At 38.4% G+C, this 133,509-nt stretch overlaps 3 protein-coding genes across 9 annotated transcripts; all 3 read right to left on the reverse strand.

Moving 5' to 3' along the window:
* Nucleotides 1-15,141: 15,141 nt before the first annotated feature.
* Nucleotides 15,142-19,279, reverse strand: cdca7a (cell division cycle associated 7a). The gene is made up of 10 exons (XM_041806576.1): nucleotides 19,064-19,279; nucleotides 18,218-18,358; nucleotides 18,001-18,120; nucleotides 17,706-17,909; nucleotides 17,535-17,612; nucleotides 17,254-17,445; nucleotides 17,035-17,163; nucleotides 16,806-16,955; nucleotides 16,569-16,705; nucleotides 15,142-16,477 (listed from the first exon to the last, which is right to left on the reverse strand). The coding sequence occupies exons 1-10, from the start codon at nucleotides 19,082-19,084 to the stop codon at nucleotides 16,444-16,446; spliced, it is 1,206 nt and encodes a 401-aa protein (XP_041662510.1). The 5' UTR covers nucleotides 19,085-19,279; the 3' UTR covers nucleotides 15,142-16,443.
* Nucleotides 19,280-19,980: 701 nt separating this feature from the next.
* Nucleotides 19,981-58,038, reverse strand: zak (sterile alpha motif and leucine zipper containing kinase AZK). 3 transcript variants are annotated; one of them, XM_041807108.1, is made up of 21 exons: nucleotides 57,848-58,038; nucleotides 56,763-56,820; nucleotides 56,335-56,524; nucleotides 55,209-55,296; nucleotides 48,085-48,186; nucleotides 46,524-46,589; nucleotides 46,389-46,417; nucleotides 45,848-45,985; nucleotides 42,621-42,707; nucleotides 38,700-38,774; nucleotides 38,495-38,601; nucleotides 34,999-35,134; nucleotides 30,400-30,444; nucleotides 30,284-30,314; nucleotides 30,043-30,182; nucleotides 29,893-29,955; nucleotides 29,718-29,807; nucleotides 24,433-24,549; nucleotides 24,236-24,310; nucleotides 21,125-21,275; nucleotides 19,981-21,007 (listed from the first exon to the last, which is right to left on the reverse strand). In XM_041807108.1, exons 3-21 carry the CDS (start codon nucleotides 56,491-56,493, stop codon nucleotides 20,286-20,288), a joined length of 2,421 nt encoding a protein of 806 aa, XP_041663042.1. In that variant the 5' UTR covers nucleotides 56,494-56,524; nucleotides 56,763-56,820; nucleotides 57,848-58,038; the 3' UTR covers nucleotides 19,981-20,285. The 3 variants fall into 3 exon arrangements, with proteins under 3 accessions (XP_041663042.1, XP_041663040.1, XP_041663043.1); XM_041807106.1 differs by lacking the exon at nucleotides 56,763-56,820; XM_041807109.1 differs by lacking the exons at nucleotides 19,981-21,007; nucleotides 21,125-21,275; nucleotides 24,236-24,310; ... (5 more) ...; nucleotides 30,400-30,444; nucleotides 56,763-56,820 and adding an exon at nucleotides 30,464-33,090.
* Nucleotides 58,039-61,093: 3,055 nt separating this feature from the next.
* rapgef4a (Rap guanine nucleotide exchange factor 4a) lies at nucleotides 61,094-121,098 on the reverse strand. 5 transcript variants are annotated; one of them, XM_041806928.1, is made up of 31 exons: nucleotides 120,966-121,098; nucleotides 115,454-115,596; nucleotides 115,280-115,368; nucleotides 112,929-113,075; nucleotides 93,701-93,773; nucleotides 82,923-82,987; nucleotides 81,877-81,927; nucleotides 81,666-81,772; nucleotides 80,019-80,140; nucleotides 79,735-79,918; nucleotides 79,551-79,635; nucleotides 75,743-75,803; nucleotides 74,546-74,622; nucleotides 74,307-74,453; nucleotides 73,490-73,605; nucleotides 71,543-71,628; nucleotides 71,095-71,173; nucleotides 70,629-70,779; nucleotides 69,705-69,793; nucleotides 69,527-69,557; nucleotides 69,367-69,445; nucleotides 66,717-66,863; nucleotides 64,612-64,709; nucleotides 63,840-63,965; nucleotides 63,564-63,742; nucleotides 63,390-63,480; nucleotides 63,266-63,316; nucleotides 62,699-62,786; nucleotides 62,513-62,577; nucleotides 62,348-62,402; nucleotides 61,094-61,772 (listed from the first exon to the last, which is right to left on the reverse strand). In XM_041806928.1, the coding sequence occupies exons 1-31, from the start codon at nucleotides 121,031-121,033 to the stop codon at nucleotides 61,645-61,647; spliced, it is 3,078 nt and encodes a 1,025-aa protein (XP_041662862.1). In that variant the 5' UTR covers nucleotides 121,034-121,098; the 3' UTR covers nucleotides 61,094-61,644. The 5 variants fall into 5 exon arrangements, 4 of the variants coding, with proteins under 4 accessions (XP_041662862.1, XP_041662863.1, XP_041662865.1 ...); XR_005992984.1 differs by lacking the exon at nucleotides 61,094-61,772 and adding an exon at nucleotides 62,903-62,952 and having other exon boundaries at nucleotides 62,351-62,402; XM_041806929.1 differs by lacking the exon at nucleotides 81,877-81,927.
* Between the last annotated feature and the right edge of the window lie 12,411 nt (nucleotides 121,099-133,509).

Here is a 133,509-nt window from a genome sequence, read left to right on the forward strand (position 1 = left end):
GCCAACCAGATCCAATATAATGGTTCTCAAAGTGAGGTCTAGGGGAACCCCTGTGGGCCCGGAGGAGTGCCCTGGGGGTTCCCCAGAAAAATGAATTGTAGATTAATTTCACTCAATTTCAACTCATAATGTCACACTAGGAGAATAGATTGTCTGTTTTGGGGTCATAGAGGAGACGTCTTTATATTTACTATAGAGGTCTTATGATGGTTGAAAGCCCTCAATGAAGATGTTCTAGCTGAAACAGACGATAAAGAAGAGTAATGTCTCTTTTTGGCAGGGATGTCCAAACTTTTTCCATAGAGGGCCACATACAGAAATATATTAGGATGGAGGGGCCACCTTTATATTCCTCACCATGAGGATTTTAAAGTTAGTAAGACTAATCCGATATAAGTTAATACATGCTTAGCGATTGGGTATGCCCAAATGGCTAGTTAATGTCTGACACGGCAAACAGACAGTCATTTTCAGGATTAGCCCTGGCCCCATTGAGCCCTGGCTACCATTGGCTCTACCCATGAAAAGTTATTGATGCTGATATTTGCTGTGATAACCCATCAGGATGTTATTAATCAAGATATCTTCTTGTCAAAATGTTTGTTTACCGATTTAACATGGTAGCACTTCCTTGTGCTAAAAACACAAAGTACAATACAGTTAAGCACAGGCTTCATGTTTTAATGTGGGCCATATTTCATTTTGTCTCTGGAATTTGCTGCGGGCCAATCACAAATGGGCCACGGACTGCATTTGGCCCCTGGGCCATAGTTTGAACAACCTTGCTTTATAAAGTGCAAAAGCAAACAAAGTTGTCAGCAACACTTTCGTTTTTTTCAAAATTGTTTTTGTAAATACTTTAAGGCCCTGTTTACACGACAATACTCCTTTTCTATAAGCTCTGATTACTTTACAATTTCTGAAAGAATGCGTTTCAATCCCCCAATGTAACCTGTAATTTGAATTTTTTTTAAAGTCTGGCAATTCTGTTTTTTGTTGTTGATGTTATATTTTTTTTAAAATGTCTGACTGAATTCAAATGAATTTGACATTTTAAACTCACCATTTCGATATTTATCTCACATTTTGATTGTTAAATATCATGATTTTTAATTTTATCTCAGTTTTGCTGACCATTTCAACTCCTAACTTGACTTTTAGCTTATTTTTTACCTTTAAAACTCATGATTTTGACTTTTATATCATATTTTGACTTGAAAATCATGGTTTCAGAATTCTATCTCATACTTTGCCTTTTAAAAACATTATTTTGACTTTAAATGTCACGTTTTTAACCTTTAAAATTTTTAAGTTTGACTTTTTTTATCTCAGATTTTGGGTTTTAACTTCTCAGAATCATTTAGGTTGACAGTCAATGGTTAAATATTGACCCTGTTAGGCACTCAGGCTAGACCCAAATTCAGAATCCGGCCCCTGCTGTGATTGAGTTTGATACCCCTGATTTACATCATAAATAACAAAATTAAAGCTCATAATTTGAGTGAAGAGCAGTCCCATGTGAAATTAGAACTGTAAAAAACAAGAAATTGGGCTGATCTAAAACAAAAAAAGTATAACAGTTTTGTTGAATATTATTGATTTAAATGTTCTAAATGGTAAAAGCTTGGATGTAGGTAGCTACTTCCCATTGGCTGCTTTCATTATTTCCTTTGAGTGTTGCAGTGAGGCCTCAGGTATCTCTTCATTCAGGTAGCCCAACACTGTTAGCCAATCACAGCAACTCTTTAATTGCAGGCAGGTTGCTCTAGCAATCATTGGCTATTTTCCACTGGAATGATGATTTTGCCTTCTGCCACTTTCAAAGATAAAATTTAAATGCTATTCTGGCCCCAGTTTTGCAGTTCATATATTTAAAAGTGATGTGTATTTGGATGTCTTTGACTAGCTATTAGACAGATATGCTAAGATTTGAGGTTTTGCAGCGTGTAGTCATAATTTATCCAACCTTATAAAGAGATTCCAGTAAGTTTAATTTTTATATCAAAAGGATTTACGTTCAAAAACCACACTCTTAAGAATTATTAAAACGCCAAACTCCTTTATATCACAGGCGACAACTGGGAACACGCCTCATACCAGACTCTTTATTCTCTCTTAAATCCTTCTGGGAATAAAAAAAAAAAAATCTTGTGAAAGATTTTGTAACTGGGCTGACCCACACTGGCTCATTCCAGCTGGATTTGATCAACGCTGACATTTCAGAGCAGAAGAAAGGCATGTTAAAGGAAATGCAGATTAGAGAGACCAAATCAAATCCACTCAAGTGTTGTTCATTCTGCTCCCTCCACAATACAAACCATGTGTGCTGCTTTTAAGTGGTGCAAATAATCTTAAGATTATAGAGTGGTCTCTGGTGCTAATTGTCTCTGAGCTGTTTTTCTTTTGCTCCCATTAATTCTTCCCTTTAAGAGCTTTTCCCCCCACTGAATTTTTTAACTAGATTTCGTCAACTGTTAGCTTTGGAGATATTGTTTGATGGCAGATGTAATGAGGGATTCATCATTTCAACATGTGTGGTGAAACAGATCTCACAAATGTTCCCCGGGACAGCTGTCGTAACAGATTTGAAATGTTAAGAAGTTTATGCTGCCTCAGAGGAAAAGCACTTAGCGCCTGCTCACTCATGTGTGTTGCTCTCATGCTCAGCGAGGGAAGAGGCTGACAACAGGTTTGAAGCGTGAACAACCGCACTGCTTCCATATGAGTGACAACATGGATACACTCAGCTACATACAGGCAAATACTGTCTTTGAAAAGCATCACATTCAGCATTTATGGACATTTTCTCTCCCAGCTTTATCTTGGCAGAGCATTTTACATAACGAACCTTTATAGGATCTTTAAAGGGCCGCTTTACTCAGAATTACTTGTCAGTGTTTGACCTTCAGTATGCAGTAAGGTTGGTTAAGACTGTTTTTGCATTCATTAATCCAGGGTGAAGGTGTTTCCATGCTCACTGCAAACACTCAAATCTTAGTTACAATTCTAATCAAAAATATGTATTTACACGTTTTTAAGCCAATGCAGCAAGCTTTTTTGAATAATTTTTGGCCTTTTTTGACTTTATTGGATAGGACAGCTGAAGAGAGACATGCAAGGATCCAGGTTTGAACCAGCAACCAGTGCATGGAGGACTGTAGCCTCTGTAAATGCCTGCCCTACCAACTGAACAAAATCAGCACCCTGCAGGTAGGTAACCATGCAGCAGGAAAATTATAGATAATGGGTTTTTCAGAATACCTTTGTTATAAACATCTAATTGCAACACTTTGACTTGACAAATGCACTCATTCTGATATTTTTGCTCATTACTAGCAATTCTGACCAATTTGAGCTTTCTATATATTGAAATCAAATGTATTTAGCTTAATTGTATATAGCTTAAGAGTTAAATATAAGAAGGTGCAGATCTAAACATTTCTGCTGATTTTTACAGATGATATTTTGGTAGTTTTAAAGGTCACATATTATGCAAAATACAATTTCCCTGCTTTTCTGACAAAAATATGTGCCCCTAGCCTGTCTACAGTCCCCCCAAGAATCAGAAAATCTACCCCTAATCCCCCCTTTCTCCTCCTTTCAGAAAATGTGTGCAGAAGCAAGCTGTTCTCAGATTTTCCCCTCATGATGTCATGTGGGGAGTTAGCCCTGCCCCCAGGTTCAGTTGGCCCTTCCCACTTGGAAGAAAGTTCTGCCCTCCTCTCTAAGAGGAGGATCAGAAGAGCGACATCCATTTCCTCAGAGGGGCGAAGTCAGACAACTCAGTAACATTGAAAGCCACAGACACAGAAACAGCTCATTCTGAGCAGGGCTGAAACAGAGGGGATTTTAGATAAGCCAAATTCCACAACAAACTTCACAGGCATGTTTTGGGTACCTCTGAGACCAATATAAACTAGTCTTAAAAGGGTCAAATATATGATCTTTAAATCATTGTTTCCCAAAGTGGGAGACACTGAGACAGGGGTCAAAAACCATGTTCAAATGATTACAAGTTATATGTTTTACCCAGTATTGTAAAGAACTATGCATAAAATATGTCCAGTTTGATATAAAACCACAGTCAAATCAAGCGTATAGCGTTAGTTCAGGCAGGCTATGTAGTCAAGCGCTGCCATATAATTGAGATCAGCTGATATCACGTAAGCCCTCATCAGCTGGCACTAAGGACACTATTGGCTTAGCGCACCCCTGCTGCCATATTTAAATTGGCCACGTTTTGCTGCTCCCTCTACAAGCTGTTTTTCTGCCACCCTCCACCCCAGCTCCTCCTTTATTCTGCTTCTTACTTAATCAGTGTTGAGGCATCGATGCCTGCTCTGATGTGGGGTTTTTTTTTTTTTTTTTTGCTGCTTTCCTCTCTGCCTCAGGCTTTCCTTGAAGGCAAAGGAAAGGAAGGAATGTGTGCTGTTTCTGCTTCATGCTTGTGGAAGAGCAGGGGGATCCCAGAACAGCCACGCTACCAAGTATAAATAACAGCAATCAGTGCAAATTAATAACTGCTAATAAAGAGACATAATTAGAACTGGAAATCATATGTGTTTCTTATCAAAGTGGTCCTGACTGAATGACTGTTTATGAGGGGGCATGAGCCCTGAACATTTTGAATGAAGCCCCGAGCTTAAAACAACTTCGAGACCGTCTACTTCCCCACTCTTAGCCTCAGCCTGTTTTTGCAGAGCACTGTGTTCTTTACAACAGACATGTAGCAAACATGGGAATCGATCCTGCAACCAGTTGAGCTGAGTTGAGTTGAGTTGAGGACTATAGCCTCTGCTTAAGGGCACCTGCTCTACTGACTTGCACGGACGTCCTATTTTAATGATTATTTTATAATAACACCTTTAAAAACAGAGGTTTGCAAAGTGCTTTGAGAATAAGCAGAAACACAAAGAAGACAAAGCATCAGACCTCAGCAAGAAAGAAAAAACCCCAACAACAGAAGAACCCATGAAACATTCAGCCAGCATTAGAACCCGGAGGACACATTAAAAAACCAGAAAGACATAATCAAAAACATTATTTTTGATAAGTACATTTGCAAAGATTTTAATTTTTGCTCATGCATGCATTAAAGTTGGACTTCTTGATTTAGCTGTCACATTTGCAGCCAATCAGAGGCCCAGCTCAGAGAATTGCATGCACACATTTGTAGAAATGGACTTTATAACAATGTTAGAAGCATTCTTTGTCTTCCAGTTAAACTTTCAAAACAAAAATTTAGCTGTCAAAGTCAAAGAAAGGGGGGCATAATTTTCCTAATTCTTTTGTGTTAATAAATGATGTCAGAACAGTGTTAATTATAACAACTAAAGGTGCTAAAAACGGTTGTTGGCAAGCTTTTTTTTTCCATGAGACTCAGACCAGTTTAAAGGGAGTCTTGATTATCAAAACTGACATAAAGTAAGTTTAGTGGTGACCAAAATGTTAGTGCTGGACTGTCGGACATTCAGACTCCATGATATTTCTCATCAGTGCATATAATCTGTGAAAACATGAGCAGATAATGCCTTAGTATGAGTCTTTAACAGCTAGATTGATATTAAAATTTGGTTTATTAAGTCATTTTAAAAAGAATAAAAGCTCTGACTAAAATGTGATCACCTCTGTAGAGTTAAACTTGAGTAGTCAAGTTAAACTATTAAGGTTGAAATGACTAAATTGTGACTAAAACTGATGAACATTTTTATCTTAAGATTAAGAGTAAATCTAAATTAGCCATTTTAAATTAAACTGTCTGAAAAAACAAATACACACAAAAAAATTAAGAGCTTTTGTATCCATTAAAGCAGTGTTTCTCAACTGGTGGGTTGGGACCCAAAAGTGGGTCACAGGGCTGTTTTAAGTGGGTCGCGACTAGGTGTCTGAAAAAAAAAATGGTGGCAAAAGTCCTGAAGTCCTTATTGGGCATGCATTTATACCTTTTATTTGAACCTGTTTTACTGTGAAATATGGTAAATTTAAATGTTAGATCAATATTTCAAGTAATTTATCTCATTTTATTGCAATAAATAGCTGCTTTTCCCATGGTAATGAAGTAATTTCACAAGTTCTCTGGAAAACTGGCCAAAACGTGACACAATATTGGGGAAAGAGGGTATAAAATCTGTCATTTTTGTCCTTTTTCTTTGCTATATCAGATGTTTTGGTTCAACTGTGCTCCAAACTGCAACATATTCAATTAACTAAACATGCGTTGTTGAAATTCTTGACAGACAGACTGTGGGGTCCTGAGGCCAGACTAGTGCATTAAAGCATAACAGAAGTGATTTGAAGTGATTTATCAATTTACAGATCTAAAGAAAAGCTGTCTCTAAATATAGCATTTGGTAAAGATTTTTTAAGGATGATTTTAATTTTAAAAAAATTAGGCACTAAGCATCCAAAATGTAAGGATTTCATCTCTTGTTGGGTCTGAGAACTGAAAATCTTTCATGCTGTTACACTGACCTGTGTGGAGATTTTACTGAGTATTTTAAAGAACTGTTTAGCATAATTCAGACTTAATAAGTCATCACTTTAAAATGAAAGTGACTGGCAGATTGAAAGAAAACAAAAATAATCCTCAAACAACGCACATGTTAAGGCTGAATGCCTCCAGCTGTACCTATCGCATCCTTGAGAGCAAACGCTCTCCTCAACTTTTCCTTAAGGATTCTGCATCCGCATGCACATACACTCCACTCATTCCTGCCTGGGTCAATCACAAAAAAATGATTTAAAAATGGAAAATCAAAACCAAACCAACACTACATTTTACCTCCCTGCGCCCTCCCATCCCCTCTTCTCCCCTCGCCTTGCAAACCAGTGAGGGCCGTCACTCATCTGCAGTTAACGGTGACGCAGGGCCGAGCAGCATGCATAGGTGCTTTCATGACTGATTGATATTGTTGGGTTTAAGGCTATAATATTAAACAAATGGTCCATTGTAAAAGGGCCCACTGGGGAATTTTGATATCCCTCGCTGTGAGACAAAAAGTCACCGCTGCAGCACCTTTTGGTTTGTAACAGCAGACACAAGTAAACACACTGCAGGAATACAGTACAAGAATGAGGCTTTGTAATGTGTAATTATCACGCTGGAATTTAAAACAACAATAATAGCAGTCATAATTGTCCTAAAATGCCAGTTTGTCAATAGCAGATTTAGAGGGTTTCTGCTGAGCACTATCTGCTCTGCTTTTTTGTTTTCATGCTTTTTGTATCAGCAGCTTTAATGACTTCTTGACAGCTAAATTAATACAGCATTTCATCTTATTGTGACTGCCACAAGTTTGTTTTAATTCAAAGCCACAAGTGCAAAAGAGAAAGAGCTGGAGCATGAGCACAGATTGATCTGAGGTTATGTATATTTCATGTGTTACTGATTTGTTTTGACAGAGGTGTATCCACTCCACTGCAAGTCGGCCCCGGCTCGTCCCCTCTGACTGCGGCCCCGGATTCATGGCCGTGCAGCGATGAATGGTGCGTTTAAAAAGGGGGCTCTGAAGGAGAGAGTTAATGAAGTAAAAATTAATGAAGCACGTGAGCACCACCATCTCAAAGGCTGTAAGCTCCTCCATGCCCCATTTATAATGTATGATCTCAATAAAATCAATCCAATGTACCAGTTCTCACTTAGGGTAAGAATAGATTTACAGATTACAGCTCTGCGTTCCCCTGGTCATAATTACCCCCCATCCTTCTCCCTCCTTTACCCTCCTATTAGAGTCTTTTAAACACTTAATTGTGAAATTTTGCACAGCCAACATCATCATCATCCTTTTTTGAGTACAAAACATCTCAACCTTGTCATTAGAGTCACCTATACTTCCAGAATCTTCTGAATTTCTTTGACTTTTTCTCTCTTTGCTTGTTTGCAGAGCAGCGATTCTCATTCCAATTACCTGTTTTCTACATTAGGTGCTTGTAACATAAAAGAAACAGCTCTCATGTCTCTTAAACTTTCTCCTCCACTCCTCAAGACTTTTTGAAAGTTGAGGCAACACAGAGTGACAGCAAGTTTCCTGTATTAGAGCTCCCCCTTCAGGCTGCATGCAGAACTCTGCCTTACATTGCAGCACGTCCACTTTATTTATCAGCAGCATTAACAGATCATTAACATCCACGTCCATCTTTTTTTCCAAGATATCCTCTTGGAAATCACTATAGGAGGTGTTTGGTAACAAATTCAAAGACGACTTTGCAGCTGCAATTAAAATCTCCAGACTGATGATGGTAGTGTGTTGCATACTTTGCAGACACTCATGCACACTGTATACTTAGTATATATATACTGCACACTTACTGTATATTATGGATGCATGAGATATTTGCATAATTTCTATACAGTTGCCTCCTCCTGCTGCTGGAGTTTCAGTTTCAAGTGCTTTGGAGTACAAATAAAGAGACACAATTACAGTTTGGAGCTCATTTACAAAATGTTTGAATCTAAAGTGGACAAGAAGCTGATTTTGTTTAAAATAAACCCTAAACAGATATTAGATGAGCAAAAAATAAATAAATAAAAGAAAAAAAGAAACAGAACAGTCAGGTTCCTGATGTGCCGGCCCCTCCACCTCCATGAACAATTCTGTATTTATAATGTCATCTTATCACGCTCCCCTTGAAGGCAGCAGCAAGTGCACTTATGCCTTTTCTTTGTTAGGGTGAGTTGGCAATTTCCCGTGAGATGGAGCAACTGCAGGCAGCCCCTTTTTTCCTCTCGATAATGTCCCTGACACCTGGACCAAACTGCTGTTTCCATCACTTTGCAGGCTGGAGCAGGAGGAAAGGAACATGTCATAAGGCTGCTGCCACCCGGAGTCACTCACTGTGCATTTAACAGCACTCTGCTCACGACACTTTTTACTGGATGTGGAGGTCAGAGCAGGAGGGAGAGTTGCCTTATCAGAAAGTCAATCCAGTCTGCAGAACTCCTCTTTTGTTACCTTAATGCCTAATCTTAAAGATCAGGAATCATTTATCAGATTATAATCTCTTGTTGTACTTCAGTGTCCCATGTTACATTGGTTCCATGTAAAGCTGGTTATTAAGCAGCAAGCCTGAAAGGGTGTTTATTACAGAGGCCTGACAGATTGATTCTAAATTATAATTAATCAGTTGATTTTGACCCACAGATTGTGATTGTGCCCTGTGAGTTTCATTTATTCAGCTTTTCTTTTGGCTCTGCTACAATCACCGTCGACCTGCAGGACTCCCAAGCAAATTAACAGTCTGCACGCTACCCTGCAGCCATAATGAAAATATCAGTCAATCAAAAGCCATATTATGCTGCGAAATCCTACCACATATCTCAGGACCTGCATACAAATAGAAGCTGCAGAGAGATGGCAGTGTTACAGAGAGACGAGCTTTAAAAGCCAGGAGTGCGTCCAGCTGAAAAGAAATCTTCCTGTTTTTCAGAAATCCAGCCCAGATTCTGGGACTTGGGAGAGCAAAACATGCTGGGATACAGGGCCCATCTGTGACCTGTCTCCAGGTCTGGTGATGTATATCCGACGGACACACTTGGAGCTGTGTGTTGCTGCTCACTGTGCCATGTGACTCAGGGCACTTCAGCCCCCAGTCCCTCCTCACAGGTACCCCGCAGCCCGCCACCGTGCGCTACTCATTTACTGCTACACTGGTTTTCATAATTAGCGCCGCAAGGCCTCATTAAATCTGCTCTAATGAATAAATATTGTATTTCATAGCCTGATTACCAGATCAGCTCAATGCTTGAGCGTTGTAAACAATTACTTCCCTAAATATTCATCACTCCAAAGTGGATGATCATTGGTGTTTAATACAGGACTAGTATTTTCAAGTGCATCTTTATTATACTAATAATAGTTTGTGAAATTTTCCTTTTGGAGGGAAAAGGAGAGTCTTTAAAAGTATAAGTATCATAAGATCTTGTTTTTATTTACACCATTTTCTGAATTGAGACTCAGAAAATAATTTTATCGTGTAAACTCAATTAAATGAATTTCTCATTCCAGCTTTGCTGTAACTTTAGCCTGTTTGCATCATTATCATTTTAATTAACTCATTATACAGTAAATAGACATAATCAGATTATACTGTCTTCCTCATTTACTTTAACAGCCGCAACCAAACTATAAGCACATTTTAAAGTAAATAATACATTTTTGTGAGTTTGTATTCCTTGTGATTATTCTTATGTTGTTTATTGTTGTGTCAATATCTGTAATATTGCTCTGTCAATACTCTTCTATTTAATTGTCCTGTTTTATTGCTGCATCAACAGTTGTGTAATCAACAAATAAAAGCTTTACAGACTAAATTAAGAACATAGTAATGTTAAAAGGCTTTTCTAGCTATGTAAACCTACACTACTGTTTAATTAGAAAATCTAACAAACAGTGTCATCACTGTTAAATCAGTTAAATCACAAACTTGTTTCAAGTGTGTTGGACAGCATGAATGGCATCAAGTAAATTAAAAATTCTATTATCAAAGAAATATCAACACTTTATTTAAAACACATGTTTTTGGAGTTGGATGAGAAGATTTACTGTTTATTCAATGACTAGCTCAAACACACACCTATGTCAGCATAAAGACAGGAAACAGTCAGCCTGGCTCTGCCTGAATGTAACCAAACATACTATCAACCTCTCCTAGAACACATTTCAGAGCATGTTTAATCTTTAAATCACAGTTTTATGGTGGGGCATGCCACTGAATATTCTTATCTCTCAGACTGACTGTATGATCGCACAGATTGCCAGTCAACCGTGGAAGACTCGAGGAAGTCACTGCAGGAGAACTCATCTGTATGCCTGACTTTAAAGATACAATATGTAGGATTTCTGCACTGAAATGTCTATGATCATTTAAAAATGGCCACTCATTTTTATTTGTTATGTATATATTTTTTAGTTTTATCTCAAATATTTCAAAAAGATTATAAAAGTTTTTATAATTGTAATGAGATGTGTCTTGTCATGGTGGTTGTATGGAGCTATGGTTGTTGCAAAATTATTTGTAAATGTGTAAAAAGATCTGTGCACAAATCTGCAAATGTGTAGATTTGCAAATGTGTGCACGAATCCACAAATGTGTGTACTGAACTAAAAATGTGAACACAAATCTGCTAATCCATGCAAAGATTTGCAAATTTGTCAAAAGATTTGCAAATTTGCACAAAGATCTATAAATGTGTGCACAAATCTGTTTGTATTTTCATTGGGAAAGTGGTTAAAAATAGTGACTTCTTTTCTCCAAAATGTGCATATTTGTGCACGCAATTGTGGATCTTTGTACAAATTTGCAAATCCTTGCATGCATTTTGGATCTGTACACACACATACATTTGCAATTCTGTGCATACATTTGCAGAACTGTGCCCTCATTTGCAGATCTGTGCATGCATTTACAGATTTGTGCACACATTTGCAGATCTGGGCATGTATTTGCAGATCTGTGCCCTCAGTTGTAGATCTGTGCACACATTTGCAGATTTGTGCACATATTTGCAGATTTGTGCACACATTTGCAGATTTGTGCACATATTTGCAGATTTGTGCACACATTTGCAAAACTGTCTACGCATTTGCATGTTTGAATTGAGACCTTTGTATGCATTTGCAAATAGTTTGGCAACATGAACTATTCCAACCAATAGGATTATTGCACCAGGTGTAAACATGATTGTTGCTGCTGTAAATATCTGCCTAACATGGGTATGAATGTGACTCCTGTTGTTTCTGTAGCCAGCCTCCAGTGGACAGTCGAGGAACTGCATGTTTTGCTTCTCCATTCTGCCACCAGTTCTTATAAATGGTAAGGTAACATTACATTTATATTATACATAAAGTTGATGCTTGTAGCTGTTGTAGATGTTAAAGCTGTTGTAGTGCTTTAGGCTGTTCATTGTGTAAAGCACTGGAACAAATGCTATTTTTGTGTGCACAACACCGTTTGAAACAGCATTTAAAAATAAGTCACCATTTGAAATGGTAATTCAAATGCAACTGTGCAAGAAACAGTGTTTTACTTTCAAATGCCTTTTTAAATTGCATTTTATTTCGAAACACTGGGTGATTATGAAACTCAGGAGTTAACAGTCTGGAATGTTGGTGCTTCATTCAGAATGTTGAGGGCTCACATCAGCGCCCCTTTCAGCGTGGTGCCCGCCCATTTTGAGATTTTCTTTTAAATCCTCTTTTTAAAAGCAAAACCTCCAAGTAATAATATGACTGAGTAGCTTTCAGGTATAGTTTCTGATCAGTGGTGTTCTTGGTTTACCGCTGTGTTAAACATGCAGAAACTTCATACTTGACTCTGAACTGGGTTAATCCACATTCAGGGCTCAAATTTAGCATCAGCGACCAGTCAGATGCTGCCAGAACATACAAGTGACTGCCAGACTTACACTGGCTGGTCCACAAAAGTTAATTTAGCACCCTGCACTCTGAGACCACAGGGTCATGCAGTCAATTGGTTGCTCTTCTGTGCAGCAGTGAACAGTTTGGGCTGCATCCATTACAGTGTATGGCTGCAGACATCAGGGTGATTAAAGTCAATCTACAATTTAGTTTTAATGAGGCTTTATTTTATTTATTTATTAATTTGTGTTTTTTAGTTTGTTCTAATTAAGTACTTTTGGTTTTTGGTTGTTTTGTTTCTGATTTTGAATTTAAGATCCTGTAAGGACATTTTTTCTGATGATTTTGGTGCCTCCTGAGGACAGAGTAGTCTTTGCTGATTTTGATTTTGTTTACCCTTTAGGAACTTAAATGAAAAAATGTGTATAGATGCATTAGATGATGGTCTTCTTTGTCATTGGTGTAGCCAGATTTAGTCCTCATCCAGCATAGATCAGAGCAGTGCAAAGTCATTTACCACTTTCAATTTAACCACGCCCCCATTTGGGGGAAAAAAAAAAAACCCTTACATTGAATGGTGGAAGGTTAGAAAACATCAGTAACATCCTTCTTCTATACCTCTTATCCTATTGGGGGTCACAGGGGGCTGGAGCCTATCCCAGCTGTCATTGGGTGAGAGGTGGTGGTCGCCAGTCAATCGCAGGGCTGACATACAGAGACAAACAACCAGGCATGCCCACACCTAGTGCCAGTTTAGAGCAATCAATTAACCAATTAACAATCATGTCTTTGGTGTGGGAAGGAAGCTGGAGTACCCTGAGAGAACCCACACATGCACAGGGAGAACATGCAAACTCTGCACAGTGTAACACCTGGGAAGTGAACCAGGGACCTTCTTGATTTGAGGCAACAGCTTTAACCCCTGCGCCACCGTCAGAATGACTCAATTAAAAGCCATTTTGTCGTGTTTCTTGCTTAGATAATTAAAAGGCAATAATGTAAGGCATGTTTTGTTATTCTGAAATGACAGTGAAGTGTCAAAGAAAAGTTCTGTGTCTTTTAGCTGAAACTAGAAAGGACTAAAGCAGGCTAATATTGGACTGGTGCTGTGTTCTTAATGACTTTAAGCTAGCAACAACTCTGACAGCAAGGGCTGTAGTCTGTCTGTTAACAGCTTTTTCACACATTAACAAACTTATTAACCACATTCCAACACAAGTATGTGATGTCAGTTTATGACATCTCCAGTCATAAGATGGGACTCGTTGTCCAGCTTGAAAGAGGGAGCCTGAACACACCCTTGTGTAAATTTTTGCATCTTTTTTAATAAATGTCCTACATTATCTATATATCTTGCTTATTATTTTGGCTGGGCTGCCAGTAACAGTTTTTAATATTCAAAGCTTTTGAATCCCTACTGACCCAGTCTTTCCTGTTCATTTATAAGGAGAGTTTTCCCCCAGAAAGGGGCGAGGTGGCATAGTTTGGGCAAAGTACCTGGATGAGTTGCTCTGGTCTATAGATGAGTGTTTTTATAAACTGGGAATTTTCTGCTTATTTAAGTCAGCGTTTAAGTTCACTTAAAAGTAAGTATTCACCACATTGTTTCCATATTAATTCAGTTTGTATGGCAGAGTTGATACTAGACTTCCGTTGCTCTTTAAAAGACACATATTATGCAAAAATGACTTTTTCAGGCTTTTCTAACAAAAATAAGTGCCCTTGGCCCTTCCACAGTTCCCTCAAGTACCAGAACCCCCCATCCCCCCACCACCTTTCAGAAAATGTGTGCTGAAAAAGCTGTTCCCAGATCTTCCCCTCATGATGTCATGTGGTGAGTTAGCCCTGCCCCCAGGTTCAGATGGCCCTCCCTGCTTGGAAGAAAGTCCCGCCTCCTCTCCTGATCCTCCTCCTTTTAGCTGCCAGCTGAGAGGAGGATCAGGACAGCCCAATAATACCCAACTGCAGCCGCAAGTACCGTACAAACCACGCCCCCTACAAAACACACCTACTTTTGCTATTTGCTTAGTTTAAGGTTAACTTAAATAAGTTGAGATAGGCCTTAATTAGCTTTAGGTTAGGTTTAGCATTTAAATTCCACTGGTTGGATTTAGGGGTAGCTCATTAGGGTATTTGTATATTTCAATTAATGAGCTTCCTGGGGTTAGGTTTAGCATTTAAATTCCACTGGTTAGGGTTACAATTAATTTATTGAATGGATCGATGGGGCATGGCTTTTAGGGGCATATTTGGTAGCCGCTGCGGCTGCAGCTAGACCCTTCTTGGAGAGCCACATCTATTTCCTGAGAAGGGCGGAGTCAGACAGCTCATTAACATTTAAAGCCACAGACACAGAAACAGCTGGTTCTGAGCAGGACTGAAACAGAGAGGTTTTTAGACATGCAGAATCAAATACTGGAGTGTTTTTTCAGCCACAAACTTCACAGGCATGCTTTTGGGACCTCTGAGACCAATACAAAAATGTCTTTAAGGGGTGAAATATGTGACCTTCAAATTCAGAAGAAATGACAAAATACTGTTCTTTGCTGTAAGTTTCTTTTTTTTCAATCAAGGCTTCAGTTTTGTAGTTTTTAGAAAAGGAAGACATGCATCAGGTAAATAAACTGTCCTAATGACTAACACAGCAGTAAAATTTAAAACTCCTCTGAGTTACCAACAGCATGCAGACTTTCTCTTCCATGTTTGATTATGACCAACAATCAAAGAGCACTGACATTTTTTCTGTGATTAACACTTTAATGAAAATACACAGGTCACCCATGGAGAACAAACAAGCTTTAACAGAATAATATCCATCAAGAGTTCAGCATCACTCTCCCTGTACAGTGGAGTATCTGATAAACACAAGCCGTGGTAAGAGAACCTCTACCTGCCATTTACGTTGAAGAAGAAATCTTAACCGTTGATTATTTCAAAATGTATCATGTAATCAGAGAGCATCCTGGTGCGGGTCGAACCAAGAACATTTCAGAGACTAACAGCATAAAGGTTAATTCCATGTCATGTGTGTTGAGTGTTACACTTGAAGAAGAAAAAACCTAAGCCATAACTCTATAGCCACTTCAGCAGCACCTTCAAACCATTCCTACTTAACAGAGTCGAGCAGAAAATGAGCCAGAGAGACTGCAGCAGAGCGAAAATGGGCTTTAACAGGATCAAATGATTTACAGGTATGAGAGTCCCATTAAAGTGTGCTAATTGTTTCCACACCATTAGTGACGGTTATCTAATGAAGGATATTTAACCAGGCGCTGTACTATATCACACAGGGTTTGAAAGAGAGAAGCAGTGGACCCCAGTCTGTGCCCTTTCCACCTGCTCCACCTCAGCGGCAGCAGATCACCAGGTCACTTCTTACCTAAAAGACAACATATAATTCACCAATATTTACAACAAGAGATTTAAAGACCATCATAAGCATACACTTTATACAAAGAAGGCACAAAGAATGATTACTTGGTGGGGAATTCAATTCCAAGCAAGCCCAAGATGTATACATTTAAAACAATGTAAAATATAACAGATCTAAAAAAAAAAACAAAGACTTTTACAGCAGGTATGATGATTCTGCTTCACAGATCAGATTTTTGAACAAGCAGTGAGATTATATACAACCATTTTGAAGTATGTGAGCCATGTGCACACAATGATTTGGACAAAAAAGCAACATTTTTGATGCATTTTAGCTTTTAAATCACATGACATCTGGCTTTGCATTGTTTACCACAGCAATTGTTTATGCAAAATCCATTTTTAGAAGATCATTTCCATGCAAGCATGGCTTCACAGAGGGCTTTTTGACAAGTTAACAGTTTAAAAATTTGCATAAAAATGTCCTTGAAGTGTGATCCGCTCTGCCCTCCTCTATGAGAACTATGAGAACAAAAGCAATGCAAACTAAAGACTAGAGAGCTAGCTTTTTGAGATCCTCCCTGATGCATACTAATGCAAAAGTTTGTGAAATTTCACCAACAGGAACTTAAAGCATCGTTATGCCTGAAACAGTAAGACAATTTGTGTGAACACATCGTCAGCCAGGTCCAGGATCAGCTTCCTCCTCAGTTTTTCAGTTGCTTCCCTCTTCAAGTTCCTTTTTCAAGCTGCAATGATGTAAAGAATATTATTTTTTAGAAGGCACCAACTTTATATGTTACATTAAAAAATCTGTTTGTAATGAGATGCTTCACTCACCTCTTCAGGTAGGCATGCACGTTGTCATAGCCGTGATATTTAGCCAGGTAAACCAACACTCCCGTGGCACAGCGACCGTCTCTTGCCCGACAGAAGCTGCAGTTACAGATCCCTCTGCATGGCGGACACTGCCACTCCTAAAAAAAAAAAAAAAAAAAAAAAAAAGAGAGAGGAAAATGAGAACCATCCTGCACATGTACATGATCATTTCTGAGTTTTAAATTTAAATGCACTTACCGGATCCAGCAGAGCGTCTCGGACCTCCTCTCCGTAGCGATTACGGAGACAGGGGCCGCAGAACTGACCTCTCACACCGAAACACTCTGGATTACGGCAGTTGGTTTTGGTGTCAATGGTTTTCTGGCGGCACTGGTGACAAGTGGAGCCCTAGAAAAACCAGGCATGTTTAAAGTCAACCCATGGTATAAAAAACTCAGCTACTCAGGTGGTTTCTTTTTGGACCTACAGTGGAGCTGTTGTAGACTTTCTCTCGAACGTTTACGCAGATCCTCTGCAGCTCGGTCTCTGTGATCTCCTCCACGGGTCGTACAACATGAGGGATAGCCTTTGAGCCAGTGAAGGTACGACGACGAGGCTGTAATAAGGTAAACAAATTTTGTCAGAAAAATGTTTTTGCCTTTTCTGTGTCAGAGGAGTTTCACGAAAAATGGAAAATCAGACTTACTGGTTCATCGACTTCCTCGTAGTAGCGGCTCCTGCGAACCAGGCTGAATTTATCCTCAGGCTCCTCCTCTGGAGTCGGGCTAGGGGGTCCATCAACCAAGGTGCGAGATCTGGTGTGGACTCTGGACAGCCGCTCTGGGTTCTTCCTGCGTTCTCCTGGCGTTCCCATGGAGCGCCGAGGTGCCAAACGAGGCTGAAGATCAAATCAGACCGATTAATACTGAGCTGACAGCTCTTTACAGTTAGGATACTTGAGATGACAGATTCTTTAGTTTAAATTACCGTGGTGGAAGCAGACATGGCTGATCTTCTTGGGAAGAGACCCGGGACCTTGTTAAGCTCAGCCATAAGTTTTGCAAGCTAGAAATAAATAATGGATAAATGAGTGAATATTAGATATTTAGATTTCTGAGAGTACAAACTGCTCTGATTTATTAACAAAGCTGGTCCTACCATTTCTTTGTTCTCTTTAATATTCAAGGCTCTCTTGTGCATGAAGTTCTCCTCGTCATCCTCAGAGTCTGGGTCCTTGGCTTTAATCTGTGGCAGTGGTTCAGATGCAGGCCTCTTCTTGCCTGTCTTTTTAGTAGGAAACGGCATGGCCACCTTCAAGGTGTTAGACCTGCGGCCACGCTTTGGTGGTCCAGCATCTACTTTCTGAAATAAAATAATTCATGCTTAAATTAACATTCATGTACACTCCGATAGTCTTAAATCTTTTACAGTCACATTTAAGTCTCAGCTGTACCATGGCTTTCATCTGCTTGTTGATCATGCTCTCAAATCCAGTGCACGTGTCCTCCTCTGATGATGTCTCAAACACCTTCGGCTTCTCCGACATCCTTCTCGTTGGTCTCAACCTGCTTTTCTAAAGAGAGAAAAAATAATGTTGACTTTCAGATTGGTCTACCAAGACATTGCATGTTTACCACCTATTAATAGAAGTGCTGGACTTTAATGGTTACCGTATTTGCGAAGCCTCCATCAGAGCCGAAGCTATCACAGCTGTCATCAGAGGACGAGGAGGATGTTTCCATGGGAACCAGGGGGACGCTGCGGAAGCTCCTTAGGCTCATCCTGGTGGACTGAGGCTGGGATGCCAGTGTCTGTAAAAGGAAACGAGTGGGTTTATCAAACAGGTAGGTCCAAAAGGCTAAGAACTCGATAATGATTATAACCAGTAAGTAAATGTGGTTGTATTGTTAGGCCTTAACTGCTTCACAAACACTTTAAGTTATCTTACTTTCATTTTTAATGAGGCTAGAGCTTTATCAAGTATTTGAGACCAGCAAACACAAACTTAAAAAAAAAAAAACAAAGAAAATGTAAGAATCGAACGACTGTATGGGTGGATTAATCATTACAAGAAATAAAATCGACCGGACCTCGTGTTTAGGGTCTCAAAGTAGACCAGCTTACGGGACACACCCCTATCCACGATTTAAGCCAAATGTGGGCGACACATCCATAAAGTTTAAATACCACTACTGTGGTTTTCTGCATTACTGAGAGGATTTTACTGGTACTGAATTTAAAAAAAAAAAACGTTATTTCCCTTTCCTTGTCAAACTTATTGTGAAATGAAGAAGGTTCAATTCTGTGCGTTTACATTACTTCGAAATATGCATTTATCGTGTATTAAGCTAATCCTGCAATGCAGTTTTTGGTAACAATGAGCACTCTTAGTGCAGAAAGAAACTTATCTTAACTGGAAAAAGTGGCCCAGAATCGGTATTTGTTAGCAAAAAAAAAAGGTTAAAATAAAACAATGTTATTTTCTAATGCATCATATTTTATATTTTTTCACTTACCTTGGAGCGTGTGGAGGGCATTTTTCTTTAAAATCGTCCGAAATGCGCTGAGACCCACGAACAGAAGTTGCACTAGATCTGCAATGGACAAAGCAGGACCTGCAGCTAAGTCAGACTCTGTTCATCTCCCGCGCCACCCGAAGGTCCTTCAAGCCACATAAAATATATTAATCAGGTTTTAACAAAATAGCGCAGTTTATTTGAAAAGAGCTGATCAAATCGAAACAGTAACTAACTACGACTACTATCAATTGTTTTGAATATTTATTTGAAAAACAAGACAACGTTTATTTAGTTAATTTTAAGGCCGCGGAGTGAATGAAAGCGGTAGATCTTCCAGGAAGTCTGTCGTGGCGCGAACTTTTTATTTAGGAATTTGCATGCAAGGCGGGTAAATGAGGTTTTTTTTCATTCATCCATCTATATAGGTCAAATGTACGTATTTCTTGTCAAGTCAAGCTGTAATTAAAAAAAAATATTTTAATATGACAGTTATGGAATATATATAACGTGAAGACTAAATCGACTCTGTCTTATGTACACTGAGTTAAACATTATTTAGGTTAATACATTGATTAAAACTATTAGACTTATTAGCAATGGGAATTTTCATGAAATGGCATTAAATAAAGTTGCAACACAGGGAAAAGTACGGTAGTATATATCAAAAGAATGGCAATAAATTGTAAAAAGGGTAAAGTTGTGTGTTTTTTCTGTACAACAGGAAGTTAAAGTGAAACAATGTTGAAGACAATGGCGGGTGGGGCTCACCACATCAAATAAACCTTTGCACCTAAAGATTTATATGACTTTTGGTAACCAGTAGTATCAGCAGCGTGTGTCCTATTTCTGTGTGAAAAACAATGCAGAGAAAGACAAAGAGACCATTCAGAAAAACATCTCTACACAATCTTGGATAGGGGTGTTAAAACATTTATTTCTTTAGAAACTGTGCTGAAATAGTTATTTTATGTAACCACTGCCATTTGATTTTGATGGGAAAAGGGAGTTGAAGAAGGCTGACAGAAAAGTCTGTTATGACAATAATAACAGTAATAAATAATTTTCCTGAAGGTAGCCAGTTTAAAAAAAAAAAACCTAGGTCATACGTATATACATAATAGGTTTCAGTGATTCTTTAAAAAGCAGTTCATTAAAAAGCATGAACACATAATTTAGGGGTAAAACCTCTCAGTGCATTACATGTCTAGCACGGCCCACATTAAGATCTTCCTCCAGCACCACGCCCCCCTCTTCCTCCTCTCCTCGGTCGACCTCTGACTTGTTTATTGTCCTGACGTGGTACTCTTTTCTGCCGCTCCACTTTGATCCACCCTCCATCGTTGGCTTTGCCCTCCTCTTTCTCCTCACTGGGGCTTCCTGTCACAGACAGTATACCTGGTATCATTGTGGGCCGGTTTTGTGAGGGGACACTGTAGCTGTTAGACCGTGGCCTTCCCGGCGGTCGTGAAGTTTTGCTGCTTTTATTATAAATAGAGCTACCTCTTGTATTAGTCCATGCCTGACCCCTCCCCTGTCCCCCTCCCACAGTTAACCTGTTCCCAAAATAGGGGTTCCTGCCGTGGTTATTCACTGCCCCAGCACTGAGGGGGCGCTCTCGTTCCCGCTCTGAGGTGCTCTCTGATGTCGTGCTGGATGGGCTGCTGCCCTTTGATCCAAGGTGAAGTGGGGAGAGTTTGGCAGACAGGCTGGTGGTGGGAGAGGAGCTGCGTGAGTCGATCCAGGGAGATGAATGGACACGGCTGGGAGAGCGACGCAAAGCTCCAGCATAGGAATAGTTCTGGCTCTCATGTGCAGACAGGAACTGAGGCAGAGTGCGGGCATCTGAGCTGCTGAAGGCAGCCAGAGGAGGAGTGGCCTGCTGGGATTTCTCGTTCATTATCTGCTTTAGCTTTACACTGTACATCCATGAGGGATCAATGTCTAAATAAGAGGATATATACAGAGGGTCAATACAAAAGTATGGAGTACCACATACATTTACTATGTCAAAATTGAAAAAGTCAAAATTTCATGCCATCAAATACTTCAAAAAGTTACCACAGTTAGCTCTGTCTCTGGGATTCCAGTCAATGTTAGTTAGCGCTGTTTCAATCACCAGCTCCACAGTCTTGATCTCATCTTGTCCCCCTGCTAGACTCCACGTCATTGTAGAGCTGTGTCTAGTAGACTTTGGTGACTTAACATCATTCTGAAGAGTCAAATTAGAACTGGATTTTACAAAATGTTTTTGGGATAGGGCTGCCGTAGAATCAAACATACCAATACCTAATAACACAACAACAAAGATGGAAGTCATAGGAACACTAAATGTTTTTTTTTAATTCACAAAGATTTCAGGGAAACTCCAGACCATGGTTGCTGAAATGATACAATATGCATTTGTACCGCGCCCAGGCCCCCCCGTGCTGGGGCTGTGAAGCGTTCCGCACTCAAGCACGTAACAAATGCACTCATACTGGTCAAACATACTGGACTTGAGGCTCAAACAGGCCCAGGCACGGTACGGATGGCCTAGTGTGAGTGCGACCTAAATAAAACTAAAATTAACAAAAAAATCCCAAGATAATATAACCTTGGTTGTGACTTTACCTGAAAAACCTGGGTGGAGATCTGTTCTCTAGTTTTGCAAATAAGTAAAGATCATAAAAAGATCACTTTACAACTCCTCAGTACCTACTCAGTTAATAGGGTTGTTTTAATCTGCTAATAAACAATAAACATTACCCTGACAGCTACTGTTATCAGTACTCCTATAAGGCATATTTGCACAAAGCACTTTAAGTTTATCTGTTTATTCTGTCTTGCTTGACTGCATTCGCCACTTCTACTCTGTTTTTAGGACTGTATTGTCTTTATTTTGTCATGTCTTTTGTTGTATGTTGGACTGTATGTTGAGCTACGCCTATGACAATTTTCTATCACGACAGACAATAGAGCGGTGCAGCCGTGACGTAATTTTGTAGGCAATCAAAAAGTTAGCGTTGCATGGGTTCCCTCGGCGTCGAGCCTATGGGGTTTTTAAATGGGTTTTTGGATTACTGCTGAAAATAAGATCTGTGTCCAATAAAAGTTTATGAAACTTACACATTTTGTTCATAAAGATAAGCTTCATAAATTGATAATATAAGCATCATATCTGGTTTGTTAATCTGACGAAAGTAAAAATCCAACGTCATGCTATATTGAACTACAACACAGTCAACTGAATTTAGCGTAATCACCTGAGGATACAAGTGAGCGGCAGGCTCAGTTGCCGCGCTTCAGATGATGACGTATAGTCTTCTCCACTAACGCTGTAGTCCTTGCTAGCTGTCTTTTAGCAACCCCCTTTATTAAGATATGAAAAGATACACAATTCAAAGGTGGGGCATGTTTCAGACGTATTTTATGTTGTAGGATAAATGTTAAACTCTTGCGCTTGTGTTCACCACAGACCTTATTTCAGGCATTTAATCAAAAACTAATTCAAAAATCCTATAGACTTTCAGGCGAGGGAGCCGGAAGTGCTAAAATACTAGCTGTTTTAGGACTCATTCCTGCACCTCTCTATAAAGTTTTCTGAATCTGAATTTATTATCACCTTACGGGGTCTTTAATGTTGTCTTCTGTATTTACAATGTAAAACACTTTGGATCAACTGTGTTGTGTTATAAATGCTATATAAATAAAGTTGATTTGATCATGTCATTACTATAAGCCATAAATCTACCTTTAATGAATTCCTTCTCATAATATTGATAAGAGCAATTTAAATTGCTCTTAAAATTTAAAAACCTGTAATTAATTGGAATTTTTTTTAAAATCCATTTACAGCATTAATTTTAAAATTACTCAATATAAGTTGTCTAGCACTTCTATTTTTGTTTTCTTTTTTGCTTGCTGCAGCTTTGGTTAGCAATATGATTGAAGAATCTACATTTTGTTTTTTAAGCTTTGGTGCTTTTTCAGTAAGATAATGGAGACTGGGTGGTTCAAATAAACATGGCATCAAAACTTGATACAAAGTATTAAAATGTTGTTCACCTTACTTTGTGGCAGCCTTTGATACATTTTTAAATTCACATTTACAGCGTCTAAACCTTTTCAGCCCATGACCCCCAAAATAAAGGTGCCAGAGACTGGGGACCCCCACTGTACCTGAAGGTGGTTGAACACAGCCATGCACATTCAAGAATACTCATGTACAGACAAGGCCGTCCATAAGGGGGTATAAAGGGGAGAGGTTTATGGAGCCCAGCCAAACTGGGGGACCATGGAGGTCAGCAAAATCATGGTCTGTGTTAAGCTGTGATATCCTTATCTTGTATTTAACCTGGAAAAATAACCACTCTTATCAATGAAACAAATCTCTTTTTTAAATCATTTGTGTAGTATATAGCCTTCTTAGAAATGTAAATCTATTTCGTTAAAAAAAAAAAAAAAAAAGTATTAAAAATGGAAAAAAGAGGCTAAAAATGGCAAAAAAAGGTGGAAAAGGAATTGAATTTGGATCTTAAAAGTAGCAGAGATAGGTTGGAAGTGGCAAAAATTATATAAGAATGGCGAAAAAGGCCAAAAAAAGGGCAAAAAGGGGTTACAGTGGCAAAAATGGGCATAAATAGTGGTAAAAGGGAATGAAAAAGTGGCTGAAAAGGCTTTAAATTGGCAAAAATTGATCAAGATCTGGTGAAATGGGAAGAAAAATGGTGCTGAGAAAAAAAAAATGCAGATATTGGCAGAAATTGGTCAAACTGGCAAAAATGGGCATATCAGATAATAAAATGTGTTTAAAATGGGAAAAACTGGGCATAAAAAGTGGTAAAATGGGGTTAATAATGGCAATAACAGGGGCAACATTTGGCTTATGTGGCAAGAATTGGTTTAGAAGTGGCAAAAACAGGCAAAAATAAAGTGGTGGAAAGGGTTTAAATTGGCAAAAATAAGTGCTAATGGCAAAAATGTGTTAAAATTTGTGGGAAAAAAAAATGATGAAAACTAGGCAAAATTTTGCAACATTGGTGTAAAGTTGCAGCAGTGGAATTCAAAAGATATTCTACGTTTTTTTAGGGAATCTGGAGACCCCCTCTTAGTGTCTCATGACCCCCAATGGGGTCCCAACCCCAAGGTTGAGAACCACTGGTCTTAAGAACCACTGCTGAGTTTACAAACCTCATAGTTTACTGTGTAGTCAACTCGCTGATTCTGTGCCATTCCAACTATCCATTTGTCCATCACAAAAGGTGGCTGCATTGCAATAATAAAAAAGGCCAAATTAAACAGACATTCTTAAGTAAAACAAGCCAAAATAGATCAAATTAAGCAAAAACAAATTATTGAACTAGATCTGTAAGTGTTTCTGTCGTCACCTTTGTCATCCGCAGGGTTTCCACATCCGGTCTATTGGCGTTGAAGATGACATCCTTGATATAGGTGACGGCGACGTCGTCTCCATCCAGCTCCAAGTACATTTTCCATTTGCAGTCCTTGAAAAATAAGGCATGGTGAGATAATGAAGGCCTGGTCTGGTACACTCTGAAACAACACCTGTTTATATGGAAAAGTTCTGAGAGTGGAGAAGTTGGCCACACTTGTAAATACACCAACAGCACAACCTAGAGGAAGTTTGATGGTAGTGGTGAGTTTGGCCTCAAAGCCTCACTCTGCTTGGAAGGAAAGAAATGAAGGCATTAATATATTAATAGATTATACAGGTAGTTAAAATATTTTAATATCTGAAAGATTTAATAGAATCAGTCCTCCATTATTAAATAGAAAAATCTAAAAACTTGTACAAATGAGAATCAAAATGTTAGAAAAAAAACAAAATAAATATTTCTATGTTTACATTTAAATTCTGGTCATGCTTTGATTTGAAATTTTTATGAAGGTTTTTCCTCCTCACTTGCTGCATGTGGGACACATCAAGTCCTCACTAGGAGTCACAAATCAGAATGATCCCCTTGCCCTCCTCTCCTGCATACTGAATGCTGACGAAGCAGTAATGATTCTGCCGATCCCCAAACGGCGTCCACAAAACCACAGGTCACTGCTTAACCACCCGGGGTTCATGGCACGGGCCAATCCATTGTGTAGTGATCACAGAGAAAGACATCAGAGGAGTGGCACTAACACACTCGTCTGAGGAGCCCTCGCCCTCTCCTGCCTCGTCCCCGGGGGCTGGAAAAGGCTCAAAGGGGAAGCTTCAGCGAGCCTCTGGCTCAGAAACACACCAGTGGCCCCTGTGCCGGCGCTGGACGGTCGCACCGGGGCTCCCAGGTCCACGCTAGTCTAATCACTCCAGCAGAAACAATGTCTGGTAATGATGCCTAGGACCCGAGTGCGTCTAATGACAACTCATACATAATTCAGCACCTTTCACTTGGCTGCACGGTGATATCCTCATTAGTAGGGGACCCTCAGTGGCTGTCAGATGGTGGCCGCACAATCGCAGGCCCTCATTTTGTCTTTGAGAAGTGCAGCTGCTTCCATGACATCGCCAGCAAAGAGGGGCGAAGGGAAAAAAAAAATGCAGTGCGGGTTTGTTTTATTTAGTGCAAAAAAAACCTTCCAGTTTGTAAAAACAAGGCTGACACGGAACCTGACACCAGGCAGGGGAAAATAATTAGCTCTCATTTTCTCAGCCTCCTGTTTCCTTCTCCCTGCTGTGTTTTCTACCCACTAAACCACCACATGTCAGAAGAAATGGGAGGCAATTAGCAGGCTCGTTTCAGCCCTGCCGAACACACTGAAAGAGGACTATTTATGATGGGACAATGAACAGCTGAAAGATTAAATAACGTTTGCCTTTTAAAAAGAAAATGACTTCTGGCTAAATGGGCTATTTTTGATTAAATTCAAACAGCAAGTGAAGAGCCACCCTTTCTCCACAGTTTGAGACCCTAACAAAGGGCTGCAAGCGACTTGGATGTGGATGTGCTACATGGCTGGGAATGAAATGTTTATTTGTCTGGTTTTATACATGTCTAGTGATGCCTTCAATGATCAGTTTAACAGCCGTCACCATGAATCCTCAGAACAAACAGCTTCAGTACAAGGAGGCAGATTCAATAATGGCGAAAACATGATTCTGTGCATGCATCTAGGATGGTTCAATTATTAACAAACCTATTAAAAATGGTGACAAGTAAAGCCCTGGTCAGTGCAAGTACATTTATTTTTGATTGTGGGATTGTCCTTAACTTTTAGGTATACTTGTAGGGGGGAACTAATATCAAAATAGCAATACATCATTGTCCTGACTGGTGTGATACAATTATAGAATAACTGGTCCCAGTATTGATATTAAAAAACTATTTACATAGATTCGCTGCAAATTCGACCCCGCATGGCAGTACTCCATTCCTTCTCCAACAACTACATTTATTGTTATTATTAGTAGCAGCAGTGTAACTACTATAATTACCTCAAATCTTAAAGTGAATTTAAGAACACTGCATTGCTTATATAACCTTTATATATTCCATACAGCTCTCTCTTCACTGCCATTATTTTTGCTAATGCTAGTATTACAGTGATCATTGCTTCATCTGTTAACATCATTCTTCTATAATCAATACTAGAACAGGTACAATGAACCTAAAAGTAATACTACTTTACCGCTATATTCATTGATGTAGTTCTCTCTATTTCATTACCCTCCTAGCTGCTAATGCTAATTTTACATTGTTCTGTTTTCTACCTATCATGACTGTTGCTGCTAATTTTTCACATATTGTTACCATTATTAATAAAGTTAGAGCAATCTGACACATAACGGGTGATAAGTCTTTGGCCACAACTGCCATAAATTTGTCTTTCATTCGTTGTTTTGTTGTTTCTCTTTTCCCTCACCTCTTAAAGCTTTTCTCCCACCTACCCCTCAGTTTTTGTTGCCACTGTAATGGGGCTAAATGCTGCTAGTACTGTGCTCAAGGAGATCAATGCTAGGCATAGTCTTTATTATAATAGGGCATAGTCTTTATTATGATTCAAAACGTGATGTCACTGAAACCCATGAATATAAATGATTCATGCTGGTCTTTATTATTTTAGGGTATGGTCTTTATTTTATATTTATGATTTATGCTGGTCTTTGTTGTAATATGGTATAGTGTTTTTTAAAATATAAATGATTAACTTGTCTATTATAAAAGGGTTTAGTCTTTATTTTTGTATTAATGATTAACACTGGTCTTTATTATAATAGGGTATGGTCTTTATTAAGATGTTAATTATTAATGCTGGTCTTTATTATAATAATGTATACTTTTTATTACAATATTATTGATTAATGCTGCTCTTTATTATAACAGGTCACATCAGAGAGTACTGTCTGGACCTGCCCTCTTTGTAAAGTGTAACTTTGGTTATGAATTTGGCTATAGAGTACAAACAACTATTGATTGATTGATTCTCATGTTGGCTCTTGTAACGTGTATAAGGCTAACATAAACCAGGGCTGACACAACTCTCATTAAACTGTTCTCTGAACTGTTTGGTACAGCATTCATCATTCAAAAAACATGCAACGATTTCACGTTGTCCCCTTGAGTTTTGTGACAAACTACTTCCATGTATTACACCTTCTTTGAATTGTCTCTGTTGGCACATGTCTGTAGGTCTGCACGCTGGGAAGAAAAATCTCATCACTGTGAGTAAACACTCAATCCAGAGTCTGAAATTAAGATTAGCCAAATACTAAATGCAGGTAGATTTTCCATTAAGTGAGTAAATTTCAGAGAAATAAGAGCCACATGTTAATGTTTGTCACATACAAGAAAAATTAAAGTTGTCTAAAACCCAAGCAGAGTTTAAGTCAAATTTGGTGTCTGTCTCTGCTCCTTGCACAAGAGTGTACAGATGCACTTTTTTAACCCCAAACCACTACTTCATTCTGCCATTTCTGCAACATTTTTTGCCACTCTTAACCCATTTTTGATCATTTATGCCACTTTTAAACCAATTTTTGCCACTTTTCACCCATTTTGACACTCTTTAACCACTTTTTGCAAGTGTCCTGCCAATTATTGTCCCTGTGTGCCACTCTGGCACCTTTTCACTATTTTGCCAGGCTATTTTTTTGCTATATTTTTGCCACTCTTAACCTATTTTTGATATTTTGGCCCCTTTTTGCCTCTTTAACCAAATTTTTGTCATTCTTTAACCCCTTTAAAGCCACTTTTCCTGCATGTTTTATCCCCTTTGTGCCACTCTTTCATCTATTTTTGCCACTTCTAATGCCTTTTCTTTACTTTTTAGCACCGTTTTCACCACTTTTAACCCATTTTTAAAACTTTTTGCCACTTTTTTCCTCTTTTACCAATTTTTGCAACATTTTAACCTCTTTTCACTGCTTTTCTTGACAATTTTTTTTCCTTTGTGCCACAACCCATTTTGACACCCATTTTTTACACTCTGTGACCCCTTTTTACCACTTTATCTGGCCCTTTTTGTAACATTTCTGCCAGTTATCCTTTTACTAATAATGGCTGACAAGTGAACTCTATAAAAACAGATCATTTTTGAAGCTATTTCAATATTAATATTTTTTTAGGATGGATTTCACAGCTGCAGACATTTAAAGCCAAAAGATACTCTTAAAACCAAAACATCTTCTTTTCCTCCTTTTCTGAATTTAATGATCTTTTGGGGGTCGGAAAGGAAGCTTTGGGGGGTCTGATATGACCCTCAGGCGGCTAGTTAATGATCAGTGGGTTATAGGAACTTGAGGGAATTACTCTCCAAGTGCTTGTCATGCACGTTTGTAAGTTTTGAGTAAGGCTGGGTTATTGAATGAAATTGTGGATAAATCATACTATGGACTACTGCAGTTTTTAAATCAAAGGATGGAATGTTTCTTTGACCTAAAATCTGTGTCAAAATACCAGTTGAATACATTTTTGAAGACGAGATCTAACCTTGCAAAGCAGATGGATTCTGTGTTTCTCTCTGGCGAATCCATCTTGCAAAGCTCTCATCTAAACTGTACGAGCCTGGTCAGAAAGTGACAGGACCAATCAGTGACGAGGGGCAGTACTTTCAGGCGCGGCGGAGTCGTGAGGCCGAAAGAGGCCGGTGCAATTATGGCGGAAGACATTAGCGTGAATGCTGCTAAAGTGCCAGTTTTATCAGAACTTGATGAAATTTCCATGTTAAAAGAAGAACAAAGAACAGCAGTGAGTTGTTTTCTTTTTTACAAATGACAACAGTTATGTACTGACGTGTCTGTAGTCGCCATGGTTTGCGTTATGCAGTTCTTAATGGAGTTAAGCTCGATAGCAGCTCCTGGTTTCCAGCTTTTGTAAAGAGTTTACATGTTCTCCCTGAGCATGCATGGGTTCTCTCCAGGTACTCCGGCTTTCTCCCACCACTAAAACATGCTCATTAGGTTAACTGGTGACTCTAAATTGGTCACAGGTGTGAATATGAGCGTGCCTGATTGTCCGTCTCTATATGTTAGCCCTGCGATTGACTGGCGACCAGTCCAGGGTGTACCCTGCCAGCTGTGATAGGCTCCAGCCCCCCACAACCCCCAACATATTTTTTTGTATCATATCATATAATGCAAAACTATCAAATCATATTGTGTCGTATCGTAAGTAAACATGCCATTCCCACCCCTAGTTTCCACCATGTTATACTAGAGACTTACAGATGTCCCAGTCCCTGGTTTCCAGTGGTACCCAAACACCAGCTCCAAATTGACAGTCTTCACCCTTTCCACCTCCTTTTCCAGCTCATCCTGGAGAAAAGAAGCAAAAGCTCAATTATGAATAAACAGAAATCATAAAAAAGCAGCACTTCATTTAGACATGGAAGAAAGTTACCTTTAACAGTGGCGGAAAGTGCACAAACCCAAGGTAATCATTAGTTAACTTTTCAATTTCAGCCTGCCAAAATAGAACATGTATGGTTAACTGCAGTTCCAAATCTCCAAGAATGCATGATTTATAGACCAATCAATGATTAACTCTTGCCTTGAGGTGCATGACATGCCCTTTGGACTTGACCCCCATGTCCCGCATGTCATTCTCTGAGAGCAACAGCAGCCTCTTTCCTGTGATGTGGTTTTCTTTAAACAGGTCAGCGTACAGTTGCATGCCACTCGTGCCCTCACCTGTGAGAGAAAGACATGCAGTCAGTTTTTAAACCTCAGATCAACCGTGAAGAGTCTGAAGCTACAAAAGTATGACAGCAAAGCAAATTAAATGAACAAACCTGCGCCAAATACTTGCTGCATCCAGAAATACTGCAAGGATAAAGTGAAATTTTTATAGCTGCAAGTCAAAATCAAATTAAATCTTTAGCAAAGAGCTTAATACAAAGATACAGACCACATGTTCTTCTGTCCATGTGTAGATGTCGAGAGTGGGCAGGAGCTGCATAAAAACAGACACACAAATACCAGCAGTAGAATCCGGGTGGATGCAGACAGTAAAAATAATGTGTACGTTTATGAAAGACAGATCTTCAAGTCAAAATCACAAGGCTCAAGTAAATGTTATTAAAATGGAAAATAGCCATGTTTTCCCCATATCTTGGAAGCCATTACTTTTCTGGTTATTGTGCTGCAGGATTGAGACGACTCGCCTCTAATGGTCTATATCAAACCGAAATGTCCATCCGACTGATCTAACGTGATCTATTTGAATGATAAATCATTTATTGCTCATTAAATGTAATCAGGCAGAAACTCGCCAGCCAAAATAAAGATTTCATCATTGTGCTCATGAGGCTGGTGTGTAATGACAGAAATAATGCAACGGAAAATTGGAGGAAAGATGACTAAATGAATGAGTAATCCCCATTCAGTGTATTCTTCCCACGACGTCTGATAACAGCTCAGATTATAAAGTGACTGTGCTCTCAATAGACGGTCGCTGCCGTATGTTTCAGCGTGCTTCATAAAGACACTCAGCCCTGCAGCGTTTTCCGCCTCCTCCAGCGCTGCCGCTCGGAAGTAAACAGATTTAGAAACAGTCTCACTCTGCCAAAGTCTCACTAAAGTGACTTAGCTGCACTTTTCAAGCAGTTTATTGTTTTTCCAAAATGTGCTTGATGATTCTTTTACAAAGATCCTGTAGACAAAGATGTCTCAAACTCAAAACGGGGTCATAGTTTTTGAGGACGAAGAAAAAGATTTGGAGTTGAGGGATTTTCACACAATTCTGCCCCCATGTGGAATACAGAGATGATGGGTGACCAGAACAAGAACAAAAGGAGTTAAAAAGAGAAAAAAACTTCATATAAGAGGTTAAAATGTTACCAAATATGGCCTATGCTATGATCAGTCTCTTTCTTTCTAAAAAAGGTTCTTTAATGGAACATAATTCTATTATAAATGACTATTTTTGCATTTTAAATAAAAAAGCACTCAGTAGAAAGAAAATGCTTTATTGACACAATCATGCAGGTAAATCAGCCACACAAGGAAGCTTCCGGTTTTATGATTGTGCTTCTTTGTTATGTGTAGTCTAGTATGAGGAGAGGCTAGATGGCACAGAGGTACAAGCAGAGTTTGAATAGGAATATTAGCTCACGGCAGGAAGCTAACAAGCAACAACAGAGGAATACAGAGGATTATATCCTCATGAGACTGACTGATGATAACAAGCGAAGGGACATTTAATGGGCTGTGCTCACAGAAGCATGTCTTTCCCTCAGATGAAGCATAACATTGAACTGAGCATTAATGCTAATACCATTTCTCTGCTGTACAGTGCACATCTGCAGGCTAGAGTCTGTGGGACCATGAAGTGGTAAGACTGAGCAGAACTGCTATTTCAGCTTTATTTTTCTTAGTTAATAGAACATATTTTTAGTTGTTTTTTTTTTTTTGGAGGAGGAGGGTGATGAAATTAAGAAAAACACTCCAAAAACTAAGGAAAAACCCAACAAGGGTTGGTACGTCACTCCCCACCCCACCATCGAGGTCGCCACATTGTAGTGGTCTGCAACAGATGAGCCAAAAACGCCCCATATGGAGGTCTGCAGCCAGATCACTTGTGGGCCTTAATTAATCACGATTAACTCGATTAATCTTGACAGCCAAAATTTGTAATAATTCTTCTATGGCCATACTTTGCCTTCAGAATAAAGCTTGAATTTTAATCTTTTCTCAGTCTTGAATTTTCATCTTGGGCCTCGGAGAAAAGCCTGTTTGAAAAGTAAAATAAGAGACTAAAGCTGACAATCACACAGAAAAGTCCCTCTCCTGCTGTTTTGAACCAGGGTCAGTCAGTGGGAAAAAAAAACGTGTACTTTCTCGTCCTGGTAAGAGACTGCGTCTCAACAACTGCACTCCACCACATCCAGAACAAATTGGCCAATCTTAATGTCAGCAAAATGTCACTTCATCATAAAAGCCTGGCCTTCTCTAAGCAACTAGCTCACGTGGCTCTTTCTTCACAGCATGCCACTATACATCCAGTACATTAGGCATACAGTAAATGACATCCATAATAGGTCCTCCATAGGTGGAGGGTTACAAATATAATCCATAACACGTTTCTTTGCTACACAGAGCTATTTCATACTTTATACAAGTTCTATAAAGCAGAGGAAATTACATGAATGTGTGATTATTCTGAGATAAAGTAAAAGTAATTTAATTGAAATGCTAAAGGACGTAAGACATGTATGCTTTTATAGCACAAATTGTGCTTTAAGTTAGATCTAAGTATCCAACAGATGCAGCTGTTCACAGAGCCTTATTTGCTGTTGTCACACCAAGAAAAGCGTCCTTTCCTGAAAGTCATGTTGATTTTGTGTCCTGCTCTGACACAGCTCGACACGGAGGAGTTCTGCCCGGCCCGCATGTTGACCTTCATGCCCGAATACATCACAGGAAGGCCAAAGTCCAAGGAAAACACGTCCTCAAAGCCTTTCATCATCCCCGACTTCAGATTCACCTCTTCGTTACCAGAGGCTGTGATCTGACAGGACATCTGTGAACTGTTTGACTCCTCCGTCTTTGACTCATAATACGACTGAGCACTTAGCTTTTTAGCCACGGATAAGAAGAGCTGAGAGGCAGAGACACAGGGAGACACACAGAGGAAAGGAAAAGAGGATGGAAAAAGGAAAGGAGGGAAGTCAATCAATGAGCATGAATGACAAAACAGGAACATTTCAATCATCAACTGAAGATTTGATTTAAGAAAGAAGTTTTTAAGGGAAACAGAACAGAGCAATAAGGAAGGATAGGGCAGGAAGAGAGGAAACACAGGAGGGGATTTTAGTGCTCTTGATTCAAGGTTCAGCACACTATTAAAACTAAGACAATAGAACCTGTGTGCTGATGACTGACAACTTCCAAGACATCTATACTGCACGCTACTGTGGCAAAAACAGTCACAAAGTTGAGTAAAGACAGAGGAAACCACACCACACTTTAGTCTTTTGCATGCACAAAGCATAATTCGACACTGCTGCAGGCTAGAGGCTGGATGCACCAAAATCAACATGATTTTAATGAAGGCAGCAGCATTCAGTCTGCATCAGGATGCAAGGGCATTGTTGGTAAACCACAGTGCAAAAATGGTGCAGATAATCTTCTCATTCTCGTGGCTTTTCCAACATTTCTCAGTCAACACTTTTAATTTTCATTTCATTTCCTTCAGAGGAAGCTCAGAGGTTCTACACATGTGAACAGCTCTGACACGTGACAGCTGGTGGTGACTTTTCTACATCGCTAATCCCATTGGGGGTCTGGAGCCTATCCCAGCTGTCACTGAACGAGAGGCAGGGTACACCCTGGACTGATCACCAATCAATCGCAGGGCTGACAGAGACAGACAAGCAGGTACGCTCACACTCACACCTACAGGCAATTTAGAGTCCCCAGTTAACCTAACAAGCATGTTTTTGGTGGTGGGAGGAAGCCAGAGTACCCGGAGAGAACCCATGCGTGCACAGGGAGAACATGCAAACTCCGCACAGAAAGGCCCTGACTGGGAAGCGAACCAGGGACCTTCTCGCTGTGAGTCAACAGCACTAACCCGCCGCTGTGCAGCCGTCCTCCAGACTTGATTACTGCAATTCACTTAATTTTGGTGTCAGTCATCTATACACCATATACAACTTGTTCAAAATGCTGCTGCACCACTGTTTTGTAGATGTAAAAAAAGAGATCACATCACACTAGGGGTGTAACGGTTCACAGAGGTCACGGTTCGGTACAGATTTGGTTAACTGATAAAAACAGAGAAAGACCCAGATTTATTATTCTAGAAGTCCCACTTACTGTTATTATTATAATTTTTATTAATGTTAGAGCAGCTTGTCCTATTTTACATGTTCAAAATGTACATTTGAATCAAACAGTTGTTCCATCTAGAGTTATTATGAACCATCAGTGAGAGTTGCTACAGCCTGTGATGTATTAAAAATAAGAAAAAATAGGAGGGAAACTAAAAAATATATGCAAAATGAAAAGCAAAACAGAAAACAGTCTAACATCTCCTGATTTGATCAATTATAAAGACAATATAATATGCAAATTAAAATGTGCTTTTTAGAGCAATGTATTGTATTTATGATTTATGAACTGTGCTGTAATGCTGTTAATAATAAAAAAGCTGGTGCTAGTTCATGTAAACACAGGAAGGGACGTTTGTGTGTGTGTGTGTGCGTGTGTGTGTGTTTTCCGTCTGAGATAGTTGATGTCCTTTTTAGCTATGGCAGTGTAAGTCACGTGCACGTAGTATCCCCATATGTACTTCCATACTTATAGGCATGCACTTGAATTTGTCTTTGTCTTAAATGCTTTTGCAATGTTTCATTCGGTGATTTTAGATTTATTCTGTTTGAATTATCCTGTGATGCACTTTGGTACAAACTCTGTTTTGAAAGCGCTTTAGTAATAAAGTTGACCTTGACCAAGTTGACCTTGAAGGTAGGTCAAGGTGGAGAGGTAATAATGAGGAACTCACTGGACTGTTGGACTGTTCAATAAGTTTGCGTTCCCACATCTTCAGACGGCGCTCTCGCTCCTTCAGCTCCTGCTCTTTGGTGCTCAGGTCTCTCTCCAGCTTCTTCAGCCTCTCCAGTGTGGCCTCAATCTCAATCCTGCAGAATAAAGAACATACAGCAGTGTACACATTATCCTAATCATCTCTACATTCATAAAAACATCTCGCTGGTTTTTAAATGTATGAGGGCTGAGCATTTATTGGACATATCTAAGGTACAACAAAGAAAGAGGAATAGAGCCTTATAAAATACAAAAAGACCTGAGATATACAGGATTAAGATGTTTTTTTCAGAATTAACACATAAAAATAAAGCAAGTTGAAAAAAATGTTATAATATTTTCAGGTTAAGCTTTCTGAAGAAAGAAATCAGTATTATAACAAGAACAAAGTTGAATTATTTGACAATACTGTCATGCTGTTATGGAAATAAAGCTGTTGATTAGACTTAAGCAGTACCATCACAACAATAAAAATAGATTATTATGAGAAAAGTAATCTCAGGCCATGAATGATCTATATGCAACGTTAAAGGGGAGTATCAGAAGTGAAGTCAGCTATCAGCACTAAAATAAAAAGGCGTTTATTAGTGCAACCTTTACAAAATTAAAAATTCATAGACCGCACCAAGTTTCTCATTTCACATCGTAGGATGCCTGATCTCCTGATATTCCCTTTCATAATAACATACAGCCTTAAATTATAGTTTTTATTCCCTCATAAATAAAATAAAATCATGTCTTATGTCATTCTTGTAAAATAACTTTTTTCTTGAAAATCAAGATCTTTTTTTTAAAGAATAAAAAAATTATCATTTGTAAGTCTGTCTTTCAGAACTCTGTGACTTCAGTAACCTGTGGACTTCATCCTACTTGAGATAAACTGGGTCAGATTTTGGGGATCACAGGTGCCAATTTAGCAGGAGGTAATTGCTGGATCAATTCCCGGTCCGTTTGGTGCATGTCTTCCCTCACTCTCTTCCCTGTTTCCTGTTCTTCCTATCTAAAAAAATGCAAAACAGCCAGAATACCTAATCTTTAGAAAATGATCACAATAAATAAATCAAACTAAATTAAGTGCAGTCTGGTTTTATATGTTTGACATATTTGGTCCATCTGCTCCAGATTCTGTAAAATCTTTCCTGTTGGACTTTGAGGGAAAATGACAGCCACTCCATCACATATATGTAATATATAATGTCTATCCATTCATTAATGGTGGGTCGGTGAGGTTTTAAGTTTTGGTCTTTTCAAAGAACAAGTAATGATGAGCAGATATTAACCCTTCAGAGCTCACAGCTATTTTTTTAATATTGGGTCTCGCCTGGAATTTCTGTCTGAAAAAGCTTGTAGAACATCAACCCTGTGGTGCCCAGTCAAGCTCTAAACATTCTGTGTTTGATTTTTATGTATCAAACACAGTAAACATTAATGACTATGAGTTTCTTTGCACAAACTTGTTCTCCCATCTCTTTAGGACTAAAGACTTAAAAATAATAATTATGTGACAAAAAGTCTTCAAAACACATTTTTACAAAAAAAAAAGGACTTGTGCTTCTGGGAATTTGAGTCATTATTTAAGGTGCTGTGACTCTGAGGGACACATTAGCCTCCTTGTGTTTATGTCTCTCTATCATGAGTCATTCAAACTTCAGTTTATAAGTCTGTGCACATGTGTTTTTAAGCAAAGCTAAACAATGGAACAGCTTCCCATTGGTTGTCACAGCCCAGTTACAGTGCATTCTGGGATACAAACAAACAATATGGCAGTGGGCTAACTGGCTAACTGCAGGAACAACTGAAAAATGAATGGATAAAAATACGTTCAATATTGGAGTTACTGGTGTGGATTTAATCTTTAAAGACCCCAGAAAATCAGCCTGAGAGTCAGCCATGTTCCAGGCTCACTAGAAAACATTCTGTAAGAGCTCCAAAAGCATGGAGAACATCATTAAAAAGACACAACCGAGAGGTTTCAGAGGAAAAAACAAGTAGGTGCCTACGACTTACAGTTCAAAAGTTACCAAGCAATTTACAAGGGTTGTGCGTGCCGCATGAGCTCTAAGGGTTAAAAAAGTGCCTTTTCCTTTAAATCACAAGGTCTTTAAGATATGTTTATCAGAGCCAGAGTGCTTTGGTAGAAAGTAGAGGCAAAAAGGATAATAACAAAATACAGAACAACTTTTCTGTAAACAGCCCAGTGCCATTGTGAAAGCGATTAGTCTGCATCTGAAGCTCTGAATGCCAAGGACAGGACAATGTCTCATGTTCACTTCACGCTGGGGACGTTTGTTTTTCTCAGCGGGTGGAGCTGCACAGTGTGTCAGGAAAAACCATGCTGAGCTGCAGCGATACAGAAAAACTCTTACACTTTTTGTTCACTAACACATGCAGCAGACAGGAAAACCCATTCTTATTCCTCCTGGTCCTTAAATAACCCCACCCTGACACTTCCCACCTCAAACTATTTGCAAGTCTCTCAATGCTTTCCTTAAAAACTGCACTGCAGTGCAGAGTAGATAAGACAGCGGAGAAAAGAGGCCATTTTAATCAATTAGATGGGATTTATCTGTAAGCATGCTACCACGCTTAAACAGAGAGTGCACATTCTACATGCTTGGCATCAGCAAACTAGCATGTAAGTACTGTAATCATGTTTGCAAGCCCATGTCACCACATTGTTTGAACTCTGGACAAGTCCCATAGAAAAGTCTGCAGATATGCGGACATAATTGCACTGTAAGCCCTCATTAATACGAAAATTAGACAGTGGGACAGTCCTAAGCACTCACACACTTAACAGGAAAGTTCCTCAAAGTCTGTGAGTCCATGTGCGACGAGACTGGGAGTGGGCATCTGTCCTGAAGCTGCTTCTGATAACCCACAAGACTCCACTTCCATTCAAAGCCAGCTTAACTCGTCCAAACCAACTGCACAAGCTACACGTGTCAAACATTTTCAGTGTCTGTTTTGCAGCAGTGAGATCAGCCTCCAACCTGCTCCACCTGCAGATGGCGGCCTGGACATGATGCCACCAGCACAACTTCTGAGGAAAAAAGCTCAGAGCAGAGACAAGCCCTGCAGAGAGGCAGACAGAGAATAAAGTAACAGCTGAGACTCAGGCTGTGCTGAACATCACCAAACCTCCAGCTGCTCATACAACCCAATTAAACACTTCTACTTGAAAAAGATGGTGATTATTTTTAGGGCCTTATGGGTAAAGAGAGGAAGTATATCCAGATGGAGGATTCTTTTGAGGTTTTTATGCCTTTATGTAGCTATCAGAGTAATTATTAAAGATCTATATGCACAATCTCAAGTCTTTTCTGTGTTTCATGGCCCCCGTCAGCTACATTTCCACATCATTCTTCAAAAACAGTTGCACATTTCCTTAGGCAGAGGCAGTGTGTTGGTGAAAAAGACAGTAATAAATACGTTTACTGGGCTGATCTCATTACCTCCATTCAGCCTTGTTGTGAAGGAAAGAGTTGCACTGTTGAGGAAGTTGGCTGTCATGAGACATGGACTCCAGAGTGGAGAGGATCTGCTTGAACATTGGCCTTTGCTAAATCAACATACAAACATTTGCTCTGCATGAGATTCAAAGGGAAGCATACATTTGGTGGTTATTTGCATACTTTTGAATCTCAGCTAATCACTCACTTTTGGATCTGTTGCCCAGCAGCTCCTCATGAGCTCGGCGAAGCTGGCGGGGCAGCCACTCGGGATGGTTAACCTCTGAAACACACAAAGATGAGCTGCAGTTAATAATGACATCACATCAGAGGGTTTTAAGGAATATATTTTCAATATATGCTTCTTTGTTTTCTTGTTAAGAGTTAAAGAATGCACCACTCGGACACCTATACTGTAAATACCAAGCCAGAACAACGTTATCTTCGCTTAGCTTAGAAGTTGTGTTATCCCTGTGGTTATGGAAGGACTTCAGCGGCTTCATTCACCGAAACCTTCATGATACTTTTCTTAAATTTGTCCTCAAGAAAGTACCGAGGTAAGATGTGTTCTCACACAGTCTAATTGTTTGAACCAATATTTTTAAAGTCCTTAAGAGCTGGAAGCTTGTGCACATTTTTCCTCTTAAGCACAGAGACACACCTCTTTTATGCCCATATAAGGACATGAGCCTGCAGGGCTAAAAGTTGAGTTGACTTGCACGAGTCAATTAAAGACAATTAAATAAAATATGTCATGTAAAACAAATGACAGCATAAATATTAACCCCCTTTAAGGTGACTGACCTAATTCAACAGACATCCAGCTAACTGGTGCTATTAGTCTCATTATTGGTGAAACAGGGATCACCTGACTGCAGTGAATGTGTCTTGTGTTTGCAGTGTTTCAGTCAAATCCATCATCAAGACATGGAAGGAATATGGCACATGTGTAAATCTGCCCAGATCAGGCCATCCTCGCACAATAAGGTGTCTTGGTGGTCTCTCTCACTTGTCTCCTTCTTGCATGCTCACTTATGACTACTCTGAAGGAGTTACAAGCTTCAGCAGCTGAGAAGGGAGAGAGAGCATACTTAAATCTGGACTAGAGTTCACCAAAAGGCATGTAGGAGACTCCATGGTCAAGTGGAAGAAAGTTCTTTGGTCTAATGAGACAAAATGGTGCTTTTTGGCCATTAGACAAGATGCTAAACACTGCACATCACCACAAAAACCCCATCCCCACTGTGAAGCACAATGGTTTCATCATCATGTTGTCGGGATGCTTCTCAGCAGCCAACCCTGGAAGGCTTGCAAAGGTAGACGGTAAAATGAATATGGCAAAGTGTAGGAAAATCCTGTGGGACCATCATATTCAGCCTGCAAGCGAACTACAGCTTGGGGGAAGATTTCTTTTCCCTTCAAGACAATGACCCAAAGCAAATAGTGAAAGCTACACAGAAATGGTTTAAAGACAACAAGGTGAATGTTCTGGAGTGGCCGAGTCAAAACCCAGACCCATAGAGAATTTCTGGCTGGACCTGAAAAAGGCTGTTCACACCAGATACTTGTTTTCAAAAAGCAGAACGAAGTTAAATTGCAGCGTCCAGATGTGCAAGACTGATTGAGACCTATCCACACAGACCCTCAAAAGTGCATCTATAAATACTGACTTAAAGGAGGTGAATATTTATGTAGTCACTTTTTTTACACTACATACAGTGATTGATGTATAAAGTAAATAAAACAGTAAAATATCCAAGAGAGTGAATAGTTTTTATAGGCACTGTATGTGACGGTAGGTGTTATTGTTTTAAAGAAGTGTTCAATTTTTTAAAAAATCTTAACGAAGTGCTTCACTTATAATAAAGAACTTAAATTTTATAGTTAAGGTCAACACTACATGGTTACATTAAAAGCTCATCACATTTTATAAATGTATTTGTGTATTTTAATCAACAATATAAAAGTGCCAAATTGATTAGAAAAAATGTTTTGTCTTTCTTAATCCAGCATATTTGAGTGTTAACAAATTAATAATTAGATTTCGTTCTTGGCTGAGAACATTTCAGAGAGAAGGAAACTTTGGTTAATATCAGAATCCTAACAAACACGTGAAAGAGTTTTAAGAACAAATTTCCTTTAAAGAACGGTTAGTGAATGAGGCCCCAGGACTTTACAGTGCATGCTAAACATTTTTATCAGGGCAAGCACCTGTTAAACCACACTAACTTAAAAAAAGTCAAACAGAAAGTGGAACTAATTTTCAGCTTCTGAATTCAGGTGCATCTGATTTTATTTTCTCGATCAGCCTAAATACAAACTGTATCAGTGTTAACACTAACCTAGTATTGAATGTTTTTGCAGACCATGTATATACATCTGTTGGTTTTTAATCAATGACTAAGCTCAATACTTAGAACTGAAACTCAAATTGTTTCCGTTATGCCAGTTCATTAAGCACATGAGAACACCACATGCAAAACTTAAGTGGACATATAATTTCATCTAACTAGGTCTCCTGTGAATACCTGTGTTGAAGTCTATTCATTTGAATAAATATGCCCCACCACTGCAGCCTGTTAACAGTTTCTGTGCTAATTAGGGACGCGTGCGGTTAAATGGTTAAATCCGTTTATCAAATTAGGAAGCGCAAGATTCACAAGTCGGTTAAACTAATTACCTATCATTTTCTATAAACATCCGGGATATCGACATCCCAGGCCGTACTGTAATGCTCTTTTAAAGTGCAGTGAAGATCCCACACAGGGTTGCCAGGTCTGGATGAATAATCTAGCCCAATGGCTGATAAAAACTAGCCCAAAACCAGCCCAACGCTGAAATTCAACATAATCTCATTAAAACCTCTGCCACGCCACACATATTGCTTTTTCAAGTTCTTTAAATTTAATTAATTAATTTATTTGAAAAGGGACAGTGTACATTAATCAATATTCAAACAAATTTAAATGTACCCGAGTTAGCCCAGAGACTAATTTTCATGGGTAGTCCCTTTGCCAGACATTGCATTGTAGAATAAAATATAACATACAACAGTAAAATAAGTAACAATGATAATATAAGCATTTAAAGCATGATTCACAAAAACGATTATGTCACAATAGTAATGTACCGTTAATGTTAGTATGGCAGGTGTGCTGCTCCTGTATGTCTATGTGCCGGTGTGGCACAGCAGATCTTTGGTTGTTTTCCTGCTTCTCTGCAGGAGAAGTTGCATTTGAGGGTAAATAAAGCCATTCATTCTGCTTTGGCCTGCTCAACTAGCGGACAAAAAAATCTACCTGTGGCAGTTCATTAAAAAAAAAGCCCAATTCTGCGGGAAAACAGTGGACCTGTTCCCACAACTAGAGGTTGCTGTCGCTTCAGATAATTGCTGCTGACTTCCTGTTTGAGCTTCCTGTTTCCCAATAAATATGAATATATATATATATATATATATATATATATATAATATAAATATTAGCAAATAGTAGGAACAGCAACCGGGATGACAGTTTTTTAAGCAGGAAATGCAAATAAACTTGTATGAGGCTGTTGAGGGTTGAACTCACATACAACTACTAAGCCAAAGGGGAAAAAGGCCACATATCAAAGCATGGTATTAATCTTTAAAGGGGAAAAAAGACTGGCGATGTTAGCTTTAAATGTTAGCCACCCTGTAGTGAGTCTATCAGGCTCAGAACACACCTGCTAACATAACGATCCTGTGAGGAATTTTACTGTTTTTTAAGTCTTTTCTCATCTTTAGTCTGTTAAATGAAATTTAAATGAGGGTTTAGCTGAATGAGGAAATAGATGCTTAGGAACACTGAGCTAATAAGCTGGCTGTAGCTTCATGTTCACTGTACATGAATATGATATTCCTCAGTCTCTCAGTATCATCAACATCAATATTACTCAATGTATAATAACAGTTCTATTCTAAAAACATGTTTAAGCAGTCACTGTGCTATTGAGGATGCTGGATTGTTAAAATTATTTTAAATGCATTTTTCACCATTGTGTAATACACAAGTAAACAACATATTTAATCAGTATGATGTATTTGAATAAAATTCTCTTGCTTCAAGAGTCAGAACTACACCTATACAGTCATTTCACACCCCAGTACCTCATTTTTCTCCACCACGAGCCAAGCCACCTGTAAACCTTCAAGTCCTTTGAAGGGTATCTCACGGGTGAGCATTTCCCACAACACCTGTAACAGAAGTCAAGAGCCAAGGTCAGTAAACAAACACAATCTTAAATGATGCACTTGCATGCACGGGAATGATCTGTTAATGTGCTTAACATCTACAATACAAACCGTCAAAACAAATACTGTGGAGGATTTGAGTACCTTGTATTTATATAGCATGTATATTCATATACAAATTAACATTTAGAACCCATTTTATCGTTTTTTTTGTTATTGATGCTAAAGATAAAGTAGATAAAAAGACTCATTTGAGATTTCCAATGGCTGCTGTGATTTCTGCAGTACAATAAGAATAGTACCTTGATAATTTAGGCTCTTTTCAGCTGGTATTCAGCAGAAATAACTACCTGCGTAGACATCTCAGAAAATTAGATCATGAAAAGGCAGAGGAGAGACATTTTTCTGAAACCTAAAAGCTGTTTGCACCATGTGTACCATAGTTTTGAATTTCTGCACTTGCCAGCTGCCTCTCATTTCATGTATGCATTTTACTATAGAGATCAGCTCCTCAGAGAAGTGTCTGAGAGGAAACTGCACACTTAAATTTCAAATCATATTGCTATACCTCTGACAGAAAAGCCCCTCATTGCAATCATAAACATTGTCAGCTAACTTTGCAAATCGTACAGTAATGGATGTTATTTCACTGGCATTATGCCTCAGTAATTTACTCCTAAATAGAATTAGGATTCTTAAACATAAAAAGTGTAATTGGTTATGCTTTTCGTTTAGAGACAGCTTCTAGGACGTCTTTCTAGATGATGTAAACTTTGCAGAAGTTTTGAGAAAAAGAAAGACACTGGGTTTGTGAAAGGCTATGCTTCTGCAAAGGCCAAACTCACAGCTGCTGTCCACTTAAGCAGAAAAAGGAAATGCAGAAATGAAAATATCAGTGGTTCAGGCTGACTGACTGACAGTCGTTTTTCTTAGCTTGGAAGACGTTTTTACCAGTTTTGTTCTTACATTTTACAATCTTACATTTGTTCAGTTTTAGGAATCTTTTAAAATCTTAAAAACATGTTGTCAGTCATTCTTTCCTGTACTGAAACACAAAAAAAATCAGCAAAATAACAGAAAATGTATGTTGGAGTGGTCATAAAGTTTGTCTTACAAAAGTCCGCTCTGTTTTCCTGACAAGCTTTAAGTTATTTTATACTTTAAAAATTCTGACATAAGCAACTAGAAATGTTTTTCTGGTCATTTAAAATTACTCTATCCAATCAATCGGCACAACACTGGCACTGAGCTAGGACACTGAGTACAACTTTTTCTTTAACTCTCCTCTTTCTCATTCATTACACAACTTTTCCTGTCATTTTAAAGGTTCATAATCAAGTGCAACACTACAAATTCAAGGGGAGATTGAAGAAAGCTTTGCCCTCAATGACAGTAGTTCTTTTTCATGCCTTTATTGACAGAGGAGGAGAGTGGATAGAATCAGAAACAAGAATGAGAGAGTGAGGTAGAGACGCCAGAAAGGAGCCACAGGCTGGACTTAAACCCGGCCCGATTGCACACATGGGGGATGACTTAACCACTAGTGCAGTGATTATCAACTGGAGGCCCGGGGGCCACGTCAGGGCCCCCACGGCTTCTGATGCGGCCCCCAGAGGATTATCAAATTCAGAAATTTTCAAAGGGCAAAAATATTGCAAGCTCTAGTTTAAGCTTTTTATTGATGTTTAAATTATTATTATTATTTGACTTTACTGAACCAGGAAAAACCTCATTGAGATTAAAAATGTCATTTACAAGAATGTCCTGGCCAAGACAGGCAGCAGCACAGTCAAAGACAGAGACATAAAAAACAAAGCAATTACAATAACAGAGATACCGAATCTGAATCACAGATCAGAAGGTTATCAGTCAAAACATCTACATCCTGATATATCATCCTCCAATGCTTTCAATCTACCTTTAAAAAGACTAAAGGAGACCAGCTCCTCAAGACCTCAAGGTTTCCTGAAAAAGATTCCAGGCTGCAGAAGCAGCTTACCTGAAACTCCTTTCACCCATTTCAAGACTAACTTTGGGAAAAGAGAGCAACAGTACATTTTGTGACTGAGTCAAAGAGAGAAGACTGGACCTTTCAGAACTTTTGACATAAATAAAATAACACAAGTATGATGGAAGCAGATTTAGTAAAGCCTTATAAATAAGGATATGCCAGTGATTTAGCCTAAATGTGGTCAAAGAAGCCAAAACAAATTGATCATATAGGTTACAGTGATGAGTCAAGGACTTAAGGTTCATTATTAACCTTAGCCCCTCATGATACACAGTATCTAAAGATTTAAGGCATTGAGAAGAAGCATGCATGTACAGAAGATCACCATATTCAATCGAAGGCATCAAAGTGGCATAAACAAGGCTTTTCTTTGCTTCAAATGAAAAACAAGACTTATTCCTAAAATAAAAATCCTGCCACAGCTTTAACTTCTTTACAAGTTGATTAGTATGAAGCTTAGAAGATAAAACCTTCAACCTGGCGACTTCTAAAATGAGAAGCAGGAGAGTGTCTCTCTAAAGTGGCATGGTAAACTCGCACTTATTATTGTTATCTTGATTAAAGCTGAAGTTTTTCGCTTCAATTTCCCACATAAGGCTCTTTGAGAGTACCATTTCCCCATCTGAGAATCTTCACAGATCTATTTCCTGCATCATTATCAAAACACAGAATTTTAGCATCAAACTCAGTGCTAGACAACATGAGAGATCCAGGAATATGCAACTAAATTATCTGAAATATCTCAATCACCCCCTTGTGGCTGATCTAGGAACTGATCTCACTGTTAAAGGCGTAAAGTCCTTAGTAGGGGTGATTGAGAAAAGTGCCTGAAGTAGAAAGTTGACACTGAAAACAGACATCAATCAAGAACAGACTGATGAGTATGTGTTTATCATGCATCGTATTCACTAAAACTGGCTGACGGATGGATTTCTGTAAAGTGGGCCAAACATTAAGCCAATTTTTAAGGTCTGTTGGGATTGTTTAAATAACATACCTTAAATACCACAACATATTTTACCTTTGCACATTTTCTGCACTGTATTCAACATGACCCCTAGACTTAAAAATGAAAAACTGCTTTAGAATTATGAGAGCATTGCCCTCCTGTGTCTTCCTTGTCGTCACTCACCACACCATACGAGAAAGTGTCACAGGTCTCAGACACAGGCAGACTCTGGATCACCTCTGGAGCCATCCAGGGGAATGTGCCCACCAAGGACATGTGTGTTGTGTGGGTCAGGAACTTGGATGCTCCAAAATCACAGATCTAAAGGAAAAAAAGAGCAAGAAAAACAAAACGTTAGATCAGCAACAACAGTCACACTCCTTACAATGACATACTAATCCACAGTATGTATAATTTGAATTGCTTACTCACACTGTTGCAAATAAAATATATAGAACTGTTTATATTGAACATTTTAACTACATCTCATGTCTACCCCTACAGAGAAGGCCACTGGTAATGCTGTCAGTGGTTTCTTAAGCATGCTAAGTTATTCACTGCCCTCTTGTGTCCATGTACTGTAGGTAAATTATATGCAACAGTTTCATGCTCAGGCTGCTTTGTAAATCTGAAATAAAAGGTTGATAATATCAGCTGTTCAAACACTTACAGCTGATTAAAGCTTGCACATTTATCAAAACTCAACAGGCTTTTAATATCTTACCTTTAAAACCTTGTCTGCTGCCAAAACAACTGAAAGAGAAAGGAGTTTATGTTTTATCCAAGAATGTTTCACATTTCTATGCAAACAAATTAGTTAGAATGCAAGAAAAAAAACAGATGGAAATGAATCTCTCACCATTTCTGGACTTTAAGTCTCTGTGGATCACTTTAACAGGGGCCTCAGAGTGTAAATAATGCATTCCTAAAGATGAAAAATGAAAAGAATTTCAGAGGACGCTCACTGGGAATATGTCTACAAGTAAACTAGTGGCTATGGTAAATGACATGAGAAAATAACTCGTCCTTCAGCTGATAATGCTCCAAGTAGGAAGTAGGTTACACCATCCTGTTTGAAATATCGCAAACAACTTTTGAAATAGCTATAAACTGCAAAGACATTGAGCTGCCTTTAGTGAAAAGGTTTAGAAAATTTGAGCAACATGGTTGTAACAATCTCATCTTGTGGTGATTTATATTTCACATTATACGGTATGTTTGCTCCCTGCAAAAACTAAAGCTGGGCTGAAGCCCAGAAGAAGCGTTTATCAGTTGACAGCAGCAAATGAGGACAGCATCAGTCAGCAAGGATGAAGAAGACATGCCATTTTTAGTGTTTATCACACATCTTAGTGTGTTTACATGTTTTAGATCAGTGGTGGGCCATGACTCAAACGTGGGTTGTGAAAACTTTCCCAGTAGTTCAGGAAAGAAAAATGTGGCCAAAACAAACCTATATAAGGAAGCCCTAAGGAGACACACAGACTTGAAACTTTGAGGTTTTTTGCTCTCTATGATGACGAGTACATTTTAGCGAAGCTTAACTTAACTTATTATTTCTCATTTTCTTTGAAAAATAAATCTGTTTTTCCCAAGATGATGAGGAAATTTCTTGAGAAATTACCAAAATTTTCATTCTGTCTTGGGAAAATGGAGTTTTAAAAAGATGCATGTATGTCCCTGTGTAATTATGTACTTTTTTAACGTAAACCACATAAAAAGGAAATATAACATTGTTTTTTGTAGCTATATCAAAAATGGACACTAGATGGCGCCCTAGCACCAGGTAGAACTAATGATTTTACCTCATGCTAAACAGAAACTGAAAATAAATCTGAAGAGAGATTTGTGCGATGTAACAGAAAAAGGATTTTTTTTTTTTTTCACGGAGTGCAAAAATATTATAATGCGATTAATATACAGTTTTAATTCATGTGTTATTGTGTAAATTCATAAGATAAAACGTAAACTTCATGTTAAGAAGACATTTAATTAATTTTACCAGTAAATTGAGTTAAGATGGAGAAAGAGATTTAAAGCTACTAAAAGTGATTAAGAGAATTATTGTACATTAAGTAATGAGAGATATAGTTTTCCCCTGTGACATGCAGGTTCATTTTTATTTGTAAAATAAAAATTTATTTAAGAATTTATAATTTATTTGTCTGAGTCTGAGACTGTTCCTGAGCTAGGTGACACAGCAGATGGCGAGCCAGATTCAATACGTGAGAAAGATGGTCCAGTTTAGGGCTGAACAATTTGTGAAAATAATCTAATCGCGATTTTTTTGTCCCCAGTATTGCAATTGCGATTTAATATGCCATTATTATTTGGTTCCTCATCTCATATATTTTTCAATAAGGATGACTTAACTGTTAATTACTAAAATAATTATGAAAATATATCGCTATCACATTTACCTCTAGCAATCTCTGCAGCCCACGTCATGATCTGCCCCATGTCCATCTCCTCACTCTCCTCACTGGCCAGGTAATCATAGAGCGATCCACCACTGGCATACTCTGTGGAGAAATGAGATTACACTTTGTATTATTGTGAGTGACTGACAGAGTGTGACAGTGTAATGTTGACGGTGACAAAACTGTCCTCCTGAGATGCTACATTGCACGTCTGAGCACAGAATGTGAGCGCATTACGTGAAAACAATTGAAAGTTGATATTCTGCCAGATGTGTCCTGGGCGGCTGCTGATGGAGTCGTGTTTACAGATTGCTCGAGTCGCTGTGGATGAGCACATTTTATCACAGTGTAACTGGACACTGTGGGTAGCCCTCAGGAGCCAACATGTTATCAAATCTATCTAAAATAAAACAAAGGGGTGGACAGTGTTCTGAAGCTTTTGCACTTTTCAGACACATTTATGGGTCTGGAGAATCACTTAGCCTTTTATAATTCAACACCAAGAGACTGTCAAGACATAGAGATAAATATATTTTTAGAGAGATAAACTATTTAGGACAGGTAAATCAACATTTTTCTGATACTATGTAGACAGAGACTAACATGTAGGGTCAGAACTGAAAATAAACAGGCCCTATTTCACTAGTTAAATGGCAGGAAACCTCTGTTTGTGCACAATAACCTCATCATAATACAAGATAGTAATGTAAACATTCAAGGCACCAAGACAGGAGTCTAATTAACATTCATAAAATACACAGATTTATTAGGGTTGTATTGGTATGAGTCAGAGTTTTGTATGATTTCACATGACTTGCAGCAAAAGCCATCTGACAGCAGACATGCAATGTGCTAACCATAGCTGCATATTCTGTCTGCTTTTTGATGGACTCAACACACATTTAAACATAATTAATAATGTGCAAAAGTAAATTGCTAATAAAAAAAATTTCAGTCAGATAAAACAACTCTAAGTTTATAAAATTACGCTTCAAAATCATGAAATTAGCTAATGTCTTCATGTCCTCTCACTGTAGGGGGGTGATTTTTTTTGTACCACAATCATTTCGACTATATTAAAGAAAAACCTCACTGCGCACTGATTGGTGCGTCTCATTTGACTGACAGATAGCTTGATAGACAGAAGCTACCTTTCTGTCAACCAGAATGCTAGATAGCTGAGAAGAAGTCAAGTTAGTGGGCGGGCTGTTAGGTTGATCCAAAGTTCGGTTGAGACAGCCTTTGTCCAGTTCTTTTTACAGTCCATGGCAGGGCTATTCAATTACAAATTCAACTGGGCCAAGTTTTAAAATCAAGAAATGTAGCTGGGCCAGACATGTTTGGCCATAGACATTATATACGTAGGTGCCTCATTGTGTTGACCGCTGCCGCTGTACGTCAACATATCTGCCATATTGCCAGAGGCAAGACCGTTCCATAAACAAATGCAACTATATAGGGGATGAAGGGTTTTGTTATTGTTTGAAATGTTATTTCACGCGATCTTGTCAGCCCCACACAGCACAGGAGTGAGGTATGTTGCCCAGGAATGCCTCTGGCAAAATAGCGGCAGTGTTGATGTACGGCCCACTGGCAAATGCAGCGTCTACGTATATTATGTTGCGACATCTAAGAATATTATGTCTATGTGTTTGACGCCCAGTAAGCTGCTGGTAATGTCAACCTTCAAATCAGTACAGATCAATTTGATGAAAATATGGACTTTTTATTCATAGTCTCCCTTTTAAATTTGGCAACATGACAAAAGCACATCAAAAAGTGCATAAAAACACAACAACAGTGCTGTTTTTGAACATAACCTGATGTAATAGAATTTTTTTTTTTTTACTTGAATAAAAATAAATTGAATAGAATGAACAAATAAAATGAAATTTTTAAATAATAACTTTGGTCACATCTTAACCAGGCATATCTTAAAGTGCATAAAACCAAATTTGCAAAGTTACTGTATAGCTGCAGTTGAAAAGACATGTTTTATACACGGTATCTTGGGCCTACCTCTGTCAGCATCGCTAGCCACGCTTCAAAACAACATAGGTAGGTAGGTAGGTAGGTAGACTGTTGCTAGGCTACGCTGAGTGCTGCATTCACGGTCTGAAATACTGTGGGAAGTTATGGAAAAACTACGAAACAGCTTGCCCTCCACATCTCTGGCATAACCACAGGCTGGGCCACTTGGGGGTTGGTTCTGGGCTGCATGTGGCCCCCAGGCCGCTATTTTAATAAGCCTGGTCTATGGACAGCACTCATGTTATCAGCCTGCCCCTTGACCTTACATTGACCTTATGATCGGAGCACAGCTGCCTGGTTCTGTGCCAGAAAAGAGATAAAGTCTGTTTTCAAGCTCAAATCCCTGTTATGATACATTAAATGATCCATAGACCACTGCGGCTGATAAATTTGGTAAATTTACCTCACAATGAACAAAAAACAGCATTTAACTGACTGTTAACTTTCTGATGGTCTAAATCTAAATCTAAATCTAAATATTAGTAAGACCAGTAGTGGAACCTGTGTCTATCAGGAAGGCATACAGGAAGGAGACAGATGAGGATTTTTTAACATTTTTTGTTTTTTAAGTCCATTTTTTGCCATTTTCCTCACTTTTACAGCTTATATTTTAATTTATTGAAATGCCTTTCTTGCTTTCCTTTAATGCTTTTAGTGTTAGAAATGTTAGGTTTTACAGCACTTTGAACTGCTTTGGGAATGTATGTAAATATGTTTAACCACATTCCTTAGACAACACAACAAGTGTCTCTTGCACTTTCACTTTAACATCTTACACAGAGTAGTTTACTCCAGTGTTACACAAAAGCTCAATCTGCCTATATGGGAATACAAGCCTAACAATATTCCTGCACCCAAAACAATAATACACCCCAAATCATTAAGTTATTGAAGATTGGAGATGATGTTAATTGTGCAGGTTAGCAGAGACATAAGCATCTCTCAAATAGGATGCAGTTATTGGCTGTTAGGGGGAGAAAACTACCTGTCCTGATGCTGTATGTCAACAGCCGGAGGAAATTTATAACCCAGCTGATGAATGTGGACACAGCAAGGTCAGGATAGCCGTAAACTTCTTTCCTGTATCTTCTTTTAATTAGGTTCTGCTTTGATAAATAGAGACGCCAACATGCTCCTTGACAACAAAGCGTTTTCCTTTTGACAACTGCAAAATACAGCAGGGGCTGCCCAGGTGCCCTTTGTTGTGAATTTGACTTCAGTTATATGATTCAAATCTGCAAGAAAACTTTAGACAGAGTAGACTGAATCCTGAGAGAGTTTCACTTATCTTGACAGCTTCCACTTACTTTGGGTGTAACTACATAATCTTGGCAGCAAAGGGGGTTTTATTTGGGGAATAATATCTATTGGGTAAGAAGTGAGAAATTTTTTCAGGCATCGACTCTGATTTTGTCTGAATATCTTTAACACCATATAATTTGGATGTTTTGCAAACTGAAATACAGTTCAGGTGTTTGTGTCACTTATTCAAATAACAGAGCCCTTTGTCTGCCCCAGTTCATTCAAAGAAGACACACTTTTGCAGAGAGATATTGAATTTTTGTGTTGATGAAATCAAACTGATATGTACTTTTCAAATAGAAGCCCACCACAGGAATATCTGACTATTTTCAAATCAGCATTAAAACCACTTCAAATCTTATTCTTTCCCAATATAAAGTTGCACCTTGTTATCAAGTTTTTTTCTTTATTTAAAGGTTCATGACGTCTTAATTTATTGCCCCTTAGATTTGTGTTATCTGTAGGATTATATTAACTGTGGCTGTATATTGAATTTCCTATCATACAGCAACAACATTTACCTGCCAATGCCTGACAGATAGATTCTTTACAATACAACAGGTTCATAATTTGAGCAATTACAATTAAAAGACACTACCTAATATTGCTTATTCATCCCAGTCTCAACCCTTTAACCCATCTAGTCAGAAAGCTGCAGTGGCATTTTAAACAGGAAGAAAGAAAGACTCCAAAATGTATCATAAAGCTGAAAGGTTTCGGCTAAATTTTATAGCTTAGTTTTTGCCATGTTTTATTTTACCTACACAATAGATAGATAAGTACATGGATAGATCACATTGTGTTACAGTAGGAGGGCTAATGCATAAGCTAAAAAATCATGGTGCAAATCTGTCCATTGCTCAAAGGCATTCTGGGAAACTATGCACATCAAGGGATGATTGTCAAATAATTTGAGTACAGTGACAAAGAAATACTTCGATTGATTGAGTACAGTTTAACTAAAACTAAAAATGTGTTCTATTAACTCAGAAAAATATAGCTAAAATAGCTATTTTGAATTTTTAAGTTAACACAACTCCATTTCTGACAGTCTTCAACTGTTCAGCCTTACAGTGTTGTTGTTCATTGTCCAAATAAAAAGCAAAGTTTAACTTTTTCCTAAGCATACTTAATCAAATCATAAAGTGAGTATGACCTGTGGGAACTTCCCAAACACCCCCAGGACAGTCACAGACCTTCTAATGACACATCTGTTAAACACTTGTGAGTCCGCCCCCATAGGCTCTAACGTTCAGTCTTAAATGCAGAGTGACTAAACATGTTAACAGCATATGACACATGGGCATGTACACAGAGCTGTTTGCACTGGACACTGCCTAAGGAGTAACTGTTTCAGCTGCTCTGTCAATAAAAGTCTGTTTCACTGTGCCTTTAAAAAAGATAGGGTAATCTTCATCTGCTGCAGATTAATTCGTTGTAAATAAATGATTCATAGAAAATACTGGTGTCAAACTTAGGAAAAATGTATTTATTGTTTAAAAGCCAGGCTATTGAGTGAAATTCTCTGTTTTTTGTGGGTTCTGTAAGTATGAGCTGATTTTTTTAAACAGAACTTGTAAAATATTTGACTATTTAGCTGTCAGTTGGACCAAATAAGAAATCTTGTTTGATTCTGGGAAACAGTTTAAGCCACGCCTACATTGTTGCTAGGGTTGTTCTGATTCCAGTACCAGTATTGGGAATACGTCTGATACTGTTTAAAATGCAGGCATTGGTATCGGTGAGTACACGAATTTATGCACCAATGCGATACCGTTTGGTTTAGCTTTATGTTTTGCTTCGTTTAGCCATGCTAATTGTTAGTAACCTTGCAAAACAGATGGATTTGCTCATTTCTGTGTTTCTCACTGGCGAATCCATCTTGCAAAGCTTCCGTCTGAACAGTCTGGACCAGGTTAGAAAGGGACAGGACCAATCAGCGACGGGGGGCAGTACTTTCAGACGCGGCGAAGTTGTGATGCAAGCAAGCAGCGACAAGAGGCCGGTGCAATTATGGCAGAAGACATTAGCATGGATGCTGAACTATCAGAACTTGACGACATTTCTTCATTAAAAGAAGAACAAAGAACAGCAGTGAGTTGTTTTCTTTTCAAAAACGACAAAAGTCGTGTACTGACATGTCTACAATGGCCATTTTTTCACGTTACGTAGTTCTCTATGGAGTTTACTCCTTGGTAGCAGCGCACTTTGGTAGGGGCTATGATGTCACATGTTTTATTGCTCTGATTGGCCCGTAAATATGTGACAGACAAAACGTTCATCCAATCACCCTCCGAGTTTTTTTCAAAGGCTCTGCCCTTTCCCAAACGCTGTATATGGAAGGTTTACCAGATGGATGTATGAAACAAATCCATGTGGCGTGTCAGGTTAAAATGTTAGCGCTATAAACTGGAAATCAATTCTTTTTTGCTGCCGGAAAGCTCTGTATGTACAGGCAACTGTTTTTAGAGCAGCGAAGAAGAAGCAAAGGACCCACTGCAGCAGCTGTGTGACAGTTTTTCTCTGAATGTGATTGTTAAAACACCTTCTAGACCAGTGCTGTCCTACATGACAAGAAGTGACACACTTTATCAAAAGGGAAAAAACGTTTGAGCCATAAATCGTTGCCTCTTACTTGTTTTCCCTCTTGAAGCTAGCCGTTGTGCCTCCCCATTAATGCTATTGATGCGGCAGCATTTTCAGTGAGCCTGGAACTCCGTGTGACTTTTGGGGACTATAATGATTAAATCCACACCAATAAACCCGATATTGTAAGTCTTTTTAATAATTTTAATAAAATTACGATCATTTATTACCACTAGCTTGAATGCTAACCGATATATTGTTTATCCTTTGTGAGGATCTTTCGGCCAATGGCAGGCTGTTCCGTAATCACATCATGCTACCCAAATAGAGCATAACAGAGAGAGAAATAGAGAGAGCCTGTGATACAGCCCCCAGTATTATTGTTATTTTAATGTTTAGCATTAAAACTCAACTCACTTCAGCAGAAAAACAACTTTAGGGTCACAGAGATGCTGTACATTATGATTCTATTTGTTGAGCCATGTTCTGAGTCAAACATAGGTCTAAAATAATTTGCTAGTCTGCACAGTTAGTCCAGAAAGTTCATACTGGTATTGGATCAGTACTTGGTATCAGCCGATACCCAACACCTTGGTATCAGAAACGTAACAGGAAGGAAAAAACTGTATCGGAACATCCCTGACTTTGGCTGCCTACTTTTTTCTTTTTTAGATCAGACAGTTTTTCACAGAAGGAGACAGATTGGGTTACATTTAATATAAAAAGAGCAGAAAAAACATTTTATTTGATTGTTAGAATCCAAAAGTGGAGGCTAGTTATTATAGAATAAACAGGAGAATAAACAGGAGGAGAACTTCAATTAAGAAAAAATAATAAAAACACAGAACCAAAGAGCAAAGGAGTTTGAAAGACCATGAATCCCAAAGATATCTCCACAGAAAGACCTCCTCACTCCTGCCCTGTGAAAGTCTACATAGCAAGGGGCCCCTTTGCTGCATCTGCTTTTTTCTTCCCAGAAACTAACCCACACACAAAGGGGGCACACAGCTACAGTATGCATGTATATGTGCACTTCCTGAACTCTCCTGCATTCACTAATGCATCCATAGAAACCTCGGCATCATTCAGTGTAGGGAAAAATAAAAGTGGTGCCAACGGACTCAGCTGCTGCATTTTTCTATCATGAAACTGGACTGATTACAACTGCAACCTACAACTAATGTGGTGCTAAAATTAACTCTTACCTGTGACAATTCCATAGTTGGGAGCCTCAAGGATGGCGCCATAAAACTGAATGATGTTACGATGGCTGAGCACACTGAGGATTTCAGCCTAAGAATTAAACACAAGAGAGAAAAGACTAAATGAATTTCTAAGATAACAGAGGATGCTCCGCCACTCCGCCACGCCCTAAAGTACTGCCTCTTACTCCTGATTGGTCCTGTCACTCCTTACAGGGCCCAATCTGTTCAGATTGGAGCTCTGCAAGATGGATTCGCCAGTGAGAAACACGGAAACGGGCTTATCCATTCACTTTGCAAGGTTATGTGCAGACAGAGTATGTGGAATTTCAGGGTAACGTCAACCTCAGTGTAGTGCTATGGACAAATTTGGGATCATCAAAGTATGTGTGATGGGAAAACAAATGGCCGAGTAAGATTTCTTGTCAGTCTATGAAGGGGTTAATTTTTTATTTCAGTCCAGACCAAAGTTATGTGCAAGACAAACAAACTAAACCATCCGTTATGCTAGGGTGGTAGCAAACAATAAAGGAGTGCATAGTGCATAAAGACACCCGTTGTAAGACACAGATTGAAGTTCTGCACTGGCCTGGGGCGGTTATTGTGAGACTTTCCTTGAATGGAGAGAAACCTGACAAAACCAATTCATTTAATTGTAGCCAAACACTATAATTAAAAGAACAATTGGTTCAGTGTGAAAGGATCACATTATTATTTTCAGAGAACAATCATCACTACAGCACTTGAGCAAATTTGAATGAATATCTGAGATCTGAATTTCATAAAGGAAACGCTGCATACTTTTCTGAATGTCTTATCACAAGCCAACAAATGTTTTACAATTTTCCTGAAAAGATTTCAAAGATAATTCTTTTTTTGTCTCAAAGACAATGGGCCTGAGCTTTCAAAGGGGTGTCAGGAACGGTCTCTGCTGTAATTGGGCCAAATACATTCTTTCATCTGCAATATTGTTTCGTCTGCAGCACATTTCTGAGAGTGGGGGAGTATAATGACCATGAGTGATGGGTACAGAAGTCACCACATCCTGCTAAATGGGGTAGCAATTAAAATGATTACTACACTGACAATTAAAAAGTATATGAAAAGCTCAGGCAATTATGACTCCTACCTCGTTTTCAATCTTGAGCAGTTTTTTCACTGCTACCTCTTTGTCCCGCGAGATCCACCTGGCTCGGTAGACGCTTCCGAAGCTGCCGCCGCCACAGTTCTCATAGAAGAGGATGTCATTGAAGTTGACTTGCACGAAGGAGGCGCTTGGAGACAACATCTCATAATGACACTCAGCACCAACTCAGCTCCTGGAAGAAGGGGGACCACAAGGAAGGAAGGAAGTCTGGTTCACTCACACAGTCAAACAAAGTTACTCCCGCTGTGCTTGACTAAAACTCAACATTTGAGACAGTCGAGTGCCTCCAGCCTCCAGCCTTGTTTTGGCCTGGGATTCACTCCCCTGTAACCTCCTCACACTCTACATCATCAGTAACAGAAAGCAGCGAGCTCAGGATCTGCACTGTTTGTATGAAGACAATGGCATGCCTGGTATGTTGTGATCACGCAGCCAAAGTCGCAGATCGTTCCAGCATGTTCAGGACATCTAAGGGCACAAGAAAAGAGAGATCCAAAAACAAGAATCTAATATTAAGGTCATACATGTTGTATTTAGGCACAGCACAGCCAGAAGACCATGTTTCCAGGCTAGAGTGCGCATTGATGATCCTTTTGTTTGTTCGTAAAAGCATAAAAGCATCTTATAAAGAAATAATTCCCCCATTACAGGAAATTGTTGCTCTCTTATTGTTCATAGGTTTCCATTTATAGCTTAGCAATTACAGCTTTTAAAAGGCTGTTACCTGGGCCTTCGATGGGATTGCTATCCCTCCCAGCGGGAAATGCCTCTATTGTCACAAAGGGGGGCCACTGCTTTCTGCATATTTACCCGTATTCATGCTATACATAGCCCCACAGCAATCTGCTCAGTGGACCAGCCCACAGTATTGTCTGTCCACTCCAGAGGCCAGGGTTACTGGGATATAGTAGCACTTGCAGCCCTCCTTTCAGTTCTCCCTTAATGGCAAACACTGTTGTAAGCCCTGCAACAATTACAGGCTGATAGCCATATGTCAAACAACAGGTAGCCAAATGAATAATACATCACTCAAAGCTAGCAGATAGTGATGCCCTCTATTCCAACCCCCTTTGCAGCAGCAGCATCTGATAATGCAGCTGATAACTTTACTTTTTAAGTTACATCTAATATAGTGCATTATTGAGATAGTACATATCCATGCTGTTAGAGTGGTATTTTGCAGTAGTTTAATAGAGACATGCTGTTGTATACTTGAAATACATAAACAGAGTGAAAAATAACGTGAATATCTACCACTCTTCACGTAATTATGGCTGAGTAAAAAACCCTTGTGTAGCCAGACCGAGTTGACGCCATGCCCAACAACAGCAAACATGTAAACATGGCGTTTTACTGAAATTATTCATCACATGCATTATCGTTTTCTTAGCCTTGGCATAATGTGAAGAAGGTTATTCACATGGATGTCACTACACCGCCATGTGAATACTACCTAACTTCAACTATCCTTCAGACTTTAAAAAAACATACATACCGACATCAGGTTGAAGTTTCCGGCTTCAGGGCAGCTCTTCGTCGGTGCAGGACGTTAAAAAGAGCAGAAATTTAACGTTGAGTAAGAAAAAACACAGCGGGGAGAGTTCCGGGAAATCTCATGTGACGTTTTCGTATTTCTCCACTCTCGCTGCGCCGTGGTTTTACTGGTTGCACAACTTCTTCGGGCGGCAGCGGACAACATCAGGCAGGATTGTGTACACTCCAGTCACCATCCTGATGACAACAGCGCCCCCTGCTGGACGAAAGTGGGTACGACAACATTTGTTTGCTTCATGTGTCCCGGGACAGCGGTGTTCCACGTGTGGTCTGCGGTCCTGTCGAGGTCGAAGTCAAATTTGAAATAGGTGCTTTAACCTCCTAAGACCCTGCATGCACATATGAGGACATTACATTCTGGCTTTTCCTACAACAAATTCATCATTTCTGCTGTTTAATTTTTTAGATAATTTTGTAGAATATTCAGTGAAGTTAAAGTAATTCACCTGAAATACCTGGAGAATTTGCTATGAAATGTTTAGAGTTTTACATGGATTTTTTTTTGGGATATATCTTGAAATCTTTTAAGTATTTTAATGGAAATTTTGCAATATGTTTGCAGTATGTTTGTATATTTGGGAGTTTCACTGGTATTTTTTAGGATGTTTAGGGATTTTCAGTCATTTTCATGGAATCTTGGGGAATTTGTAAGTTTTGAGGAATTTACATGGAATTTTGGGGGGAATCTAGACTTCACTGAAACTTTTGTGGAATATTTGAAGATTTTTGGGCACTTTTTATGGGAAACTTTAAACTATGTTTAAGAATTCTTCACAGAAATTTTAGGTAGTTTCCTTGAAATTTTTAAGGAAATTTGTTTTTATATTGGACGTCATTTTGGTCAGAATTAAATCCTGTTCAAAGACAAGCTTTTAAACGTATTTTTTGTATTATCCCAAATAATTGGGATGAAACTAAAAAATCATTCCAAACAAAAGCTCAGGTCTCAGGAGGTTACATGCATTGTACTTATCAAACTCAACAATTTCTGCTATTTCATGTTTTTTAGATATTGTCTGGAATATTCAGTGAAGTTAAAATAATTCACCTGAAAAACCTGGAGAATTTGCAATGAAATGTTTAGAAATTTTCATGGATATTTTGGGATGTATCTTGGAAATTTTTCAAGTATTTTAATAGAAATTTTGCAATATCTTTGCAGTATGTTTGTATATTTTGGAGAGTTTCACTTGTATTTTTTAGGATATTTGGGGGATTTTCTAACCTTGCAAAGCAGATGGATACGCCAGTTTCCTTGTTTCTCACTGGTGAATTGATCTGGCATGTCAGGTTAGGGATTTTCAGTCATTTTCATGGAATCTTGGGTAATTTGTAAGTTTTGGGGAATTTACAATTCAACTTTATTTATACAGTACATTTTAAAAACCACGGTGGACCAAAGTCTAAAGCTTCACACTATAAAAGCAAAACATGAAACAATAACACATCACTGTCAAATAGTAACACTAATCAAAATAGAAATTAATAAAATAATTGTAAAAGAAATAGTAAAATCTAAAATCTGTTGGGATAAAATAATCTCATCTTGAATCGAAAGCCAAAGAGAAGAGATGAGTTGTTAGTACTGATTTAAAATGTTTGAGAATAACGTGGAATTTTGGGGGGAAATCTAGGCTTCACTGAAACTTTTGTGGAGTATTTTAAGATTTTTGAAGATTTTGAGGCACTTTTTATGCGAAACTTTAAACTATGTTTAAGAATTCTTCATAGAAATTTTAGGTAGTTTCCTTGAAATTTTAAGGAAATCTGTGTTGATGTTGGATGCCATTTTTGGTCAGAATTAAATCCTGTTCAAAGATGAGCTTTTTACCTTATCAGGTCCTGATTATCCCATATAAGAGGGAGAAACTAAAAATGCACTCCAAACAAAAGCTAAGGGATCAGGGGGTTAAATGCAATGTACTTATTAAACACTCAACATGTGTACTTTATACCTGTTTGATTTTGTTTTCATTTGATTGGTGTTTTGAATAATCTAGATCACTGTTTCTCAGTGTTTCTTATTTGTTTAACTTTCTTGTGATGTTAACAGGACCGGCTCTAGACATTTTGGCACCCTAGGTGTGATTACTACTGAGTGCCCCCGCCCCAATCCCATCATCACCTTGGAGAAAGTTAATTAAGTTTACTCACTAATATTAGCATGGGATTCTTATTATTATCATGCCTGTAGTAAAAACATTTTCATATGATGCACAGTAAAATATTAAAAGAGGAATTCAGTGAAGATCATTTGAAATAACTACAAGGTCCAAACATATATTGAAGCCACTGGGCCTATTAAGGTCCACTCCAGAACTCAGGGGGACCAAGAGTTTCTGAGCCAGGATTTTTTTTTATTAAGAAAGTTCTATTTTGATGGTATTTTATTTATATTATTATAGTGATATTATATAATGGCCATTTATACATATTCATATAATTCTACCATAAACAGAGGAGACTCCAGACAAATGAATATCCCTATGAATAAAGTTACTGTATTGTATTGTATTGTATTTACTCTGGGCGCTTTATCTGTGATCAAATTCATCACCGGAAATTTAAAATGTGTTTTTTGTGTTTATCTGTATTTTTTTTTTTTTTTTTTTTTACCATTAGTTCAACCAAACCACTCTGACATCCCTCCATGCATGTCCTGTTAGTGCCTCAGGGCAGTGGTTCCCTAAGTGGGGTCCTGAGACACTGAAGGGGGATGCTTTCCAAAATTAAAAGAGAAATTTAATATGATTTAAAGGGGTAAATTTTGTCCATTATTTCAAAAGTGTTGTCAAATGAGTTCATTTAGAATTAAAATATATTTATAAAGTGAAATTTTTGCTTAAATATAAGGCAAATGTACAAAAAATACCTAAAATGTGCATTTGTACAAGATGCTTTGTGCAGCTTTCTATGTTTTAACCACCTCCAGGAAAGGTGGGGGTCTGCGGTCTCTAACTCTGTTATTTTAGGGGTCTAAGGCTAAAAAGTTTGGGACCCCTTAACTTAGGCCAATGTATGTGAAGCCAGTCTCCCAATAACAGAGTCAACATCTAAATTTCTCTCAGGATTAATTAAATATCTAAATCAAATGTATAAAATTCCATTAATGATATGAATAAAACAATAATGACAAACCAACTAACAAAAAACATCTAAAATATTTAATATTTACAGCACAGAAAAAGTTTTTTGGTCATTGACTGAATCCCAGACTTCAGAGAAATGTGCTCATGTGAATAAAAAGTCAAACAATCATATTAACTCTTTGCATGCTGAGGTGAAAATAAATATTCATTTACAACACAGAAGGAACTCACACACTTAAATATGTATAAATATGGTTTGATACAAAAGATATGAAACAACTGAATATCAGAAATATGAGGTTTGCACTTTTAAAGCATCACATAGTGTTTACATCTGAAATGTTAATCTGATGAATAAGATCCTCCGAAGATCTTTAATACTTAAACTGTTGCTCTTTTTGACTTGAAGATGATATCTGCAGCAGAGTGATATGAGAGGTACTTCATCTACCAACAATTACTGTTGTTTAAATATCACAAATTACTGTAATAAAAAGCTGAACAAGTGTCTGAGACAATATCTCATTATCTGGCATGTCATTAGGTCTTCCATATGAATGCCTGTGCTGGAGTCAATTCACCCATATGCAAACACAAGTCACATGACCAAGCAGCATCAGAGTGTAACATGTGTCTCCCTGAGTGGGTTTTAAGACCTGCGGGGCTCGAGTGCATGAGACAGCTGAGTTAGAGTCCTTTGGTTGTCAATCACGTGGAGCTGACGCACGTATGTCCGGATTTCAGGATGGTTCTTGCTTGCTAGAGGGGAACCTGGACCTTATTCATAAGGAAAACAACAAAAATTATATTAAACATTACACTGTTACTTAACTGTTTGATAATTCATCCTAGTTTTGATATTAAAGGTCAAATATTTTACCCCTTCAAGACAAGTTTATATTGGTCTCAGAAGTTTTAAAAACATGCCTGTGAAGTTTGCTCCTGAAAAAACACTCCAGTATTGGATTTTTGCATGATTTTTGCAACAAGCTATTTCTGTGTCTGTGGCTTTAAATGTTACTAAGCTGTCTGACTCCACCCTTGACCACACCCCTATCAGGAAATTGGTGTGGCTTTCCTGTTCTTCCTCTCAGGTAGCGGAGAGGAGGATCAGGAGAGGACGGCAGGACTTTCTTCTGAGCGGGGAGGGCCTAGGGGTGGAGCTAACTCCCCACATGACATCATGAGGGGAAAATCTGGGAACAGCTTGTTTCAGCCGACATTTTGAGAAAGTGGGGGGTTGGGGGGGTGATTCTTGGGGGGATTGTGGACAGGCCAGGGGCACATATTTTTGTTAGAAAAACCTGCATAATATGTGACCTTTAAAAGCATCCTCTGGGACACACACTTACTGAATGTTTGGCTCCTGCAGTATCTCAGTATCTTCACTGTGTTGGCTATCATCCGCTGAAAGACAAAGAGCTATAATCAGCAGCAGATATCGACAATTAACTGAATGGCTTTAAAAGAGATTTTCACCATCTATGAGACAATAATCTGAACCGCTGGAGCCTCACCATTTTCTCAAAATTGACCAAATTGTCGATAAACGTCTTGTTGCCCTCGTGAGTGAAGGTCATGTCTAGGAAATGAAACAGGAAAAAAAGAAAAGAGAGATCAAATGGAGGAGAAATTGTTTTGTTGAGAAAGCAGAACAACTGTGTTAAAGAGAAATGAAAGATGATCGGATAAACCAGCCTGACCTTTGATTAGCAGAGGCATGAAAGGGATGATGGGAGGATCCAGCTTGGCTACAGTGAGTCGGTATGCCCGGTGGTTTCTGGACGGGTCCTGTGGAAACAATCACACTGATTTGAGATCTGCCATCAGCGTGTTACAGCGATCCATCACAGTCACAGAGATGACCAGCTGACAGTAAGTATGTCTACATGCACTGTAAAGTTTACCCCAGGTTGGGAACCAATGATTTAAAATATCCTTGTTCAGTCATAAAAATCTGAAAAAGGAGTAAAAATATTTATGTAAGGAGTCAGGAATGTAGGAAAATAAATTAATTTGTGTTTTGATTTCCTATTTTCAATTTTGCATCTCACAATTAGGACTCAAACTTAGGATTTTGACTTTCTATTTCTTACTTTGAGAATTTCAACTCATAATTTTGACTTCTCATGTAATATTTTAAGCTTTAAGATTCAGAAATCTAAATTTTAAGCCCTATTTTGACCTTTTAAACCAATTATTTCATTCAGCTTTGACAGAAGAAAGCAACACAAAGACTAACAAGTAAAAACAGAGTTGTTTCAACTTACCATCAAGTTTTCAAATTCCCCGTAAAACTTCTTGAATTTACTGGGAAGTTTCTAGAAAAACAGAAGAGGGTAAGGTTTGATTCACACAGGATGCGAATACTTCTCAAAGCAGATATGCACCTACCTCCCAGGTCTGATTTAATCGGCACACTGCTGGGTTACTCAGGCCCATCACGATGGCAAAGAAGGCGTTCAGGTTCCTGTACTCCTTACAGCTACGACATAAAACAAGAAAAGTCAAAGGGTAAAAAAGTTCACATAAAAGTGAGTGGAAAACAGTGAAATGACCTCCACTTACTGGGCAGCGATCTTAATGAACTTCTTGAGAAGCTGAACCCTTTTACTGAACTGAGAGCACAGACATATCTCTGTGATCACCCAAAACTGGATCTCATTGAACCTCCTCAGGAACAAGTCCAGGTTCACCGTGGTTTTCTTCACGTTTTGCCTCCCAAATGTGTGATAGATGAGTTCAAGCTGTAGAAAACCAGAGAAAACAGTGAATTGAATACTGAATTTAAAGCATTTGTTAGCAGCTGACATCATACTAGGGTTTTAAATCTCCCAGCCATACCTCATGTACACAGTTAAAAAGCTCCCAGTCATAGGAGGTCATGTGGTAAGCAACGTCCTTAGAGCTCATTAGCTCAAAGCTGGCCAAAAACCCTGCAGATGGGCCCTCCTGCTCAGGTAAGGGGGTCTAGAAAATCAGGGGGAAACTGTTTTAATGTTGATAGCCATGATATCAAAAATAAATGTTAAAAAATTAATGGATCAAGACAAGTATTTGTCTTCCTGCACACAAGCATGAGCCAAAAATATAAAAACAAGTGAAACAGAAGGAAAAAAAAGGAGATAGATTTTCTGATTCTAGGGGGGGATTGTGGACAGTCCAGGGGCACATATTTTACTAGAAAAGCCTGAAAAGGTGTATCTTGCTTAATATGTGACCTTTAATACATAAAAGATTGGTGTATATATAGATAAAAATCACACTTAAAGATAGCCACATTTAAAAGATATAATATGAGACAGTTTCCTAAACTGCTAAGTTCTGCTGACTGTTTTTTCCTCTGGGACAAAAACTCATCAATTATATATATATATATATATATATATATATATATATATATATATATATATATACACACCTTTTTGCAAAAATGTGTTTTTTCTGTACTATAAATATTAGTATTACTATTATTTAAATATTTTTTCTTTTCTCTTTCTGTTAATTTACCTGTCTGTCCTTTTGGAGCTGGTAGGGGACTGCAGAATCTTAAAACTTTAGATAATATCTTTTTGTAATTGTGGAAAAACTAGAAATAAAGTTGTGAAAAACTCACCAAAGAATCGAGCTGATCCCTCCGGCAGGCAAACAATCGCCCGTTTATACTGACTGTGGAGAATACTGAAATATCATTGTGCTTGAAGATGACTTTTTCTGTTGAAAAAAAAAAAAAAAAAAAAAAAAAGAAAAAGATTAGAATATTTCACAGCATGTATTTAAAGTAGTATAAATCTAGTTTCTTATTAAAATCACAGCCAGTTTTTTTTAAAGCCAAACCATGATGGCTGACTATCAGCTCATGTGTCAGCCCATTGCATTCCAGCAGGTTGAAGTATCTCATTAAAGAGACCATGAATTTCATACAGAGATGATGAGATCGAGCCAAAGTCTTAAGGCACAGATATCTACGTTGGCTTTTTAAAAAATGTCTTTGCCATGTAATCTAAAGGCATTTTAATTAAAAATAAATGTAAATGTACAGTGTGCCTTGGATTGCTTTGTGAAACACAGTTGCAGTTTTTCTATTTCTTTTTACAATACATTTTTGGATTAAACTCATGTTATTTTCACTCTTGCAACCACCCCTTCACCAGAAGAACTGAGCAAATCAAAGAGCACCTGTATATGAAACAATATAGCCATAGCAGCGTTTCTTCTTTTTGTCTTCGAGCCCACCATATCTATTTCCAAGCAAAATAATCTCTTTAATTCTTGTTTGAGTATCTTTAGCCACAGTTATAGTAATGATGCAATGTTATACAAATTCCCGAGGCACACCTAGACTTTCACTTTCCTCGCCACACTGTTTGAGAACCACTGATCTATATTTTATATATATAAACAATATAAAACAATAAAAAGGACAAAAGAAGACCACGCTGACACTTGTCGGTGTTTCTCACAGTGCTTTAGAGTATTGGTTCTCAACTGGTGGGTCGGGACCCAAAAGTGGGTCCAAACTGGTTTCAGGAAAAATAAGGCTAAATATCTCTGACATTGAAGGCCTAGGCATACATCTATCCACATACTTAATTTTGCAGGAAAATTAGTAAATACTGATTGTTTTCTTGAGATTTTTACTTATTTACCCTGTTACCTTGGATGGAAATATTTTCAAGAAAGTTAGTTTTCATATGATAATTCTTAAATGTCTTGTCACCTTTCAAAAAAACAACCAAAATGTGTTATAATGGTAAAACATAATGAAATAAAATGTTTGCATGCATGTCCTCCCAAAGTGTTAGCCAGTCTCTTTGTTCAGCCTTTTGTTGTGTTCCTTCCAAGGTTTGCATTTTTTGTTAAATTAATTGCATAAAAATCAGAAATTTGGGTCCCTACTTCACACTACAGTAGGTGGTGGGTCCTACGGCTGGACCAGTGGAGAACCACTGCTTTAGACTTAAGGCAGCTGAATTATAAAGACAAACCTGATCCTGGGACTTACCTCATGGTATAGAAAGAAAACCCCCAAATTGATTTAAAATAAAAAGGAAAAGTAAATCGTACTCTCCGTTTGCTCTGCACCTCCCGCTCATGTTCACATAAGAAACTCTTATTATAAGTCCCTCATATTAATTTTCCTGTTCTTTTGGACAGCGTTTAGTTAATGTAAGCTTATGGTTTGTTTAATATGTGCAGCTTTGGTTCACAATATAATTTAGTAACACTATGACATCAGCGTTGATTGATTTGACTCAGAAGCTGTAAAAACAGTCTACAGGTGAAAACTGATTTAAACTTAAATTGTGTTCTGATGTAATTTAGTAAAATAAACTGCTGATGAACAACAGCTCAGTCCCATTTCTTACTTTTACCCAAACCACTTGATTTTGAGAACCCCCTGGCCCTTTGTGATAGAATTACCAGAGGTAATGGAGTAAGCATCCCCTAGAAAATGGGACAACCCTGACATTACAAGAGGGAATTATATATTCAAAAACAAGTGTTTACTTAACTTTTCATATGCATGTTTCATTAGTTTTAGTTTAATTTTTGTTAGAAAAGCCTGAAGTGATTTTTGCATAATATGTCCCCTTTAACCATCAAATGCTTGAATGCTAATACAAATAACTAGGATTGTAGCCCCATGCTTCAGCTCTCCCTGTATACTGTAAGCTGTCTTCGATCATTTGATTAGCGTGTAGCTGCTGCCGCTCTCACCTCCTGCAGAGCTGAGATGGACCAAGAGCAAGTCCTCCGCTGACCCAAGCTTGTCAGCCACGGCACTGATGACCTCCCTGACTGAGGCCACCACAGGGACACGGATTGTTGTGTAGGTGTGGTCGCAGCAGTAGACTTTGAGCAGAACTGTGGGCGTGAAACAGAGCAAATATGGCAGAGTCAGCAGCACGGCTTCAACACGTGATGGAGCAGGGATGGAAAATAACTTGCAACAGGATTAAGTTTTAAATCTAGGGATTGTGGGAGATGTTGGTTGGTACCGACTGAATTAAAACATCTTTCTTCCATATGGTTTTGTTTTCCTATGAAATACAGGATAAGTTTATTTTAATGGAACAACTCCCACTGCTTTATTTCAAGGGTTAACAAGCAAATATGCTTTATGGCTCACATGACTTAAGACACGTCTTGACGAGTGTAATTGTGGTTTATTGTGCAGGCGATGGCATGAGGGATAAGACCATAAATTACTCATTTCCTCTTCAGTGTGAAACACGGAAATCCTTTTAGATAACAAGCTATCTATATAAATGATTTCCTTTTTGGTGAGAATCACTGGATAACATTAACTAATCTGGAGATAGACACCATTAACAAAGGATACTTAATATCACTATCCAATTAACCACAATTTCATGGTCATGATATAAACCCTGACAATGAAATAATTGCAAAAGTCTAAGTTTATTTGAATAAATAAAAACTTCATGCTAGCAAGCAGTGCTTTCTCAGCCAGTATATTTACATCTGAAGCACTGGATGGAGGCTTTGGTATATGGTCCATGCTTTTACACCTTTATGATGCAGTTAGGTGTGGCTTATGCTGGCTAGCTTTCCACAAATGCTGGCTTGATCAATCTCCATTAGCTTTAGCTAAGCTAACATAGCTACACTAAAAACATAAGAAACATTAGGACATAAGCCAATGTAGTAAAGTTAGCTTTAGCTACATAAGCTTTAGCAACATTAGCTTAAGCTACTGTAACTATGTAGATAACATATATACATAGCTTTGCTGCTTTGGGAACTAAGGTTTAACTACATGAGCTATGTAGCTATATTAGCTATGTAGCAATGTTATCACAAAACAGCTAAAGCTAACATAGCTGCATAGATAAAGAATAAGTGTAGCTCACATAGCTCCTTTGTGAGCTAAGCTTTAGCTACATTGGCTACATAGCTATGTTATCTATAGCTAAGTAAACTTTAGCAACCTGAGCTTTAGCAAACATAGCTAAAGTTAACATAGCTGCATAGATTAAGTATAAACGTAGCTTACATAGCTCCTCTGTTAACTAATCTTTAGCTATGCTGGCTACAAAACTATGTTATCTAGAGCTAAGTTAACTTTAGCAACCTGAGCTTTAGAAAACATAGCTAAAGCTAACATAGCTGCATAGATAAAGAATAAGTGTAGCTCACATAGCTCCTTTGTGAGCTAAGCTTTAGCTATGTTAGCTTCATTAGCTATGTTATCTTTTTTTTTTTAAGATTTATTTTGTTTTTTTGTGCCTTTATTTGATAGAGGAGGACAGTGGATGGAGTCGGAAACAAAGACGAGAGAGACATGGGAAAGGGCCACAGGCCGGGTTTGAACCCGGGCCGCACCTTAAACCACCAGGCCATCCGCACCCAATATGCTATCTGTAGCTAAGTTAAGTTTAGCAACATGTGCTTTAGCAAACATATCTAAAGCTAACTTAGCTATGTAGATTATGATATACATAGCTGCTTTGTGAGCTAAAATATCTGCATTTGCTACACAGCTATATTAGCTACACTCAAAATCATGCAAAATTTGAGTGTGGAACTTCGGATACTGCACACCCTCAATGAACACCATATTGGTGACATAGTAGATATGTATGGTTAAGATGCTAACGCACAAGCTAATGTTAGCATACACTAGCTAGCTAGCTAATTTGTAATTAGCAACAGCAGCACAATTCAATCAGGGTAAAGGCATTTAAGGAAAAATAATAAGAACAAGAGACCAACATTAGTTAAACCATTGCAATTTCCTATTGGTCAATATCAACTTGTTGTAATTAGGTGCTCTGTACTGCATTTTAGTAGACTGTTATACAGTATACTTACATCAGATAAGCATACTATAATACAGAAATATGCTATTTGGAACACACTGCTTGCTTGCTACAAAAGTATTGTGCACAATATGAGGAGCAGCAGATAAAAAGAAAAAAACACTGAGTTGTAGCTGATCCATTTTATGTTTTTTGGTCATTCTCTTGCTTCATTTCATTGTCATATTAAAGAAGTTTATCCCACCCTTCTTTTTTTATTATTTATTCAATAATAATCACAAGCAAAAACTCCAAAGTCATATTCATTCTTTAAATTCTGCAAAATGTTTCCAAATAAGTCAATTACAATTGATCATAGTCTCTAACATCAAATTCACAGTCACTTAGGAGCACTAGACTACAATATGTGAATTTAAAAAGAACTGTTTATTCGAACATTATATATAAGGTCAAAGAAATGGATAAAAAAAACTAAGAGGGGTTACAGTCAAAGACAGCAGTGTGGAGCAATAATAAAATGCAGTGATCTGTAGTCCAGGACACTCCTTCTATAACAGACATGTCCAGGCATGTGCTTTACTCACTTTCATCATTACTCCTGATCGGCTGGCGTTTCTGAAGCTTCTCGTCTCCCATACTGAACTGTCGCAGAAGGACTTTGTGCTGTTAATGAAACAGTTTCAGGCATTATAATTTTTCTTCACATATTTATTAAATACAGAAGAAATAAGGGCATCTATTTACCTTTTTCTGTGAGACTCTGGCATCTTCAGAACTAAAACAAGAAAATTCTGCTATTAAAACAAATTCTGCATGTTTGTCTAGCAATCAAAGCAGAAAATCAGAACCAGGATGTTACTTTTGTATGAGGTTCATCATTTTTTAAAATTTAAACTCATCTTTATTTTCCCCAAATACTTACTTTTGCTTTACGATTCTCTCCAGTTCCATCAGTTGATTTCTGAGCACTGGAATCACTTTGGCATCAGTAGATACAGCCAGGAGAAACTCCTACAAAACACGAGTATAGCTCAAGAACATCCAGAGGAAAATAAAATCTGAACAGATGAACAGATGTAAAGTAAAAACAGATGTTTAATTCACCTTATCATTTTTTTCATTTATTTATGCCACAAAAAGAGACATAAATTTAAGAGGTTTTTATTCAATCTTTGCTAACACATGATCTGAAGTGTTTTTCTGCCGTGTGTCTTGTGAGGAGACCTAAAAATTCCCCATGTAGGAACACTGAAGAGTAAAGACACAAGGTTGTAATCCACTTCCGCCCCTTGTGGCCAAAGTGAGAATTACAACAACAAAGATGAGAGCTTTTGCTCTTGCTAGATCTCGTTTTTTAACCTGTTTGGTGAATTATGGAGCCTAGATGTGTTTTCATCCTGCTTGTACTTTTTTTCTTCCGTTATATTGTCAAACTGTGCCAATCCGGTCCACTGACACATTTCAGACAGTCTGAAAAAGAGCAGCAGTGCTCGAAACGTCATTACGTTGGTGAAAAAAAAAAATGTATTTTTGAAATCCTGAAGTGTGCGAGACGTTTTTTGTTCTTTCTTAGTCTCATTTTCGTGCTTAGCACCTGCCCACCTTGGTTGGATGTGCGTGTAGAGTTTTCTCCCATAGTTTTGAGCTCAGACATTAAAAAACAGGTGACAAATCTAAGAGGCAGGTCAAAACAGCATGTGTTAAAAGAGCTTAATGGAGTTTTGGTGCAATTTTTGTTTCCAGGAACACATTCACAACCCTCTGAAAAGGGCTCCATGACCCTCTTTTGGGGTATGCATCCCTAGTGATAACAGTTGCTTCATGTTTCTCATATGTGTAGACTCACCTCTAAGAAGGCCATGGACATGTCCTCCTCCTGCAGGTGATCTCCATGTAATGCAGTCCACTGCATCACCAGGCGAATCACTCTCCGCTTGTTATTGAGCGTGTAGTCAAGTTTCTCTTGTTCAGAGCCCTGTGAGGCCTGAGCATGGTAGGTGCACACCAGTTAAAGATCAAAACAACCAAAGTCAGCGTGTATGTGAACATGCGAGCACTCATGCTGCCATATTCAAAGTGCTCCAGTGAGGCTACGCTTTGCTGATTCCTATGCAAGCTGCTTTTAGCAACCCTCCTCCACCCTAGCTCCTCCTTTATGCTATATCTGACTTGATCAATGTTGTTCTGTTTTCTGCTCTGGGTTTATTTCTGCTTCTCTCTCTGCCTCAAGCTTTCTTTGTGGGCACAGGCAAGGCAGGATTTTGTGCTGTTGAACATTTAACCACTTTTGATACCACGCAGTGAAAGGATATTGGGCGATCAACACTGGACATAATTCGGTGTTTGGGATGAAGACACAGTGCATGAGGACAAAGTCATCTAAGGCTGAATCTGTGACAGAAAACAGGGAGAGGAGGTTTGATTAAAAAACCAGTGAAACCAGCATAAGAACAGATCTAATACTGTCCTCCAGAGCCATCAGGCCCTGATCCATATGGCCCTGTGTCTGTCACCTCTGCAGGCAAAATGAAAACCATATGTATCCACACAAGCGGGAGTAATTAGATCAGTTCTGTGATGTGCGGCTAATTATAGATGAGAACAAATGAGCAGAGCAGAGCAGCAGGCAGAGGAGAGAAATACAGAGAGGATAAATACACTGCTCCGAATGAAACCCTTCACAATAAATGATCATCATATTGATAGATTGTATTACATGGCACTAATCTGGTACACTGGATGTTGCATGCCGAGCAGTACCTGAGTCTGAGAATTGAGAATCCAATCGCATCATTTCAAGGAGGTGCTCCAAAATCTTCTCCGGAGTCCCCGACATCACCTTGTATCTGCAGCAACACAGAATAAAGCACACCCTTCATTAATCAAGAAACCCTGGCTCTTAATCCTTAATGGCACAGCTACGGCCCTCCACTGATTTGTGCTGAACTCGAACTTGTGTATGTGTGTGATTGCTTCATTTGATAACAACCCTTTTTCTACAATCACAGAGTTCTCCGCCGGGTTGAAGATTAAGAAGAGTCTCGGCTGAGAGCCGTCAGAGAAGCAATATAAAAAAAAACTAAAAAATGCAGGGGCATCTTCTCTGTGGAGGAGGATCAACACAATCCAGCATCGGTTGTTTTCATTACTTGATAACAGCATCACAAGAGGGAGCTGCACGAGCCGTGCAGTGTCTTCCCCACTCAGGAGGGAGATGCAGTCCTGACACTCTCATGTGTGAGGAGCAGAGTTGATTAGAGGGTGACCCCGAACAAGTAATTGTGACTTGCCAGGCCTTCGTTTCCCCCCAGGAGCCAGGGCCATCATTACCATTAATGTGTCTCTCTATATTACAGCAGCCGTAGTGCTGTGACAGATGCCTCTATTAAGGAAACTCTTCTCGGCAACAGTAGTGTATAGGATTTCTCGGTGCTCGGCTGCATGAACTGACGGGAAACATTTCCCTCCGTGGTCACACTGAATGATGTAGTCCAGATTTTAAAAGGCAATAGAGAGATTTAAGGACAAGGCTTACATTACACAAATCACAACAACAATAAAGACATTTTAAGACTGATGTGATTTTCTGTTTAAAAGCTCCAAAAACTCTTAAAAGTACATAAAATAACCAGATTATTTCCCAAACATTTCCCTTTGCTATAAGAAGAAGGCATGGTAAATCCTACAAAAAAATACAAACACCCCACAAAAATGGATTTTTAAAAGTTGTTAATTAAAACAATATATTGTCATTTTTAAAAAGAAATTACAATATGCTGAAATTAAGAAAAATACCAGTCCATTCCTGTACAGAATGGTCCACTGCCCCCTATGTGTAACATTATTTTTTTATATCAAATTAAAATGATCATATTTCCTGTTTTACTTGGCATATTGACGTCAAACAAAAACTGAAAGAAAGCTCAAAGATCATGCTTTCCACATGCAAATATGGCTTTATTTTCATGTTGTCATCTGACAAAAGTAGCACATGATGAAACCACGCCGGCGTGATCGTGGACCCCTAAGGGTTAAGCACAACTACACCCCACCTGTAGCTCTTCTTCTCCTCAAATGATGCTGGTTTGGGACAAACGTTGTAGACTGGAGCTTTACAAGATAGATTTGCCTGATTACAGACATGGAGGCTGGCAAATCCATCTGCTTTGCATGGTTAAAGGAATCAGCGATGAGCTGGAATCATACAGCTTAATGCATTACCAAGATGTTAGGATACAGAGAAAAAAAGTTAATGTGCAGCACCGTCTCTTCATGTAGAGACAGATTTATTGTGCAGTAACTTCAGAAATAATTCCTCTGAGTTGACTAACTATGAGTGGTAGCTACAGGTGTGATGCATCATCTCCTCCAGTCGCGGCAGTGTGGACTGGAATGGAGCCGTGAGTTTCAACTTGTCTCGTGAATCTTTGGTCTTGTCTGGGCTTTTAGGACTGGTGACTCTAAATTGCAGTGGGTGTGAATATGAGTGTAACTGCTTGTTTATTTATCCCTCTCAGACATGTGATGGACTGGACACAGTCCAGAGTGTGCCCCACCTCTTGCCCGATGACAGCTGGAACCATCTCCAGCCCTCACAAAATGTTTGAATAAGGCACAGAATGTATTCACACCACAGCCCTGTACTAAACCTTATCTGTGTACAGCCTCTATGTGAAATGTCTTGGAGTGGTATGTGGGTGTATTTACTTGTAGTGGGAGGATGAGACTCCATGGCTGGAGGTTCGGCAGCTGCTCAGACTTTTCTCTAACACCAGAACGTCCTGACCGTGCTCCTTCAGACGGACTGTGTTAGCCTCCACATCCTACACACAAACACAGACACTGAGTAAACATAAGTTCATACTAGTATGGATAGAGACTCATGTGAGTCACTACACTCAAAGCCTGTATGAAGTTCTATCAAAGCTCCTTTAGTTCCCTCCTTCAAAACAAACATAGAACTGTGCTTCATAAACTTAACACACTGTTTTCACCATCACACCTCATTAAGAGGGCTTATCCTGTGAACAGCTAACACACAAATGCAGCAGCTTTAGCAAACATCTGCCATTTAATATTTGCTTGCTTGGAAGTAGTTTACAAAGTTTTCAGAGATAAGAAAAGCTAAAAAGTCATTTTAAATTTGGGGTCAATCCGTGTAAAATGACGCACAGTACACATAAAATATCTAAATAATGAGACCATAAACATTAGAAGTAATAGCTTTAAATATTTAAGTCAGATTCTACATTCAAGGTCTGTAATCGTTGCTATAGTTTCCAAACAAGTGTCTGTCCTTTATACATTATGAACATTTTTCTATCTCAAGCATAAAGTACAAGAAGTTATTAACCTAATATTTCATACTATGTTGTGTGACTAATCTAATGGCTCCAGAGTTCTGGAGTCTCATCCCAGAGCACACATTTAATAACTTTTATAGCTGCAGTGCTGATTTTTTGCCAACAGATGGCACTGTTCTATTCTTTATTTCTCTTGCTGTAGAAGGGGATGATAAACTCACCCTCAGAATCCTGTTAAAGTCCTCCTTATCCACTCTCAGGAAGTGACAGTTGTCTTCTCGCAGCACAATGGAGGCGGCGCGGGGGGCGTCGTTTACAAGAGCAAGCTTTCCAAAGTCATCTCCTTCATGAAGAGTGCACACAACGCCCTGCACAAATCAACCCAGTGATTGATTACAAATGAATCACTACTCATCAGAGAAATATGATCATAAATTATTTAAAGTGGAGGAGTACTTACTTTTCCATAGATGACAACATTGACTGAGCCCTTCAGAATAATGTACCATGATGTGCCCTCCTCCCCCTGAGTGAACACTAGAAAAAAAAGACATCTGATAAAACTTTATGTGTAGGTTTGGTTATTTGAAAAGATCCTAAACTTATTCAACTGCAGATCCTTTTATCATAAAAAAGATGGAAAAATAAAAGTCCTAGACTATACAAAGCATAAAAACTACTTATGAAGGCAAAAAAAGACATCATAAGAAAATATATCCCCTAAAGAGACATGGACATAAAATAAAGGCGAACCTGGGGCAAATACCACCTCTACCTCTTAAAGGTCACATATTATGCAAAATACACTTTTCAGGCTGTTCTAACACAAATATGTGCCACTGGCCTGTCCACAATCCCCCCAAGAATCCGAAAAATCCCTCCTCTCTTTCTAAATCTCTCAGAAAAAGTGTGCTGAAACAAGCCGTTCTCAGATTTTCCCCTCACGATGTCATGTGGGGAGTTAGCCCTGCCCCCAGGTTTGGTTGGCCCTTTGGTTGGAAAAATGGAAAATCTATATATCCTGCCTAAACGACCTTTTTTTGTTTAAACTGGTATTTATTTCACAGATTCCTGTATGAAAAGATGTTTTCCTGTGTTATTAAACAAGAGACACCCAGTGATCTAATGTTACAAATTGAAATTTTTTGCCTTTTTTCTTCTTTTCCGTCTCTTCTTGCTTATATTTTTCTTTTTTTCATCTCTATTCTTTCATGTACCTCATATCATTTAGATCTGATTGGAAATTATGTTCAAAACTTAAAAGAGGGATCGTACTGGAAGTCATTTTTCCAGTCATTGTATTATAGTTTATTATGTGTTTTAAAAAATAATAATTTCTGGTACACATCAGAAAGGAGCCTGGAAGCAAAGAAAAAGTTTCCATTGCTCATAAAAAGGTAATACATGATGCAGATCATTCTTGGTGATCACAATAAAGTGTTGCATGAAATTTTCTTATGAGCATACGGAACTTCCTCCTGCCTAACAGGATAGTCTCTGTTGCACACTCCTGCACAGCTTCATCCTGCCCACGTACCTTTAAAGGCTCTGTAGCCAATAAAAAGGAGAAAAAAAAGAAACAGAGAGAGAAAAAAGAAGGGAGGACAAAACTAAAATAAAAAAAAAACGTAAAATGAGATGGTATAGCACAACTTACACACTGTTCCTGCCTTTGCATGGGATTCAAAGATCAGCACTCCTGCCAGCTCTCTCTTTACCTGTGTGAGCAGAACAGATTTTATTAGAATAAACATTATCACTAATATGTTAAAACTCTAAGTTTAACAAGCAGTGCAAAGGAGTATGAAAATGCTTAGGTGTGACTCATCAGGCTGGGAAACAGACTCTTTCCTAAAAAATAAAAGTGATTTAAATGCAGTTTGTAAATTCTGCCACCAGGGGGCCAAATTCAAGAGGAATGTTCAACAAAATCAGAAACTAACTCTGAGCACTGAGTTGATCTACCCTCAGATGAGAATCTCTGAGTCGACAGTTTCAGAGTTAGGTAAATCAAATGAGTCATTCACTTGGAGTTTAGCGTTGGCAACACGACCATGAAAAGCCATCATCAGTGAAGCCCCGATGCAAGAATTCACCATGGCAACAGGTGGCAACCAAAAGTCCACGTACACAACCCTCTAAAACTAGAAACCATCTGTGCCTATTGACTGTTTTTTAGGTTTGATGTGCAGCCTATTAGGGCCACAAAAAGTGAGATTTAGAGAAAGTCATATTAAAAGATTTTTTCATAAATGTATGAGAATCAAGTCTTACATTCTGAGATTTGAGTCATAGATTTACATATTCACGTAATAAATTAATAAAGTTATCATTTTAGTCGTTGGTTAGATATGGTTTCTTAAAGTGTATATTCAATCTAAATGGGTTTATATTTAGGCTGTTGGATTAAGGTTCATGCCTTATTTGATCTGCACGTGGTTTGACCACGTTTATTAGAATCATGGTTAGACTCCTCGGCTTTGTGTTAATTTAGATTAGGATCACAAGTTGTAAAGCATACAGACAATAGACTTTAACTTAACTTTATTACTGGATAGCCCCTTGAGCTGAACCATCTCGTTTTAGAGGGGGTTCAACACAGAACATAGAAAAACAGCACATTTACATAAACATACATGTAACAAAGGCTCTCAAATACCCACCTCCCCATACATCAATCCCTTTTTCCACTATACCTACATACAAAGACAAAAGAACATTGTGCCTTTTGGTGTGGATTTTAGAAGGAGTCGAGCAAAAGATAAGTTATTATCAGTAAAGAGGACTAAAGCATAGCAATATTGGAAACAGTAATAACAATAGATATGCCAGAGTGACTAGAGATAGTATGATATTATGATAAGAAGACATTTTCATTAGAAGCAGAGACGAGGACTTTTGAGGTAAGTGTATAATGATTTGTTGAGCAGGCTTAGTGAATTAATTGTTCTTATGGCAATGGGTAAGTTATTCCAGTCAAAGGGGGCTTTGAATTTAAATGCTCGTCTACCAATTTCCTTTTTGGTGAAGGGAACGCAGAAGAAAGGTTGTTGGGCTTGTCTATTCAGTATAAACCATTGTAATGAAAGAAATATGATAACCGATAATTAAAATTATTGCCTACTTGATTCTATCTTTAATCATGGAAATTACAACTTTAATACAGCAAATTTACAACTTCGATATTGCTGACAGCTTTTACCTTATAAAATGATGATCTACTCTGAAAGCTTTAGCGAATTACATTTACTTCTAATTGGCACAGATTGTGCTCTTGTGTTATCCTCAGGATAATGTTGGTTTTTACACGTTAATATTCTCTCACCTTTATCCCGTTAAGTTCATTATTTCAGACTCATTAAACTGACATTAACCAACATAAATCCAACTTTACATTGAGTGATCGGGCCCTTCATCTATGCTCATTGACCAAAGAATGTCATGTTTAATAACAAATGTATGTTTTATGTGTCTTTATTTTCATAAAAAACAACGTGGATTTTTATTCAGAATAAATGTGAATAATGCACCTGATACAGACTGAATGAATGAATGAAAAAACACTGAAATGGAACCTAAGTTTAGGCTCTCACAGAAGGAGGAGATAGAGAGAAACTGCAGGTTAATGAAGAAAACCTGCTCCTAAGCCCTGTTAGCTTCACAGACTCAGTTACCATAGTAACTGACTCCTAACTTAAGTTTCCTCAATTTTTGTGAAACAGGCCTGGCTCTGCTCTCATGACTGGGTTTGAGCTTCCTCCTTCCCTGAAACTGAAAGCTGAGGTTACTCATTTAGGGGTTAACAGACTCAAACATTGTCAGTAAACCTGCTTTATGAAACAGACCCGAGGGACTCTCAACCAAAACAATGACACAACATGACGAGTACAGACCAGCACTGCCCAGCTCCATCTCTACTGCTTCTTGTTTTGAGTTGAGGACTCTGTTCAATAAAAACAGTACCTCATAAGGTGTTTCTACTAAACAGAAATTCAGCGTTTTGTTTTCATGCATAAATGTCTCATCATGAGGGAGGAAATGAACTGAAAAAGGCACTTCCTAGTTGCGCTGGAAGCGGTCATGTGCTCTTCCAGCACACAGTACACGTGTATTCTGGAATCACTTCCAGTATGAGCAGAGTGCCTTTTCCCTTCATTTCTCCTTCATTATGAGAAATTTATGAATGAAAACAAAACATTTGTATTCTGTTTAGTAAATATTCCAGAGGTGATGTTTTTTTTAACCCTTTATGATCTACCATAGAACAAGTCTGCCAGAGCATATCTTTACATTTTTACATGCTGTAGCGCCATCTTTATTTTTGTTGTTGAGTATTTGAATTGGCTATACATCAACACAACTCTAAGAACCCAAGTTTTAATTATATGTATGTATTAAGTCCATAGTAACAAATTAAATTGCTCATAAGTGCAAAAAAACACAAAAAAATGAAAAAACATTTGTTTTTTTACACATTTTCCTAAATACAGAGATGACATAGCTGTATCTTTTAAAATTGTGATTGTAAAAAAGTTAGACAAGGTCATTTCAAACCACAAAAAATGTATGTTCATAACTTCATTTTTTAAATACACTCAGCTTTTATCAGTAGTGCAATCAAATTTCTCAGTGTTCAGATACTTTTGAGCATACATGTGTTTGCAGAAGACCATGTTGAAAAGGGTTAAAGGGTTAACAAATCAATCAAACTACAAAGACTAGTATTAAGATGAAGGCTGGAAATGCTGAGTATGTGGCCTCCATAAAAATACATGGAAATTCAGAATATCTCTAAAATGCCACATTTTAAGAAAATGTCTGAGTTACTGTAAGACAGTGTTTCTCAACTGGTAGGTCTGGACCCAAAAGTGTGGGAGAGATATGCCTGGAAAAAAATAGTAATGTAATAATAGTAAGTAATAGAAAAGTCTCCATCTCTTTGTTTCATTAACATCTTTTGCTCCAACTCAAGTCCAAACTCCCCCAATTTTTCATTAAATTACTTTATTATGATTTAAAATTTAAGAAATTTGGGTTGCAATTGTTGTTAAGGTATGGTAAGGGTTCTGACATCAGGAGAGTTGAGAACCACTGCTGTAGGACTCCAATCAAAAAATATATAACATAGGAATGGTAACTTTTTCAATTATTTTGATGTTTAAGTGCAGAAATTATACATACTGTACCTTTAAAGGTAGGTACAGTGCTTGCTGAGCATTTTAACTACTTTTTGATAATGCATGCAGTTTGCAGCAATTCAACAAAACTTGTTTAGTTTTTTTTTTACTTTGATTGATGGCTGGCAGCAAAACATGTACAGGTGGGTGTGCAGCTGCAACATCTTTCCTCCCTATCAACCCCCAGTTCTTAAAATAGCTATGCATGGTTGTTTCTGCAATCATTTTGATGTATGCATGGAGACAACAGGATTGGCTTTGCTATATCGGACACAGACTGGCACTCACAGTGGTGGAAAGGTGAGACAAGGCCTTAATGTGGAGCAGCTCTTCATAAATGATCTCCAAATCATCTGCTGTTCTTTCAGACGGACTGAAAAACAGGAAATATGGAAATGTTAACACTCAACCAGACTTCTGGATCCACTTGATTTAAATTGCTGGAGACATTTTTATTTCTGAGGAGCCGCACTGTTTCCTGAGAATCATCCTCATGTGGGCGTCAGGTCCAATCTGTGACAAGAGGAGCAGGGTGTCCTGCAGCTCCTCCTGGCTCTCTCTCCTCTCCTCCTCATTGGGAAAAGGAGCATCTTCCTGCTCGTCATCCAGGAAACGGTAGAAAAGGTATTTGTCCTGGAAGCTCAGCTCCTGGTCCACTGAATCACAACAACACAACAGGAACAGCAAGGCTAGAACACAGAAATCGCAGCATAGCACTTAAATGGGAACAGACACGGCCGTCACACTGAGTCTCACCGTGGTTGAGGACTCCTTCCTCCAGCAGCACCTGCCACATGCCCACAGCCTGAATACGAGAGTGGATACAGGAGCTCTGCTGCAGCTGCCAGTCTACCAACTCTGTCCCCACACAGCACTGCCTGGGAAAAACACACAAGCCTGTATAAGTCCTCTGCAAAAACGAGCACATGTGATAATGCAATAAAAACATATTTTCATGTAAGAAATGTCCAAAAACCACCTCTTCCAAAAAAAATGACTTAAATTAAAATCCATTTAAATATGAATCATGCAGACCATCAAACATAAACTGTTTGACAACTAATTATGAAACACATCCATCTGGCTGTCCAGGTTAAAAATCCGTCTGACAACCTGAAACATTTCAATGTGACAAATGTGCACAATATAAGAAATCAGGAAGTGTGTCACAAAGTGTGTCCTAGGGCAAGTTTGAATCCACTGCTGTATTACTGGCGTGCATGGAGTGTATGAATGCACATAAATGGGGTTTGCTAACACTGATGGCCAAGTCTCCACAAAAAAACTGCCATCAGTGTATGAATATGAGTGACCTGTGGTCTAAAACCATTTGGAGAAGTTGAACAACTAAAAGTGAGCTTTATAAGCTCAAGTGCATTTACCAGTATGTTTAATTTAGCAGTTAAATGCCTGAAATTTGAAACAAACAAATAGTGTAAGTTGCACTGTTTTCATACCTTTGTACCAATATATAAACTTTCCTTTTAGTGTATTTCTTTGTGTTGTACTGTCCCATACCATATAACCTCTGTTTCAGCCCTTCCCAGAACGAGCTGTTTCTGTGCGTTAAATGTTATTGAGCTGTCTGACTCCGCCCCTGTCCGGAAATGGATGTGGCTTAAAGGATGTGGCTCTCCTGATCAGCTGAGAGGAGGATCAGGAGAGAAGGGCTGAACTTTCTTCCAAGTGGGGAGGGCCAACCGAGCCTAGGGGCGGGGGTCTCTCCCCACATGACATCATGAGGGGGAAATCTGAGAAGGGCTTGTTTCAGCACACATTTTCTGAAAGGTGGAGAAAGAGTGAGGGGGAGGGAATGGATTTTTCTGATTCTTGGGGTGACTGTGGACAGGCCAGGGGCACAAATCTTTGCTAGAAAAAGTGTATTTTGCACGATATGTGACCTTTAATACTGCCTCTAGATCAGTGTTTTTAAAATGGTGTGGCAAGGCACACTGGTGGGCCTTGAGGCAAGTCTTGGTGTTCTGTGGTAATTTATACAACTACACATTAGTACTACAGCTATATAACAACTAAAGATACTGTAACATGTTTTAGAGAGGCTATTTCGTATAGATATGAATATGATGTGCCTTGAGATTGTGGATTGGGTTTAGGTGTTCTTGATAAACGAGTCAGGTATCTAATCTGCAGGCCCAACACAGTCTCAGCAGATAGCTCATCAACATCAATCTAGATCTGCTAGAGTCCCTCTCTTTCCAAATGTTACTTCTTATTGTTGCTAAGTGTTGTGTTCACAGTAGATTAATACTGGCTAAATAATAATTCAAAAGTCCTTTCTAGGCCTGCTCCTTTTGCAAAATGTCTTGAGATTGCTTCTGTTAAAGATTTGGATTGTGAACTGAAATTAACCAAAGTGACACATGCAATCTTTGTCGTACTAACCTGTAAGTCTTTAAATGGTACTTCCTGTCTCTGATCATGTGAGGTGCCCTGGAGAGGATGGCATTACGGAGGATCTTCCCTGCCCTCAGGATCTTCTCTGAAGGGACCTGCACAGTAAAATTCAGCTTAAAACTAAGAAGTTAAAGCACCTTCATGGCTACAAACAAGCCAAGCGTGGCCCCTTCATACACATGCTGATTGAGTCTACTACCTGGGAAATGCATTTAAGGTGGGCTTTGGCTGGACTTTGAATGAATGACTTCTGCAAAATGAAATAAAAGAAATATGAGGAGTTAAAAAAAAACACAGGATGACAATGAGAGGAGACAAACCTTAAAAAAGGGAGGTTGATGTTGCAGAAAATAACAGGGAAACAACATGCATGTATAATACCAAATGCTCTCCCTCTCAGCATATCTGCCGCCGCTTCCTTAAGTTGACATTATGTGTTTGTTAGCTGTCAATTTAAAGATAATTTATGTCTTATATTGATTTTCTCTAAAAATAACAGTGTGTTATCGGGGTTTTCACTCATGGTTAAATGGGACACACATGTTGTGCATTACTCTTCGCAAGTGAAGTGTTTTTTTCCTGTTGGGACCGTGGTTCAGGCTGCTGGGCTGTGACATTTAAAATGCATTGTGCACACTTAAGGGAGCAGCAGCATGCATTTATGTGAAGGCTTTAAAGTTCATTATTTATTCACAGGAAAATTAGCCCGCTCAGCACCCATTTTTCCACACAGCCCAAGCGGGCTTTCCTCCTTATTATTTATATATGTTAAAGCAAGTAAAAGTTATGTTTTGTTTATGTAAGGAGGAGGTAGTGGCTTTCTTTTCTTACATAACAGAACAATCTCATATAAACTGAAACAAAGCGCCAGGCACCATAAATCTGCTAGAGAGCAGCGTTATCAAACCAGAGGTCAGGAAATGGCGACAGCAGGAGAAAGGTGGGACAGGAACTGTTACGGATAGAGACAAAATCTCTGCTCATGTTGTTTATATTTAGACAGAGCTTTAAACAAACTTCACATTCCTAACTCATTTCCATCCTCTGCTGGAAGATGTGCGTAACAGTTGAGGATGCTGTCACGTCAGGAAATAGAAGCTCAGAATGACTTACAGTGACACTCTTCTGGACAGGAACCAGGCCAATAAACCAGCATTGTCCTACTCAAACAGCCTCTCCCACTCTTTCATAACTCATGTAAACATTAAATCATATAAATATTCCATGAGTGTAAAGCAGCCTTACCTTATTCTGGTGTTTGGAGCCTGTAACATATGAGTTGTTGCTTATGTTCTCTTTGTCTGGCATTCCTGAGGACAGTAAACAAAAAGGGTATTTACAATAACTGATCTGTCAAACAGAGATAACACAAAAAAGAGTCTTTACTCAAAAACATCACATATGGACCTACCTTCCTCACCTTGGAAGGGTGAAGGGTGTAAAATCTGACTGAAACTACACTGCAAAACATGCAGCTAAAGCTGTGTTTGCACTAACATGTCTGGTTCAGTTCAGGTTGGTAAAGTACATTCAGATTGACATTTTCATTTCCACCCCTAAAGCAGTGATCATCAACTCCATGATCAAACTCAGAACATGTGCAGAGGAAAAATACTTTGGGGTATTTTGGGTGTTCCTTTTTTTGTCACAAAGTCTTTACAGCTATCAACAAACTCAAAAAACTGACATAGTTTCATCAGGAATGACTTTATGATACATTCATTTTTCAGAGATCCCCCTTTCAGTTGTAAGTAGCATTTATGATTCATATAAACATGCATTAATCAGTCCATTCATGGTAAAAACTCACATTTTCGGTGGAAACTTTCGGCTTCAGGCGTTTTGGGTGTGCGATTTTCAAGTTTGGGTTTGCACTCATTACAGCATATTAGTATCAAACGCATCAACAGACCACATGACAGCCATAGCAATATTCGGCTAAAATATCTCAGACACCCCCTTGTGGCTGGCTGTGATATGAGGACAGATCTCGAAGTTAGAGCCTAAAAATTACAAACATATGAAAGAAATTAAAACATAACAAAATTATGTTAATTAGACCATTTTAGAAATTTCTTTAGATTATGTGTGAGTTTGGCATCCAGAGTGCTTGTTTAGGGAAAAACTAGCCCTTGTACAAATGTAGGCCCCTAAAGGGTGGAGCCAGTCTCCCATGTTGTCTACAGCTGAACAATATGGGAAGATAATCTAACTGCATTGTTTTTCTTCCAATACAGCAATTTATTTTTCTTTATGTGTTTTTAAACAAACAAAGGCAATACATCATTGCTTGTAATATAATATGATGATTATGATATCAACTGAAGGAAATGATTGTTTTCCTGTGACTCATTTCTATAAAGGAAAACACAAAAATAAGAAAAGAAGGGGTTTTTATTCTAACTGTTCCAATAAAATTAAACTTGAATATTTGTATGATGTGCAGGGCATAAAATTTCTCCTGCAAAAAAATATTTTGAACTGGTACCTTGACAAACATTTCATGCTTAAGAAAAATAGCATGTTATGCGATTGGAAAAGTGCGCTAAACCATTATTTATTTGTGGTTCATTTTAATCACTTTTCCCCACTCTTATCCATCCATTATTGCCACATCTTTTTGGCACTTTTAACCCATTTTTGTTTCTTTTCAACAATTTCTGCCGCGTTTTTTTTTTTGCTACTCTTTTATCAATTTTTACCACTTTAATCATGTTTTCGCCCTTTTTTTTCCTTTTTGCTTACTTTAGCTGCCTTATGCAATTTTTTTGCCCATTTTTGCCACTTTTTGACTATCTTGCTAATTTTAGCCCAATTTTGTGACTTTTTTTTACTTTACTTGCCATGATTATCCTGTTTTTGCCCTTTACCACATATTTTTGTCACTTTTTGTTCCACTTCCATGCCATTTTTTATGCCCATTCATGAGCCATCTTCTTGCATCTTTTTGTCTACTTCAGCTGCCTTTTTGCATTTTTTGGCAGTATTAGCCACCTTTTGCCCATTTTTGCCCATTTTTGGCCACTCTTTTATCAATTTTTTTGCTACTTTCATCCCGTTTTGACTCTTTTTTGATTTCTAAAGAGTTTAATGTGACAAATGCACGATGCTAAGAAAGTGTTCTCATGCAAGAAAAGGATTCTCTGTGGATCCCCCATTTAAGACGTTAGAAAGACTATTGCTAATTTAAATGACACATCATGTGAGCTTATATTTTATATTTCATTCCCACTTGAATGGTTTGTTCCTTCTGCATGTAAAATCAGACAAATGTTCTTCTATTTCAGACTCCAGTTTAAGACTTATTCCTGACTGGATCAGCTGATTCTAGAACTTGTTTATTTGGAAAACTTATCTCCTTTTTGTAACTTAATTATTATTATTCTTTGGGGTTTTGGATTTTAATGTAAGATGCAGTAAGTAATGTAATTCTACTGTTTCTTTTCCAGACAGGCAGGGTGTGGTTATGGCTCACTTTTCTGAGCTTTGACTTTGTCCTGTTCCTCCCAGGACAAACAACATAATCAGTCAAAGCTGCCCGGTCACAACTGTATCTGCAGGAAAAACCTGAGCTATTCTTAGAGGTGCCTCTTGGACTGCTGATACCACAAAAACTGATTCCACACAATACACACAAATCTGAAGCATGTTGAAAATGTAACATTATCCTGATACATAGAGAAATGTAACTAATCTGGATGTGTTTATGTTGCTCATCCTTTGTTTCAAGTTCCTGCTTATTTTTTAATAAGTTGTATGCTGTGAAGTTTCAAAAAAGGTCATGTGAGAATTTAAACCAAAACACTGAAAAAACAAAGTCATGTAGGGAAATATCCTTTATACAAACATACTGTTTAAACAGTAAAATAAATGAGCACTTCTCTGATTAGAAACTTTTGTTATATTGTAGTTAAGCTGAACACATACTTTTAATAAGGTCCAACCTCAGCCTGACCTACAACATTAGTCTGAAGTTTAAAAGACTTTATAAAATAATCACTGTTTAGCTTCCATCTTCATCAGCTCACAGTTGTTGTGTCTGTTTGGTGGTGAGCAGTTAGAGCCAGGTCCATCCACAGAATGGGCCCTGCACAGTTTTGATTTATCTGTGATATGAATGTGTGTGTGTTGGATCAGTAGCATTGGTGCTAGCATCCTGGCTAACAGTTCCCTCATTTTAGAGCTGAAAAGAGTGTCGAGTGGGTTCTGATGTTGGAATTATTTATTTGTAGTAACCACTTTCCCCACTCTTATCCATCCATTATTGACACATCTTTTTGACACTTTTATCCCATTTTGCCCTTTTTGAACAATTTCTGTAACTTTTTTAACCACTTTTTGCTCATATTTGATTTTTTTTGGCCAATTTCTACAACATCTACTAGCAACTTCATGTCTAGTTTAGTTGCCTTTTGCCATTTTTTGCCCATTTTGCTACTTTCAGACTATTTAAGCCAATTTTTGCCACTTTTAGCCCAATTTTGGCACTTTCTTTAACTTTATTTGCCATGTTTATCCTGTTTTTGCCCTTTACCACACATTTCTGGCACTTTTTGTACCACTTTCATACCCTCATTTATGCCCATTCATGAGCCATCTTCTTGCATCTTTTTGCCTACTTCAGCTGCCTTTTTGCATTTTTGGCAGTATTTGCCACCTTTGCCCATTTTTGCCACCTTTTGCCCATTTTTTTGGCCACTGTTTTATCATTTTTTTTCTACATTTATCACCTTTTTAGCCTATTTAAAAAAACACTTTTGCCCCTTTTTATTGCCCATTTCTGGAAAATCTATTTGCAACTTTAGCTGCCCATTTTTTATGCCTGTTTTTGCATCTTTTTGTCTGGTTTTGCCACTTTTTGCTGTTTTAGCCCACTTTTTTTACTTTCTCTGCCACACTGATCCCAGTTTGACCGTTTTTCACTCTTTTTGTCAATTTTTCAGCACTTTTATGCCCATTTATGCAACATCTTTTTCCCTACTTTTGCCGTCTCTTGTCCATTTTTCAGGCCAATTTTTAATCACATTTTTTTGCTACTTTTATCACATTTTACCCTTTTTAACCACTTTTTTCCCCTTTTTATTTCCCATTTCTGGAACATCTTTTTGCAATCTTTTTTCTACTATAGCTGGTTTTTTGTCACTTTGTGACTTTTTTTTTCTGCCAGTTTCCACATTTTTTTCCCTTTTTGCCAATTTATCCCTTTTATGCCACTTTTGACACTTTCTGACCATTTTTGCAACTCTTAACCAATTTTTGCATCTTGCCTATTTTTGCCACTTTTTTACGCCTTACCCCATTTTACCTTTTTTGTCTGTTTTCACCCATATTTGCCACTTTTTACCATTTTAATTCTTTTTTTTTTACTATTTTAACCATTTCTTGCCACTTTTTACCAATTTGTGCCTCTTTTTACAACCACTCAATAATTCACTATCAGCTTCTTCTGTTTTATTTTCTGCCATCCTGATATTTGTGCACATTATGGCCTAGCTATAAAGTCTGACATTACTTTCCTAATAGTTCAGTTGTTAACATCACTAATAAAAGAAATTAAATATAGTTATGACCTGTCATAACTAAAGCTCTCCCCTTTATCCCCCTTATGGGCGGCTTTGGTTAGAGGACCATGGGGTTTTTGTTTTTTGCTCAACTTTTCAACTATGAACACCACTAGAACACACTAACTGTAAAGCTGAATGATACACAGGAAACCAGTGCACTGGAATTCAAGATAAAGCTGTGCAAAAAAGCAGTAAAATCAGTTGATCATTCAACATAAATGTGTGATCAAGAGTCCTCTCACACTGGTATTTGTCAAATATAAATGTATGTATCTATAGCAGTTATATGGTTAATGGATTTCTGAGTAAATGTGAGTTGTTATGAATTTGTCCTTGTCACAGTTTTCCTGATATAGATCTGATGTCCATCAGTGAAGCAGCAGCAGTCATAAAGAGGTTATGAAGCGAGGCTGCAGGATAGCTATCTGAATGTTACTTAAGAGCTGGTAAATCTGTGTACATACAAAAATACAAACTATGTACTCAGATCATTCTCTGTGTTTAATGTGGCATCAAGTCTAGTAAGGAGAGTGTGAAATCATGCAGTCTGGGCACAGCCTTAGACAGCCTTGCATTCTACACTGTACTATGGGTCTGTTCAGACTCTGTGCTCGTTTGTTTGCTGTTAGAAGTTATCAAAGCTGTTTATTTGTGGTGCTCATATGCAGCTCCATGTGACATTATGCCACTCATTCAAATGTCACATCCATTTAATCACATTGGTTCAGCATCTCTGACAGCCTTCAGCATGTCAGAGATGAATTTAAGATAAACATATGCTGGAGAAAGATCATGCTGTGTTTCAGCGCCAGAGCTGACAGCAGCGTGTTTCATTTTACAGTAAAGACAAAGAGAGGAACATGTTCGCACTCAGGTAGTGAGTGCATGAATGGTGCGATTGAAAATATTCTGACTAAAAGCTCCACCTGTGCTGCAACAGTGCAGTTATTGTACTGAAGAAAATGTTTCAAACATGTTTAATTCATCTGACAACAGCGAGAATGACTGAGCCCTTGTAGATGTAATGTACAGCTGAAAGCATCAGCCTCCAGCTACTTCATGCTTGTGTGATTTCAGTCTTGGTGAATTCATGCATAGGAGGCGTACTGTAAATCCCTAATGCACTGTACTGTACACTGCACATGTAAGAGGTCTGTTCATACAGTGCTGCACGGAACACTGATGAATACTAAATCAGACAAGTTTTTTTTTTTTTTCAAATGTTCAAGACCCTGATACTTTATCAGTAATTGTCAATGATATTTATTAAATAGGCTCAACGTTTTTTGGACTTTTCGAACGGACTACTTCTCTCTCTCTCTCTCTGTGCTTGGTCAGGCAGAGAGGGCCGTCCATGTCCGTCTGACTGGAAACACTACCGTTACATTGCTTCCCCATGTACCTTGTCAATAGTTACTCCCTCTGACCCGAGACAGTCAAGGTGATAATCAAGAGAGAAAGATCAATGATAACTCAAGCAAAGTTGGTGAAAAAGTTAGACCTAAAAGAAGTGGAAAGCTTTAGAAGCTTGTACGACCTAATGTGCAAATTGATTTCATTATTACAAACTTGCAGCTCAAAGTAAACGCACAAGGTGAAGACGACACAGGTCATGTATAGGCCTGTCAGTTTTGATCTACAGTACCAGTTGAATTTAATTTCTTATTATTTGCAGATTTTAATAATAATAATAATAATGATAATAATAATAATAATATCTTGAATTTATATAGCGCCTTTCAAGAAACCCAAGGACGCTTTACAGGAGCACATAGACATGGACAAACTATGTGAGGGGTAGGATGAGTGTAAGGGGTGGTTTAGTGAAGACTGTAGGCTGTGGTGAACAGGTGGTGCTTGAGACGTTTTTTGAAAATGTCCAGAGATGGAGCGCTACGAATGTCTGCAAGAAGAGTGTTCCAGAGGGTGGGAGCTGCAGCACTGAAGGCTCTGTCTCCATAGGTTCGGAGTTTGGTTTTGGGCATGGAAAGTAGGCCGGTCTCTGAAGATCGAAGGTTGCGGGATGGTGTGTATGGATGGAGGAGATCAGAAAGGTACTGGGGAGCCAGAGCATGGAGAGATTTGTATGTGAGGAGGAGGACTTTGTAGTTGATACGGGACTTGATAGGGAGCCAGTGGAGGTGGATGAGGGTCGGAGTGATGTGTTGCCAGGGTCTAGTGCGGGTGAGAACTCTAGCTGCAGAGTTTTGGACGTACTGAAGCCTGTCCAGGGTTTTGCTGGGAACTCCAGACAGGATTCCATTACAGTAGTCCAGGCGGGAGGTTATGAAAGCATGAATGAGTGTTTCAGCCACAGAATCAGTTAGGTCAAGGAGAATGAGGAGGCTGATGTGTCCAGAATCTGCAGCTGTGAGGAGGTCATTTTAAATAATATTCAAATATTTATGCACACATAATATTATCTTAATCAATATACATACAAAACATTCAGTTTCCAGTGCCTCAATTACCATGTAGTTACACATTTGTCCACTAGGTGGTCTTCCATCAATACTTCACAGATTGCAATGAAGAAAAAATGATTGGTTCAAATACAGCCAGCTACATCAGAGGTCTTTCACTGATATTTTAGCACCTTTGGTCAACAATGAAAACGTTCCAAAGGGTTAGAAATTAAATGTCACACAAAAATAAAATAAATTGCGCCACTTACAGCAGTAAGAACATGAAAGACATTAGAAAACAGAAAACGTTTCAAACAGTATTGGTAATATTCCCAAAAACACAAAGCCACACACGTTCTGTAGATCCAGAGCAGAGGGTGTTTTGTTAACTATAATCTCAGCCAGGCCTGGGCAATTAATCGCAAATAAGATTAAATTGCAATATGGCCTGCTGCAATTTTCAAATCGCAGAAGTTGCAATATTTTTCTAACCTGAAATTTGTGTCAAAATACAACTTTAAACCTTTTTTTGAAGCAGACACATTATGAATTACATGTCATGCTTAATTTTTGTATGTTTTCCTAATTATATATGAGAATGACATAAAAATTAATCACTCCCTTCAATGCAACAATTCATATCCAATTTGCTATACGAGTCAAAATCATCACAATTACATATTGTTTTCAAAATACTGAATAATTTAGTCTAATATTGTGTTGGTTACAATATGAAATAAATTATTGCTTGTATTTGCTGGAAAACACATAAGATGAGGAACTTAAGGAATAACCGCACATCAAATCGCAATATTGGGGAAAAATATCGCAATAAGATTATTTTCCCATATTGTTCAGCCCTAATCCCAGCTGTGGAGAGAACTCTGACAGAGGTACCCAGGATGCACAGCTGGAATAGGAGGGGCTACTTGGATGGGGACAGCACTTGAACCGCTATCTTGGACAGCATGGTTTCACTCTCGTACATCACTCTCAGGAATGCATCATCCTGAGTATCCCTGTTGTTGCGCCTCCTTCCTCCTCGAATACTGAGTTTAGCTTTCGTATATTCATGAGTTTGTAATATTCAAATTATATTCAATGCCTGAAATTTGTTCCAACAGCAATTATGAGCTAGCAGAACCAAATATGCAACACATGACACAACATAAAGTGTGCAAACCACCATCCAAGATTATGAGTCAAATCAGTGAACTGTATGGTGTTATAGCCTGTAACAACTTTGAAGTATACAATAAGCTACAAATAAGCTCTTATCAAATAATAGCAGTGTAACAAAAATTAAACGTGAATTATCGCCCCTCTGTAGCAGCTGCAGCCCCTCAACCAGTGGGAGGAGCCACCACCATTACCATGAGAGCGGCAGGTAGAATTCAGTCAATTAAAAAGAGAGTCCAGCATTTAGTGCCTGTTCTAAATAAAAGATACCCAGACAACAACCCTAAAGATTCATGGACATGTACATAAAACTAACCCGACTTTAAAATGGTTGGAAAAAGTTTATTATGAAAAGAAGATTTTTAAAGCTGCAAAAGACTTGTGCAACTGTAAAACCTGTAAAAATAAGTGGCAATGAAACAGTCAAAATTATGAAATAAAAATGAAGGGTTTTATTGTTCTTTTACAGTGGGAACCGGCTTTTATAGACCAGAGAAAATATTTTTTAAACTTGAATTTTGTGTCAGCACCAGTCCCAGTAATGAGCTCAAAGCAAATGATCCTGTCAGTAACACACCAGGCCCAGGCTAGCTGTTGTCCTATAGCACTTAGCACTTCAGGACTAGGGCTTCCGCTTCCGATACCAGTATCGTAAATACGTCCGATACCGCTTGAAATGCAGGTACTGGTATCAACAAGTACACAAGTTTATGCACCAATCCGATACTGTTTGGTTTAGCTGTATATTTTGCTTTGTTTAGCCATGTTAAATGTAAGCTGGAAATCAATTCTTCTTCACTGAAAAACCAAAGGAGCAACTGCAGCAGCAGAGAATGGTGTCTGCGTGACATTTTTTCTCTGAATGTGATTGTTAAAATGCCTTCCAGACCGGTGCTGTCGTACACGACATGGAGCGACACAGTTCACCAAAAGTTAAATAACTTTTGAACCATAAATCGTTGCCTCTTGTTTTTCCTCTTGCAGCTATCTGTTGTGTCATCCCATTGACGCTGTTGATGCCTTTGAATCTTATGGGCAGTTTTTTCAGTGAGCCTGGGACTCGTGTGACTTTTGGGGACTTTAATGATAAAATCCAGTAAACCCAATTTTGAATGTCTTTTAATCCATTTTAATCAAATTAAGATCATTTATTACCGCAAGCTTGAATGCTAACCATCATATTGTTTACCCTTTGTGAGGGTCTGTCAGCCAATAGCAGGCTGTTCCGTAATCACGCCATGCTGCCCAGATAAAGCAGAGAGAGAGAGAGAGAGAGCCTGTGATGTAGCCCCCTGTATTACTGTTATTTTAATATTTAGCTCACAATAATCAGCAGAAAAACAACTTTAAGGTCACGGAGATGCTATACATTATGATTCTATTTGTTTAGTCATGTTCTGAGTCACATATACAGTGCTTAACAAATTTATTAGACCACCTGTCATATTTGTCCCAGAGACCATCCAGCATCATGAAGTGCTTTAATGCTGACTCCTTCATTTTCAGTGAGCTCTCCACGTTTTACCATTTTGAACAGGAATGAGGAATTTCAAACTGAATTCACCCACATTTGAGCCGGCTCACTGGGCTCCTCTGAGAAGCCAGCAATTAATCAAGCATAACATTCAACCACTAAAACTAATTTTTCGAGTAAATAACTATAATTTGACATATTAATCTATAAATACTAATGTACTTTACTTTTTTTTCATTTTTTTTGTAAATCAGTAAATTAGAAAATTCATGGATAACAATAGTAGTTATATTTTAGCATTAAAAATATCATTTGGGTTAAAGAGCTTCTACATACTGGTGTATTAACCATTGCAGAAACATCAAAAATGATCTTGGTAATTACCAATGCTGTTGATTTAGGGCCGCTGTGGCATAAACCTTATTTTGGTTAGGGTTAGGGTGGTCTAATAAATTTGTTAAGCACTATAGGTCTAAAATAATTTGCTTGTCTGCACAGTCAGTCCAGAAAGTTCACATTGGTATCGGATCAGTTCTTGGTATCGGAAACAAACTGGGATGGGAAAAATGGTATCGGAACATCCCTAATCAGGGCACCCTACAGATACAGATGAAAACCCAAAACGTAAAGGTAGTGTGTATTAGGACATTATTATAGTTGAATTTTCAAAAACATCCCCTGTCAAATCTGTCTATCATTTATGATCCGAAGAAACAACAACATGGAGACATCCAGCTGCCTGTAAGACGGCTGACTCTGGAGTTCCTCACTGCTGTTCATCATTTATACGGCACTTGACTTTGAAGCAAGTCAAGTGCTCTGTTTCAGCAAAGCTGAGTCAATATTAAGTTAACTTGCAACAGAAAAGCAAAAATACAAGCACCAAGCTTTATCACATTTCACTGACTGTAATGGAGTTAGGCAAAATAAAACACTACTACATATTCTGGAAAATAAGAATATACATTTGCATTAAACTGCCCAGACACTATAAAACATTACAGCACAAACTTTTTGGTCATTCCTTTTGAGATACACTGTGCATAAATAAGTTTGACGTATTTTCCTATTTGTTTTTGTAAATAATGACAATATTGCATCCTTTTAAATAAGCACTTTCTAATTATTTTATACATTATCTTGAGAAACTCATTTAAAAGTTAAAAAAATCAAGCAGGACTTGATGGCAAATCCCTGCTTTATACATCCTGTAAAACCTCTGGAACATTGCGACTGCCTGCATATTAATAATACTGAGTAACACGAGGTTTTGAATTTCTTGTTACATCCGAATGGAACTAAACTATCAATAGGTTCCTAGTGGGTGCTAAAGATGTGATGTGTGTTTCCTGTGTGGAAACCAACCAAAAAGCAGATTATCAGTGCTCGATGGCTACTTACTGTCAGCATTGCACCCACTTTCCATCGCACCATAGGGAGGGGCAAGCAGTCCCGCCATGCACTGATGATATCTCTGTAAAACAAGAAAACACATGCAGCGTATCAGTCAGAACATCCAAACAGTAGTAGGGGAATTACTGGGTAAAGCTAACTTCTTCCTTCCCTTCATCAACTTGGCCATGAGAAGTTAAGGTTATGCCCTGTGGTCAGATATGTGAAAAGGTACATGTCTTAACTAGGGCTGGGCAATTAATCGCAAATGAGATTAAATCACAATATGGCATGTTGCAGTTTACAAGTTGCAGACATTGCAATATTGCTTTAACTTGAAATGTGTCAAAATACCAGTTTAATACATACATTTTTTGCAGATGCAGAGATTTTATGCACATTTTGCAAACATTCAACTGTAATTTTTATAAAGTGGTTAACAAAAATTGTCCACTTCGTGTTTTATGTACATTTTTCTTAATTAAAATGAATGACATAAAATAATATAAAATAAAATAATCCCCATTCAATAAAGCCATTTATATCAAATTTGAAATATGAGCAACAGTAATTGCAATTAGATATATTTTTACTCATTCTGCCCTAGTTCATTTTATCTAATATTGATGAAGCTTAGCGTTAGCTCACATAAGTTATACCCCTAGCTGCGATTGGCTGATAGCCAGCTGACACCAATTATTGCCTCCCAGCTCCCACAGCTCTTTCTCTCAACACAGCAGCCTATTTAAAGATGACGTACTGCTCACTAACCCCTGCATGCATCAATGCTGATGCATCACGCTGCTGCTAGCAAAGCTTCACCTCCTCCACCCCAGCCTCCTCCTTTAAAGGTTAAAGCTAGTTGCTCCCTCATATTCAGATTCTGCTACTATGAATTTATTGCTTCTGAATAATTTCATTGCATTCAATGAACATTGTCATAAATGCATCTATCCATATGGGGGTTTCTGGCCATGCACTCCCCATAAAAGTCAAAACATGCTCCTTGACTAAATGTAGGTTGTAATATAGAATGATTTATTGCTTGAAATTGTTGAAAAATACACAAGATGAGGTACCTAGTAACAATCGCATATCAAATCACAATTGCAATACTGGGGGAAAAAAATCACAGTTGGATTATTTTTGCACATCATTCAGCCCTAGTCGCATCTCAGCAGCTCAGTCACCACTGGTTCCTCTGATAGAACTAAGATTTCCCAGGCCATATACCTGGGAATAAATTGTGCCAAATTGTCTCTGAGACTCTTTAAAAACATGCATTTTTTCATCCTGTTTCATTGTTTTGTTACATCTTTTGTACTGTCTTAGGCCCAAGCTCTACTACGTCTTATTAAATTCATCTGACTGACCAAAAACTCTGAACCACCTGTAAGTAAAATCAAAACCTGCAAGTTGCTCAAAATTATCAAAAACATACAGAAAAATACGTATATCCTTTATATGTCATGGCTTTTATAGTTATCTTTCTGGCAGAACCCATCACGCTTAAGTCCCTTCAATACCATTTTAGGCATTCCACAAGGGTCCATTCACGGTCTCCATTTATTCAGCACATATACAATGAAATTAACTCTGCCAATCACACTTAGTGTACATTTATATGCAGATGACACTGTTTCATATGTCATAGGAGCTTTGTCTAATCTAGCCATGCAGATGTACAGCTGGCATTACATTTCTATCTCTTAGCAAAAATAAGGTGGTTTCAAATTGTTGAAAGGCAAAAGTATTACTAAATTCTCCAGCGCTCTGCCTCATCCAAACCCTCTCAAGGATATGAATGAATTGATGATAGTTTCAAATCCAAACTAAAAAAAACATATTTATTTCTAAACACATGTATAACAACCAATTAAAGTTTAAACTGGATATTGTTAAGAGTCTTTCACATACAGAGGAATAAAATCAGAAAACCTATCATCATACGAACATGGTAACTGTGCTACTATTCCATCTAACTATGTGTTGTGTTCATACAAGAATAACCCAGTTAAGTATTAACTCTGGCTTTAAATCTACCCTAAGATTCAATTCCCTGTTTTCCCTTCTCTCTATTTCCTTCTCCATAATACATTCATTCGATTACATTTTTAAATGTAATAAAGTACTATCTCCTTAAAGCATGACATTACAACTGTACATGCATTATATCATCACTGTGCCCTGCAGCATCAAAGACGTTATGTAATGAACATCATACTGCACCCATGCTCTCTTGTAAATGTCATGTTTCTGTTCATGATGCTGGAGCAGGAGGTCAGTCCAACCACAGCCAATGAGCCGTTAAAAAATACTGCAACAAGATATTATTGGTTGAGCCGACTGTAATATGAACCTCTACAGATGAAGAACAATCCCACAACTGAGGATAAAAAATGTCCAATGCTGGATATAAACTCTGAATACATTTTATGGTGCTATAAAATTCTTAAGTTTCACTTGGTTTTAGTACTGACAATATAAATAAATCATCATAACTTTACTTGAATATAAATCATAGGCAGTGTTGCTTAAGGAACGAGGAACTCTTTTACAGAGCACCCCGACCTCTACAACACGGGCGGTTCAAAGCATCAAGAGTAGTAAAAGCTGTGATTCTGAGCTGTTTTCAGAACCTTTTGCTATTTCTCTGCACACTTTTAGAAACTGTAGACACACCACTACTCTGTGGTTGCATGTAGTGTTTAGCAATAGTCTTTTAATGTATGAAGTACTGCGCAACGGCTCATCGACTAGCACCTAGTTAATGTCGCTAAAAACAATGACTGGCTAACGAAAGAACGGCATCCATTGTTTTTTTCAACTGGTTATGGTTGTGACAAAAAGAACACAAACAACTGTGAAATCCATTTTTTTAGAAGCAGCAAAAGCACCACAGTTAGCATGGGTAGGATGCTAGTTAGCTAGCCACTGGCCAACTCAACATAATGTTAGCTTACACTACTAGAAACAATTAAGAAGTACTGGTTTAGCATAATGCTTTATGAGCAAACATTTTTCAAAATAAATCATTCTTTAACATGGAGAGGGTTACTAACCTACATTACACTGTTTTATCTACTTTAGTATACTCTAGGTCAGGCATATGAAAGTGGCTCTGCCATCCTTATACTTTCCTTAGTGGAAAAGTTTGGACAGCCCTGCTCTATAAAGTAAGTTGTATTGTTCTTTTGGTAATGAAACTTTCAAAACCTATCACCATGCAGTTCTAAGCTAGTATAATGTTCTGGTACAACTTTAAGCATTCATAGCAAAACCTTAAAAATACTAAATTCTAAACATTAGGGAAAACAACTGGATCAGCATAAAGCAACCCTATTATTTATGATGTAACCCTTAAATTGCATTGTTTAAAATTTTCATTGTAGTTTTAAAGAATTTGTCAAGTAGATTGATGATTCAAGATTCACTTGTGGTAAAGAACCAACAAAACTGATTATGTGCCAGAGCAACTGTGTTCTAAGTCAATAAAAAGCTGATTTTGGACCACTTAGTCACCAGCCAATTTTCTCTATTGTCCTATCTTCTGGTCAAAAAAGACTGAACGACAGCTAGAGCTATAGAGCCATTTGCTTGGTAATGTACTCTCAGAGGTCATGTTTTAAATTCAATTTCTTCCCTAATCACTTTAGCAACCCTTTAGGAGGAACACAGCTTTCTCCCTCAATCTAGACGGCACAGTCTAGAAACGTCCCTGGGATCTCACTTCTCAGAAGCATTTAAGCCATTTTTCCCACAATGAAGGTTGACTTTCTCTCAGCTCATTAAAATACTAAATGATACATGAACCCCAAGTACAGCCGCACAATCATGAAACTGCATCTTTGTGGAGGGGATTTTATCCACGTATTACAACAGATCTGATTATTCAGAGTTAATGTAAGCAACCAAACAGAAACATTCAGAGTCTTTTCAACAATCCTATCCGTCTTTGTTGACTATTAAAGGATTTTAGGATTAGGGAGGAGCACTTAAACCGATCAGCACATGAACAAATGAAGTAAACCCTTCAGAGCCGGTAAAGCTGCGCTCCCTGAGGGCTAGGATCCAGAGCGCAGGGCGGGTGTTGTTGTTTCAGACGAGGTTAAGCATTACTGTCAGGTGTGTGAAAAGCACTCAGTTTCTATTTAGTTAGTAATGATGTCACTGACTCTTACAACACATAATGCATTTATCATTTCAATCTGGAGCCTTTTGTTTACAACCTCCAGCTTACAACTCTGTACCCCTGTTCTTACATTCTAGTGCCATGCACTTTGTCTCTAATGTAATGTGCATTACTAAAAATGTATCATCAATAAAACTGACTGAATTTGCATGTGTTTTTTTTGACTGTGCAATTAAATCACTGATCAAGAAAACATTTCTGAACTAAAACCAGCTTTTAAGGTGGGACTGCTGCTTTTATTTGTGACCCTTTGTATGATTCCCTATTGGTCTGATAGAGACAACATATTTTAAGCTATCATGAGGGGATCTTGAGACTTAAGAGGTTTTATTAGACACATTTTTAAGTTTTAAAGGTAAACTTGGTTAAATTTTTGCACTATAACATGATTACACGATCCATGTTATGTATGTATTTCAGTTTAGTAAAAAATCACCTTCAATAATTGATAGTTTTCTACATTTTCAGGGTTTAAATGGAATCTTGTCATGGTGGTCACCATGACACAGCCATCAGGCAGACATGACATGTTTAAAGGTCACATATCTTACCCTTTTAAGACAAGTTTATATTGGTTTCAGAAGTCCTCAAAACATGCCTGTGAAGTTTGTTGCTGAAAAAACACTCCAGTATTGGATTTTTGCATGTCTAAAATCCCCTCTGTTTCAGCCCTGCTCAGAGCGAGCTGTTTCTGTGTCTGTGGCTTTAAATGTTAATGAGCTGTCTGACTCCGCCCCTGCCCATGCCCCACTCATGAAATGGATTAGGCTTAATGGGTGTGGCTCTCCTGATCAGCTGAGAGGAGGATCAGGAGAGGAGGGTGGAACTTTCTTCCAAGCGGGGAGGGCCAACCAAACCTGTGGGTGGTGCTAACTCCCCACATGACATCATGCGGGGAAAATCTGAGAGCAGCTTGTGGATTTTTCTGATTCTTCGGGGGGATTGTGGACAGGCCAGGGGAACATATTTTTGTTAGAAAAGCCTGAAAAGGTGATTTTTTTTTCACAATATCTCCTCCATTTATCATTGCTGTGGAATCACTGTATGTCTGAACTGTATGTGGAACTGCGACAGTAAAATGCCGCTCTGTTGCTGTTTCTCATTCATGTTTTTGCTGCTTACTTCTTATGGACCTTGATGAGTGTCTGCTAACAGCTGGACCTTCTATCTCCTAACAGGACTCTGTTTAATAAAAACTGCACTCTATGAAGTGATTTTACAAAACAATAACCCAACATTTTTGTTTCATGGATGAAACTCATGTTACTGTTTTGACTGAATCAGATTGAATTTACCTTCTTAATAAGAAGCAGATTAATAAAAACTGAAAAAGCATTGCTGTGGCTATACAATGTATTTGTCCTCTTAAATGTTTTAACCTTTTAGTGATTTTATAAAGCAATCAATGTCAATGTAATTTGTTGGGGTTTTTTTTGCCAAAAAAAGCAAAAAATAAACCCTCTATAATGTCAACGTGAAAGCAGATTTCTAAAAAGTAATGTCTATTAAATAAATATTTGTAAAGAAAACTAACTGCATAAATATTCACCCTCTAAGTCAGTATTTAGTAGAGTCCCCTTTGGCCGCAATCACAGCTCTGAGTCTGTGTGGATAGGTCTCAGTCAGGCTTGCACATCTGGACAATGAAATTTTACCTTATTCCTTTTTGCAAAACTGTTCAAGCTCTGCCAGGTTGCACAGGGATCAGACATGAACAGCTCTTTTCAAGTCCAGCCACAAATTCTTTATTGGATTGAGCCACTGCAGAACATTCTCCTTGTTCTCTTGCAGACTGAATACGATTGTCCTCCCGGATTTTCCGATATTTTGCCACATTCTCTTCTCCGCAGCCTTCCAGTGTCAGCTACCGCGAGGCATCCCTGCAGCATGATGCTGCCACCACAGTTCTTCACAGTGAGGATGTTGTGTTTGTTTTGATGTGCAGTGTTCATCTTCTTGTCTGATGACCAAAAAGCACAACACTGCTCTCATCAGACCAAAGAACCTTCTCCGACTTGACCATGGAGTCTCCCACATGCCTTTTATGAACTCTAGCAGAGAGTTAATGAGTTTTCTTCAACAGTGGCTTTCCTTTTGCCACCCTCCCATAAAGCTTTGACTGGTGAAGAACCTCAGTAACAGTTGTTGTATTCAGAGTCTCTCCCATCTCAGCTGCTGAAACTTGGAACTCCTTCAGAGTGGGCTCTCTCACTAGTCTCCTTCTTGCACGCTCACACAGTTTGTGAGATGTCCTGATCTAGGCAGATTTACACACGTGCCATATTCTTTCCATTTCTTGACGATGGATTTAACTGAAATCGGGGGGTATTCAGAGCCTTGGAAATGTTTTTGCATCCATCCACTGACTTATACTTTTCAATAACATTTTCTCTGCATTGCATGGAGTGTTCTTTTGCTTTCATGATGTAATAGTAGCCAGGAATACTGATGAACCAGTTACTGGACCTTCCACAAGCCACTGTAATAATGTGAGACAAATTCACTGCTTTCAGGTGATCCCCTTTTCACTAATTGTGAGGCTATTAGCACCAACCTCTGTTGAATTAGGTCAGTCACTTATCTTACCTACATTACACTGTAGAAATCTGTTCTCACTTTGACATTAACAAGGTTTATTCATTTGTAAATAAAAGCAAATTATATTGACACACCAGGTTTATGTATCTCTGCATCTGCACTCACATAATCTTATCTTATTGATTTTAATCTTCAGCCTTAACACTAATGTTCTTGGAGACAAGAGTACTGGGATTATTACTCAATGTTATCCATTGTTCAGGGATTAAGTACATTACCAGCGATGTCTGAGTGACACATTCAGCCTATTCACTCATTGTCCTTTATCATTTTAATCCCAGAGGAAATCAAAAGTAAATCAATGAGAATAAAACTGCAGAAATGCTTAAACTGTGAAGATATGTTATAACAAATACATGTAAGGAATTACAATAAAGATTTATGAGGCTTGTTTAAAGAAGAAGCCAGAGCTAGATGTTCTCACCATGTTCCTTTGAAACACAGTTCAAATATTTATGACGACACTTTGTGTAACCACAAAACAGCCACTGGGTGTTATTTGTACAACTTCTTCCCTGTAATATTTTTTTTTACTTCCAACATTACTGCTAACTAACAGAGATGTCTGGAGCTCCATCCCTTTTAAAAGAGCAGAGGCAGACTGGAGATTTTAAGGCTCACTCATCTCAGACACTTTAGCATTTACTGAAAAATAGACCGTCTGTATTCATGGTGGAAAAACTGGCATGGCACAGTCAGCTGTAAAAATGTCTTCTATTGTTGTGGTGGTATTTAAAGTGTCAGTATTATATAAACACAGTTTAAGCATGGTGCTTAGTGGGCTTATTATGTCTAATTTCATCCTGTTTCTTACAAACTAAAGTTTGATTTATATGAGCTGATACCATTGCATTAAAGGAGATTATGATGTGGAGCTTCAAGAGGATTTAGCTGAAGTAGCTGAGAGGTGTTAAGAGCACTTTGAGAGTAAGAATGATGTTGCGTTTGATCAGACAGGTGGAGGTTTAAGGAGTTGAAATCCCTTCAAATCCATGACACAAGGAAGAAAATCGAACTTTGGTCTGTGACCCCAAAGGCAGCCTTAAAATGACATAAACTCTTTCCCTATTAGGTCACTTTATGAGCATAAATATTTCTCATTTGTTCTAAAAATATACACTTTGGAGAGCAAGAAGTTTAGAAAATGTAACTAAAAGTGAATAAATGGATTTGAAGACATGATCTCAGTGTGTTGACACGATTTTAAGGTCTGTTGTCATTAATGCATTAAACGCAACATGATTTATATTTTTTAACTGCATGTTTTATTGTCCCTTTCAGCACAGTTTGGTAAAGCTACTGCAATGGCTGCCTACAGCCAAAGTAAAGTTAAATAAGTCCACCACCACTGCTCCTTAATGCCAGTGAAGTTTGTTTATGAAAAAAACAACTCCAGTATAGGATTCTTGCATGTCTAAACACCCCTCTGTTTCAGCCCTGCTCAGGATGAGCTGTCTCTTTGTCTGTGGCTTTAAATGTTACTGAGCTGTCTGACTCCACCCCTCTCAGGAAATGGATGTGCCTCTCCTGATCCTGCTCTCAGATCAGGAGAAGAGGGCGTAACTTTCTTCCAAGCAGGGAGGGCCAACCGAACCGGAGGGTGGGGCTAACTCCCCACATGACATCATAGTACAGCTTGTTGAGCACACATTTTCTGAAAGGTGGAGAAAGAGAAGGGGGGGTGGATGTTTCTGATTCGTGGGGGGGTTGTGGACAGGCCAGGGGCACATATTTTTGTTAGAAAAGCCTAAGAAATTTTTTTGTTGCATTGGCATTTCATTCACATGGAAACAGCATTTTGGGAGGCCGTTTTGCAGAAGCTACTGTGTATATTATGGCTTTTACAGCTAAACGTGATGCTCCTTTACCACCACCGACAACAAATGGTCATGAAAAACAGTAGAAGCGCAAACAGCTTCAGTCTGATTTAAGGTTTTATGTTAAAGAGAAGTTTAATTTCTCTATCAAACAAAAACAGCCCTTCTCCATGTCAAGATTTCTGATCTAAAATACTCACTGACTGACATTTCTTTGCTTTATTTTCCCACTGTTGAGTTTTTACTGCTGTCTGCACATAACTCTGTTCTGAATGAAGTTGTAAATGTGAATGAAGAATCATTTCAGTCAAACCATAACACCCACTCTGTACATCAAACAAAATAAATGTTCTAAAATGACGTGTATGTTAAACATTCTATATGTTATGTTACATCTTGGACTTAAAATTATCATTTTAACATGCAATCAAGTATTTTATGTATAATTGAAACTTGATTTTAATTTTCAAGATGATGTTCAAGACAAAAGGCCTCTTAGAGCCCACCTGAAGTACACTTTTTCAGGCTTTTCTTACAGAAACATGTGCCCATGGTCTGTCCACAATCCCCCAAGTCCCCACATGATGTCATGTGGGGACTTAGCCCCGCCCCCAGGTTCGGTTGGGCCTCCCGGCTTGGAAGAAAGTTCCACCCTCCTCTGATCCTCTTATCAGCTGCCAGATTCAAGGAGGATCAGGAGAGCCACATCCAATAAGCCACATGTATTTCTTGAGAGGGGTGGAGTCAGACAGCTTATTAACATTTAAAGCTACAGACACATAAATAGCTCGTTCTGAGCAGAGCTGAAACAGAGGGGTTTTTAGACATACAAAAATCAAATACTAGTGTTTTTTTTAGCAACAAACTTCACAGGCATGTTTTGAGGACCTCTGAGACCAATATAAACTTGTTTTAAAAGGGTAAAATACATGACCTTTAAAAAAAGTTACAAATACAGGAAACCGCCCAACACCATTCCTTGCTGTACTTCATGAAAATATATGTATAAATAATTTATATATTTAAAATGATTAATGTTTCATAGTATGTTCAAATAATTTAAAGATAAACTTGATGTACTTGGGTGTACATGAGCGTAAAAAAGTATCTCATTAACCACCACATGGTGTTTATCCTCCTCTAAAAGGCGGCTTTAGAAAAGTCTGCAGTAACAGATGTGCCATTCTGCTCTCCTCCAGTGAAGCTCGGTCAACTGTTGTGCACATTAGCTCTCATACACTGACTTCACTGTTCACAGCAGGATATACACATGCATCTTTCTTAAACCTCTCTATTACAATAATGTGCCATGTTTCAAAACTCCCAAAGCAATGAAAATCCCCCACAGAGAGAAAAGATGCTGAATAAACAGCTCATATCTCTATCATAGTGCTCTGCTTTATAAGTGTCTACAGTCCTATCTATGTCAAAACAAAACATCTCAGTGCATTCTCACTTCATGCTCCACCTCAGTCTTTCACGCTTGAGCAAGTCATTGCATTGTGTGCATCAATGTGCATGAATGCACTGCTGTATTTTGAGTAGTTCACCCCACATTGTGTAACATTCATAGTGCAAACTGTTCTCAAAGCAGGCTGATTATTCTGAACTCTTGCAGGAACGCTTTGGGGAAACAACTGAGGGGGAATCTCCCCAAGAATCCTAAATCACACCAGTCCTTTAAAAGTTACTCCCAGACAAGCAGAGATCAATTCTAAACTCCAATAATAACACAGGAATTAAAATATCACTTTTAATATCTGGGTTGCAATTTCTAAATATCAACATTGTCAGCAAGAACATAGTTGCAACATGGTTGATGTTTCAAAAATTAATCCATATTGTTGAAAAGTTTGTCAAACATTACCTTAAGATGCTACCAGCGTCTGATACAGCCAATAATAATTAACAGAACCTCCAAAACCCTCCTAATCAGTCATGGCTCATATCCAGCATGGTCCAACATGATCCAGCGGCTGCATCACCTCAGCCCGCACGCTGCTCTGAGCGCGTGCAGAGTGAGCACACTGTGTCAGTCGAGCAGAGTGCCAGTCAGCTGCTGACTTCTGAGCAGCAGTTGCTAGGTGATTACTCAACTCCAGTCACTGAGCACACTGGAGAGCATGCTCGATCTGCCTCTCCTCTCTCTCTCTCTCTCTCTCTCTCTTCTCACATACACACGCCTTTGCTAATCTGCACACACAATATGACAGAGATGCTCGTTTTCAGCTGGGCCAGGAGCTAAAGCAGAGAGCGGTCAGTCTAACAGGAAGGGAAAACAACAGGAATGTAAACAGTATTTGAAAAAAGAAACGCTGCTTTCATCAACTTGTAACTTTTTTAGCAGACCTTCTCCTCAAGCATGATGGGTAATTTTTTCAGCTTGAATTCAATCCTTCCTTGAAATGTACAGACAGTACCATCCAGGAGTATCATGTTCCTATCACTGAGCTCCTTCCTCTCAAGGACAGAAAGCAGCTGGTGTCTTATCTTTAACCTTGCTACTTATCAAAGCTGCTCTGAACTCCCTGAGCCGTTTCCAAATTAATCCACTAATCAAAATATTAGAAAACCACATAAGAACGTTTTAAAGCAAAATATGTGAGATAGTAACCTGGGATATGCCTCATCTGAATGGTGTAGCTCCAAAGCGTATACTAAGATGGACAGAGCAGCAGTTACCTGGGAGTGAAGACAAAATATTTAGAGCACCCCCTGTTGACTGGCAGCAGTATCGCTTTATCAAACCAAGTATCTGTTGTAATAGTTGGTTATTATCATAGTGATTCATTTTAATGTTTACATATGTCTTCTAAGCATTTTTTTAACCTTTCCCCTTAATTTGACTGCACAGCTAAAGAAAGACAAAAAAATCCCTAGCCCTAAAGGCCTTTGCACACTGAGTTTATTTTTTCATCTGAATTTTTTGCATTTTTGGGCCTTTATTTGATAGAAAACAAAAATTGGAACCCTGTTTATTAATTTTGCTATTTATTTTTTCATTTTTGTGACCGAAATGAAAAAATTGAAAAACGTCAATATGGAAAAATGGCTTGCTTTTCCATTTTTGGTAAAAAGCGAAAAATGGAAAAATAGCTTGTTTTTCTGTTTTTCCATATTTGGTCAAAAAACAAAAAAACTGAATAACGAAGCTTCTCCCAATTTTTTGAGTCTGGTTTCAACCAGGAAACAGATCTGTCAAAAAAAATAATACACTGACCTTTCTGCCCCCCAACTGACAACTGCCATCACACTCCAGTGACTTTCTGAACTTGAGAGTTGCTTCTCAGATACATCACTGAAGATGCGCCCTGATCTTGGAATTCCAACTGGGAAACTTGGAGCAACTTCAGTAGCCCGAGTTACCAACTAGTAGCGACTGGAATGCATATAACTTGGGTGTGACATCATCCCAAGCTCCCAAATCGGCCTTCAGAGGTAAATGAAACTAAGCATTGGGAATCACATTACTGCAAACCATGTGGGTCTGCTTAACCAAGTAAGCCAAACTAGCACCTGTGTTTACTTTTATTTTATAAAACATGGTTAAATAGTAGACATTTCATCTTGTTAAGATATGATTCAATGTAAGTCTAAGGGCATACTGAGAAAAAAAAGATGTGATATAAAACAAAGACAGAGCAGGCGGGTTACTTTATGGGGATAAAAATATAATTTGGATTTATATACATTGACTCAACATAAACTGAGGGAATAAGGGCTTATCCTGAACAGACACAAAATTAAAAATGTATAAAATGTATTTAAAATGTTTTTATGATGGACTGTGGCAGGCAGAGACATCTGAGAGGAAACAGATTCCAATTTCCCTCCCAGTAATAAATTTGATTTGAAATTTTAAATTGATTTACTGTTTTGTTTGCTTTGAATTCACTTTAGTCTGCTCTCTCATGCTGGAGTTGGAATGTCAGAGCAAAAGAAAGCAGGAGTAAAATGGTTCTGTTCCAGCTTAATCAATTAAAATCAGAGCTGTTCTTTCCTTAGTATTTCCTGCAATACAGACCTGTGGTGTTTTTATGAGCTAACATTTATCGTGAATTTCGTTAAACCCTTTTGAAAATTGATTTGATAATGACATCATTCTTTTCCTTCATGTGTCCTGTTTTATTTGAGATACGATTTTTCAGATGCTGATGCACCAGAGGACATACATCAGTAATGTTTAATATGATCTTCCTGCTCTCCCCGTTCACATATTGGCTGTGCACTTCCAGTGCTTTGACCCCAGATTCGGCACACTATTTAGATGCTGGACCCCCAGAGCATCCATGTGGCCTTTTCTCAACCCCTCTGCACCCGATCCACAGTCACCAGAGGCCACGCTGCAGCCCTGCCACTTTCTGTTCATCAGCTCTCTCCACTAGCTGCCCAACAGGCATCTTCTATAGACCGCTGATACTCACACACCAACAGCCCCCCACACACACACCGTCCCTCCTCACCCACTCTCTCTGCTCAGCACCCAACAGAAACGCCTGCAGCCAAAACATGCATGAGAAATACACACGACTTCTGCGTAGAAAAGCTAAGATGTGTAATTTGTCACATTTAATCCAAATGTCACGGCTGTTGGATAATGAGAGCTGGGCCACGTGCAGGCTGACGTGACTGTAAAGGAGCAGCTTTACCCCTAAAAACAGAACCGTGTTTTCACAATCGCAGTGTCCATCGGAAGCAGGAAACAAAGAGAAAAGTAAATTGATGATCAGGTCATCTAAGCCTGGGTCAGCGTGCTGCTCGTGTGTGCTGAGCTGGGCTCATGTCTGCTCTGCTAAACAAACAGCACATGGCTGCCTGATCCCAGCGGTTGTAGCAGTCAGCAGTATGAGAAAATAAATATCAAAGTTGCATGCATGAGCGGAGCCTATACACACTTATTTATGCATAGGGTGTAGGGCTGGGCAATAAATCGCAAATTAGATTAAATCACAATATTGCCTGCAACAACTTACAAATCCCAGAAGTTGCAATATTACTTTGACTTGAAGTCTGTCAAAATAATAAGTTTAATACATAAATTTTTTTCCCATTGATTTTATGATTTTATGCACATTATGCAATAATTCAAGTGTACATTTTTTAATGGTTTACAAGAATCTTCCTTTTCATATTTTATGTATGTTTTATTTTAGTCAAAATGAGTGACATAAAAATGATAATAACCCTTCTATACAGCAATGGGCATCAAATTTGCAATATGAGCAGAAATATCTAGTCATTTCTATCTAATATTGACGAAGCTTGGCATTATTTTTAACCCTCAGCTGCGGTCAGATTACAGGCAGCTTTAACCTCCCCCAGCCACCTCCTTTATAGCTTAAAGCTTGTTGCACTCCCATATATTGGATTGATGCTACTGTGGATAAACTGCTTCTAAAATAATTTATTTGTTTTCAATGCACATTGTCATCTATGTATCTATTAGGGCTGGGCAATTAAACGCAAATTAGATTAAATCGCAATATGAATATGGCCTGCTGCAATTTACAAATTGCAGAAGTAGCAATATTTCTTTAACTTGAAGTGTGTCAAAATAGCAGTTAAATAAATCAATTTTTTGCAGTGGCAGAGATTTCATGCACTTTCTGCAAACATTCAAGTGTCAATTTTTTTATAATGGTTTACAAAAATCCTCCTTTTTGTGCTTTATGTATGTTTTTCTGAATCAAAATGAGTGACATAAAAATGATAATGCTCTTAAACAAAGCAAATGACATCACATTTGCAATATAAGCAAAAACAGTTAGCTCATTCTATCTTGAGTTGTCTTGAATTTGTTGAAAAATGTATAAGTTTAATCGCATATTAAATCACAATATTGGGAAAAAATTGCATTTAGATTATTTTTGCAAATCGTTCAGCCCTATTATGGTGTGTGCTTGTTATAGTCACAATCATTGGACTGAGGAAAGGCAAAATAAATAAATAAATAAATAAAATAGCACTTTACTGCTCAAGAATAACAAGAGACACAACAAAAGATGTTCTTCTCTGGCTCTGCTTACTTAGGCATGATAAAATAAAACATTTTTTGCTGTTAGACAAAAAAAAACTTAAAAGAAAGTGACATAATCTGCAACAAATACATGATCCTTTTGTTTATCAAGGCAGCACTCACTATGGCACAGTTTTATACAAGTGCATGGCCACAGGCTCCAGAAGGACAGATCCATGTGGAGGAGGAGGAGGAGTATAACTCTGTTTCAGAGCTTCCTTTTCAGCTTGAAGCGGGGTAGCTTGTAATCTCCTCATCTGTGCTAGCATCAATCAATGCTGGGAGTATCTCTTTGCTTTTTCAGGGCCATGAGCAATAAAAAAAAAACACAAAACGACCTCATGCAGCTTAAGATTTTTAAAGCACCACAAAAGGCGTTTTAGCTTTAATAAAAACCTGTGTGAGGTAGCTGAACTTCATTTATTTAAACAGCGGGAACACACCAAGGGAGATAAAGCACGTTGTTTTTTCCAAAGTACATCTGCGCAGACCAACAAAGACTGAAGTGATTTCAACAAGCTATTGTTCTGCAGCACTGTGAGGAAAATGAGCATCATTACCAGGCTGAACGGTTTCTTGAAACTGTTGTAGAAGCATCACATTGTAGCATGCCTGCAGTGAGTGTAGTGATTATCTGTCAACAGGTTGATTACATGAGTTGTGACTCGATGTGAGGACTTATCAGGTCTGCCAACTTTTAAAGTGAAGCCAGCTCAGCAGATCTAACAGCAGACAGAGGGTTTGTGTATCGATACTGACGCTGTTAAATGATACAGTGCTTATAAAAAGTACTTACCCTCTTGGATGTTTTTACTTTTATTGATTTTCTAAATCAATGATGGTCAATATTGTTTGGATTTTTAACAAATCCCTCTTAAATATTAAAGTGTCAACTGAACAAAAAAATAAGATAAAACAAGTGATTGCATAAATAACCACCTCTTTAAACATCATATATATAATGCAAAATACTCTTTTTCAGGCTTTTCTAGCAAAAATACATGCCCCTGGCCTGTCCACAAACCTCCCAAGAATCAGAAAAATTCATTCCCTCCCCCCTCTCTTTCTCCACCTTTGGGAAAATGCACACTGAAACAAGCTGTTCTCGGATTTTCCCCTTGTGATGTAATGTGGGGAGCTAGCACCGCCCAAACATTTGGTTGGCCCCTCCTCCCATCTGCCAGCTGAGAGGAGAATCAGGAGAGCCACATCAATTAAGCCACATTCATTTCCTGAGAGGGGCGGAGTCAGGGGCAGAGTCAGACGTCTCAGTAACATTTAAAGACACAGAAACAGCTTGTTTCTGTGGATTTTAGAGGGTTTTTAGACATGCAAAAATCCAATACTGGAGTGTTTTTTTTTTTTTAGCAACAAACTTCACAGGCATGTTTTAAGGACCTTTAGGACCAATATAAACTTCTCTTAAAGGGGTCAAATATGCAACCTTTGAAGTGACTGACCTAATTCAACAGAGGTCCTGCTAATTGGTGCTTGAAGTCTCACAGTTAGTGAAATAGGGATCACCACAGTGCAGTGAATATATCTTAAGTGATTGGAATATAAAGACACATGTGTCTTGAAGGCCCAGTCACTGGTTAATCAGTATTCATGGCTACCATTACGCCAGGAAGACAATAGAACACTATGAAACTCAGGGAAAAAGTTATCAAAAAGTATAAGTCACAGGATAGATACAGAATTTCCAAGGCACTGACCATGTGTAAATCTGCCTGAACAGATCGTCCTCACAAACTGAGTGACCTTGCAATAAGGACACTAGTGAGAAAGACCACCAAGGCACCTATGACTACTCTGACGGAGTTACAAGCTTCAGCAGCAGAGATGGGAGAGACTCTGCATACAACAACTGAAGGTACAATATTAATTTAATCTGAAATTTGTGTCAAAATCCCAGTTTAAAACTTTGAAATGTTGTGCATGACATGTTATGCAATTATTCAAGTGCCACACAATCACAATTCCAATTTTTTTCAAATTATTCATCCGTAGTTTATTTTAATGTTGTTTGTTATAATATAAAATGATTAATTGCTTGTGTTTGTTGGAAAATACATTCTTAAGAAATAGCTACATATCAAATCCCAACCACAATATTGAGTAAAAAAATTGCAATTAGATTATTTTCCCAAATTGTTTAGCCCTATACTATAGCAAGAAAAATCAAAGTTGTAGGCACAACTAAGTGGTTAATTTGTTGTGTATAATTGGAGTGAAGCAGCTTAACCCCTGTACGCTGCCTAAACCTGTCTCAAGGTTTCAAAATTTTGAAACTTCGTGCAGCTTTCTCTTGTTCTTTTTTGGGATGAGCTGTCAGGGTTTCCCCTCTTTGCTGAACAGAGCATCATCCTCCTCCTGGCTAGGGACAGATCTAGAGATAACCGTGGTTAACCATGGACTGACTGGTCACCCAAAAAAACTCAACAATGAATTGCTATTTGTCTTGTCAGCCATTAAATGAAAGTTGTGGTGTAGGCATTGTTTTCTCTAAGTATATTAAGCTTATCATAACTTACATTGGATTGGTTTTACTAACTAAAGGTGTGGCATATCAAAGTGGCCCAGTCATCCTTACCTTTTTTTTGTATTAAGCCCTTATGGAAATAAATTTGTACACCCCTGGACTATATTAAGCATTGCCAATTTTTAATGGTAACAGTGTGCAGAAGTTTTCTTGCAATTCTGATGGATTCATATCTCGCTAAGGTACCCGCTTTTTGAAAAAGATGTACTTTTTTGGTCTTCAGTTATTTTTAATACTAACAGTGGTTGTAATACTGGTGTTGGTTCTAAAACATGTGGAACATGTGACAACCCTATTTCCCATGATTTCAAACTGACCACCCTGAAGAAACTGAGAGAAACTGGCTTATTGAATCATACTTTTCAGAGTCCCCTATTCAAGTGAAGTCACAAAAATGAAAAGAGTGTGGAGGGTCGTTAACATGAGACAGGGAAAACACTGTCAGAAAAACCCAACAGAAGTTAATAGAGCCCTGAGGGCTAGTAAGATGAAAAAGATCCCATGTGAATTTTAAAAGTTCTGTAGCCAATTACATCAGCAAAACAGTTCAAATTTATACTAGATTCAAGTAAAATGTAGTAGACTGAACTGCACCCACAGTAATTACAATGCATGATTGAATAGGGCTCATACTTCACACAAAGGTTGCAGAGGTAGAAACACATCCTGGTAAATACATTTCCTGTTAAGTAGTCCCATACATTCCATGCCAAAATATTAAAACACACACATCACACAGTGTCAGCATACTTTCCACATCTTAACAAAAATCAAATATATAAGGACAAAGTATAACCATCATAAGAGGGCAGTAAACCTGCAAATCAACTTGACACACCTGACTGAAGAGGTCACCCCTGGGAAAAGGCTAAACGTGATCCCTTGTAGCACTTCCACTTGATGGTCAGCAAACATCCACAATGGGTTAAGTATCCAGTCACTCTGCTGCTGGGCTGAACACTCACACACACACACGGCTCAAAATTTACCAGCCCCCTTATGCCCTTCAGTCCCAGAGGAAATGGGCAGTGTCCCTCTCTCTCTTTTTCTCTCCCTATAAACCAGCACAGAGCCATGGCTCATGCAGAGAAGACGAGGCTCTGCACAGCTTGAAACCTCCCGTCTAACACGTAGGAGAAGGAGAGGTGAGTTGTCAATAAATGGTCCTTTTCCTCTTTAATTAAAACACAATCAATATATCCCTCAGGCTCTTACAAAGATTTAAAGTACACTTTTTTTATTTTTCTCTTAGAGAATATACTTTTTTAATATCATATCTGCGCTCTGGTATACTGGAGTTATACTTGTGTTATAAAATGAAGCAATAAGAATATACACAGACCCAAAAAAAGCTGTTTCTTCTCAGCACAGCACTGCCATCTTGTGGTCAGAAAGTGTGAAAGACTCAGGCACTGACAAGACTGAAAATTCTGTGAAATGCCTGCACATCAACAAAGCAGAAGGGTTCAGGAAAAGAAAAAGAACAGCTCATGGTAAACCTGCAGGGGGGGAACAGTAAAATCATCATCCAACCTGTATTAATCACCATGACACTCTGCACCACCTACACGCTGGCTTATGCTAAGCTTGATTCGTCAGTGTTCCAGTGTTCAGTTTTTCATTCCAGTAAGAAGAAATGAAGACGGGGGGCGTCCCCTGGTTTAAAGCAGATACAATAGAAATTAAGGGGTGAATGGAAGGATATGCATGCTGCCTTTAAGTACACCTACTCAGCTGTTACGGATAAAAATAGCAATTTTTACCTGGTATTGTGAGTGATTCTAAAAATAGATTCCCTGTGTCACTACAGCCTGAAAATCAGGCTGAAGTTAGTTTGCACTTAAGTGCTCCAAAATTGAAAAGAAAGGGTTGAGCTGGACAAACCTGAAAGATGTAATCTCTCTAATTATAAACAAAATTAAACTAAAGAAAGTGAAAAAACAGCATTTTCTATAGATTTACACAAGCACCCACCGTGTTTTAATCTCCATGGATGTGTCACACATTATATTATAGCCAGAAAAAGACTGTGGGCTGTGGAAGGTACAGATGGAGCAGACAAAGGTACTCACGTCCCATAGAGACCTGAACTCCCTCTGCTCGATGCGGAGGAGCTCACTGAATTCCCGCGTGACAATGGTGGCATGTCGGGGGGTGTTATCCAGGATCGACTCCCCGAATGCTGTGCCAGTTCCCAGGGTGCAGATCGTAACAGCATCCTGGAAAAAAGGCAGGGATGATCATCTAGATAAACAAGAATACGGTGGCACAGCAGCAGACGTAAGTTGTTCAAAAGAATTACAGGTAAAATTGGTCAAAAACACCTATCCAGGAATAGCCAACTTTAATTGAATGGGTTATATAAGCTGGAAAACTTAATTGGATCAGAGCATGAAGCCGTAGCTAGGTCAGGTTCAAAGTTGGTAACAACAGAGGAGAAAATTAGGATTTTACACCTGTTTTCAAACTGGAGACTCCAAAAAGAATAGATTTTTTTATATAGCATTGCTAATAATTGCCTGAGAAAAAGACATCACCACAGTGGACTACTGAGAACAACAAATGTGAAATTATACAAAACCAGTCCATGAGTCTTCATGGCTGTAATCCTGTTGGATTTAGATTGTGGGGACTGTTTCTGATGCAGCAGGGCTGTTTCTAATGGATTTTTATGATCAGCAGAGCTTCTGATGCTGAGCTGTCACCTTTATTATTGTTTGTTTGTTGTCTGACAGATGCATTTATAGTGGCTGTTGTGTTGTTTTTACCGTGGGATGGTTATCATTGTCAGAGTCCTGAGAATCAGACTTTCTGGTGGTGTGTAACACGTGTATACTCAGGCCCTGAATTGTCTGTGCCCCGATAATCCCAGAGAATGGGTCGTCTTCATGTTGAGATGATATCAGTGCGTGTGTGTTGGATCAGTAGCAATGGTGCTAGCATCCTGGCTAACAGTTAGCTCATTTTGGAGTTGTGTAATGCTATTACTGGATTCTGATATTTATTCATGTCAGTCACTTTTCACCACCATTTTTGCTCATCTTTACAACTTTTAGCCATTCTTTCTACTTATAACTCATTTTTGCTGCTTGTTAACCTCTTTTTGCTAGCTTATCACATTTTAACCCTTTTTCTTATTTATCTGGATATTTTTTAAACTTTGTTATGGTATTTTTATGATGTATGGTATATATATTACGGTAATCTCGAACAGCACAGTGAAAATGGTAGCTTTGGCAAAAGATGAGTGAGAAAGGAGAGTGAGGGAAGAGAGTAAGCGGGTAGCGAGCAAGAGTGGTGTTTTGTTTTCAAAAAAGGTGTTAGATAGTGGCATTTGTGTGTGTCTGGCATGTGCAATAACAATATGTTACTTGAGAATGTTGAAAATGCATTTTTCCACCTTTATTTGCACTTATTGTCGCCTATATATAGTTATCTTTTGCACTGTGTTTTGCACACCCAGAGTCCTAGACTCAAAAAATGACTGGTGATTGTTCTAAACATGTATAGGTTCACATTTCAAATGTCAAATCAAAACTTCATAAGCAATAACATAATTATTATCACAAAAGCCATGAAAAACAAATCTGTTTTTGTGTTTTTCTTCTTTTAAACTGCTGACAATTCCATATAATGTGCAATAATCATTAACCAGATGTTGAAAAGTCAAGTTCAAGTACTCCTGGGAAAAGGGACCAAAGCTCTCAGACTTTCGGCATTTCCTGACTATTTTACAGCCATAATAACAAAATATGTCCAAATTGCCATTTTTAGACTCAGTAGGTAAAGGGTTAACCAAAATGTTTTCTTTTGGTTCATTTTTGCCCTGTTTTGACCCCTTTTTACTACTTTATCACTTTGTAACCCTGTTTTTCAAATTTATCTTGATATTTTTTTGCAACTTTGTTTTGGTATTTCTTTTTTTTATGGTGAAATGTTTTTATTGATTTTCCATTTATTAGGTGAATACAGAAAAGGATGATGACATTATAAATGCAAAACAAAAAGCCAACTCTCAATTGCATTAAATTGTCCCAGATGAGAACAGTGTCTCTGTAAAACAGGATGTAATAAAGGACATGAACCTTTTCCCTATCTAAACAACCCACTCACTCATCACCATTGTTTTGGTATTTCTAATCCATACTTTCCTTTTGTAACCCATCTTTGCCTGTTTAACCTATTTTTCACTTCACTTTTTTCACTTTTTCACTACTTATGAACAGTCATTTTGTAAAAACCTTAAAAGTAAAAAAAATATCTGAATACATTTAATATCTGCAATATTAATATCTAAATGTTGTGTAATGTTGTGTATACAGGAAAGACAAATATAGGTCAACATGTAATAAACTAGAAGATAACACAAGTGTATGAAAAAATGAAAGGCTTAGGTTCTACTTTGTGTTTTGTTAAGCCGTACCTGATAACTTGAAGTCTCTGAAACTTTGACATCCAAAGAACCAGACAGGACAGCATACCAGCTGGTGCCAATGTCTCCCTGGCGGTACACTTAAATCACAAAGTAACACATCACGATACACTCTTTTAACATTTTCTTGCCAGATATACAGCATGAGCATTAATTTGGACTTACATGTGATTCCTTTCTCCAAGCACTCGTAGAAACTACACAGACAGATCTGCTGCAGCAGACTGGGGTGGAACCTCTCAAAGGCCTTCACATTTTTCAGACGGGCCAGGATTATGTCGACATCCTCTCCAGAGCGCTCTGAAGGGCTGCAGGGGAAAAAAAAGATAGCTGCTTAAACAAGCGTGGTGCCTGATTATGCTACAGAGTCTGATTCCACGAGTAGCACAGGTGCATCTTGGATGTTATTTTTAAAACAGCTGAAACTCTGCAGGAGGGATGTGACACCAATCTGTCTCTGAGGAACACTTCCATCTGATTTGATTTTAGAGCTTTCATGACATAACTTAAATTTGCTCAGCAGCAGCATCCCAGAAAAGTCAGAAATCACGAGTTTAATCAGGTTTTTGTTCCTAAGGTGATGATGATTTCCATTTTGTTTAGCAAAGTCCACAATGTGCATTTTTTTGCAGCTGTGTTGCTCTTGTATCACCATCAGTTCTTCACTATATGGAGTTTGTGCATCTACTCCTACAGTATGGTAGTCAAGCTCTTAGCCTGTAGTGATTGTTGGGACAGACTTACAGTCTGCGAGTCTCTCTGTCCTCTCCACCTGTCACCTGCTGTCCGTACTGAGATTTTTTGGTCAAATCAGCCCTCCAGAAAGTTTTTTACTTAACAATAGACTCTTTGTTTTCTTTAAATGTACGATTATGACCCGACAGGGGAGAAAAGCAGTTAAAAAGTGGCCCAGAACCGTGCTGGTCTGGCCTGTTTGGTAATGTACAGTGCCCTTGGATGTTTCACTCTTGTACTGATTTTATAGATCAATCATTGTCAAAAAAGTTTGACTTTTACGACAAAAAAAATACAAATACCCTTTTCATGTGAAAGTGAAAACAGATTTCTACAAAGTAATGTCAATTGAACAAAAACCTGAGTGCAGTGAATGTGCCTCAAGTGACTGTTGTATAGATACCTGTCAGTGTTCCTGGCTACCATTACACCATGAAGACAAAAGAACACCCCCAAGAAACTCTGAGAAAAGGTTATTGAAATGTATAAGTCAGGGGTTGGCTACGATAAAAATTTCCAAGGCACTGAACATCCCCCAGAGACCAGGTAAATCCATCATCAAGAAATGGAAGGAATATGGCGCATGTGTAAATCTGCCTAGATCAAGAAGGAGACGAGTGAGAGAGGCCACCAAGACATCTATGACTACTCTGAAGGAGTTAGAAGCTTCAGCAGCTGAGATGGGAGAGATTCTGCAGACAACAACTGTTGCCTGGTTCTTCATCAGTCAGAGAGGAGAGTGGCAAAGAGAAAGCTACTTTTGAGGAAACCCCATATTAAATCTGAACTAGAGTTTGCCAAAAGGTATGTGAGAGACTCCATGGTCAAGTTGGATAAAGTTCTTTGGTCTGATGAGACCAAAATGGAGCTTTTGGGCCATCAGACAAGACACTAAGCACTGCACTTCACCGCAAACACACCATCCCCACTGTGGAGCATGGTGGTGGCAGCATCATGCTGTGGGGATGCTTCTCAGCCACCGACCCTGGAAGGCTTGTAAAGGTAGAGGATAAATGAATGTGGCAAATATCGGAAAATCCTGGAGGACGATCTTATTCAGTCTGCTAGAAAACTACGGCTTGGGGGAATATTTATTTTCTAGCATACATATGACCAGAAGCATACAGAGAAAGCTAGACAGAAATGGTGTAAAGACAACAAGGTGAATGCTCTAGAGTGGTCAAATTGAGACGTGTAATGCCACTGGAATTTTTATTGCCTCTTTCCTATCAATACCATACACACTGTGTGTGTTTTAATTTATTATCTGGTCTTGCACTTCCACAAGCGAAGGTATACCCATGTTAAAATGTAAATATTATTGTTATTTTTATTGCAAATGTTGGTTATATTATATTTTAGTAGTGTTGGCACATTTTATTTCTACTTTTTAAAAATATTTCTAATTTCTGTCTCTTTCTTATTGAGCATTTTTGTAAACAGTCAAATATTCCTAGGAAAGTAGAAATTAAACTACTTGCATTTTTTGCTAACAAAATTAATTATTTTTACAATGTTGTATAAAAAGTAGAAAGTAACTTTGCTGCTCACATTGCACAGTCAGCTCCATGTTTGAGTTTTAGTGGACTGGATGGGAATGAGCACATGACTAGTACTTCTTCTTCTCTTGGGTTTACAGCAGGCTACATGCCTCGCAACACCTGGCTACCGATCACGTGGTTACATAGCCAGTAGTGATGAAACTTTAGTAAAAACATGATACTTCCTGTCACCACTAGGAGCCGCTATCATCTGTAAGAAATATTACCACATAAGTGTATTGGGATCTGAACCCACATTATACATGAATAATTTCATTCACTTAGGACTATACACAGCTAAGTTATAGGCAAATTCCTTTTTGTTAAAAAATATGAATATTTGAGGGCTTGCCATGGCCACGCCCCTTTGAGTTTAGTACAAAAGAAGCATAACTTTTGTACATTAATGTGTTTTCTAGCCACAAAACAAGCTTCACATAGTTCTGATTAACGCTGTTGGACAAGTTAATCCTAAAAGAACCACAGGAAATGGAAAAACTTCACACATTTTTTTCAAAATGGAAGACTTCATGTTGGGTATTCAGCTTGATGATAACAGACTTTTTTGTGTGTATTAAGAAGCTGAATGTGTGTGTACCAAATTTCCTTTCTGTAGGTGAAAACAGTGTATTTTTTATGTGTTTAGGGGGCACTACTGAGCCAATTTCCCACACACATATTGGGGGCCTATAAAATATCAAAATTTCCAGCAGACCACGTGTCCATGCCAATTTTAATGAGCTTCCGTGAATGTTCAGATACTCAAAAGTCCAGCCAAGCGTATAATATAATATTAACAATCCTAAGGATTTCAATAGGGTCTCCCTCAGTGCTCAGGCACTAAAAATCTGAAATAATTGACACAGCAGGTTTATGTCGGTTAGAGGCTCTAAATGTCAGTTTTGATTATCTTTGGATAAATTGCCCAGCTCTAGCTTTTGTAATGACCAAATTTCCCCTGATGGGGGGGTTAATATAAGTTCATCTTATCTTATTCAAACCCAGACCTCAGTCCAAAAGAGAATTTGTAGCTGGATTAAAAAAAAAGGTGTTCACACTTGGTCCTGTGTGATCTGACAGAGCTTGAGCAGTTTTGCAAAGAAGGATGGAGGAAATTGCAGTGTCCAGATGTTTGAGCCTGATTGAGACCCATCCACACAGACTCAAAGGTGACTCTACTAAATACTGACTTGGAGGGGGTGGATTTTTATGCACTCATTTATTTCATATTACATATTTTTCTATTTAATTTGCATTACTTAGTAGAAAACTGTTTTCAATTTCACATTGTAAAGGTCTGTTTTTTTTTGATAAAAAAAACAAATTCATTGAGAATGACTGATTCAAAACATCCAAGGTAGTGATAACTTTTTATAACAGTAGTTATTTATGCTGCCAGTGCAGGGTTAGTATCAAAGAAGACTGCAAACAGCATTTGTTAGCATTGTGAAATGCACAGATTCTCATTGATTGGTATGTTTGATTGGATGATTTTTTTCAGAAAACATTACTTACACACTAGCTAAGATCAGCTAAGATACAAAAAGTTGCCCAGAACTGAAGCAAACAGGAAGTTCCTCACAGCAGCTTTGAAGTAGGAGAGCTGACACAGTTGTGACTCCTGCTCACAAGCTGGCCTCTTTTAGCTGACCGTTTAATGTGGATCATCTCAAAAAAGAACATTTCCATGAGGCTAAAACCCCTCAAAGTTTTAAATGTGTGCAGAAACACAAAATGTTTCTGGCACTGAGAGAGAACCATGGCAGAAGATGCTGGTCACGTTCGCACATCCTCACAGATGTGTTGGTGTGGATTTTATCCCCTGCTTCACTCTGCCCCTAAATTTGCTCCACTGAATCTGAATCCTCTGATGTAAAATGTGGGCGGCTGTACTGTAGCTTACATCACCTTTGAATCTATATTCATCCTTTCAAAGGAGATAAAACCATTTCAACGATTCAGAGAGATAAATGAGTGCTCCCTTCACAGCTCCTGAAAATGATATATAGAGTTCAATAAATGTGTTTTCATCAAGCAACAGCCTGTGAGTGAGCGGCGCTGCATGCTGTCTTATAACTCTCAGTAGATGTATTAATGTTTCTGAGTACTGTGCTCTTTATGATTGGACTCTAATCCCAAACGCTCCAACATGTAATGTTTTAAAGCCCCCAAACTGCCCTGCATTATTTCAGCACTTTATCAAATGCAGCACAGAGAAGACAACAAAGCTGTAGAGGGATGCGTGGGAGTTTCAAAGCCAAGGTGCCTATTTGGAAATCAAACATACAAAAAAAACCTTTAAAAGGTGCAGATTTAGAGTCCAAGCAGGGATGTGGCAGCTCATATGAAAGCTAAATTTAACTATTTCATCATGTTAATACTGCATCCCCAAGCCTGTGCATTAAATTTCAGTTTAAATGTGCATGCTGCAAGTGTTTAAGAGGAAAATGTGAGTCATACAATTGATATGTGCAACCCAGGTGGCCCCTTGACTTACCAGAGGATATTACTGTGCAAACACATCTGGCACACTGCGTCACTTTGCTGTTTATAGCTGATGCACTTTGGACCCTTTTGTCACCGGGTAAGTCTTTCTCTCCCACCTGATTCTGTGCCCAATAACACTCTGGCCATCATGCTCTCTGTTTGCCATCCAGGCATTTTAATTCATTTTATAAAAAAATCCTCACAATAGAAGAAATCTGTGTTCGCGCTTATCATGCTGCACAATCACAAACATTCTAGTTCATTACAGCAGGTGACAGACATGAAGATTGCAGTTGTGCAACACTGCACCTGTCAGCAGTGACGCAAATACATGATTCATAAAAATCTGAAATCAAATGCATTGTTCAGTAAATGACTGCAAAATCAGGTAGTCTGTTATTATCACCTTTTTGAGCATACAGGGTGCTCCTCTGACAAGTGTGCATGCAGCTACCTCCTGATCAAGTGTTCTGCAGTTATTAGAGGCAGATTTTGTACATGCATTTTCAGGAGTACAACATTGCAGTGTGTGTTATGGATCCTTGCAATAATCAGTGGTGGATTAAAAGGCTTGGTCAGTATTTTTAGGTTGCACCTTCAGTAATGAATGTTTAAAACACCTTTTTCAAAGTTAGTCGCCTCCTCTACTTCCAATGCATCAATGGTCATTGAGTTTGCCCAAGGCACCCATAAAACACCCATTACCTGACAGTATCCATACACATGCCAGCTTTAAATGATAAGCTGAAGTCTTAATGAACACCGATGGGAAATTAAAACTACGGAGATTACATCAATGTTAATCATCAACGCAACATCAAACACAAAAATCGCGTCTGATATTTGTAATTTTTCCCTCGCACGGCGCCTTCAGCTGAGGCAGTTATCGCATTGGAAAGATGTTAATGCATTACCGTTTATCCAAGCAGACAATCCACTCGGTAGATTCCGATGAATGTGAAGAAGTGTGCGCTGCTACCATCTTGGGCTCCTGTTTCTGCTGCTGATGAGGCTGCGGCGGTGAGGAGGGCTGGACCAAAAACAGCACCTGATGTGTCTTCACTCATCCGCTGATGACAGCCGAGGCTCTCCTGCTGTTACTGTGCGGCTGCTCAGCACTTCACCTAACCAGGACATGTTTCTAAAAAAGGAGGGAGATGGAGGTAAAGCTGTTAGCGACTTAAATGCGAAGCTGGAACAACCCAATGCTAAGTTTGTTTAAAGGACGTAAGTTTTGCAATGCTGTACTTCAAAAAAATGTCAGGCTGTGAATTAGTCGAATATTTCATTTCTCCTAAAATTTTGATTGTAAAAAGAAAGGATATGTGATTTTGGGTGTATTTTGTCGTGTTCTAGACCCCATTTGTTTATTTGTAAAAGTAGGCGCCTACGCACTAGCTAAAACAGAGCACATGGAGCAGAGGCGGAGCCAGAGGGGGAAACATCCGGTGGGCCATACTGCAAAATTTAATATAGATCCAATACCAAGTAAATACTTTTTATTTTTAAAAGCCGCAGTGTGCATGATTATTAAATAAAGGCCAATAAAAACTAAAACAACATGATGTATTATTTATTCATCAATTTTAACTCTAAGGTATACCTAGGCACATTCTTTGCATTCTGTTTTGGAATTCTTGAACCAGTTTGTGTCCTGTTGATGCAATCGGCATGAAACTGTAAAAAGATTTGTATTTTTGGTCATTTTTAATTTTTCAAGCCAAATCATAACATTGACCTGTTTGGTATTGAACAAAGGAAAAATACTCATGTATTTTATTTGATTTTTATTTAACCTTCTGAGATTAAAAATCTCTTTTTCAAGAGTGTCCTGGCTGAGACAGCAGCAGTGAACAGAGTTTTAGACATACATGAAAACAGTCATACAACATAATAAAAGATATGTAGTCCATATGCAAAAATACATCCCTTACGAAAAAAACTTGCCCATTTAAACCCGTTATAATTGCTTATTTTGAATTGCAAATTTGCAATACCATGTATCACTGTTACCGCCATTATCTGTGACGCAATTTTGAATGGGGACCGTAGACTTGGCAATTTTTATTACTAACCACTAGATGGCGCCACTTCCCTTTTTGAGCCAAGTGTGTATCTGTAGGGCACTTAAAAGACACACTTACAGTGGGATTTTTTATAGCTCTGTGAAATAAAGACATAAAGAAATGAAATAAAAAATGTCTGTGGGTGTTGATATGAATATAAACTTGCGTTTTGCATGTTAGATATGAGATGTTGCATCTCTGAAGCACCACTCCAACGTGCATCATTGGGGATATGCTGCAGGTCTGTGTTCAGTCAGTGCCCATTGATCAGAAATCTATGGAGCCCGGAGGTGACATGAACGTGTTTATTTTTTTTAGTATCTTGTACATGTCTTTTATTATCTCGCGCATGCGTTTTATTAGTTTCTTGTGTGCACCATTTTTTCTTTGTATCTCACATGCGCGTTTTATATGTATTTCGCGCATCAATATACGAATAAAATGCACACGTGAGATAATAACGTCCGTATTTTTAAAAAAATGTTCACGTCACCTTCCAGACTCCATAGAAATCTCCAAACAGGAAGTCAAAAGTTTAGAGTATCAGGTATTTCAAACAATGTCATGGTTTGAACCAGAGGTGATAACAAAAAACAAAACATAAAATATATATATATATATATATATATATATATATATATATATATATATATGCATTCAGAGTAGGTGCGGAAAATGTCCCCTAGGAACATATGTGTGTAGTCGTTATGAGAATCAGACATTGCTCAAACAATAATAATGATCAAACTTGATGTTTGTGGTAATTGATGACTAATGACCATCTTTGATAATAATGAAAAAAAAAATCTTAGCTTTTTTAATATGGAAAATATCTCATTCTGCTGAATTGAAAATTGAACAAACTGGCATTTAAAGGGTTAAAAACAGATGAAATCATGAAAATGACCAAAGATGTGCTATGATCAGAGCTGGAAGTGATAACAGAAAAAAAATGTATTTAAAAAATAATAGAAATCATGAATTGTAGTATTTAAAGTAGGTGCAGAAAATGTCCCCTAGGGATATATGTGTAGTCATTTAAAGGGTTGCTTAAGGGTTAATAAATTTAACTATTTTTTTCTGAGTTATTTTTAACTATCAACTAAGTATTCAGAGTGAAACATATTTCAAAGCAGGATTTTAACTTAATTTATATTTTTTAGTAATATGGGACTTGTTTTTATCTATTTTGTAGGCCCCACTGTACCTAATGGTTGGACAGTTTATAGCCAACTCAGGCTGCTTTTTGCAACCCAAATCACATGGCAAAGTATTTAAAATATGGTTTTATTTAGACTTTTTTGTTAAAAAGGAGACATCAAGCCAAACAAAAACTTCTGTGAAATATTCAGTGCAGTAGGATTGCCTCTGTGGTGATATTGCTCTCTAATTTTGAGAAGTATGTCTTACCTGTCCCGCCTACTTGTCAAGATAAAAAGCAGAAAATTGAATATCATCTCAACACACTTCATCAAATAACGATGAAGATTTGATTCAGTGTGCAGTCAACGTATAACTAAGACTATGAATTCAAGAACACGACTGAAAACGTGGTGTAGGCTTCAGTGACAATATGTTTCACTTGTAGTATATTTACACACATTACTAGAAGATAGTCTACTAGTATTTTGTCCTTGAAGTGTGAACTGTTGCCCACAATATACGCTCATACAAAGTATTGAAGTGAGTCTTCTTTTGTCACCATAAAACGCCTCACTCCCACATCTCACCGCTCTCAAAAAAGCGTGACAGGCTTTGCCTTGTACAAACTTGAAAAATGTTGCAGCCTTGTGGATGCTGGATGATACTGTATTGTTGTGACAGCATAGAAACACCATGAAGCACCTGGCCTCTGTGTGCAGGTGGAGGATGTACTGTATGTCCATGTGTCCTGAACAGCTCGTCAGACTCAGCACAGTGTGTGACTTTTCTGCAGCTGGGCATTCACATGCTGCCAGAAAGGGGAGCCAGAGGACTTGGTGAACTTCATGGGTAGCCTATAGAATTACATCCACATTATCATGATGTGCATTCACAGTGTAACCCATGGGTGACATACAGGGAAAATAGCATTGACTCTCTGCATAAATCTTTACAATTAAATGGTTGCTTATAACTGACTGTGACCGCCTTCTGTGGCACTTTGTGTAAAACTGACGGCTTTTCACCCACCATAGTGAGGACGTTTTCCATAATGGTCCTGAGAAATTGATGCTTTGTAATAAGAGGCCACATAATGAAAGGGTCATTGGTCTCTCTCCCTGTTGCCTTGGAAACAAACTCAGGCAGAGACAGCTGTAACAATAATCAGCAGTAGAAATGCCTTCTGTGATGAAGATGTTTGCTAACAAAACTTTCTGCATGCTTTTGTCTTTTTTTCTGTCTCAGTTTGAAATGAGCAAATGTTTTTTTCTCTCTCATTGTCAGTGTCTGTTTACAATAAATACAACCATTAATCCAGCCCCCACTGCTTTGAAAATGCAGCATAAAGGAAGAGTTTCCAAAGATAAACAAAGCAGACATTTGAAATACATCTCTTTTTTAAACCTCACTTTTAAAGAGCTTATTGGTTCAGTTTTGACAATCAGAATTACAAGTTCTCCTGCATGCTTAAAATCATTTTTTAAGCACCAGTGTAATTATAAATTATAACGTTATTCACTTGTGTCCTGTTTTAAATTGTAAAAGTGAGTACAAACACATCTTTTAATACAACAATTAAATGAAGCAGTTGCTTTGTGGCGTAGGCGTCTGTGAGATGATGTAGGAGTGACAGCAGGGGGCTGAGGCTTTGATTGTGCCTTTGTTTCTCCCAAATTCATCACACTAAAGTGTAATGTTGTTTCACACTTTTACCTACCTTTATTCACCACTTATTCCCTGATTATTTGCCACAGGTTGTCAATTTAACCTCTTAGGCTCCACTTATTTACCACTTAATAACCTTTTTGTACTGACTGCTCTTCCCTATATTCCCCATTTATTTTAACCTTATTCCTGATTTATTCCCCATTTACTCCACCCTTCTTCCTGACTTATTCCCCATTTATTCCACCCTTATTCCTGACTTATTCACCATTTATTCCTGACTTATTCTCCATTTATTCCAGACTTATTCTCCATTTGTTCCACACTTATTACTGACTTATTCTCCATTTATTCCACCCTTATTCCTGACTTATTCTCCATTTATTCCTGACTTATTCTCCATTTGTTCCACACTTATTACTGACTTATTCTCCATTTATTCCAGACTTATTCTCCATTTATTCCACCCTTATTACTGACTTATTCCCCATTTATTCCACCCTTATTCCTGACTTATTCACCATTTATTCATGACTTATTCTCCATTTATTCCACCCTTATTCCTGACTTATTCTCCATTTATTCCTGACTTATTCTCCATTTGTTCCACACTTATTTCTGACTCATCCCCATTTATTCCACCCTTATTCCTGATTTATTCCCCTTTAATTCCTGACTTATTCTCCATTTGTTCCACCCTTATTCCTGACTTATTCACCATTTATTCCTGACTTATTCTCCATTTATTTCACCCTTATTCCTGACTTATTGTCCATTTATTCCTGACTTATTCTCCATTTATTCCACCCTTATTACTGACTTTTCCCCCATTTATTCCACCCTTTTTCCTGACTTATTCTCCATTTGTTCCACCCTTATTACTGACTTATTCTCCATTTATTTCACCCTTATTCCTGACTTATTCACCATTTATTCCTGACTTATTCTCCATTTATTCCACCCTTATTCCTGACTTATTCTCCATTTATTCCACCCTTATTACTGACTTATTCCATATTTATTCCACCCTAAATTCCTGATTTATTTCCCATTAATTCTACCCTTATTCCACCACTTAATCCCCATTTATTCCACCCCTATTCCTGATTCTTTTCCCATTTATTCCAACCTTATTTCTGACTTATTCCCCATTTATTCCACCCTAATTTCCCATTTTATCCACCCTTATTCCACCACTTATTCCTTATTTATTCCTGACCTATTTCCCATTTATTCCACCCTTATTCCTGACTTTTTCCCCATTTTTCCACTCTTATTTCTGACTTATTCCCAAGTTCATTCCACCCTTATTCCTTATTTATTTTCCATTTTGTCCTGACTTATTCTCCATTTGTTCCACCCTTATTCCTGACTTATTTCCCATTTATTTCTGACCTCTTCCCCATTTATTCCACCCTTTTTCCTGACTTATTCCCCATTTATTCCACCCTTTTTCCTGACTTATTCCCCATTTTTTCCACTGTAGGGATTCGTCTTATGACACAACTTGTTTCTAAAGTAGAAGCCCAGACACAACTTTGATCTCCTTAACAAATTGCTCAGTATGAAGCTTTAAAGAATTATCTTAAAAGTCTTACCATTAAAAAAAACCCAAGGTATTTATTGGAAGACACAGCCTCAATCACATCACCCCAAGATATGGTAGTGAAAGTCATGTTCAGTGACTTTTTCTTTTTTGTCAGGATTTAAATCCAATTTTAACTCCCACAGAGTGTCCTTTACAGCACCATAAGCTTCTCGTAAGCGACAGAAAGCCTAATGCTGTGAAGGAGCAGTCATCCATATATGAATGAAAATTTTTATGGTACATTTTGACCTACACTGTTAATAAAACATGTATTAATGTAACTAGGAGGGGCTGCACAGCGGTGCAGGGGTTAGCGCTGTTGCCTCACAGCAAGAAGGTTCTTGGTTCGTTTCCCAGTCAGGGCCTTTCTGTGCAGAGTTTGCATGTTCTCCCCATGCATGCATGGCTTCTCTCCAGGTGCTCCGGCTTCCTCCCATCACCAAAGACATGCTGGTTAGGTTGGTTGGTGACTCTAAATTGGCTGTAGGTGTGAATGTGATGCCCTGTGATTGACTGACTGATTGACTGACTGGCAACCAGTCCAGGGTGTATCCAATGACAGCTGGAATAGGCACCAGCCCCCATGACTCCCAACAGGATAAGTGGTATAGTAAATAGCAGTGTTCCTAAGACTGAGCCCAGAGGTACTCCATTTTTCAACTTCAAGAATTTCAGAAAGTGAAGCCTTCAGCCTTCACATCTGTTGTCTTTGATAAATAATTATCTTTTCATGTATAACTCCACCCATAATCTCCCCTTGTTTGCCCTCATTTCCACCATTATAACCCCCCCTCCCAATTTTACCCCATTACTTAATTTATCGAACTTCCTTTTTTTCCTCATTTCAACCGCCTTAATCCTCTCTCATTCCCCCCTTTTGACAATCTTATTCACCCCCTTAATCCCCTCTTATTAATCCTTGATATCACTATTATTTCTTTTTTATTCCCTCTTTCTCCCCCCTCTCTGTTTATTTAACCCACTTCCTAATTCCCCACCTTCCTACAAATGGTTGTCCGTCCATCCATGCTTACATACATACATAAATACATACATACAGTAAATCTATACAAATATACATACAAACATGCATCTGTTTGCTGGCTAACCATATTTTATTTCATCACCTGGATAAAAAACACTCTTGTTAAACTATTTTGTGCTGTTGTATATAGCCTTCTTAAAATTATTACCCCTTATCTTAAAAACTCACTTAAAATGGGTTTAAAATGGCAAATGAATAAAAGGGGTAGAAAAGGTGGTAAAATGGGCATAGCAGAAAAATGTTTAATGTGGCAAAAATTGGATTACAGAGGCAAATAATAGTTAGAGGTGGTAAAAATGGGCAAAGAAAATTGTGAAATACTTTTTAAATTGGCAAAAATGTGGCTAAAAAGTGATGACTAGGGGTTAATAGTGGCATTAACTGATCAAGATGGGAAACTACAGTTGCTTAAAAGTGGTGAAATTGGATTTGAAAAATAGTAGAAATGAGTTACATGTGGAAAAAAGGGCAGAAAAAACAAAGGTGGAAAGGGTTCAAGAGTGGCCAAAAAATGGCTTAAAAGTGGTAGAAATGTGTGAAGAGAAATTCATGAAAGGGGTTAAAAAATTGGTGGAAAGTGGCAAAAAAAATGGGTAAAAGAGGCAAAGATGGGTGAAAATTTTGCTAAATTAATGATAAGTGGCATTTAATGATGATGAATAAATGGGGCCAGAAAAGTGGTTAAAAAGTGTCACAAATGTATAGTTACAACATTACAACCCAACAGTTTGACATATTTTTCAGCTCCAACATGAAGCTACTGTTAGCCTGGGCGCTAGCTCCAATGCTGCTGATCCAACACGCATGCATTAATTTTATCAATAAATCACTGCTGCAGAGGGCCCATTAGTTGGGGTTGTCAGGGTTCCTGCCAAATCTGTGTGCAGGCATGGATTTTTGCTGCAATTGATGTACACTATATTGCCAAAAGTATTCACTCACCCATCCAAATAATTGAAAACAGATATTCCAATCACTTCCATGGCCACAGGTGTATAAAATCAAGCACGCAGACTGTTTCTACAAACATTTGTGAAAGAATGGGTCGCTCTCAGGAGCTCAGTGAATTCCAGCGTGGTACTGTGATAGGATGTCACCCGTGCAACAAGTCCAGTGGTGAAATTTCCTCGCTCCTAAATATTCCACAGTCAGCTGTCAGTGGTATTATAACAAAGTGGAAGCGATCAGGAACATCAGCAGCCCACGAAATGGTAGGCCATGTAAGATGATGGAGCGGGGTCAGCGGATGGTGAGGCACATAGTGCGCAGAGGTGGCCAACTTTCTGCAGAGTCAGTGGCTACAGACCTCCAAACTTCATGTGGCCTTCAGATTAGCTCAAGAACAGTGGTAGAGAGCTTCATGGAATGGGTTTCCATGATCGAGCAGCTGCATCCAAGCCATACATCACCAAGTGCAATGCAAAGCGTAGGATGCAGTGGTGTAAAGCACGCCGACACTGGACTCTAGAGCAGTGGAGACGCGTTCTCTGGAGTGACGAATCGCGCTTCTCCATCTGGCAATATGATGGACGAGTCTGGGTTTAGGGGTTGCCAGGAGAACGCTACTTGTCTGACTGCACTGTGTCAAGTGTAAAGTTTGGTGGAGGGGGGATTATGGTGTGGGCTTGTTTTTCAGGAGCTGGGCTTGGCCCCTTAGTTCCAGTGAAAGGAACTCTGAATGCTTCAGCATACCAAGAGATTTTGGACAATTCCATGCTCCCAGCTTTGTGGGAACAGTTTGGGGATGACCCCTTCCTGTTCCAACATGACTGTGCACCAGTACACAAAGCAAGGTCCATAAAGACATGGAGGAGAGAGTTTGGTGTGGATGAACTTGACTGGTCTGCACAGAGTCCTGACCTCAACCCGATAGAACACCTTTGGGATGAATTAGAGTGGAGACTGAGAGCCAGGCCTTCTCATTCAACATCAGTGTGTGACCTCACAAATGCACTTCTAGAAGAATGGTCAAAAATTCCCATAACACACTCCTAAACCTTGTGGAAAGCCTTCCCAGAAGAGTTGAAGCTGTTATAGCTGCAAAGGGTGGACTGATGTCATATTAAACCCTATGGATTAAGAATGGGATGTCACCTAAGTTCATATGCAAGTCAAGGCAGGTGAGCGAAAACATTTGGCAATATAGTGTATGTCACTCTTTCAAAGCTTTAAAAATCCAATTCTTCTGTCTACCACAAGATGGCAGCATTCAATGTCTTTAGAATGTCATGAAATGTCTCAATCTTGGTAAAAAGAAAGGCTTATCCTGCTGTGACTTTAATTTTGAAGATATTTTGTGGCTGTGACCAAATGATCATGCTGACTGTTTCATGCTCTTTTGTTCCAAAAATTATTTTTCTTTCAAAAAATATTTTGCATATATTTCTGAACTTTTATTATCTACCCTTGGTTAAAGGTTGTGTGTATTTGACCTGTAAATTATGGAGTTTATACATAAAGACATTACTGAGTATAAGTATGGCACATAGCTGATGTTATACCAGTTATACAAGCTCTTATTTAAAGATGCATAGGTTCATTTTTTTCAACAACCACCCTTTCCTTTATCCCTCCCTCTCCTCTCCTCTCTTTCACAGATAAACAGTAAAGATGCATGCTGAGCTCAGGCTGGGGCACGCACCACCCAAAACACACATTCCTGCAGTGCTGCATACCAACAACTCACAGCAGAGCAACACATAACAATGTGTGAAGATGTCAACATGCACAGCAGGACTCTGCCATCACCTTTTCTCATCACCTCTGTCATTCTGTTGGTAGTTAGATGGCAAAGCAAGCTGGAAATGTGTTTCCTTATGCATTGCAAAGAAAATATCAATCTTTATAAGGGCTTTAGGAGTTCAGAAAGTATTAAAAAATATATAAACACCACCTAGTTTTCAGCTAAAGTTGTTCCTTTCCTTGTGTCTTGCAGTAATAATTTTCAGATATTGTCTCAAAGGTTCCACTGCCTCCTCTGACCTGATCCTCACCTGCTCCTGTTTCCATTTAGCTGGTCTTCTTCTCTGGATGTTGTTTCAGGGGTTGCTATGGGACCCCTGGCTCAGCTGCAACGTGCCATGTTACCTCTGGGAGAAAGCCCACTGACTGTGTGTATACGGCTTTTCAGGCCCAGCGTTGCTAGGAGACGATCCAGGAAGCTGGAAATGGTAAACACGGGGACACATGCACTCCTTATGTGCACACACAGCAATTTCAGAGGCTGTGGAACATTTTGGAAGATATTTGTGAAAACAGATTTGTAGACGTGAGTAAAACACTGAGCATTCAAGGTCAAACTTCAACTAAAATGCTTCCTTTCTGTAGGATGAGGCTTGTTTTTGCAGACATAAATCATTGTGAAAGAGCAGAGTGCAGATTCCAGAGTCAAATGAATTGCTGCTTAAAACAGTGTGTTCCATAATTGACATGTTTAAGATTTTACACTCCCAGTGTGAGAGCTCACGTTTACACTTGGAGCCAAAGCTCAGTACTTTTACATAAAACAGGGACAGACATAAGGTACATTGTAAACAAACATGGCCCTCCATAAACTATGTACAACTCTCCAGTTTGTTTGTGTAGTCACACAAAGATATATAAAACATCATACATCAGATAACCGTGTCTCAAATTGGAATGTGAGGGCAGATAAGTGCAGAGGAAATGCCTGAGGACTGGACATCTTCCAGAGATGTGTCTCTAAAGGTTTTACACACTAATTTACAACTTTGATACCATACAAATCCAACTGTTTTTAGAATCTGTTTTCATGAAAACCCAATAATTATGGGCAAAAGTTAATGCTTACTGTAAGAAAATGTATGTTGAAGAATGCATATTTCATGTTCTGTACAATTAAAAATGTAGATGGGATTAGACTTTAGGCAACAGAAAGAATAGTCATGCTCACAACATGCCTTCAAGTTAAAAACCATCTGCTACAGCCTTTCGCTGCAGTCACATTTATCAATTATTACTACCCTTATTGCATTTGGTTACATAATTCTCCTTATGCTTGCTTTAATATGCGCTTATAAAATACTGTATATTAAGAATGTATGAAGATTTACATAACAATATGCTGGATCAGTGGTACTCAACCTTGCCCTACTCTGGAGCCAAATGAATGAAACATTTTTTTGCACGAGCCAAAATTACACCCTTGTCACACCTGACCTCCTTCCATAGTGTTGTATTTGTGTTTCTGCTCTTTTAAAATATGGGTCAGCAGTTCATACGACTCAAGACCCAATCAGTAAACTAACCGGAACGACGTAACCAGAGACATAGCTAGGGATTTTGGGCCCCCGGAAAGAATATTACACAGGGCCCTCCTTAAAGGGGACATCTTTGACCCTTTTAAGACAAGTTGATATTGGTCTCAGAGGTCCCCCAAAACATGCCTGTGAAGTCTGTTGCTGAAAAAACACTCCAGTATTGGATTCTTACATGTATAAAAACCCCTCTGTTTCAGCCCTGCTCAGAATGAGCTGTTTCTGTGTCTGTGGATTTAAATGTTACTGAGCTGTCTGACTCCGCCCCTCTCAGGAAGGATTTTTCCTAATGGATGTGGCTCTCCTGATCCTACTCTCAGCTGGCAGCAGAGAAGAGGATCAGCAGAGGGGAATGGAACATCCTCCAAGCGGAGTGGGCCAACCAAACCCAGGGGCGGGGCTAACTCCCCACATGACATCATGAGGGGAAAATCTGAAAATAGCTTGTTTCAGCACACATTTTCTGAAAGGTGGAGAATGAGGGTGGGGGAGGTAATGAATTTTTACAAGTATCCATGCATTTAAATGTAATTTTGAACCATAATTTCTGGATTTATGAGCAATATTTTTACAATGGTTGAAGTTAATTTATTTTCATTATTTCCCAGCTCTGGACTATACCATTTGGACATTTTCGATGGAGGACCAGGCCCCCCCCCCCATTTTATTTCACTCTATTTGATAAAAAATTTCTGTCTCTTGACCGATTCATTTAGTTGCTTTTGATTCAATAATGACACTAACTAATATAAGAAAGATAAATAAAAACATACTTTTCATTGCAGGCTTCCTAAGGGCCCCTCCTTACTGTGTGCTGGGGTAATCAGTACCCTTCTTCCCCCCTTTTTTATATTGCTGATGTTGAGCCAAAAACTCGTATCTCCAAATTAACAACTTTTCAGGGAATGGAAAAAATGTTGTATTTTACACTTAATTTAACACTGAGAGTCATAGCTGGCATATTTGTGCCACTTTGTGTTTTTAAAAACCCTGACAGATGCAAAGGGCAGCCAATATCTCTGATTTATGAAAAAGATTAAAATCATGAAAAAAATTTTTCTTTTTTTTTTTTTGTATACTTTTGGAAGCTCTTTTAGACTAAAAAAATAAAAAGAGCCACAACTTTTCACAAAAGAGCTGCACGTGGCTCTAGAGCCACAGGTTGAGTACCACTGTGCGAGATTGTGCATGATTCAATTCAATTCAAAAAACTTCATTTGTCCCTGGGGTGCAATTAAAGGCACATAGAGCAGCAACTAAACAATGTAAACACTGTGACAACTGTAAACAAAGGACAAAAAAACAGTCAGTACAGAAATTCATCAGTAATTGCACATAAAGAATAAGGATAATATTTAAAATGCTAAAATACTGCGTCCAGGAAAATAGGCAATACTACCAAAAAAAACCCCAAAATATTCACAAAAATATTTGAAGCTATAGTGTTTTAATATGATGAGCCTATAACTGTATGTTTTTTTTAAATGTGAAAAACATTCAAACATGTAATAACTTTGCAAGTGGAGATGAAAACGTCTATTCTCCTACTTAATGGCCTCTGTTGCCTTTAGTTTGATTGGATGATATTTTTGCAATCTAGGTTTCTGGCCACCAGGGAAATCCACCCACACTTTCAGTCATTCATTCATTCATTATCTCAGCTGCTGATCTCAA

This window comes from Cheilinus undulatus, linkage group 15, assembly GCF_018320785.1.
Source record: "Cheilinus undulatus linkage group 15, ASM1832078v1, whole genome shotgun sequence".
Classification (NCBI taxonomy): Eukaryota; Metazoa; Chordata; class Actinopteri; order Labriformes; family Labridae; genus Cheilinus; species Cheilinus undulatus.

Coding starts and splice junctions, on each gene's coding strand:
- zak (XM_041807106.1), bottom strand. CDS start 56,493: ATGTTGTCTCCAAGCGCCTCCTTCGTGCAAGTCAACTTCAATGACATC. Junction 30,315..30,399: donor CATGGACAGAAGAACATGTG/GTCTGTATCTTT, acceptor TTATCCTTGCAG/TATTTCTGGATGCAGCAAGT. Junction 29,808..29,892: donor ACTTTCCGCCACTGTTAAAG/GTAACTTTCTTC, acceptor TCTTTTCTCCAG/GATGAGCTGGAAAAGGAGGT.
- rapgef4a (XM_041806928.1), bottom strand. CDS start 121,033: ATGGTAGCAGCGCACACTTCTTCACATTCATCGGAATCTACCGAGTGG. Junction 80,141..81,665: donor TACCATTTAAAGACTTACAG/GTTAGTACGACA, acceptor TGTTTTTCCCAG/GCAGTGCTGTGTGGGGACAG. Junction 66,864..69,366: donor GATCAGGAGTAATGATGAAA/GTGAGTAAAGCA, acceptor TCACGCCCACAG/TTCTGCTCAAAGTCTACTGC.
- cdca7a (XM_041806576.1), bottom strand. CDS start 19,084: ATGCCCTCCACACGCTCCAAG. Junction 18,121..18,217: donor ATGGAGGCTTCGCAAATACG/GTAACCATTAAA, acceptor TTCTCTCTTTAG/AAAAGCAGGTTGAGACCAAC. Junction 17,613..17,705: donor TTAAAGAGAACAAAGAAATG/GTAGGACCAGCT, acceptor ATTTATTTCTAG/CTTGCAAAACTTATGGCTGA.